General features: G+C 38.3%; 8 protein-coding genes across 10 annotated transcripts; 2 read left to right on the top strand and 6 right to left on the bottom strand.

Annotated features, from left to right (window-relative positions):
• Positions 1–7,731: 7,731 nt before the first annotated feature.
• On the bottom strand, positions 7,732–10,731 carry pvalb8 (parvalbumin 8). The gene is made up of 5 exons (XM_044101163.1): positions 10,585–10,731; positions 10,194–10,261; positions 9,217–9,349; positions 8,753–8,862; positions 7,732–8,016 (listed from the first exon to the last, which is right to left on the bottom strand). Exons 2-5 carry the CDS (start codon positions 10,252–10,254, stop codon positions 7,991–7,993), a joined length of 330 nt encoding a protein of 109 aa, XP_043957098.1. The 5' UTR covers positions 10,255–10,261; positions 10,585–10,731; the 3' UTR covers positions 7,732–7,990.
• Positions 10,732–15,128: 4,397 nt separating this feature from the next.
• Positions 15,129–17,397, bottom strand: LOC122822470 (parvalbumin beta-like). Its single transcript, XM_044101164.1, has 5 exons — positions 17,264–17,397; positions 16,625–16,691; positions 16,388–16,520; positions 15,511–15,620; positions 15,129–15,424 (listed from the first exon to the last, which is right to left on the bottom strand). Exons 2-5 carry the CDS (start codon positions 16,683–16,685, stop codon positions 15,399–15,401), a joined length of 330 nt encoding a protein of 109 aa, XP_043957099.1. The 5' UTR covers positions 16,686–16,691; positions 17,264–17,397; the 3' UTR covers positions 15,129–15,398.
• Positions 17,398–18,943: 1,546 nt separating this feature from the next.
• On the bottom strand, positions 18,944–21,248 carry LOC122822471 (parvalbumin beta 2-like). Its single transcript, XM_044101165.1, has 5 exons — positions 21,124–21,248; positions 20,338–20,403; positions 20,007–20,139; positions 19,625–19,734; positions 18,944–19,233 (listed from the first exon to the last, which is right to left on the bottom strand). Exons 2-5 carry the CDS (start codon positions 20,393–20,395, stop codon positions 19,208–19,210), a joined length of 327 nt encoding a protein of 108 aa, XP_043957100.1. The 5' UTR covers positions 20,396–20,403; positions 21,124–21,248; the 3' UTR covers positions 18,944–19,207.
• A 2,686-nt stretch (positions 21,249–23,934) lies between these two features.
• On the bottom strand, positions 23,935–25,462 carry pvalb5 (parvalbumin 5). The gene is made up of 4 exons (XM_044101167.1): positions 25,401–25,462; positions 24,403–24,535; positions 24,124–24,233; positions 23,935–24,039 (listed from the first exon to the last, which is right to left on the bottom strand). The coding sequence occupies exons 1-4, from the start codon at positions 25,459–25,461 to the stop codon at positions 24,017–24,019; spliced, it is 327 nt and encodes a 108-aa protein (XP_043957102.1). The 5' UTR covers position 25,462; the 3' UTR covers positions 23,935–24,016.
• Positions 25,463–27,389: 1,927 nt separating this feature from the next.
• On the top strand, positions 27,390–49,964 carry lmtk2 (lemur tyrosine kinase 2). 2 transcript variants are annotated; one of them, XM_044101168.1, is made up of 15 exons: positions 27,390–27,926; positions 33,022–33,155; positions 33,343–33,496; positions 33,702–33,778; positions 33,975–34,093; positions 35,003–35,090; positions 38,565–38,695; positions 41,372–41,456; positions 43,148–43,269; positions 43,870–44,019; positions 44,122–47,083; positions 47,296–47,428; positions 47,512–47,742; positions 48,301–48,333; positions 49,500–49,964. In XM_044101168.1, exons 1-15 carry the CDS (start codon positions 27,821–27,823, stop codon positions 49,526–49,528), a joined length of 4,554 nt encoding a protein of 1,517 aa, XP_043957103.1. In that variant the 5' UTR covers positions 27,390–27,820; the 3' UTR covers positions 49,529–49,964. The 2 variants fall into 2 exon arrangements, with proteins under 2 accessions (XP_043957103.1, XP_043957104.1); XM_044101169.1 differs by lacking the exon at positions 48,301–48,333.
• Positions 49,965–52,135: 2,171 nt separating this feature from the next.
• On the bottom strand, positions 52,136–65,721 carry tecpr1b (tectonin beta-propeller repeat containing 1b). 2 transcript variants are annotated; one of them, XM_044101171.1, is made up of 26 exons: positions 65,640–65,721; positions 63,869–63,968; positions 62,609–62,841; positions 62,327–62,506; positions 62,050–62,172; positions 61,319–61,441; positions 60,672–60,846; positions 60,339–60,439; positions 60,139–60,240; positions 58,397–58,524; positions 57,724–58,310; positions 56,595–56,707; positions 56,361–56,516; positions 56,106–56,255; positions 55,848–56,005; positions 55,518–55,645; positions 55,221–55,311; positions 55,022–55,118; positions 54,511–54,590; positions 54,377–54,433; positions 54,134–54,308; positions 53,898–54,033; positions 53,690–53,782; positions 53,500–53,606; positions 53,277–53,396; positions 52,136–53,074 (listed from the first exon to the last, which is right to left on the bottom strand). In XM_044101171.1, exons 3-26 carry the CDS (start codon positions 62,831–62,833, stop codon positions 52,934–52,936), a joined length of 3,546 nt encoding a protein of 1,181 aa, XP_043957106.1. In that variant the 5' UTR covers positions 62,834–62,841; positions 63,869–63,968; positions 65,640–65,721; the 3' UTR covers positions 52,136–52,933. The 2 variants fall into 2 exon arrangements, with proteins under 2 accessions (XP_043957106.1, XP_043957105.1); XM_044101170.1 differs by lacking the exon at positions 65,640–65,721 and adding an exon at positions 64,156–64,293.
• On the top strand, positions 65,661–71,066 carry bri3 (brain protein I3). Its single transcript, XM_044101173.1, has 3 exons — positions 65,661–66,284; positions 67,747–67,855; positions 69,924–71,066. Exons 1-3 carry the CDS (start codon positions 66,134–66,136, stop codon positions 70,054–70,056), a joined length of 393 nt encoding a protein of 130 aa, XP_043957108.1. The 5' UTR covers positions 65,661–66,133; the 3' UTR covers positions 70,057–71,066.
• LOC122822475 (brain-specific angiogenesis inhibitor 1-associated protein 2-like protein 1) lies at positions 70,320–101,430 on the bottom strand. The gene is made up of 14 exons (XM_044101172.1): positions 101,071–101,430; positions 97,900–97,975; positions 97,687–97,773; positions 91,572–91,633; positions 89,731–89,802; positions 87,708–87,842; positions 83,102–83,254; positions 82,833–82,988; positions 81,472–81,595; positions 80,751–80,967; positions 77,677–77,739; positions 76,593–76,791; positions 72,156–72,202; positions 70,320–72,076 (listed from the first exon to the last, which is right to left on the bottom strand). Exons 1-14 carry the CDS (start codon positions 101,119–101,121, stop codon positions 72,004–72,006), a joined length of 1,515 nt encoding a protein of 504 aa, XP_043957107.1. The 5' UTR covers positions 101,122–101,430; the 3' UTR covers positions 70,320–72,003.
• Between the last annotated feature and the right edge of the window lie 4,938 nt (positions 101,431–106,368).

A 106,368-nucleotide genomic window follows, 5' to 3' on the forward strand; every position in this document is an offset into this window, starting at 1 on the left:
CTAATGCAACACCAGGATTCAGCATATTGACAAGGCTGATACAAGAACTTTACTTTACTAAAAACCATGTGTATCATTTGGTTACATTTTGATTGTTCTTTCTTCAGTGAATGGGAATGGGTAGAGGAGTCAAAAAAATCAAAATCTGTTTCACTGTTTGACTTAGGTTGTCCAAACACAAGAGGGCGCCATTTAATCGTTCAATTTCTTTCCGTACACCAGCAGTACATGAGATTACAAAATAACTGGCAAATACAGCTACTTTCAAAGATGAAACAAATAATAAAAAATGGTCTAATATTTCTGTGTGATTCACAGTTTTTTAAACGTTATTCCATGAGTGAGGTAGTCAGTCATAGTTGATTATAGTCGAACTACTCTTTTACATTTTTTTTTAAAGTTGCTCAAGTAAAATGTATAGATTTAATGTAACTTTACTATCTGCCACTGGTGAAAATTAATAGAACATTACACCTACGTAGACATCCAACATCCAAGACCAGAAAGGAGGCTAGCAAAATTGTGCACAATTAAGTTTAATATTGCAACAGTTTGTTAAAACTAAATCATTCACAATTCAATGGAGCCTGACGTGTGAGAGGAGGAGTTTTCATAGGTGATGGGCAGATCTTGTAGCCCAGAAAACCTAAGATGCAGACAAATTCTTGGCTCTTTAGAGCACCCTAAACAAGGCAATCGCTCTGAATCCCAGAGTTGAATACCATTAGGTGGTGCCTTATAAATATCAAGATGACAACATTTAATTTCCAAAATGGATGAGTGGCACAAATCTAGAATTTTGGAATTTACAAGATTAATGAGAAATTCAACATATAAGTAGGCAAACAGCCATAAGTTATTTGCATACAGAGACAAACTTGTTAAATAGCCCATAAAACCTATGTTCAGAAGCCTGTGTTAATTGTCTTGTTTTTATGGAAAGACCTTTACAGTCATGGAGAATTCGGACGTAAAGTTTAAATTGAGTAGAGGTTGTCAAATATCTACATTTTTAGCTGCAGAGATAATTTCCAAAGGGTCAATATGACAAAAGAAGAGAGAAAGACTCTACACTCAATGGACACTTTGTAACAAATACCTCTTCAGCAGATTTTTAACTAGCTCATAACATGGCAAAGCATTTAGATGTATAGATGTAATGGAGATAATTTGCTAAAGTGAATTTTGGCCTTGTGACTTTGATAGGTTTTTTGGGCAAGATGGAATGATTTGAATATTTTAGAATATTTTGCACCTCCATGTCTTTGGTTTTATAGAAAATGGTCCCAGAAAGAGAAAGAGCCAGTTAGGGATGAAAAATCATTTTTATTGACAGAGTAGAATAGGTTTGATATTACAAAAAAGCAGCAGATAACAACTTGTTACAACCAAAGTATCCGGAATGTCATCTCTACTGGTAGAATATGCACAGGATCAATTTTAAACTCTTACTTGGTCCTGTGAGTCTAGATTTCAGCAGCAACATTCATTCCTGCACAAGGCGATGTATTAGCATAGACTTCACAGTGCACATCTCAGTGCAATAAAGCATTTTTGTGATGTTGGGGTTTTGAAGATTTATATCATCGATATGCAGCTGACAAATTTATAAAAGTCATTTATTAACATTTTAAAATCTTATTGAAGTCTGCACTTCTTAAAGATGATGTCAAATTGTTTTAAGTTAAGCTCCATCTGTACATACTGACACTATTTAATGATAAGAAGATTTGGGCAAAATAATATTTATGACTACAGCATCCACAAGTAAACCATGAGCAGACCTCCACAACTAGACAAATTGCCTTCATACAGTAAGTAAGGCACAGCAACTTTATCCTGGAAGACGATTATCACCTTGTCCTATTTGTGCCTTCTCATTTGGAAAAGTTTGCAAAGTACCGGTCTCCTGCTTCATGACAGCCATTACCGAGTCTGAGGACGCGTCAGCACATGTAACAACTGCTCAGGGCTTAAAGCAGGGTGTGTCTTAAAAGTTCATGTTGCAAACATGCAGCAGTCTGTCTAACAGAGACTCCTTGAATTACATCAGACAACCGATCACTCGCTTCCACGAAAAACAACTGACTGGCCTTTCAAGAAATCACCTTCCACGAATGTCCTGTGCATGTCAAGAATGGCCACTGATATGTTTGCAGCCTGTCATTCATACATAATGAAGGGAATCTACACACATACATCATAAAGAGAGGCTCTGCTTGTGTAGGTATGGTAACAGAGCTGTCACCCTTTGCATTATGGATAGAGTTCTTACGGTAAGCTTGCAAAGCCCATTCAAATGTCCTTTGATGGAAGTTAAAACTTTCACAACTACCCTTTGCAAACACAATATCAGGTAGCAACATCTCTGATAGTTGGGTGCTCCAAAAGAGTGCAAATGAGAGAAAATGTGTTTCAACCTCCCAGGTTTTAAGTGAGCACCTCCACTTATATCAGCTGAAGATGGGAAGCAGATTAAAGTTTCAGGAAGGCTTAATCAGTAAGATGAGCTGGACATTCCTTTCTTGATATGAGTTTTTAGTGACACTGAAACAAGGTCATCAATTATTGAGGTACCACACAAACAAACAGGGTAGGCATTTGAGTCAGTCCCAAAGGCCTAATCCCAACAAAATGCACTTTACATAATTAACAATCGCGTGACATCTTTTTGTAGCTCAGATAAACATAGCTTTAATGTTAAGATATGTGTAAAGTATAATTAAAATGCAATTATTAACAGCATATTGCAAATTTACATGAATGAAAATATAAGAATACTTTGCAAAAGGAGAGAAATATGTATTATTATTACTATTATTATTATTATTATTATTATTATTATTATTATTATTATTATTATTATTATTATTATTATTATTATTATTATTATTATTACATTAACTGACTTTGTACTATACTGTCATACATTGACTACAAAATGTTTTATTTTGGACATTTCTAAATAAATGAAAATATCATTAAATTAGATTTTTAGTGAGGATTAAAATATGTTTTTAATCATGAAAGAAAATATGTAGTTGTCAATGAACCGATATTTCAAATGTTTTACATGTTCTCTATACAGATCAATTGTTTAAAATTACATTGGCAAAATGATAACAATTATTGAATTATTAAGATGCCATTCACACACAAGTTTAGTCTTTCACATAATCTGAAAAAATCTGCAACAGTAAAATGTAAACAAAAGTTTTACATTTTTGCTGTTTTCTTTGCTGAATAGCTGTGTAAAACAGATGTAATGGAGTCAAAGAATATTTGCTGGCTTGAACATTTAGTTTTTTATTTTCAGAAAAAAATCACTTGATTTTCTAATGTGTCTTAAGATTCTTGTTGGCTGGTTTTATGAATAGTTATAGTTTGAATTTAATATGTATTTATTTTCCAGTTTGATATGAAGTTTTTTAATGAAAAGAATAGCAAAAGTCTCCTTCTTTTCAATTATACAGACATATATATTCAATAGGGATATGTGTTTTGATGAGGCCCTCTTCTCAGACTAAAAATAACTTTAGAAAATAATGTTTAAAAGCAGGTATTAAACATATGTTTTATTTCTTTTTATTGTTTATTGGTTTGATGTAAAAACTCTAATTTTAAATGTTACATTTTTAATACTTGTACACGGAAAAATCTTCATAATCAACCGAAATAAGAACTTTCAAACATCCATCTGTGCAGCTCATCTACATAATCCATTTCACTTTTTAAATATTATTCTAATTCATTGGATGGTTCTGTGGATTTATTTATTTTTTTGTTTGTTTGGTTTTCTTTTTTTATCTCAAACTTTTCTGTTACTGTCTTTAACTCATTATGCCCAGTAACAGACATCTACAGCATCATTACCACTTAATATTGCATAACAATTTTCCTTTAAAAGAACAAAGCCAAGACACATTTGACAGATGAGTAGGTCATTCCAGTAATTTGGAACAACACCAGCTGCAGCTAATACCAAGAAAAGAAGAAAAGTTAGAGGAAGGCACTGTTACATGCCAGCTTTGCTGAGGGAGTCACTCTGAAGAAGCCTCTATGAAAACATGTAGACTTTTGTGAAGAAATGGGATAATTTTTAAGATGCTGGTGGTGGAATGATGACCAGGATGACAAACAAGACGTTCAATGGAGTCTTGCCATTCCCAGAGGAACCACATGGTACAGCTGCTAGGTAACTATGATATTCAGCCTTGGATTGCTAAGTGTTCACTGATACAAATCTGACTTCATACTGTACTTTTGCATGGATTATAGTGATGTTCTTTTTCACATAATTACTAGATGTGCAGACTGTTGTCTCAGTGGAAGGAAATATTTTGTTTTAAACATGTGCTGCTCCACATTTCAAGCTCTTTTCATGGTTGCAATGTTCCTTTAAAACCCTTGAAAGCAATGGACCAGTGAGAGCTGAACAAAAGTTCAGTTCTTGAAGTTACTGTATGAAGAGATGATGCATGCTAGAGGCAAATGTGTTAATTATTTTAGCATTAGGCTGAAGTAACGCCATATATAATTTTTATTTTTATTTTTTCAAAAACATCAATGGGTAAAGATGTCCAATATCGGACAATTGTGTCCTCAACAATACTGACTAGTAGATAAAAAAAAACTGAGCCTCTTTGCTGTCCCATTATTGTGCCTCATAGAAATAGGAAAAGGTGACTTGATATTAAAATTTACACTTCAACATACATAGAGAAAAATAAATAAATTCTAAATAGCTAAAAAATGATCATACTTGCTTTTGTAGTACTGCGACTGATTATTTTGCAAACTAGAACGTATGGTATATTTCCCCTTAACTGTATTCCAAATAATGTTTTCTTAAACTTAAATCTAAGATTACACATGAAAATATGTTTATTTGACAGTTTTATTCACATTCTTACTAATGAAAAGGGAGGTGTAAATAGAGTTTTTGAGACCTTGACAAATGATGACTGAAAACAAAGCCTGCTTCCAAAACTGCTGCAGTTTGTCATTTTTTTCCTCACATTGTCTTCTCCACAGAAACAGATCCATGTTCTCTGCTGCTGCTCTACCTCCCACTGCCCTTGAGTCCAGGTAAACTGCTTGTCACATTACCTCGCGTTGCTGTCCCACACCAGCACATCCCGCCGTCAGTGTCGACTTGTTGGCTCACGTTTCCTTCCTGTTTACCGCTCCCGGCTCCTGACCCGCAGGGGTCACTGATCCACTGTGTGTCACTTGGGTTGTGTTACCTTTTGGCTTCCCCCAGGCTCGTCCCTCTTCTAGCTCAGTGGTCTCCCACTCAACCCAAATACCCCCAACCCCCTGTGGCTGCACAGATTAGGATTAGAATCAAAAACTGATAACAGCAGCTGTGAATGCCTGATAATTAAATAAATTTTCTCACTATCTGTCAGCAGTAAGTGGTTAACATAATATATTTAACAACCGTTACCGGATACAACAAACATGGGAAAGAAGGTGATCTGTGCAAATGAGACCAAAACTGATTTTTTTTTTTTTTTTTAATTCCCAATCATTGTGACCATCTCCTCTGTAGAACATAGCGGTGGCAGCATCATCCTGTGGAAATGCCTTTGTTCAGAAGGAAAACTACTGGAAGCCAAAATAGATTTGAGAGTAAGGCTGAGGATAATCTTCCAACAGGAAAACGATCCTAAAAACCAGTTGAACCTAAAGCAGAGAGATTTAGATTAAGCGATAATCATATATTAGAATGGCCCAGTCAAAGTCTGTACCTAGTTTCAATAGAAAATATATAGCGAGATCAATAAATGATCAAGAACTCATAGAATGACTCAAAATTTCTATATTAATTCCAAAGAAAAAATTTATTGAAAAACAGGCGCAAACAGGATAAGCACAAATTGACGCATCCAAGTTTCTTCAAATTTGATGATAAATGCCAGGTTATAGTCTTATTAAGAGAATGCCCAGCATTGTCCATTATATTCTTCATTTAATAAACTACAACTATTTTCACAAACCTCTCTAAAGGCTTCAGAACAAAGTCAACCTACTTTAAGCTTGCCCCAACAGATAATGACAGAATATTTTGCACCCTTCAAAATAGATTTATGAAAGATATGCAACATCTTGCTGCAAACACTGAAGGACCCTTTGCATCCTCAAGCAGTACAGTCTGCTCCGTTCCTCCTTGTATGCTGCTTCACTGTTCCATCTCCGGTCCAATCTGTTGCCAGATGAACATCGAGGCCCTTACGCTCCCCAACAACCTCTTCACCCATGATGGACATATTGTTTGTCAGATTACTGCATTTTACCCAGTGACGCACCAACAAAACGAAAAGAATGAGCAAAAAATATAGTCTTGCACACCATAAGACTGAAACGTTTTCTCATTCTGTTTTTATAAGATGTACCCCAAATTACTTGCAGGTAAAACTGTAGCAAAATTCTTTGTGCAAACTACAGAGTCAGATGGGCTGGTCACAAATCCACACAATTTTCTGATGTTGGGTTATAATGAAATATTGAAAACTATGTATTGATTTCTTTCCACTTACAAATAAGCACTCCCTTATATTGGTTTACACCGTTCCCTATTAAAAAAAACTAAGGCTTGTGGTTGTATTGTGATAAAATGTTAAATAGTTCATCAGGTGTTAAAAGTGTTGTGAAACAAGTGTTTCGCATCACTTCAATTTACTGTGAAATGTCTAAAAAGAAGTCCAAACATCTTTTCAATAAAAATAACAAGACCAAGAAGCATATCTTTGCAAGCAGCTTAAATGAAGCTGCTAAATGTATAACTGCAGAATCTACATTGGTGACCATGACCTCATGCTAATGCCAGGGTATATCCCGTGGGGTAGCTGTGAATATCAGGTGTGTGCTCTAATAGTCAGGTTTCCCCCTACAATCTAGGGATAATTGTAACAACATTAAAGTGGGAGCTCTAAAAATGCTACTCTGTACTCGGATGGGAGAAGAGTGAGGTAGTTGTTAATGTTAATTCCTTGAATCCTGTAAGTGCAGAGGATAGAAATGCAGTATGGTACTGATTTGAAAGTATGGTGGAAGGAGGAACTTCAGAGTGGTGGATATGATAAACTACTGTTTCAATTATTCTTCTCCAAAAATATCTGAACCAGCACTTTTTAAGAGCACTCCTTGAGAACGTGCACTTCCAGTTAGCATAATGCCTTAATTGCATATTCACATTTGTGAGGGCAAAGTTTTTGCATGGTTGGCTGTATGTGTCGAAATTCCCATTTGATTTTTGCAAATGCAAAGGTTTTTATTTGTGCCTGTGTTTTGTTTTCCCAGCCAGAGCGGTGTTGGAGTTTATTTACAAAGCTGAGGTCAGGAGCCACTCGATCTGACCACAGTGACACTCAGGTGGTCAGCAAGGTCACCCCTTGCTACTTTTCCCCTGGCCCCACAGCTCCACAGATCTATGATTTTCTGCCTCCCACACACCCAAATACATGCCCACACACACGCACGCACACATCTGTAGTGCACATACACAGTAGACTTCTTATGTACTCGATACTATCTGATATTTAATCTTATTTACTGTGTGCAAGATAAAGGAAAGTGCACATTCAAGGACACCTCTGTACTGTAAAAGAGCTATGTATAATTTTCTTTCTCTGTATTTTCAACTTTTTTTTCTATTTAAACCACCTTAACTCAAGTTTCAATCTAAGACAATGCTAATTATAAAGAAGCAAAGACAAGCAATTGGGATTAGATTTTATCCTTTTATTTTAGCAGATAGGTGCTTATTAGTTTGGGCAACACAGCTTTATGATGGTCTGAAGCACATGAAGAACCAAAAAGCTAAAAACATGACAGAAATGTATACATTAGTTAAAAGGAATACATTAAAATGAAGACGTGTTTAACTAGGTTGAAAATTACTAAAGTACTAAAGTAGGAGCCCTTAATGTGTTCAATCGAAGGCGATAGGTTAAGATGAGATCTAGATGGAGGGGTTTTCACCAGTTTAGGACAGGACCAAAGCTTGGAATTCTGTGGGGAAAAAAGATATATTTTTATTACAGGTGACTCAGGTCCAGGCATCCATCAGCATAAAGATTAATGAGCAATTTCAAATTTTAGCAGGATAGTTTTGCTACTATATAGTTTGCCAATGATAAGATTGTTCAATCGCTTCAACCAGAAATGTTTCATCTAATCCAGGGTTCCCCAAAGTGGGTCCTCGAGGGCCGGCATCCTGCATATTTTAGTTCTCTCCCTGGTTTAACGCACCTGGATCAAATAATGGCTTGTTAGAAGTCCTAAGAAGAACATTGACATGTTGAAAAGGTTGTTGGTGCCACCAGGGAGAGAACTAAAACATGCTGGATGCCGGCCCTCGAGGACCGACTTTGGGAACACCTGATCTAATCTAACAAACTGTCTTCAGATCCAGCCAACCTTAACCTATGACTCCATGTATGTAGAAATTGTGCTAAAAAATGGCCCAGATGAGATTACTTCTTTTTCACAGCTTTAAAGCTCTGATTTAATTTTTTTTTTTTTTTTACGTAAGAGACATGACTGGTATTGACAATACAGCATGCATTCAGTCGACCCAAGAAGGTCCTATTCAAGAACCCATTTTGGAGTTCAAGCCCACTTAGCTTCAAACCAGACTAATGAGAAATCCACACAAAAATGTTGACCAGGGAGTTGAATGTTTCTCTTTTAGGCTCTGACTTAACTGCATTTTGGAATGACACATCATCCAAACAGAAATTCTCACCTTCCGCTCCAATCTTCCCATCGCTATCATCATCAGCAGCACTCAGGAAGGCCTTGGTCTCCTTGTCCGTCAGGACCCGAGCCCCAGGGCGGAACCTCTGGAGGAAAAACCTGATGGGAGGAAAAGAAGATGCATGAAGCCAGAGGAAACTTTTCATCTGAATGAACAGCAAAAAAAGCACTCAAGGACAATTTGGGAAATAAAACTGATGTCTTATTGAATCAGATGGAAAATAAATAAATAAAAAGAAAATGCCCAAATAACACATGTAGGCATACTGAAAATTAGCTATAACCACTTGAACATGTATGCACATCTGATTACTGTAGCAGGAGAACGTATATTGTGAAAAGCTACAAAGAAGAAATTTGATTTTCTTCCAAAAACCGATGAGGATTACTGCATTTTTTTTCTTCTAAGATGAAGATAATCTTCACAGGAAACAAAAAACGTTGACGACTCACTTCAGCTCTTCCTCCTCAATAAACCCACTGGCATCGTTGTCCAGGATCCCAAAAACCTTCTTCACATCCTGGGGGCTTTTCTTGCTCAGGCCACACAACTGGAAGAACTTCTTTGCACAGAAGGAGTCCGGAGCTGCGAGAAGAGGCATACAGATTTTACTGAAAACTGTCCTGGCTTGGAAATATTGTCATGCAACAATTGTAAAGAGAGATGATTTTTCCATTAGTTATATTTAGAGTTTTAAAAATAGAATTAAAGACTACTTGCAGATGCAAGTAGTCTTGGAAGCAACTATTTACACTTAATAATCTTGCTCAATATGTGTAGCTTCTACAGTAGAACAAATATTGTTATGTTTCAAAAAGGTTTTACTTTCTAGTCAGGAACGCCATCATTTTTGAAGCATTTATTTATATATACTGTTAAATTCTTAATTCAGTAAATAAAAAATGTACTGGAAGTTTATTTGACACTTGACACCTCTTAATTAAGATCTCACGTTTGTCCTTTTTTTTCTTTCTTCTTTTGTTTGTTTTTTCTTTCTTTCTTTTTTTTTTTTACTGATATTACTTCAGTTGTACTTTACAACCAGTGTAAACAAACCTCCCCTTCAAGGAACAAAAAAAGTTAATCAATCTGACAAAAAGAAATTGTTTTGTACAGATCAGACTTCCTTCAAATATTCAAATATTCTCTGACAAAAAAGTCAGAGAATATATGGATATTTGGTACGTTGTGTTTTAGTTTCACCTATACAGTGCTGAAACTAGAAGATCAAATCTGAAGTCTGCCAAGAGAAAGCAATTCTGAAGGAAAGCATCCTTAATGCTAAATAGAATAAAGCACTGTACCAAAGCACTTTGAATACGTGCATAATTATTTAATTGAGCCATCTAATCCATTGTCAGTGGACTGCGGTGGCAACTTGTACATGTGTACAAAGAGATCAAAAAGATATATTAGTGAAAAAGGATACCTTGGCAGTCCTTGATGGCGCTGTCGATGGCATCAGCAGAAAGGACAGATGAGAGCGACATTTTATTCCTGTAGGAAGAACAGCCATGGTGAATTATTAACACATTTAGACAGGTGCGATGTAAAAGGAAGAGCAAAACATTACAAAGTGGCAATAGGCAGCCTGAAACCTGGCAAGTTAGTCACTGATCTTGCAGCCAGCAAATTATCAACTTTTACATAGAACTTTCTGTTTGTTTTTTTTGTTTTGTTTTTTTCATTATTATTATTTATATATTTCTGATGTATTTGCTGCATGCTGTTGGTAATTAGTAAAAGCCAGGATTTCAGATTTTTAAAACATAGTAATGTAAAGAAGCAGACGTGAACTCCGTGAGTCCTCCGCATCTTACCGCGTTAGAAGTTTGCTCCGTGGTCGGACGGTGATGCAGATGAGAGGTGAGGCGCTGTGGTGACTGCTGTCCGTCAAGGAGGATTTATATAGGTCTGAATGCAGTGACAATAGGGATTGCTTGAGTTACCTGACTATGGATCAAATTCTGACTGCCCGCCCCTGATCCGATTTCTCAGCTAACTAATTAACCTTTACTATTTATAACGCGCATGAGCACAGAGATCGGGATGTGGAGTTCCGTAACGCCCTTGTAAATAGCAAATTAAGTCTAGAAGAAAAAAATAAAAAGCCTTTAACTCAACCTCAGCTCCATCATACAGTCCCCTTCCTTTCAACTCCATTATGTAGCTACAGTAAAGGCGGGGAAAGACTGGAAAACGACTGTCTCTCTTCTTTTCTTCCTCTTTTACTGTACCACCCCCATCATATAGATATTATTTTTCAGGCAGCACTTCCAAAACAAGGATCTTAGCAATATATTTAGGAATAAGGGAAGCTCCATCTTTGATGCTATTATTGGTTGATCGTATGAAAACTTGTTTCTAATGTCTTTCTTTGGAAAGCTTAAGGTTCCCATGATCGAATATCATCAAAAGAATAAAAAAAAAAAAAAGAAAAAAAAAAGAAAGAAACAAAACGTCATGTCAGGGAAGCTCACAATTCTAACCTTCTCATTTACACTGACTTCGAGTGCGGGAGGTGGGGAGATCCATGAAAATGCTTTGTCACTTGTACAGATTAAGGTCACTTTGACGTCCCAAACGGTGATGATGGGAATTGTATTTATTCATTGATCAGACCAGCCAGACGGATCGGGAAACAACAGCGATCAAAAGTCTTGTGACATGAGGACGTGTCCAAAATACCTGGAACTAGCGGCATGGGGATTACCCTTTGTTCTGAGTCCCTGATAACAAAAGACCACCTCTTCGTGTCAGTTACAGGAAATCTTTGTACTGATGCACTTTCATTCGCTTCTGTCAGTAAATGACACAGTTTTGCGTAAAGGTCAACCTGAATTTTGTTTTAAGCCTGGAAAAAAAATGCGCTGTATCATTGCTGAGTAAGTTCTCTGTGTGTTAGGCTGCAAATGTTATCTCTTTAGACACCAGGAGTCGATATTCTGGAGTAGAAATCCACTTATCACTGAAAGTCAGCAGTTAGATTTTAACCTATATATAAAATCAGTAAAACTTAACAAAATGCATGAGGAATGCATTCAAATGAACCTTTTCTGTTGCAAATTGACCAAAACTTTAAACACAGTAGAAAATATTTGTCAAAATCACACCAAGTATGCATAGTCAGCAGTTCCTAAGCAGCACTGCATTGTTCTTTAAGATCAAGAAACTCAGCTGGTTCTAACCTCTAAAGTCTGACTTTAACAGAAGCAAAAGCCTAAATTCTTGATTGAACTCCAAAACCATAAGATACAAATTGGGGTTTGTTAATAGATGAAGTAGTTATAGTTCAACCATTTTTACACATTATATTTACAAAATAATATGCTTGATTAATTTGTAAAGAATGCTATAATCAACAATTCATACTTTTTATATAGTATATGTATCACAAAGCCTAATACATACTGCTATATAAGAATGTAAATCAGACCAAACACACCTGTTTTCAGGATTACTGAAATTGTTGTTTCAGTAATACTGTTTTCAAGACCCTAAATAAAACTCGGTTTTTCAAGGGCCACAGAACTTTAACCACAGGAATCTTGAAGTGGATCTTTGTTACACTTTGTGGCAACATTGAGCCCATTTGCATTAATGAATAAATAGCTTTGTTCTTTCTGATTCCTCTCGAGTATTATTCAGCTACCAACTGGTCAGTGAGGCCTCTCAGCAGCTGACGTCTGACAAGCTGCTGAAATGTGCTGGTGAAGTTAGACTTCATTTAGGAGGTAAAAAGAAACTCAATCATCTCATTATGGCTCAGTGTGAAAAAGAGACCAAGGACGCAGGATGGAGTGGAGTGATGCCACTTTACCTGGAAGGGGTGCATGATGTCATGCATCCCCACTGATACCACCTTAACTATACTGTTACAGGTCAATCATTTATTTACATCTGCTAGTGCTCTGTAAGAGCGCATATGGGGAGACAGGACATGGTGTTTTCTCACCTCTCTGGGGCAAAGGAGACTGACAGATGACAGTGAGAGAAAAAAATCTGTCTGTGTAGCAAAGCAAAAAAAGAGGAAGTAATCAGTTTGGTAGCACATCAGTTTTTCAAACAAGATTATTATAATTTACTAATCATTATTTTATTAAGAAATCTTTTCACTATCTAAGATAAAATGACCCTTTGTTAGTCCCACTAATGGTAAATTTAAGTGTTAAAACATGTCATTATTGGTAAACTCAAACAAAGTGCATGTACAGGTAATCACCGACATTTACTTTTTTTTTACATTTGGTTTTTAGATTTTGTATGCTATACCTATTAAAAACACAAGCACGTCGGGAGTAATTTTTGAAATCAAATGAAAAATCTGAACAGTTTAAATGTGTTTGGTCCATTTTTGAACAATAGTAAACAAACATTTTAATAAAGACCAAGGAACACAGCAGACAGATCAGGGATAAAGTTCTGGAGGGGTTTAAAGTAGAGTTATGGAAGAAAGAAAATCCCAACCTTTGAACATCTCACAGAATTCTGTTCAATTTATCATCCAGAAATGAAAAAAAAAAAAAAAAAAAAAAAAAAAAAAAAACATGGCACAATTGTTGAAATACCAAAACATGGCCATCCATGTTGATCAGAGCAGCCAAAAGGCTCCTGGTGAGCATGAGGGGTACAGGAAGGTTGAGGAGATCCAGAGATCAGGTGGGAACATGTGTTCACAGGAAACTGTGAACAAATACAATTTGGTCAATTGTTGAAATTAATGTTTAAAAAAAAAGAAACAAAAAAAGTTTTCATACCTTGCTCACCAGATGCTCTGGTCAAATGAGACCAAAAGTGAACGTTTTTTGTATATACGCAAACTGCTGCAATTGTTTGAAAATTAACACTCTAACCAAAAAATACTGTCTGTAAAATATGGTGACTGCAGCAACATGATGGATGACCAAATACAGTAACACTGGGTAAGAGGTTCAGGCCTACTCAAAATACAAATATAAAATTGCTATTCACTGATGATAAGCATTAACTACTTCACAAAAAAAAGATATTTCTTTTTACTGAGAGAGTCTGAATATAGGCTAAGTGATGAGCACAAATCTGACCAAAAACTATTATTGAAATTAGGTATTCCTTTCCTTCTACTTCATAACTGTCTTCTATTATATAAAATGTCAGCAAACTCGGGTGACCTTTTTATCATTTTTAGATGTGACAAAAATAAAAAAATGGTATAAATGCATTGGAAAGTACCATATGAACATAGACATTTATTATTGAAATAGTGTTTGAAGTAGTTATTTCGAACACTTTTGTCCAAATTACAGAACAAATAGATCCTAAAAAAAATTGTAAAATGGGCGGTAAGAAATAATCAGAAGGATGATACATTTTTTCTGATGTTTTCAAACGGCTGAAGGGCAACTTGGAATCTCCATACTACCATCTAGTGGTTGTAGTGTGAAACTACAAAAAGGAGCAAATGATTTATGTATTGTTAGACCTCTCTCAGTTTGTACTGGAGTTCATGTGCTTAATAGTATGCCATTAAACGGGGTAACAATTATTTGGATATCTCATAAAAGTGGTGATACATTTTTCTAATTTCTTATGATAGTTAAAACTTTGGGGCCAGGGACTAAACCTCAGGATAATGGAGTAGGTAGGGCACTAGATTTGGAAACACATAATACAAGTGAAATGGCAAAATAATATTTTTGAGTGGGCTGCACAGTGGCGCAGTTGGTAGAGCTGTTGCCTTGCAGCAAGAAGGTCCTGGGTTCGATTCCCGGCCGGGGATCTTTCTGCATGGAGTTTGCATGTTCTCCCTGTGCATGGTGGGTTCTCTCCGGGTTCTCCGGCTTCCTCCCACAGTCCAAAAACATGAATGTCAGGTTAATTGGTTTCTCTAAATTCTCTCTAGGTGTGAGTGTGTGTGTGAGTGTATTGTTTGTCTTGTATGTCTTTGTGTTGCCCTGCGACAGACTGGCGACCTGTCCAGGGTGTACCCCGCCTCTCGCCCGGGACGCAGCTGGAGATAGGCACCAGCAACCCTCCCGACCCCATTAGGGAAGAAGGGTGTTCAGATAATGGATGGATGGATGGATGGATATTTTTGAGTGTCCATCCAAGATTAAGGTCTTGAACTCACTGTTACACATGGCTGTTAAACCCTGGTAAAGTGGATCTAAATAATTTTGACTAGAAGTTCTCTTGAGAGTTTTAAAATCTCTTTTTTAGTGGCTTTTTTGCACTTTTTTTGTGTATAGATTGCATGAAAAATGTTCCTGACCGTCTGAGCCAGGTTTCAAGTCATCATGCATTTGACATAGTTTCCTTTTCTAATGCTACTTCTCCAACCCAAAAGGGGTCATGTGAGCGAAATGATACAAAAACAAAGAGGTAAGACAGTTGTAAAAGAATATTTTATTTTCTTTTACTTTTAGTTCCTGGAAAGTGCATTATAGATTTTACAGTTAGCAAAATTCATATTTAAGACATGAACACAACCGAGCGACATTCACAATCATCACCTTTTGGACAGTGTGTTGCATAGAGGAGGAAACGTCCCTTAAGCAAATGTATAAAAATTATTTATATTCAGATGAAAAGGGGGGAGGTCGATGTGGGCATTGTTGTTCCATCAGAGCATGTGTTGTTGGTCATGTTGCCATCTTTATGCCTTTACCATAGCAGCGAACTCTGCAGGGTAGACAGAGACATAAAATCACAGAAAGTTGTACATTTGTTTAAACAAAGGAATGTCCAACGAGCGTCTCGGCACGTACCATCAGCGCCAATCTTGCCATCTCCGTCGCTGTCACCGGCTTTGAGGAAAACCTTGGTCTCACCGTCGGTCAGTGCACGGGCACCTCCGCTGAAGTTCTGCAGAAACAGCCTGCCACAGACACAAGAGGTGCTCATTTAATATTATTGATCAAAACACATCGCAAATAGACCAAATAAGGCAGCTATACTGAAAATACAATGCAAAGGTGGGTTAAATAAGCATATTCATGGACATTTTTATTTATAGCTATTCATGGTCGCTCAGTCCTTATCTCAGGTCTCAAAGACGTTGAAGGTCAGACTAGTTTGGTCCATCTGATCAACCCCCAAAACTCTCCAAGCACATTTAAACACCAAAAAGCATCTTTATATACATGTCATCTCACTTTGCAACCACTTTGTTCAGGGAAAGTTTCTTTTCTTGGCAAGATTTTGCTTGGTAGGGCAGGTGTCACCTCGAGAAAGATTTAAAAGGATCTCCCAGATGGGGGCCACTGTTAAACTTGAGATGGCACAAGGGAATACATAAAGAAATGTACTGCATGCTGTTGTTGGATTACAACTGCAAGTAAAGGAGTGAGTAGGCTGCAATCCAAAAAATTCTCTCTAAGTAAGACTTTCTGGACCAAATTTATAGGATAGTCATAACCGCCTAAGTCTACCGTTCTAATGTTACTACTGAATAGTATTTAATCTTAATTTAACATCATAAGATGAGCACCACGGCCCTTAAAGGTCTCCCATATAAATGTAGAAATCCATTTCCTCTTGCATTCCTGCAGTATCTTGTGTCAGTTGACACTGTAATATTACTATATTACTAAAGCAATTGCTACCGAATGTATGAAGCCCATTTTGTCCAGCCATGCATCTTACTTCAGCTCTTCCTCCTCAATGAAGCCACTCTTGTCCTGGTCAATGATGGCAAAGGCCTTCTTGACATCGTCAGCACTCTTTCCGGCCAGACCGCAAGTCTTGAAGAACTTCTTGTAGTCGAATGAGTCCGCGCCTGAAATCAGCAGAGCTTATTATGCTACTGAGACCAGAGGCAAATATCAATAAGAATAAGGATACAAAAAATTAAGCAAGAGTGAAAAAGTAGAGAAGAATCACCTTTGCACTCATCCAGGGCTTTAGTAATGTCAGCATCACTCAGTACACCTGCGAAAGCCATTTTGATCTGCAGAGATAAAACACTGATTAATTTAAACTTTTGTAAAAGCAGTTATCCCTAAAGAAACAGCCTATTTATATAAACGACTTGATTATAGTTCACTGCATTGCAAAAAAAACAATCACAAAGCTAAAGAAACAGAATTTTGATCGCTCCAAAAAAATTCACACCATGTCTTGCAAACAAAAAATGCTGTTTAAATAGTTGTCTTTTGGCTTTCCGAGTAGAATAAACAGAACAAGAAAGGTTTCCAATTTGAAATACTTAAGTCCAATTCTCTCTGAAGTGCAGGTTTTGCATTGCTTCACTCCTTCCGTGAAGCTGAGATTGACAGTTGCAACTATTGCAAGATGCTGAGGTCTGACCAGTAATCCACGGTTCTCTTTTTCTTTTTTTTTTAAATGCTGACGCTCCCAAATATAGGCATTCAGTGTGTTTCTTTAGATGCTGCAATGCAGTGAGATCCTGAGCAAACCCAATGTCAAAAGAAATAAAGAGCAAAAAGGTTTTTCAAGGATGCAAGTCTGGATGCGGGTCCCGCATTTTCTCGTCCCTTTCCTCTCTTCCTTCAGACTCACCTCGGTTGTGCCTTTTGCTTTGTAGGGTACAGATGATACAGACAAGACTGGAGTCGACTGCAGTGACCATCCTGGTGCTCCCAATGACCTTTTATATACTGTCACGCTGTGGAAATCTGAAGCATAAGATAACTGACACCGTGCTGAGGAGGAGGTGGAGGAGGAGGAAGACGAAGGAAGGGATTGGGGGGGGCTCGTACTGCAGCTACAGAGCGGTCTATTTTAAGTTTCAAAAATGAAGACGCTTAAAAGGTGCGTTTGAAAAAGTCTTTAATGTCCCTGGCTGCTAAGAATAGGCCTGTGCACTGCTGATGTGGGCGAATTGGAAGGGCTGCTGCCAACCCGTAACCATATTCATGAGGATACTCAGCATGCATGCATTATAGCTGGAGTAAGTTGGATAAACTGGTTGTTTTTGCTACTTTTAACACTAACCAGCTTTAAGGTATGATTTAACCTCTTCTTTTGGTAAATCTATTGCTCTTGTGTTTCATTTTGAGCAGAGCACAGTTTTATGTATTTGAGGCATTATTTGAATACTGTGAGGAAGAAGAAATAAATTTACTTTGTAAAGAAAGTGGTTTCCTTGTTACATGTCAGCAATAGGTATATAAGCCCAACCTTTGAAGAAATATTTTGTGTTTCTTTATAAAAATAAAAAAAAGAATAATTTTTAGATTTTAAAGGAAATAGAAGATGATGTTTAGAAAAAAATCTCAGTCAGCCCTATTTTGACCATTTCATCTTCATCGAGCATTGAAGGAAATGTTTATTTCTGTGTTAGAGGGTGGATCAATTCTGAAAACAATGCTCAATGTTATTAAATGCTTATGAGGGCTTTGTCATTTTTTTTCTGACAGAATAATTTAATAACTCTGTAGAGGATAAAACTGAGGATTTATGGCCAATAGGTGGCAGCATAATGCTGTGGGGTAAGCTGCAGCCCTTGAGCCTCTCTCTGTTTTGACCACCGCCTGACTGTAACTAGGTGAGGTTGTTATCTGATAGGGATGAGGGTTTACATTTTGCTCACTTGCAATTCCCAGGACTTTTGAAACCCACTGCAATTGCAATCTGGCTTCAGAAAGAAAAGTAAGCTTAAAATTAAAATAAGCTTTTTGAAGCTAATGCACTGTTTTAGACTGTTCTACCATCCAAAAAAGATGTTTACTGCAAAGAAAGTGAATAAATAAAGTGAGTAATTTGCTAAAAAGTTCTTAAACCAGTGTAGCTATTTGCAGTGGGTTTGAGCCAGGAAGCAGCCCCGCTGCTGAGACAGTGAGTGTTATTAGCCATCCTGTTGCCACAGCACATCATTTTACTGATTATGCAGCACTTGTAGAAGAAATAGATCTTGGAGTAGTTCATCTAATTACCCAGCTATTTATTGCAGAGTTCCCTGGGTCTAAAGAAGCATGTGAGCAAAGCCCCGGGGCAATTCCCAGCACATTTCCCAAGCCCTGGCCAATGTCCAGCCACGCTCCCCTTCCCATTAACCAATTATAAGAACAAGTGCCGGGCAAGTCATCTAACCCATTGCTTAGCAACTCTTGAGCATTCAAAAGCTGTGGCATATGAGGACTCACTTGACACTGGCTCTTCATTAGCCCCATTGTGTTGAAATGATTTCTGTTAGGAAATGCAGCGCACTCAGCCAAAGACTGACCTGAACAAGATGACTTCACACCAAAAGAGTATTTATTCCTGGTTTTTCACTCTTCCTCAAAAGTGCAGATGGTGTTGTACAGTTTGCACAAGTCATCATTTCTGAACACATAACACAGTTTGAGTAACATTAACAGCAAAATATGTCTTCCATGTTGAGAAACAGTTCGCAGGCAACTCATAAATAAGGTATAAAAAATATTCTTTCAGCTGGTGATTAATGAATCTTTGAGGAGTTTGCGGTTCCATGAAAAGAAGTGGATCTTGGTCAGTGGAAATTTATGCCTTTACGAGGGCAGCAAACTCTGCAAAGATAGAATGAAACTGCTGTTAGTTGCAGAAAGTAGGGAATCATTGCAAAAAATTTATTGGTGTAAGACTCATTGAGCCGATTCTGACCAAGAGTTACGATTTATACAATTCAATGGCCAAAGTGCAAAAGCTTCTGTCTGCAGGATTGTCTCATTGGTAGATTTCACTTTAGATGATGAGAACAAGTAAAGCTGCTTATAGTCAGTCTGCATGCAAGAAAACACTTCTTGTGACAAAGAATTAATCTGATGAAGCAAAAATTCCAATCAAGGTCTATGAAAAAGCAACCACTATTTTTCAGAAAAGAGGTTTTGTACTTTGGCATACTGATATTTTAAAAAAGTTGTAGTTCAGTTCTTTTAAGTTTATGCAAAGAACTCTTACCATCAACTCCGATCTTGCCATCACCATCGCTGTCACCAGCGGCAAGGAAAGTCTTAGTCTCCTTGTCGGTGAGTGCCCTGGCACTGGGAGAGAAGTTCTGCAGGAACAGCCTGACGAGTGGACAAAAGAGTAAGAATTATACCAATGCAGGTAAACTTTAATTAATTATTCAAATCTTTTTTTGGTCTTTTAAATAGTTAGGAAAATGTAATGCATGACCAAGCAGGTCAAAAAATATTCAAATCGCCTAGAGTGTGGTCAAGCCCAGCCCTCAAACAGAAGGATGACTGTGCAAGACTAGAAAGCAATGTCAGATTTTATCCATATTTTAAGCCAATAAGATTTTAATTTAGCAGCGCTAAGTGTTCAAGTAATGTCTTACTTCAGCTCCTCCTCCTCAATGAAGCCACTGTTGTCCTGGTCAATGGTGGCAAAGGCCTTCTTGACATCATCGGAGGACTTGCTGGCCAGGCCGCATGCCTTGAAGAAACTCTTGTAGTCAAAGGAGTCAGCAGCTGAAAATGCACATTTCATCTCCATTAGTGCCCTATACGTCAGCAACAAGGTGTGGATGACTCAGGGTAGCTGTAGCTGGCAGTTTCTGAGGCACGTTCGTGAAACTGAGAGCTTGGTAAAGTCTTCCTCTCTGCTCTTAGCTACTTTGCTAAGTTTAAATGATGCAGTGCTATGTGAAAATAGAGGAAAAGTCTCACCTGCGCAGCCATCCAGGGCAGCCTTGACATCAGCATCGTTGAGACCAGCGAAGGCCATTTTTTATTCTTGGGATGAAAAGAAGACAAATCTCAAGGTTAGAATGAGCATCTGAAATACTAACAAGTTCTTATGTTGTTACAGTGGAAAGAAAATTTAAAGCATCAACCAAAACGACTATGGCAACATGCTCTTTGGCCTTTTATGCCTAACAAAAGCATAGATTTTAGGTTATAAAATACCAGATGAAAAATTATTCCTTTCCTCTCATAGCTTCAGATAAGAGTTGCTTCCTTTTTTTCACTTTACAAACCTTTGAAACATCATAAGCATCAATGTTTGCAACTGGCTAAACAGCTTCCCTTTGCCTCAGGATGTTTCTTCACTGGAGCCTACTGACTATTCATCCCAAAGCGTTTAGCTGTGAATGCACTTAAGAAACGATGCTCTCACCAGGAGACCAGATCACACAGGCATGAATATCTATCAAACATGTTTTTTAAATGCAGCTGAAAACATTCGCTGCTGCGACAACATGAGTCAGTCTAGCTCTAGCCAACCAGCATTCTTCCAAAAAAACGTTGATCCTCTGAAATGAAAAGGCCCCATTTGGCCAACTTTAGCGTTAACTGAAATGTCCTGAGGTCCATGTATTTGCTGCCTAGGTTGGTTCCATTTCTCCCTACAGCTGGTAGTCCACAAAGATCCCCCTCCTCTGAATCCGCTTCCACCCGCAGTGTGATCTGCAGAAGTCGGGGTAGCTTTCAGAAGGTGCATGTCCCACTCACCTTTGCTCTGCGGTGAGGCGAGTGAAAACCAAGGCGGACTCGAGTGAATGCCAAAAGCCTCTTTCCCCCCTCTCTTATATATCCTTGAGCAACACCATTTACAGACGTTTGAGTCTCAGTATCAGGTACCAAGATGCATGGGTTTCGAAAAAATGTGTCTAGTAGTCTGGAACTATTTTTAGGTGAACAAATGAGGATGCTACCATGTGTGCTCAGGCCTATAGCTAGACATGTGGAAACTCGAGCACGCCAGAAGCTCGTCGATTTCATGGCACATGTTGCAATCGTATTATGATTTACAACCAACATTTGAAATGTTGATTTTAATATTGAAGTACTATAAATGTGCATATGTAAGAATGCAGGGCACGGTCACTTTATCCTAGGCGATGATGAGAAGTGAACACCAAGTACCTGCAGCCACTTGGTGTTTAATTTAGTGATTACTATAGAGACAAAATAATTATTTAAGACCATTGGTAGAATTTGCTCCCCACATGAACATGTCATTCAAAAATCTCAAAAGGAGAGGTTTTTTTTCTTATGATGAGCTGTGATTTTTTTGGACCATCCTTTTACCAGACAGATTCTTCTACATTTCACTGATAAGCAGTAAAGTTTAATTTTAATAAATCACTGCATTCAGTGTCATTCAAGTGTCTTTTATTTCAAGTTATTACAAGCTGTGTAAGTCATACTTTTTTTTTTCCACTTTTCATTTTTAAATGAAGTAATACAGTTTTTGATCACTTCACTTGGCCTGTGCCTCCAGGCCTAAATGTAATCATGTGTCCAAAGTAAAGGATACAGTATCTTTACATGAGTTTAACTGAACCTCCACTGGCAGGGTCACATTTCAAATGTACCAGCAACATGTCTAAACCGGAACAGGACTTTGAGGTCTGTACCACCAGATCTCTGTCCTTAGTAGGCAATCTGCCAATCATCTGGACTATTTTTTGCATCCCAAATCAGTTTGTGTATTAACAAGGTGACAATTTGATGACGATTTTATTTTCATACCTTCTGTTAATTTAGTTGTCAGCCTTTTGCGCATAGGTAATATGCAGTCTAGATATTTCTAGAAATTTCTGATACTGATGAATATTTCACCCAGACTCAGCAGTAATTTGAGAGTCCCCCTCCAGACAGAAGTACAAGCCCTAATATGAGAATCGGGACAATTCAAGAAGGTGCTCTTGTAATTAAATGCAAGACATGAATAAAATTACATACATATAATTGCCTTGCTAATGTCTGCATCCTTTTGTCACTATTTCATTACTATTTGTGCAAGGAATGCCTGATTTATGTTGTCTGCTTCAATGCTGAGCTTGCTTCAAGTTATTATAAACATTTTTTTTATTTTTACAAAAGAAGTCCATTCATCCCACCTTGTTTTTTTTTTTTGCTTAGTTTCTTTTTGTTTTTTGCCAATAGCTAAAAGTCAATCAAACTGAATTGAGACCACATCACTGTAATTTTTTGTGTTACTATTATTATAATTGGGGCAGGTCTTTAACTGGACAATCCTGACATGAAAACCAGATCATTCATAGGCTCACCATAAACCATCTCATTGTTGCTCTGGCAGTACAGGATGTTCAGGATGTACTTACATTTCATTTTGAAGTCAAGAGGTTTTCTTTCATCTATCTTTAAGTCTGATCAGCTTCTCTGCTGATGAAAAGTCCTCACAGAATGATACTGCCATGTTGTGCTAAGGGTGATATCCAGTGTTAACATCCCATCTCAGATAATATTTCTGCATGATGTGTTTGTCTCCTTAACCAGCTTGATTTTATTTAGAATTATTTATAATATTTTGTGACCTCAAAGAGTACATGCTGATGATGGGAAGCTACTGGTCTGTAGCCACAGCTACCCTGGGACAGTCTGACAGAAGCAAGGCTGCAATTTTGCATCATCAGCCCTTTTGACCAACCCCACCAGGCAGGGCGGGTAAAGTGCCTGGCCCAAAGACACAAACAACAAGGGCGAGGAATCGAACCAGCAACCCACTGAGTGCAGGGCAAACTCCTGCCACTGTTGCCACTGGATTTATATTAATATCAAAATAAAACACAGGTTGATTGTTTACTAATTATGTACTTATCCATCTTCTAACACCCTTGTCCCTAGAGGGGTCCGGAGTTGCTGGTGTCTATCTCCAGCTAACGTTCCGGGCGAGAGGCAGGGTACACCCTGGACAGGTTGCCAGTCTGTCGCAGGGCAACACAGAGACAGACAGAACAAACAACCATGCACACGCACACACACACACGCACACGCACACACACACACACTCAAACCTAGGGAGAATTTAGAGAGATCAATTTACCTGACAGTCATGTTTTTGTGTGTGACTGTGGGAGGAAGCCGGAGAACCCGGAGAGAACCCTCACATGGACAGGGAGAAGATGCAAACTTTGTGCAGAAAGACCCAGGGCCAAAAATCAAACCCAGGACCTTCCTGGTGCAAGGCAACAGTGCTACCAACTGCACCACTGTACAGCCCCGTATGTGACTTATGAAACATTTAATTTAATAGAGTTTAATTGAGAGGTATCAGTGTAAAAAGGGCTATGTATCTGGACCTTCTGGGGACAATTAAGAAGACCTGAGATCATTTAACCACATCTTAAAATAACTTCAAAGAGATAAAGGGGAAAAAACAACAGAAGACAGTGGTAGAACACCTGAAATCCATTTTTTATTCCATTCAGAAGACCAGATTGATTCAATGCAGACATCCAAGTTAGGCCTTTCAATCTTTTTCATGTGTTAACAAATCAAATAAGAAACTAGCAGGCAGGTACAGAATTTAGTCCTTCTTTTCATCAGCCAATGAAGAGTGAAGAATTCCAAATTTATGCTTTGAGTATTTTCATCTTCAGTTCAAAAGATCACAGAACTCTACAGGGAGGAAACAAATGGACAGACATTAGTTTACTACAGTGTATTCTTCTGTTTTTGCATCACTTTTCTAACATGTGCTACCTTCTATCCCAATTTTGCCATCGCTGTCTTTATCCCCTGCTGCCATCAAAGCCTTCGTTTCGGTCACTGAGAGCTCTCTGGCAGCTGGACAGAAGTTCTGCAGGAACAATCTAAAAGAGGACCACACAATAAAAATAAATACATAAACACAGAGTCATAATTTCATACCCTGTTCTTAAACCTTATCTTCATGCGCAAACATGGTATGCCTTAAAAATGTTTGATTTACAATATCTTTGGGGCCCAAAATGTGGTTTATGTTTACACATCTGTCCTTACTTCAGCTCCTCTTCCTCAATGAATCCGCTCTTGTCTTGGTCCAGGACAGTAAACACTTTCTTCCTGTCTGCCTCAGACAAGCCAGTAAGTCCCACTCGTGCAAAGAACAACTTGAAGTCAAATGTGCCTGGAGCTACAGTACATTGGTCAGGCAGAACGAGAGAGAGGAGACAGAACATGAAAGGGAGCAACCACAAGAAACAGACACATGAGTGAGTGAGTGAATGGTCAATCGCTGAATGACATTAGAGAACAAATAGTGGGGGTCTGAATAGAGACGTCGCATTTATTCATTCGCTCAGATGACTTTCATTCTTCTGCCAATGACATTTACCAATATACACCCCAAAGCGCATTGTAGGCTTTGCTCCTATGCTTTGTAAACAGCACAAGGAAGACAAATGTTGCCTCAGGTTTTAATGCAATCTTAAATGCCAAAAGTTCTCAACTTATGGAGGTCTTTGCAAGAAGACACCCTGAAATAACTCAAAAGATCCACACTGAAGAGGATGTCTAAAATAATGAATTAATTTATTGTGTCACATCCTGTAGTGTAACCATTTCATAGCTATGATTATTTTACTTTGTAAAACTCGCTCATACTTTCTTGACATGCAAAGCATAAAAATAGCAAGAACCAGCAATAGAGCTTTGCATGCCTTGTCATGCAGACATAATTGTAAAGATAAATAATTAAATGTCTCGGCATGCGAGGAGCTTTATAGCTTGTGCTGTTGGGTCAGCTATGTTAGGGATGTCTGATGAAAACCCTTTGGTATCTGGTTGGTAACCAGTCTCCTGCCGTGTGTTTGCCTGGTAACCAGCAGGATCCCTGCCCTCACCCTCTTGTGTACAATATAGTGCAATGCTTCCCCTCAGGAGTGTTAGCTGTGTCTGTGTTTACATATGTGTATGTTTCCTTAAGTTAAAGAGGATTTTTCTTTTCTTTTTTTTTCATATGTTCTTGCAAGCACATTTGTGCATATTATCTGACTCACCTTGACAAGCTTGGACTGCAGCTTTGACGTCCTCTTCACTCAACATCCCAGCAAATGCCATGTTTCTCTGGGGCTACCTTAGCGAGACACAAAAACACACGAATGGAAGAAACACAAGGTGACAGAAACAAAATCTGGTGCTCTTTTCATGTCAGAAAGCGGTTCATGTGAGATAAAATCAGCTGGAATGAAGCTATAGACTATAATTGCTCATTCCCTATAGAGAAAAATAAGACACTGGTTAGCACTTAGTGTATAATTTTCATAAGAAGGATACCACCAGTTAGAAACATAATTATTGTAGCAAAATAAATGAACTTTAATTTTAAGCTTATCAGCCTATATTCAGAAAATGTTAGAAAGTTGCTAAAATAAACAAGAAATCAAAAGTAGGGTTTCACATTCTGTAGTTTCTTCCTTACAGAAAAACAAAAAAAAATTCAAAAGACAAAGCCATAACACAATTGCATCACCAAACAATTATGTACAAAGAAACCAAAAGATGCTCACCGTGCTGTGGGTGATGTTTTCACTTTCCAAACAGATGATGTTGCGGATCTCTGCCTTGCTCGCTTTGTGCCCGAATCACTGACACTCTGTTGTGGATTCGTGATCTAGAGTAGAAGAAGCAACCTGACGTCTCTGTCCTCAATCCCAGAGAGATTCCCTGTATGCCACGCATTGCCTCCTCCTCCTTCATCAGTTAATCAGAGCAGATAATTTTGTCATTCATAGGCCGAGTGATTTGTAAACCTGCGGGCATATCAGAAACACTGGTTTAAGAAAAGAAATTAATAAATAGCTCTGTAATCTGATTAAGGCGAATGCAAATTATTGTACTGTGCCATGTTTTAAATTGCTCTTGCTCACTTTAATGTTGCAAAAAAGTTACATAAAGATAGTTATTAAAAATATATACTCACAAAATGTTGCATGATTCTGTAGACAAAATATTTTTATATGAACTGTCAGAACAATTTGATTCTTGATTTTTACTAGATGTCAAAACAATCACATCTCAATTTAAAAACAGTTTAATGAAAAGTTCTCTTTTTAAACTGGCATATCAAATCATAATCATATAGGATGCCTTGCAAAAATACTCATGCCCCTTGATCTTGTATACATTTTGTCCTGTTGAATTCAAAATTTGGATTTCATCTGACAGACCAACATAAAATATTGCATAACAAAACCTTTTTCAATAAAAATCTGGAAAAAGTTGGTGTGCATTTTCTTATGGGATTCCCTGTCATACCTCCATCCAACATACCGTCAACTCTGACCTGCATCTTCTCTGTCCCTGGTAAAGAATTTTATTTCCTGAACATGATGTGAAAAAAACGATTTTTATAAAATGTAGAACATTACAGACAACTCTGAAGATCCTTTTCATGAGGCTGTCATACAACAATGGTGTCCTATTCTTCTTCTTGAGTTTGTTGGCAGGTGACAAACTGTTATTTGATCTTCATTACGACCACCAACTAACAACAGTATCTTCAGTCAAAGACCTTTTAGATTCACTTTAAGACAGACCGCAACAGGAAATTCCACCATCAGCATCTACATCTCTTTGAAGAAGCTTTTATAATATGAGTATGAGTATAAAATATTTTTTGTATGGCCGACTAGATTTTTCTTAAGTAAAATACCAATGAGAGTTTTTGAATTATAAGAATATTGGTATGTGAACAGGGAAATTTGTTAGATTGTAAACAAAACAGCCTCAATTTTCCGTAATACCTCTGTCGCTAAATAAAACCAGTTATTTATTTATAGTTGGTCATAAATCCAAAAATGAACATTTTATGCTTCCATTCCGTGACTCATGTCAGCCAAGTTACTGGGAGTAAAAGGCTTTCCTCTGCTTTGATACAAATCAGTGAATTCGCTTGACTGATAAGAAAACTGCCCGCTGATTGGCCATACAAGTACAAGCTAAAGGCATTCTTCGTTTTGATTGGTGTATGTAACTGCCAGTCGTATGGAGTTTTACGCCCCTATTCTGTGATGTACAGGAACATGGCGCTTTGGGGGAGAGGTGTTTCATGAGACCGAGGGGCTGTTGATTTAATTTTTATGAGATTATATTTATGTAAATAACACTTGGACGTTTTCATCAAGTATGACAGTTCGCGAAAGGTGGCCGCTGTTTTTGGTCTCTATGGACAACGGAACGCTTCATGTCGGAGTTACGTTTGCTGTCGTCAGCTGAAACTCCTAGCCTCGACATGCTAGCTCAAGCTAGTTAGCCCGGCGAGTAGCATCTGGCTAAAACAGCCCCAAAATGTGCTCTTATGTGTAGCTTACACTGACAGTAAATTGGTAATCAATGTTTAAATCACGTAATTCGGTATTATATCAGCCGTTTATTTAGGACAGTTTCAGTTGGCTAACATTTCGTTGGCTAATCTTGGATGATGGAGAGACGCCGTGGGTCTGTGTTATTGCTGGCTACCTGGATTTTTCTGTCTGGATGTTGGTTCTCTGAAGCTTTCCCTATTCGGGAAACTCGCAAAACAGGTAAGGCGCCTGAAGACGAGTTTATTAACAAATAAATGGTATATGGTTGTGTTTACTTTGTGTTTATACGTAAACATGTCTGCCAGCTAGCATTTTCTGGAATGGATACCTGCTGCTAATGATCAACTAGAAAGCTAACGCCAGCATAACTGTTCTCTGGTAATTTGTGAAGATTGTTAGGCAGTGTGCTGGTAATAGTCTAAAAGAGAACCCATTTTACTCGGTAGTTGAGCAAACCCGTAAATATTTAAACAAAGTTACGACAAGAACGACACAATCGAGTGAAAGTCACGACCAGGCTAACTGACCACCTGAGAAGCTAATCATAAACAAACTTTCCTTGAATCCTCCCCCCCCCCTAAGGGAAAGCACTATTTATACTTGATTATTTTTGCCTCTGTTACCAATTTAACAACAAGTCGGTTTATTATGAGGGAAATTCTTAGATGTTAGTATAGATCTTGTCCAGTATGTTTACATTTCAATAGCAGTTTATCACACATTCAAGTTAATGTGAAAGAGCAAATAAGGTTTAAATTTAAAACGGCTATGGTGTTTTAAATGATTTGTAATGGTTACTCGAGATATTTCATTAGTGTTGTATATTGTATTATCTTCATCCTTAAAACATCAGTCTCTGCTGAAACAAAAATGCATCCTAACATTTTTCTTACAAACCAGATATTACAGCATATATGAAATGAATATAGCTATAAATTATTTTTAATTTTAGATCCGATCTGGACCTTTTGTGGGCTAATGAAGCATTCACTAATGTGTCACACCAGTAAATTGCTGTCGTATATGAGTTTTAAAACATTAACAGACGTTTTGGTTTGTTCTTTTAAAAAATCTTCTCATCTTAACACCATTTTGGCAACTTAGACTTTACAGGTGAGCTTTGCAATGTTGAACTGGAATAAAATCATATTAGGCAGTGAATTATATGCTTATTTGTACTTGAAATGAAAAAATAAACCCTTGAAGCTGCTTCCTACAATTGCAGATAAAAAGCTATTTTTGAGGAGACGGCACAGTTTGATCACAGTTTGTGTGTTTTGCCTTGCCTTTGAATTGCACGATAATATGAAGATGGTAACCCATCACTCTAATTATTGGGTGTTTTACTATACAGTTGAATTTTGGTGCAAACTAAGCATACTGTGAAAGTAAAATGGTTATTTTCAAAGGTGAAGAAGTGGAATATTCCATGGTCGGCTGGTCTCTAGTGGACTGAGCTTACATTTCACCAATTGAACACAAAACTGAAGGTAGAAAGACCCAAATACAAACAACTAAACACAGCTGTAGCAAAGGTTAGTGATGGCACCAAAGTAGAGGAAAGCCATTCTTTGTTGATGTTCATGGGCTTCAAACTTAGTGAATTTAGACAACATATTAGTAAAATGTATTTATGATGATTCTGATTTGTTTAAGTAGCACCATTTAACTGTGAAAATTCTGAAAATCAAAAACTTTTACACATTTTCCTACATTTAGACCTTAGTCATCCAAAATCATTCTAGTATGCACTTTAATTTTTTTGTGCACTATTAAACAGGCCCATGTTCCTATATCCTGACCCTATTTTCTAGATTTATTGCAGAGTTGAGTTGATTATTGCCTACCAGCCTGACAAAACTGTTTCCAGAATAATCACTTCAGTCTTTATACCACTGACATAGTTTACCTGCATCACATGTCTTTTCATGAGTGAGATCATATGACTGTTGTCAATAAAATTATTTATGAAATGCATGTTTTGCTATTTCTCCATGTGCTGATTTGCTTGCATCATGAGTGACACTCCTTTTCAAGTTATATTCTATCCAAAACCTGTAAACTTTTGCAGATTTTATAGTGATTTGTATATTCAAAGGAAAAGTCAAATAGATTGAAAATCACAAGTCATCTTCAGAATCCCATGAGTCTAGTTTCAGGGAGTAATTTCAGTGTTTTCTAGATTACATCAGTAATTTTTTTTTTGTCAGTCCCATTCCCTCCAGTTTTTCCGAATTATGTTAAAAAATGTTGAACGGTGGATCTGTAATGTGTAACTGCAAGATTTTCTAATCTTATCAGCCCCTATCAATGATTAGCAGTGGTGTTGTTTGCTCAGTTACAATGTAGCATACAAGAAAGAGAGCCTGCTGTTTATGGTTTTATCACCCACAACCTGTCCCTTGCCACTCCTGTTTGGCCTACATCAACCAGTTCATAAATTAAACGGTACAAGTCCATAATTCTTCATTGTTACAGTTTGAATTTAGCTGAAGAACATGGATATGGACACACTTAAAAATAATTTAAACTCCTGGCTTAGATATTCGTTATCAAATATATCGCCTTAGTGACATGTTTGGGTCCTTATATTGTAAAGTAAAAGTACAGTTATAGATTTCTGTGTCTCTTTTTGGTGTGAAGCCAGATCATGCTGACATATGCACCATGGGGAATGTTGACTGTATTTCTTCACTACCCGGTTGCCTTATTGCTTGATCACCAGGCAGTCAGGGAGGCTTGTTTCAGTACAGGCCTGTCTGTCTGCTATATTCCTGCCAGGGCATTGTTTTGGATGGTTCAGAGTCAAATTGATGTTGACATCACCACAAGCCAACCAAGTTTCTGTCATTCACTTTATTTTATTTATTTTTTCTGAACAGAAGCATGAAAAGTAACTGAACACAAATTCTTTCTTGAAAAGAATGACCCGGCTAACTCTGGTACTCGGGCTTTGCTTTTGATTTATGGAGATGATTCCAGACTGACAAATCCTGAACCAGCCAGACAGTGCAGTTTGCTGCTCTCTGCAGACGTCGTTTTATTTATTTTTATTTTTTTTCCAGCAGTACAAAAAAAGTCTGTTTTAAAAAAAATTGGGTCAGCTTCTCCTCTGTGAGAATCACTACTGAAATATGCAGTACAGCTGAAATAAGACATGACATCTCCCTACTGTGTTGGTCCTAGAAAAACCGCCTCGCCTGAGAACTCTGCCAAGTCATGATAGGGACCCATGACTCAAATAAAACCTAATAAAGAAGAACTGATCCCATGTGGAGGGGCAGCGACCCGGCTCCTGTTGACTGCTGCTGTAGCATCTCTGGGGGTCCTGGACTTCCTTGTCACTTGTTGCTATGCCGGAAGACACAACAGGGTGTTGGCACTGAAACCCTTCCTCCAATTAAGGCAATTTTTCCACTAGGTTGTTTTGATTGTAACCCTTTGTGACATTAAAGAGCCATTTAAAAATCGCATGCATTTGTTTTTACCATGCAGTATTCACACAGTGTCCATTTTGCGGTCTTGTTCAGTTGGAAGTATAATCCAATAATTCCCATGATTATGAAAACAATGTTCTGGGTTAACATTCTAGCTGACCTGCTTTTCATTATGATGTTAAAGTTGCTTGAGTCTAATAAAGATATCATTGAAATGGTAATTCTTTGCAGTAATGCTATTGTAAAAGTGAAACTGTGTAATATACAAGTATGCACTTGTTTGTGATTCATGAGGATTATTTGTTTTAGGTAACAATCCCAATTCCAGTTTCTTAGAACATTAGAATATTATACATGACCAATCATAAAAAAGGATAAAAAAAAAAAAACATGATATAGCCACATTAAAATCCCATGTTTTGTAGTCCTGGGATGTAGCAAACATGTGAAAGGATGGGCCTGTTCTTAAAAGTTTTCCATTTATGAAAATATTCATTCTTTAGAATTTAGAACCTCAGAGTACAAAGTTAAATAAAGTACCATTGCGTAGGAGTATCAGTATTTACACAACTATTTAAAACTAAAGCGTAACATGAGCTAATTGTTCTTTTTTTGCCTTTTTTTTCTCTTTGCAATTTTTCATTCTTAAGTCAAAGTAATTGAGCAGCAATCATTGCATTTTGAATAATATTTCAAATAGGAAATAAATAATTGCTACATTTAGAAGTACTTTCCAAGTTAACATTTTTGTTGAACATCTTCAGAAGATTTTAAAGCTTTACAGTAATAGAGAGCACTCCCGTCTTTTAAATTGCCTGTGTTTTCTTTTAGAATTTATGTTTACTAAATTGGAAATATTTACAAACAAACGATTGTTACTTTTTTTTTTTAAGGAAAAGTAGAGGTAAATCCATTGGTAAATGGATGAAACCTTGCAAAATATCTGTTTGTCTGGAAATGAATTGGGACTAAGAGTGAAGAATGAACTGGTCATTTCTGGCTTGATCAAAGTCTAGACTTACATTTCAGACTCCACTGGTGCTAATCAGCCACACTTCCCAGGTTTCTATTTGTATAAATGCAGCCATGTAGAGTTTTCTTTCAGTCATCCCCTACTTTGTGTTGGTCTATCAGTATCACAAAAAAGATCTAATTAAAAACGTAAATTCTTTGTGCAGAGATGTAGGAAAACATACAATATTCACATTAAATACTACAAACCTCTGTAACAGCTACTCGTCTTCCAAGGCATATATCATAAAACGGGGTTTTTGTTGCATTTTGAGATTCTCTACTGTGTATATATGCAGAATTGTTTTTTTTTGTTTGTTTGTTTTTTTACCAGTTGTGCTAAAATGGAAGACTGAGTTTTGTGATGTGGGCCGGCTTCAGTCTAGAGGCTGAGAAGTGCAGCGGGTGGGCTGAAAGGCTGTTGTTAAAGCTGCCAGTCGAATTGCTAGGCCAGCAGCATCCTCGCTCGAGAAACCCCACACCTGCTGTCACCGCTGCTGCACCATCAGCTGCTGATGGGCCTGTGGACACCCCCACAACTGTCTCTCTGAGTGTCTCTGAACTAGAAGCTGGATGGTCAGGACTAAAAGCTTGACAGTTCTTATGTTTGTGGATAGTGTGCACTTAGAAATATAAATATGTAGCATTGCACAGTGCTTTGGTTTGACAATCGGGTGGCTAAGCTGCAGGAGTTTTGTGATACATGATATCCAGTCTATTTTTGTTTGTCTTAAGCAAACCTTTGTTGTGGGTAGATTTAGATCAAAACTGATGTTAGATGCTCTCAGTTTTGTTTTTTTTATTACAGCCGAAAATTGATTTATTTTTATTTTTTTCATTTCTTTTATCCATTTTTGTCATTTCAGATGGACACACAGGGGACACTTTGCCCGTGTCTCTCTTCCTGCCCTTGATCGTGTCATTAGTTGTGCTGGTGGCTCTGGTGGTGGTGCTTGTAAACTGTGTGACCTGCTGCAAGGAAAGAGAGATCGACTTCAAGGTGAGAGAGGCGGCTGGCAGGTTGTCAGAGGAGCACAATTCCTCCGGCTCCAGTGCAGACTTAACATGACGACGACAATGTTTGTGAATTAACTGTCATTTGTTGCCAACGATGTTAACTGTGCATTTGTGATGCATTGAAAAAAATCTTATGTCAAACATTTAATTTCTTCTTTTTGTTGACGCAGGAGTTTGAGGACCACTTTGATGATGAGATCGACTTCACTCCGCCAGCAGAGGACACGCCTTCTATGCAGTCTCCAGCTGAGGTTTACACCCTTGCTGTGTCTCCTGTGCCACTGCCAGGACCCCCACATCTGCAGCCTCTGGCCAGCATCACAGGTCCGATTAGCAGTTCATCAATTAGCAATAAACAAAAACACAAATACCAACAAAGCAGGGTTGAATTCTTTGCATTACAACTACTTAAACTTCAACTACCCTTTTGAAAACACATTTCTCTGCAGATTTACATGAGCGTTTTTAAGTACGACAAGCAAAACTTGTGTACAGTCAGTTTTGATTTGGTTTTTATTTGGTGTTTCAGAATCATCAAGTGGTTTCAAAGTAGGACGTCACAGTTTGAGTTACATCCAGGAGATTGGGAATGGCTGGTTTGGTCAGGTAAGTTGTTTTTTTTTTTTTAGTTTGACCTCAGCATTTTGTACATTTTATGCTGCTGTTTTTCTTATTTTTGTGCAGGCAGCATTTTTCATGCTAATTGGTGATTAATATATTTGGCAGGGAATTGGGTAATACAAGAAATAAAATTTAGATGTTCTCAGTTGATATTACTTATCTTGTGTTTATTTGCTGTCAGGTCCTGTTGAGTGAAATATACACAGACCCCGGGGGAGCCAGAGTGGTGGTAAAGGAGTTGAAAGCAAATGCCAGCGCTAAGGAGCAGAATGACTTTTTGCAGCAGGGGGATCCATACAGGTACATGAACAAAGTGGTTATTTAAAGCAAAATGTATTTTTGTTGGTTTTTGGCTCTTTTTTAATATGCAAATGGTTTTGTATTCTTTGTTTTTTTTAATTTTGTAATTTTTATTCAAAGTGTTCACACAAACATGTTGATCAACAAAAATAATTTCACTTCATTTATGAACCCACTTTAAAACTCATATGCAGTGTAATACAGTATGTTCACTTCATCTAAAAAAAAAAAATCTGCGATGTTTAAAACAAATTGAAGATTTATGAAATTAAACAAATGCCTTTCTTTTAAGTATTCATCACTTTTTCTTAGCTTTAATCTCAAGTAATAATAATTGTCAAATCATAAACATGTTATATCAAAACAGAAGGGAAGCTGCTACTTCAACAAACTCCTCCATACTCAAAGATCTTCTATGCATGCCAGATGTGCTTCTACTAAACATTCTAGCCTCAGAGGCTGCGTAAGATAATTCTTTAGAGGCTAAAAATAGTCATACATGCCCCTTGAAAATTGATTGATTTTTCATAAGTATGACATTTTGCTACTGAATTCTTGAAGTAATTTTTAAATCATAAGATTAGATCATTTAAAAAAAAAAATAGAATCACATGGGAAGTATATGCAAGAAATTTCTGTAAATGCTCTATTATAAACTCAATGAGATTATAATAGAGCATTTTAATTTTAAATACCAAACTAGAGATTAGGTTGTCTTTTTGTCCATATTTGAACAGTAGTACCAGTGTTGGCAGGACCCTCTGCCTTTTCTTCCACAGATTGCATGATATTTTATCACATTTAAAAACACAAAATAAAGCCGTGCAGCTTCTTTCTTTGCTCCTTTCTTTCTAGCCTTATTAATGAGACTTTTTTTTTTAATCCTTTTTGTTTGGTTGTTGTTCTCAGAGTGCTGCAGCATCCAAACATCCTCCAGTGCCTCGGACAGTGCGTTGAGGCCATTCCTTTCCTGCTTGTGTTTGAGTATTATGAAATGGTGAGTGAAGATGTGCTTTCTGGTTATGATAAATAAATTAGCTACTAAAGACGAAAAGCAACTAAATGAGATCAAATCCAGATAAATATGCATATTTGAATTGAAGTAGTTTTTTTAATTTTTTTATTTGACATTTGTCTTTAGATTTTTTTTGTGTGATTACTTTTGTCCAATGCTTCATTATGTTTAAGAAAAAAAAAGGGAATTAACTGATCATTCTGAAGCGATTTCTCCAATCAGTCGAGCTTGAGTAATAATAAAGACCGTTCAAATTCTCAGAAGTGACTTCTGTTTTGGACCATGTAGATTAAAGGCTTAACATATTAATCCCAAATTGGACCTCCCACCTACTGTACACACTGATTTCACTCATTGGTCCTCATGATCATTTGCTCATGTCTTTCACTGAGTGAACAACACAGCCTGAACAAACTTAGGGGAGTACCCTTCTCTTCCCACTCCAATCCCCTCCTTCAGCCAGTTACATAGTTACAGTAAGCCCTGGACTTCTCACATTCCCACCTCACCCAGTAAAGCAACAGGCTCCATTTACACTCCTCTGGTGTCAGCTCTACCAGTTGCTGTGTTTGTGCATTTTTATAGCCAACCCTTTATGGTCGTTGGCAGCTGTTGAATGAATTCTTAAGAAAATGAAGCTGTAGCCAAAGAAACGTGCAGTAATGGTTACAAAACCCGTGTATTTCTTTTTTATTATTATTATTTTTTATTTTTGTTAAAGCTATCTTTTGGCTCCAAAACGTAGCTTTTTTGGGGGGGGAGATCAACATCTCACTTGTCTGCTATATTGTCAGCATTTGTTGGGTTGCTTACTGGCTGTTAAGTCTGCTCAATTAGTACAATCAAATGTCTTTTTTTTTTTTTTTCTTGTTCTCATTTCTCCAACCTGTTTAACGACTTAATCTGAGTCCAGTTGAATTTGTCTGGCCAGGGGTTGCGTCATCTTATTTGGGCTGGGGTATTGTCAGCTGCCCAGACTTGGCAGAAGTTCTGGCATTGTGGTCTTTCTCAGCCAGCTCCAGTAATCCCTCTGACAGCACATGGAAATAAGTCAAGGTGAATAACTTGCCACAAGTCATTAGGGAGAGGAGGAGTAGGTCCTGTATGTTGAGGGTGATAATGTGTGAGGGTAGCACAACTGAGTGATGTGCATACTCGTTATCCCTCGCTGGATAAAGATTTTTGAGTGCTTCAAGATGGAGCTGGACTTGTACCCTGCATATTTTCTTTCTTTAAATGAATTCAGTTAGCGCCTAACGTTAAAGAGCTGAAGTTCTTTGTTAGTGTTTAAGGTAAAATTGTCTTCTCCCTACTTAAGGCTGCATCAGTCATCATCTAGATGTGCAAACATGAAATTTGACCCTACAGCTGCTCTGTAAACAAGTTGAATCCTGAAAAACCAATCAAGTGTGATGTTTCCTCTGTCAAGCTGTAGATTATTGGCGGGTTTTTTGGTTTTTTTTTTTCTGTTCTGCATCAACCATGCTAGGTAACCCAAACTCAAAGCATTTGGACATCAAAATACATCAAGCAACTGTTGCTGCAGGTTCTAAAATATTATGTGATGACAATTGATATTTAAGACTATTAAGTCTTTAAAGATTTAAAGACTTAACAGTCTTTAAGTGTGTGGCCAGGAGTCGGGATGTTTGACAAAAATGCCTCCGTGTTTCATGCCACGAGGCAAGCAGCGCCCGAGTTTGGCTTTTAAAAGTTGTCGACACAGTTTATCGTCATCAATAATAAATAATGTTAAAAATTAGGCTGCCTTCTGCGTCTTCTGCCTCTCTCTTAGCTGGGAATTACTCTTAGTCTTTAGCCGCCTGAATGCCATGCAGAAATTTCTCAACATCTTTTAAGATGCTGTTACTTTTCAAACATCTTCTTACATCTTTGTGCTGCTACATATTTTAATTCTTGGCAATTTTGAGGCATATTTTTACTCTGTCACAACTCCCTCACCAAAGAATGTTGTCTGCAGAACCACATAGGGGTTGAGTTGATAAATTTTAAATATATTTTTCAGTTTCTGACTAACTCAAATCCACTAACTGCTGATTTATCAGCGAATCTCTAATTGTTCTTTACCTTGCGGTATTGAATTAGTCACCATTTCAAAACTGATCTTATGATTGGTGATTGATTCCATTTCCTGGTAGCTCTCGATGATCTATTACCGTAACTTAGGTAGACGCTGCAAATAGGCTTACAGGAATTTCTAAAATACCTTCAAGTCTCCAAAATAGCATCCTGAGTTGCCTCAGGAAATACCTGGAATTTATTTTACGTTCATTTTTGTAACTTCATGCTGTAGCAGTTAAGCTAAACTTGAACTTGGAACATTCTTGTACTTTTATTGTTTTGTTAATAGCATAATTCCTGGAACACACACAACATAACCTGCTCCCAAAGATTCACAAATAAAGGTAGACAAACAATTACGTTTACATACTTTGAATGCAGCTTTAGAGTTGAGACTTTCTACAAAAGCCCTGCTGGCTCTTCTGTGTATACGGTGCTAAACAAGGGTGTACATGTGATTTTTCACATTTGTCTTGTAATTCAATGTGTTTTATTAGATTTATGTGTAAGACCAACAAAGAAAAGTGTGTAATTGTGGCGTAAACTAAAATAATATATTGAACTGAGCTAATGTGAGTGATTTTAAAAGAACTTTCAAAGAGACAGCTTGTGGCAAAAGAAACGCCTTGTAAATATTAGCATGTAAACCCCAATAGAAAATATATTTGCATGTTTAGCTAATTTGAGGGAATTTCTCTTAACCTGACTGTTTTGCACATTTTAGTAGGCCTTTCCAAAGGAATTGTTAAGGAGTTTACACAATGACACATTGACAATTTGGCAGTCACTTTCTGTTATACTTTAATGAATGACAGACACAGATGTTTTATGAGTCTGGGCTGAGCTCTTGTTGAAAGTCAAATTTACTGACTCTTTGACATACCACCCAGAGGTTAACTATTTGTTCCCGGTGCACCTCATGATTGACGTCTCACTGCTCTGTCGTCACGCCGCTCCGACAAACGGCAGGGTTAATTTTCGAAATAGTTTTTTTTTTTTATCATTTCAAATGTGAATATTTCCAGTTTATTGTATTGATGGTGAATAATTGTCCAGAAGAGATGAGTTCACAGTAATTTCTTGATCTGACCGAGACATTCTTATTTATAAATCTGTGACACAGCACTGAGAAGCATTGAATTGTGTTACCCTTATTTGGCTGTCTCACATTGGGCTGTGAGAAGTGCTGAAAAGACAAGAAGGGGGGAGTCTGCTGCCCCTTTGTGGCAACGTCTGCACACTGCATTTTATTGGCATCTTTTGCTTCTTTTTAAAAAAAAAATCATTTACAGAATATTTCTCTTTCTGGTTAGTGGTTTGTTTGCTTTGAATGGGTTGACTGCTCTTTGTGTCCGTCTTTGCTTGTTGCTGCAGGGGGATTTGCGGAGCTATCTATCTCAGCAAGATTGGACGTTCAGAAACGCTGAGTTGCTGCAGCTGCAGAGGATGGCCTGCGAAATTGCTGCTGGTGTCACTCACCTTCACAAACACAACTTCCTGCACAGGTAGCACTTCAGAACTGCAACACTTAATTAAGCGCACACAGTTTTGATCCACTAAGCTAAGCAATGTGTTTTTTTGTGCAGGGTATTGCTTACTTTGTCAGTGACAGCAGCTGTGTCAGCATTGTTTTGTAGTTTTTTTTTTAAGATTGTGATTATTTACTTTTATTTTGATAGCTTATAAAAAGAACAAATTTCAAATATCTTATTTACCTAATCAGTAAGTTTTGCTACTTTAATTTCTGAAATAATTAATTTTACAAGGTATTTAAAGTGTCATGTGGTAAGTACACAGTCATAAAAGTTGCTGGAAATGATTATGAAGACGTAGACCAACAGTCAGTTTTACTTGCATGCTGTCTGTCCAACCAGTCTCAGGAGTACCAGTGTTCTCCAAAAAAGGTTTGTACAGCGGAGCGGCTGCGTTTCGTTTTCATTTTTACCACAGCCAGCACTGGTTGGGTGTCTCCCTGCCACCCCTGATAGCAGGGGTGGCAGGGAGACGTTAAGAACTCGGGGATCGTGGGGTGGGGTGGGACTAACATACGATGCTCAGCTCATCAGCTCTATTTTGCATGCTCAGAATAAGCTTTAAGGGTTCCAATTACACAGCTCCAATGCTTTGCCACAGTGTCAGCTGTCCGCTGCCAGAGGGATATGATGATTCTGCTCTTTGCATGTAAAGGGATATCCTCATATTGGGCGTTGTGGTTTAATCCTTGTTACAACTCACAGAGAGATCTACAAGATTTCCTCAGTGATGACTCGTTTCATTTTCAGTAGCGAAAATGGTTCTTTGACAGGTTCAACTCAAAACGTTTAAAAAAAAGCATTAAGTCATTATGCAAACTAAAAAAAGGACACGGTGTACAGCTTGATGAAACTGTATATAAGAAGGTATCACTTGGTGCAGCAACACAGACACAAAACCTCTCGGGACAAGTGCTGTGTGGGCCGATGTCCCAGGCTGAAATCTCAGCTTTGCTATGCAGGGATAAGAATGGAGGTGCAAAAGAGCAAAACTCAATCAGCAGCCTGTCTCTTTAATAAATTCCTTTTGGGAAACTTTAAAATGTTACATTTTTTAAGTGTGCATTTCTGTGGGATCTCTTATAAGTGAATTGATTTTTTCTCTTTGGCAATGTACATTAAATTCAATGGGATTAGTATTCTTAAACGCATTTATCCAGTGCCAAGAACTCTTTCACCTGTAGTAAAACATTTCTCAACCAAAAATAATCTTTACGCAAGAGAAGGCAGCATGATGTCACCTGCTAGTTTTTTCAGCTGCTATTTCAAACTTCAACTTTGACATTTGTCCGTCATCCCGGGTTTTTTTTCCAACTAGAAGTGACCGTGTTTGGCTCCAGTGGTCCAACTGAAACTTAAAATTGGGCTCAGTTTAAAAGGAATCTCTGAAACTTAAGATTGAAACAATTAAATCATTTTGTTTTGTACAAAAAATTTGCTCATGACTGGAATGTTTTGCTTTCTTCATTGGAATTTTTTCAACTCAAATCTTTTGGAAATAGCTTCTTAAAACTATAAACATGACATTACTTGAGTAGGTAAAATAATTGCTTTTATTCACAACCAGTTGAATTTTTATCATGATTTTATTGCATCCAGTAGGAAGCCCATATGAGTTTTTTGATTTTGCATGAAAGCATTGTCAGGTGTTGCGCAGAGGGGAGATATTTTATTCCATAAAGTTTTTTTTTTTTTTTTTAGGCATGACTTAAAATGACTTTTCAACTCAACCGCTAATACCATCAAATTATTTACAAGGAATGTATGTATGAAAATTAGCTTCATAGTAATTTCTTTCATGTTATGTTTTTTTACACTTTGTTTAATATTGCTCTTTTAAAAAATGTCATCTGTAACTTTTTTAAAAAAATATTGTCATCTAAACTGACAATTTTCTTTCAAAATGTGCCACTTGGTTAATATTATTTTTAAAGAAGTGATTTGAGTAACCCAGCCTGAGAGTGTAGAAGGGTTTTGCAGTGAGTCCACAAATACCTTACGGGTATAGAAGTGATCGCCTCTTCACCATATAGTGACCTTGTAGGGCTAAAATGTTTAACTTGGTTCCCTCCTTACTGTGTTACTAACATGTTGACATGTTAACCAACAGCAGAGGACAGGAGTGTTTCAAAATACATCTTCATTTATCTTTTCAGAGGTTTCAGTAGGACTGGCGGTTAGCTAGGCTATGCATGTACACACAAGGATATTGGTGTCCACAGCGTCTGTCATTGGGTGGTTTAAAAAGGACTCTGTGTACCAAGAACGCTGGTGAGGCAGAGAGTAACAGGAGCCTGCCTCTGGATTCTCTGTGAATGAACCCCGGAGCTTGACGCCCTCTCCTGGCAGACCAACAAAAGTTCTCAGTCTGTTTCCTCTCCAGAAACAACATCCTGTGGCCAAGCCAAAAAAAAAATAGATCTTGTAGGAATTTAATGTGAAGAGCGGGGAAAATGAGAAGCCACATGTTCTGAATTCTTCTGGGCATCCTAATCATTTGTAATTCTTGGCAGATATCCCTCTAGATCTAGAACCATTCTGTGGTAATCTCTTACAAGCAGATGAGCGAAGCCTGTATAAAACGGACACTTAAAGAAAGAAGTGAGATTGATGTTAATAAATATTTAATGTTTTTTTATGTTCTCACAGTGATTTGGCCCTAAGGAACTGCTACTTGACCTCAGATCTTACAGTTAAAGTGGGAGACTATGGGATCGGACCCTACAGATATAAAGTAAGGACATTATTCATGGTTTGTTATCCTTTGTGCGTAATTACTGTAATAATCTGCATACTGTGTTCTTTTTAATCTAATGACATTCCTTTTCACAGAAACACAGCTTTCACAGGTTCACTTGGATTTCTTAATACTGTTGTTTGCAAAATAATATTTGCTTATCTAAAGTTTGTTTATGATCATATGCAGTTTATTATTAGTATTCCTCACAAATGAGGATGTTGTCACGACAAACTAAGATTCAGTCCCAAATATGCTGTATAAACATCTTCTGAACTGTAATATGTAGTCATAATATGTACCGGTAGTTAAATAAAACACTATATTTCATATATAATACATGGTTTATATTATTTTTGTCACTGTGTCCCAGTCATCAGTGATGGTTAGGATGTATGTGCTTTCCTTGGCAGTGGCAGATTTTTTTTTAAATCCCGGTAGCAGTTTCTAAAGGTCGGTCAAAATGAAATGCTAAAACTCAGGAGGAAAAAGGGTGAAAATGCTAATATGTGTTAACAAGGCATCCCTAAAAAACACACACACAGCTTTAGTCCTAAACTTATATCTGAGTTGACACATACAACCAAGGAATTACTGATGGTTCTTCTCCAAATTACATTTTCTCACAGTTGTTTGAAGAAATGGTAGGCTAATGCTAGCATGTTTACTTTGTGTTTTAATATGACTTTTTGTTAATTCAGCATGTGATATTTCAGTACAGTTCGTGTAAGGACAAAATGTCTTCAAAAAGTTCCTATCCTTCATGAACTTAGTGCTTGAATTTGAACATCATAAAATTTAACGACTGATGTTTCAGCTGCTCTCTGCGCAGCTCTCCTTTACACAAACAGCTGTCTGAGCAAAATGCAGAGCAGGTCACATAACCAAGCCGGAAAAGGAGATGCCACAGCAAATACAGTTTCGTTCACGCCGAATGTTATTGGATAGGACGAAATATCTCTAGATTTTTAGGAATAATTTAGATTCATTGGGTGACCGACTTATGTGCCTGACCTAAAATACAGTTCAGGAGACCATACCTGTGGATATTCTTTTGTTTTTGCAAAGTTTGAATATTTCATAGTTGTATTCTGTTGTCAAATATTATTTGTAGGTAGTCTCTGATATTGTCCTCTATACAATGCCAAAAACACATGTTTTTTTGGTGGGAGATGATCTGATAATCAAAACGTAGACCATTTGTCCTTTTGTTTAGTTTTTGTGTTTTACTCGTAGCTAAATCGCTGTCATGACAACATCAAAACCTGGCTCAGTTTTATAGTAAAGCAGAATCTCAATCTCTGCTATTTTTACTCAGGCAAGAATACAGAAAATATCTGCGTTCAATCTGAGACAACACAAATGCCCTCTTTGATCAGACATAGGATACATTTCATTGCAGAATCCAGATTGTCCTCTCTGTAACTTGATGTGCTGCATATGTCCTCAGCAGTTGGATCTACTGCATTCTTGAAATACAGCTTAGCCAGCAGTTATGCTGTCTGAATTTAATACTCATGAGGGAAGGTCACCCAGCAAATCTATTTCTGTAAGAAAACAGAGAAGCAATGTCAGGGAGGGTGTACTGCCTCAACAGTCACTAAATTTCTGCTCTTTATGATGCTTTTCATTTAGGTTCTTATCCGTATCTGTATGACACCACGTTTAAAACAATCCCATTTTTGCAGGAGGATTACATCATCACAGAGGATGATGTGTTCGCACCCCTGCGGTGGCTGGCTCCTGAACTGGTGGCGGAGCGCCATGGGGGTGTGATCACGATGGAGCAGTCCAAGGCCAGCAATGTGTGGTAGGTACACACATCTGCTAACCAAAAAATCTCTTGAAGAGTCCAAAAAAAAAAAAACAACATCTGCCTGATAATGAGTTGATTCCTAGTGCTGTCAACGCTGGACGTGAGAAAGGAACAAGAAAAATACACATATAAAGCAGCTGATATCTTTATTGCAATATTAACCTTTGTTATCGACATTGCAAGATTTTCTAACATCAGGCAAGACCTATTTAAGATTTGCAACACTGGTAAAAAAAATTAAAATAAATAAAAAACTGTATAGCAATTTGGATATAGAACCTGATAAAGACTACATGACTTCTTTTTATCCTGTTGAAGTCAGTTAGGTGTTGAAAACATGTGAGTGAAAGTACAAATGGCAGAAAATACTAAATAATATTGTATAAAAAATTAACTTGGTTTCTCCTTTCCTGCGACAGTGATAATGCGTTGTTAAAATAATGCTCCACTTGAAAATGTTTCCAATAATTACCAGAGTTTTTATGCAACGTCATTAATTTAAATACATTTGTTGTTTCATGCTCATGTAATTTGCTGAGCAGCTAGTGTGTTTTATGGGGTTAACAATAGCTGCCTCTCTTTCTCTGTTTGCAGGGCCTTGGGGGTCACATTATGGGAGCTTTTTGAGAATGCCACTCAGCCGTACCCACACCTGTCTAACCGGGAGGTTCTGCATCATGTAATCAAGGAGCAACAAGTCAAACTGTTCAAACCGCAACTAGAGCTTCCTTATTCTGACAGATGGTGAGACTTTTCAGCCATTATCTTAGAGATTTTATTCCCAAATAAAGTGGAAAAAAGAACTATAAAGTTGGGAGAAACTTTATCTGTTTTTTGTACCTGTAGGTATGAGGTGTTGCAGTTCTGCTGGCTCTCCCCTGAGAAGCGGGCCACAGCCGAGGAAGTGCACCGTTTGCTAATCTATCTGCGAATGCAAGGCCAGAAAGACATGGAGGAAGATTTCGAGCAACGCTGGGATGCACTGAAGCCTAACCCCATCACCCGACAGACTGTTAACCACTCGTCTTTCCCGATCCTGGACCAGTTTGCCGATGATGCTTTGCGACAAGAGATAGATGAAGTTTTAACCATTACAGAAACAAGCAAAGGTCTCAGCTTCGAGTACGTTTGGGAAGCAGCCAAGCATGACCACTACGACAGCAACCACGGCCGGTCAGGCATGGACACTACTTTAAACTACCAGAGCATGTTCTTCCCTGTTTCTAGGGAGGACATCCAGGCTCATTTCCCCGACCCTCTACCCAGGGCAGGAGGAGCTGAAAGTCGGAACTCTGCATTAGGAGTTCCTGGGATTGTCCCAGTGTTTGATTCGCAGAAATCATCAAACGGGAATGAATATTATATCCAGCTTGAGGAGCAAGGCGAGAGCGCTGACGGTGATGTTGAGAACGCAGAACAGGACATGGGCTTTTCTTCTAGCCAGAAAGACTTTGTTGTACTTCAAGATGTCCGTCTGGACGAGTCGAGCACAGATGCAGACTTTTTCCACCAAAGCATCGACTCAAAGGATTCATATTTACCAGACAGCCACATCTGGTCATCTCTAGAAAACGACAGTCCATACCACACCAACATTTTCACTGAAGAGGGGTCAAAGCACGAAGACTCTCCCTCCTGGAGGCAGAACTTTCTGGAGCTCCCGGAGCGCAGTGGGAACCCTTTTCTTGATGAAGCTTTGGAAGTCAAGGATGTGAACCCAAATCCGAGCTATTTTTTAGATGCTTGTCACCTGCCGGTTGCTATGGAAGGAGAGCAGGAGAACATGGATGCAAGAAAGCGTCTGGAAACTGAAAAACTGGCTGATAATTTTGTGTTTCTCAGAGAACAGAACCTGATGAAAGAGGACTCGAGCTTCTCAAATCCACCGCAGAACTTTCTCTTACCCGGCATTGTCCACGAACCCGAGGAAACATTCAAGATGAACTCCTGGGACAACCTTGAGACTTTAGGCAGCTTAAACATAGCAGATACACATTTAAGACCTGCAACAAGTAGCACAGCCTCAAGAGGGGACTTTTTAGACTCTCCAAGCACCAACTTGGGGCCGTTTTTGATAGAAAATAAAACTCTGGTGCCTTCCATAACAGTGGTCGCAGATGATAAAAAAGACAGCCAGGTGCCAGTCAGGAACGGTTCTTCCACTGAAGACCTCACTCTGCTCCAGTCCTCAGACAGGACTGCAGACTCCGGTTTCAATTCTACCTCACAGAGGTTTGAGCACATCACTAACAATATGGATGGCCATATCCCTTTTTTCTCTGACAGTGCCACTACAGACTCTTTGTCCACAGATGCCAAAATCCACAGCCTTGAAGATGACCCAGATGTCTCAAAGGTCATAGAAACTGGAATGCCTGAAAATCTCCAAGTTCAAACAATCCCTTCTGAAAATGGACAGACCGATGACCTAACAAGCAACGACCTTCTGAGTGAGCTGATTGAGGACGCTGATCTAGACCTGGAAACAAATTTGTCTGATCAGGAGGAATCTTTCCTGGAAACTAACGGACATCCACTCGTTAGATCCTCTCTACTCGTATCCGGTCCTTCTTTGGATCAGATAAGCCAGGATAGTTTATTGGAAGACAGCATGTCCACCACCGTCCCAACGGTGGACAATTCAGCTGAAACACCAGATTCTCTCGACTCTCTGGACATTCATCGGCTGGTGGAGCAGGCGGAGGAGCTGAAAGCTCAAATCTCCCAAAATAAACTTCATCCTCCGTACAAAATATCCGACAGCGGTTATGAGACGGAGAACCTGGAGTCTCCTGAATGGAACTCGCAGCCTAGCGTCACAGATTGCTCCCCTGTGAAAAATGGCGTTGGCGTTTCCATCGAAGAAGAGTCGGAAGAGCTTGGTGCTCCCACCAATTTGGTTCCCCCTAGAATAGTCATCTCTGAAGCTGAGGGTATGCTCGAAACTCGCGGTGTGGATCCAAGTGAGGATCACCAGCCAGACCATGGAGATCCTGCAGAAGAACCACTCACCGGTAGCAACTACAGAGACTCCGCCTACTTCTCGGATAATGAATCAGAACCAGAGAAAAAGACAGAGGAGTCGACTGCAGGAAGTTCTACAGAAGTCACATGGATGAGGAACTCTGAAGGTCAGATGCTGGAAGCTTACAAGGAAAGAGATATTGATGCTTTATTTTCCCAAGAAGATTCCTCTGTACCTGTTGATGTTGAGGATCTTCATCTAGAGGTGACTTCAGAGATTGGAGAGGAGCTAAAAAGCGATGTGGCAGAAGCTCACAATGGAAAAGAAACGAAAATACATAATTACCAGGACTCGTTTCCTGAAACACTGAGTCCGACAGAAAGACTGGAAACCCCCCCTCTCCCTTCCGATACTGCCACAAAGCCAACACTAGAGGGCGCTGTTCACGCTAAACTGACCAGAACCTACGCCCACGACAGTCATAAAATCAAAGAGCCCGACATGGAGGGCCGCTACCTGGGCAGGCATGACGGTCCGGGTTTAGAGGGACAGGAAGACGGCGTCGACGCCGACGAGGAGGATGAGAACAGCGAGGACTCTGATGACGACATGCGCGCGTATCAGCTGCACAGCTCCAGCGAGGACAGCGAGGACGAAGCCGTGCACGCCGTGCCCATTATTGTGTCAGACGACACCAGCGGCAAGAACCTGAAGAGCCTGCTGAAACCAACAAACCTGAACATCGAAGCTCCGTCTTCCTCGTTTGCTGCCAGGTGCGACGCAGAGAACTCCAGGAGAGCGGTGTCGTTCTTCGATGATGTCACAGTCTACCTGTTTGACCAGGTAATGTCAACTTGAATTTCATTTTGCAATATTTTTTTTTCTACATTCACTGAATAAATGTTCTCAGATTAAAAGTCGTTTTTTCTGCAAATTTCTGTGCATTTTTGATGTTGCTACTAAAAGCTAGAACAGTTTAAGCCAGTCACACTTCTTGTACAGAGGTTCCAATAAATGCGGATCGCTCCTTTGTTCTCTAACCTGCTGCATTGCAGGAGACGCCCACCAAGGAACTGGGAGACCACTTGTCTGGTTTGAGCAGTCAGTCCCCAGAGCTCAGCAGCCCCGTGTCCACAGCCAGCTACCTGAACCGCTTTGCCAACTCCGAAAGTTCAACAGATGAAGAGGGTGAGGCGAAAACCCCCGGCTGGTATTCACTGTCACCGATAACATGAATCCAATCTGCTAACGTGTTCCGTAACGTCTCTCAGGTGGTGGTTTTGAGTGGGACGATGACTTCTCCTCACCCGGACCTGCCTTCCTCTCCAAGATTGACAAAGACACCGTCTCTAAGGACGTGTCCTCTGCTACCCCATCAGTCGGACGCATGCCGCAGCCCAGCTGGAGCAGCTCCTCCACCTACTCTCGTTTCTCCATTTCACCGGCAAACATCGCCAGCTTCTCCCTGACGCATCTGACCGACTCCGACATCGAACAAGGAGGCAAGTTCGTTATCCAGCTTCTGGACTGCTAAAGACAGACCAGCAGTTGCTGAAGAGTTTTCTCGATCATTAATTTCATATACAAGTCTTTTACCATTTGTTAGTCAATAGGCTACATATTTGATTAATTAATACATAGTCAGTCTCTAAATCTATCAAAAATTAGAACACCTAAAATATAAAACCATTGCCTATCCGAGGGTACCATCCCATTGCACTTCATATTAATCAGAATTAACAACTTTAATTGTCGTTTATTCTGAACATTAATTTAGTTCTTTTTAAAAAGTTGGCACATTCTGCAGGTTTTTCATTTAACCACTTTGGCCATCAGACAATGTTAAAAATACATCAAAACATAGACAAGTAATTCCAATTTTTACAAAAGAAAAAAAATGTTAATACTTGATCATCGTAGCAGTTGATGCTAAAAAAAATGCTGTCTACTGATCTGTTTAGTTTTGAATTAATAAATGAAAGGTTTTGTATTTTAAATTTAAAGTGCGTGTATCTTTTTATACACTTTTGACTTAATTACTGCTCTGACTGTTCTTTCAGCAAATGTGCATTCTTGGAGTCTGTATACTCCAGGTAACTATTAACCGTTTCCTAAATTAGTTGACGATTATTTCTATAATCAATTTTTTTTTTACGATTGATTTAATTAATCAATCAATTAATTAATTCGACCTTTCAGCCCTAATCAAGTTTTTTTTTTTTTTTTTAAGCAATTAAGTTAAATGTACATAATCAAGTATTCCATATGTCAATCACACTAATATCTATTTCCCAATGATTTCAATAAAATAATACCAAGCATACAAAATTGTAATGTTTAAACCTCAGATTAAAACTGACAATGTTTTTTAAATAAAGGAAACAATCAAGACATTATCTAAGCTGATGGTGTTCTGCATTACAGTAGCGTGATACATTTACTGCATGCCTCTTTCCTGTCTAATTAAGTCAATTAGTTTTGAATGCAATAATTCCTTGTGTTATATGTACATATGTTACATATAAACACAAGTTTGTATGCTCTCATGTGCCTAAATAGAAAAATCTGTGTCCCTTCTATGTTTCTTCTCTGCTGTTTAATAATCCCACTTTACACTATTGTCTGATTTGACAATTTTTTGTTCCATTTTATGTCGACATTCCTTCAAAAAAAAATTTTTTTTTTTTTTTGAATTGTTTTCCACTGTTTCAATTCAACTACTGTAAATTTGAGCATAAATGTGCGTTTTAATTTCTGTTTTTATTTTTTTTTATTTTTATTTTTTTAATCAAAGTAATTGTTACTGATTTTTGACAATTCCAGACTTGAATATTACCCCTACAAAAGTTCCAGGTTACAAAAAAAATTGGATAAATGAAATGTTTTTCTTCAAAAAATATTACTAAAACCCTAATTCAGGGTGTTGTAAGTTTAGAAGGTGTCTTAATATCTATGCAAGTTGAGGACAGAAGGTAATAATGGTTCAAAGATTTGCTTTAAAACAATATTTGAATGCCTAATGTTTCTATGGTCGTCTTAATAGTATATTTGATGTCCAAAGGAGTAAAGGTGAGGTGCAAGACAAAAGAATTTACATATCTTAATATAAAAGTTAATTAAAAATAGATTCATTCACATTTATCACATTCTGACTTCTTTTGACTAATATACTATACTAATATACACAGAAATCTGTAAGTTGTTCAGGATTTCTGAAGGACGGTTCTTGTGAGTTCATTCTTTGTTTCCTTCCCAACAGGAAGCAGTGAAGATGGAGAAAAAGACTAAGGCGACAAACGAAGGAACCGTCATTCGGAACACTACTGAGGAATAAAGCTATGTCCGTCCTTTTTTTGGGAATGTTGGGATGAGGACAGTTTGTGGAGCGCTCGCCTCAGGCAGAACTGTTCTCAGAAGCGTTGGCGATTTGACTTAAAAACGGATTTCCAACCGATTTCAGACATTCGGGCGGATCCCAGTCCTGGTCTGAGCCACAGGAACTGTCCAGCTCCATTGGTATAATTTCAGTCGAGTGCAATTAAAAAAAGAAAAAAAAAAAAAAAAGACAAATGTGCTGCTTTAAAGACTTATCATGCACATTCCAAATGTGTGTCTGTTTCTTTTTGTTGCCTGCTCTCACCAAAAAAAAAAAAAAAAAAAAAAACATAAATAAATTTTAAAAAATATTTTAAATTAATGAATTAAATCTGAGCTGGCAAATAATCACTACAACCAAACAGAAATAAGCTCTTTGATCTCAGCAGAACTACAATTATAAATCTAAAATGTAATATTTAATCAATGTTTTATTATTTTGGTTCTCTCCTTCGTGTTGTGCAATTATTTCAGTGGTTGCCTTTTATTTTATTTTTTCTTCTATCTTCCGGTTGAGTTTAGTGAGTCTCCCAATTGGAGATGACATTCTGCGGTTAATCCTCCTGTAGCAGTATTTGAATTAAAAGGATGAGGACTGCAGATGTACCGAACAACCAGTAGAGGTGACGCACTGTACGTTTCTTTATGTAAGGAACACTAGCAGTAAGCTGAGGGTGTTATTACTATTATTGATTATCAGTCTTAACGAAGGGGAGGTTCAACTGTGAAACAGTTGAGAAGAGGAGCGTATTGCTGATTTCTTGATTTTTTTGTTGTTTTTTTTTTTGTAAAGCTTTATTTTAATTGAAACATGCAGGAAGTTGTTTTGTCGCCGCTGGGTCTAATCATGGTGCCTGTTGATTCCGCGAAGTCGGCTCCCTCTTCCTCCGTTTTTGTGTCGCTACGGATATTTCAAATCACACGTCGAGCCGGGTGATGTGGAAACAATTTTTGTTTTTTTTGTTTCTCGTTTTAGATAAGTGAGAAATCTCTATTTTGAAAATGGCGTCGAAAATTGAAATGTTTGTAAACAAACGTGCAATGAATTTCACTAACGTGTTCGTGGGGCGATCCGGTGATTGCGGCGGTTGTTCTTCGGTGACGCTACTAGAACAAACGGAAAAATATGGCTGCTGTTATAAGTTGTTATGGATGTAGTTAATTGCCTTTTTCTTTTTTTTTTCTACATTGTGTCAAATATGGCAATATCCTCTTTAAAAAGCATTCATTCTCTGTATGCAATTTGTATGATCAATACAAACAAAACTAACAATTTTCTACCCTGTCTTCATTTACATCTATTACATTTGGAACTGTAGGTCATACCGCCTATTTCTTTGGATGATAAAACCACCTTAAATATTTTGTCACTTGTGAACAGCTGTACTTCACCTGTAGTAGACCTTCACCTCTCCTGCTCCTGAAGGCACCATATCAGTCATCACTAACTTCTGTTAAACCAGCAGCCTGCTCCTCAGTTAAACTTGAACACATATTTAAGGAAATCTTTTTATTTTGACCACAGTATACATTTGCTTAATCTTGCACATTTGAGAAATGTAACTTGATGTTGAGATGTTCCAATGTGTATATATGGATTCTGATTTTTTTTTTTCCTTCATCTTCTCCGTTTGTAAATGTGGGGGGAGGGAAAAGATGTAATAACCGAGTTATCAATAGGAGGTTTCATTTTGTAACTTCAAGCTGAGTTGAATCAGAGGAACATATCAGTCGTCTACTAAAAGCGGTTAAAGTAAGACGCAGGAGCAGATGTGAATTCATTCTGTCCTTTAAGACCTGTAGATTTTAAATATTTTTACTTCATATTGATCATGCTTAGTGTAATTTAATGAAATGTTTATAATTACACTGTTTAATATGAAAATAAATGCAAACAAACTTCTAAAAGTTTTCGATCTGCATGTTTTTTTTTCCGCCCGTCTCGCTAGTGGATCAGTGCAGAATAATTTCCACACATTTGGTTAAATTTATTTAAAATGTATTGTAATCTGAAATTATTTTCATATCACTGTCAATTTTAGCTCTGCTGATATTAAAACTGCACATATCCTACTAATTTAAAAAAAACAAAAAAAAAACTGTTAATACTGCAACCAGGTGAAATTGGTGTACAGCATTTCTTTGCTTCTTTTTTTTGTTGACTTTTTTTAGAATTACATTTGGGAACAGGTTACAGAACCCAATCCCATTTAATTTGATTTTTTTTTTTTTTTTACCAGGCCTCATTACCGTAGAAGCCGCATGTGTATATTCACTATACATAAAAAAACAATCTTTTATTTGAACTTTTTCAAATACCGTCAGACTACATTTTGCTGACATTGGATGGAATTTCTATTAAACTGTAGGAGTTGGGCCAGTTATCTCTTACCATCATCTAGACTAAAACGTATTGTATTTTAATATTACATTTAAATGAGCACAGAATAAAAAGGCAAAATATGAGAATCTCTTCAAATCTAGTTGCTTTTCCATTGAGAAGAACAGTATGACATCAAATGATAGAACAGTACTTTAAGTCTTTATTTCACATCTCAATACCCTTTATAACATCATGATGACGCCAACAGCCGCTGTGGTGTTAACAGTCACGGTCGTTGTTTTATGAATTGGTGTGTGTATTAACAGGAACATGTACTTATTGCAAAAGGGTGGGGAGGTAATCCTCTGATGGTAAAGACTGAGATGTTTCAATCTGTATAGTAAAAAAAAAAAAAAACACGCTGTCTGTAAGCACTGCAACCACAAACAGCCGGACAAGATAACGGAAACGTATTCCAACAATGCATAGTAAATAATTTAAAATGAAATGCAAACAGAGTTTTGATGAGTAAGTCAATCAAAAATGAGAGTAAAATTAAAAACCAGGTTACACTGATGTTCGTTAAAAAACAAAGTGTAGCCCTTAAATAAAATCTCACCCTCCCAGGTTTTCACAGGAGGCTGTAAATATGCATACAAGCTATTGCTTCAGTCCAGTGGTCGGATCAACTTGCATTTGCCTTTGTTTTGGAAAAAAAAAAAAAAAAAAAGTCGTAAGAGACATCAAGAGAGCCATATTATTATTTTTTTTGTAGATTACGTTCCTCCATCTTACTGAGATATTTCTTCTTGTGCAAATCAACCCTGCTGTAACATTCATCCATCGAACAAATCCGACCGAAATGCTTAGTCAGAAAGTCTGTTTTACGATTGTGCAGTCCCTTTACGTGAAAGGAATGAAGAATAGGTCCGAGGAAACAAACGGATTTCCAGGCACAAAGAGGGCCGGGGGGCTAAGGAGGGACTGTAGAGGTGCTACACACACACGGCTCTCCCGTTCGCTTGAGCCGCAGGTCGCTGGAGGGCGGGGCTACGAGAGGGGCCGCCAGGAGGAGGGGCGGGCCCCCGAAGAGGCTCCGCTGAGTTTCCCCTCACACTGATGTGCTCCCATCCTCCCTGCAAGTCAAACACTTGGAGAATTATTGACAAACACTTTCAGAACATAAAACATCTTCTTCCATGTGTTTGCTGTATCCCTCTATATTGCTTGGTTACAAGTTTATGATTGCAATATGATTCATTTTTGCAATTGTTTAAATAAAGTGATTTGACAAGAAACTATGAAGTAAAAAAAAAATTAAAAAAAGCCTCAGCTCACCCCTATGCCGTAGTCCCAGGACAGACCCTTGGGTGTCATGGGCCCCACACCCAGCCTGTGGCAGACGGATCCAGGAGTCTCAGTAGGAAAACCTGGAACTCCGTCTGCGATGATCCAAACCTTGAAGCAAAAAAAAAAGATGGAATGTTTTGCCGTTAGGTGAAGATGAAGGTATTCTTGACATCTTCTAGATAAAATAGCTATTTTAAGTGTGAGTGTGTACCTGGTCAAGTGGTCCCACAGTCACCTTGGTGACATTGTTTGAGATGAGCTCCCACGCAGAGCCCTGAGGGTAGCTGGGCATGAGGCCCTGTCTGTACCACAGGTTACCTGAAAGACATCAGTCAACATGTTGGATTTCTTTATTCGGTAGTTTGAAGACGCAAAGCAAACCAGATCAAATGAAAACTCACCGTTGTCATCGACAGCAAACACAGAAGTCCGACCGACGGAGAGCTGTCTGAGGTTCTGCCTCGGAGGAGAGGGGATGTGGTACCAGCATTCTCCTACAGAGCGAGAAAAAGCACCTGAGATAGCCAGAACTCAATCCTCAATACCTAGATTTCTGTTTCATTGATTTATTAGGTCTGACCCACAGATTAGCTTTCATGTCCAACTGACCTGCAGGGTTTTGTGGAGACACGGATCCTCTGTAGAACACAGCTCCGTCCCTCGCGATGGCCCACACCTGATTGGCTCCTCCAATGGAGATAGACTTAAACGGCTGATCTGTGCCTACATGAAGCCAGGAGCTACCCTATGGGAGCAGAAATACTTCCAGGAAATTCTGACCCTCAAATCCATAATTCATAGATGATATATTCTCAGAACGTGATCTAAAAATGCAGATTTCTCACCGCGGGGTTCTGAGGACTCACGCCCAGCCGACACAGGACATCTCCTTTGTCACTGAGGGCCCACAAGGGAACCTGCTCCATTTTGCTCTGGGCCAGACACGGCATCAGAGAGATGTCGCTGAGATGGATCGGTGGCACCATCTTCCACGGACCTCTCACTGTTATCTTGCACCTCCTGTGTGACCAACAGGTCACTGTGAACATGGAAACAGACTCACAAACTGGAGGAAGGCGAGTACTTACCTTGTCCATCTCCGGCGCCTCACAAAGTCCTTCATGGTTTTGTGGCCGTGAAATGTCCTGTAGGAAAGGGACAAGTCAGACAAATGGCTAAAATCTCTCCTGTAGTCAAACCTCGAGAAATAAATGTTTCCTACGTGGGAAAGTCTGCAGCGTACTGCCAGCCTTCTTTGTCTGTTCCTCCAGGAACGCTGAAATCCACAGCCCACTCCGACACCTAAAGCAGCAGGAAGTGAGAGCAAACAGAGAGCAATCGTTAGTTTCTAGTCCTAAATTGCCTCTTTTGTAAAGAATTAAACCTAATGTTCACTTAGAATTTATGACAGATATTTGTGAACAGCCCAGGATTTAAACACGAAACCTACAAAAATCAATCAGTAAGGATGGACAGATGGAAGGATGAGTAAAAGGATGACGGGGTGGACAGATAGACAAACAGATGAATGGTTATAGGGATAGGTGGATGGATGGATGAATTTTGGGTATTGAAAAAACAAACATCTGTCCTCCACTTCTCTCTATTTTTTTTCCCCACATTTGCTTGATAAAATTGCAAACTTGCCAAAACATTCCCAAACTGCTGATGATATCTGTTAGAATGTAAACACGGGATAACATTTCAGGAGGAAACGTTGGGAGTCCTCTTACCCAGGACCACTGAGGGGTCGGAGGGTTTGTGCTGCCTTTGGTGCATTCCTTTAGGCCGCTCTCATCACTCCACATGTGGCGATCGGTAGGAAGTCCTCTGTAGGATTGAAACGTGTTTATTTATCATGAAAAATGTACTGGGTTGTAATATTAATGCATGCCAATAATTTGAAACATCTGTAAAACGAAGAAGACCTACTTGTCAGTGTAACCAGTCATTGGGTTCCATCGCTGATTCTCATACACATGTACACTCTTGACATCAGTCTGTAAGTGAATCTCAGGGTTGACTGCAGCAGAAGACACACACAAGGTCATTTTCACATTTGTTTATCCACAGACTAAAGCTTCAATAGCTGGATGCTGGAGTATTTCCCATTAGGATCACAATAACAACAGTAAAAGACAGTGAAAATTTTTAGCAAATGATCTAAATGTTAGTGCAGCATTTCCAGAAATCAGCAGGAAATGTTCCCGTCTGGAGGACATATGTTACCCGAGCTGGGCTGTTGCCCAAAGCTCCCGCTGTAGACCCAGGCAGTGCCGTCCCACCCGATGCCCCATACCAGCCCCAGACTGTTAGACTCTACGCAGCGCAGGTGGCCTGGGATCTGGCACCAAAACCTGCAGCAGCGTACAGGCGCACGCATCCAGCGTTAGTCCCAGCAGTTAGTACATAGAGTGGCAAAGAGACAGGCGACAAGTTATCTGGTGACACTTCAGTAAGAAAACAAAAAGCAAAGACTGGAAATGAAGGCCACGAGGATTTCACTGAATCTCAGGGCAAAGCAGAGGAACAGAATTCAGCCTTTGGTATCTGGCTCACATAAGGTCGCAGGCCATAGGGTGAGCCGCAGCCTCCAAAGAGAGGGGCGGCTCGTGTACCATGATGTCTCCCTTGGAGGTGGTGGACCACAGCGCCTGTCTGGTCGGAGCCCCAGCAATCCCTCGCCACTCACAGCAACAGTCTGACAGCAGCTCCAGCTGTTGGACAATAAATGTGAAAGACAGACTGCGTGAGACTCAACATGCAATGCTCTACCCATCTGTTTCATCAGTTTTTACATGATGACAAAAGTGTTACCCAGTCATTCATTTCCTTCTCTGATGGCGCTGCCAGTATCAGTGGCCATCTTTGCTTAGTTCTTTCGGCTGTGTACACGGCAAAGGTGTAGTGGCAGTCTTGCAGAACCGGTACCAGCGCCGTCACTTCGTTTATGAACACCTGAAGGTACTGAACATGCATCAACAGTGAGTCGGTAATTATACATTTGGTACTTCTGGTCTTGTTCTTGTTGCCGCCCTTCCTTCTAAACCAGGTCGGCACATGAAAACCAACCTTTTTCTCATCATATTGAGTGTAATAGACAAAGAAGATGCTGTCCTTCTTCCCATCTGACTTGGTGGATTGCTCAAGAGCAACACCTACATCCATCCAGCGCTGTGGCTTCCAGTCTCTCCACCAGCGCAATGCCCCTTTACGCACCCACACCGACTGGTAAGGAAACGGGAGAAAATAATTAGAATCTGTTCACCCTACAGCAAGAAGGAAGACAACTTTTATTTTACCTACGTTGCTTCTCTCCAAAGGTTTCCTAGTGATCTCTTGATGTTGCTGCTTTTGAGGCTGCTCGCTCCAGGCTGCTGATTGCACCGGAGTCAGAGACAGGGAACTATTGAGAGGACCTGGTGCATAAATGCAGAGGTGTAAGAACTCGAATAAAAGAAACCCTTAACAACCAGGACAGACGAAACACCTACAGATGTGATCTCTTGCAGAATTCCTCAGTTATCCCCTTTTTCTTTTTGTTTCACGTCAAAGCAGGTAGACCTTTTTGTAATCCTTTAACCTCGTCTTGCTCAGAGGTTTCTCAAACCTTTAGAAGGTCTTTCAAATGTCTTTGGCTTTTTTTGTTTTAAATTAATTTCAAAAACAAAGCAAATGCATCAAAATCTTAAAAAAGAAAATTTGAGAAGTACAGATTCCCAGAATTGGCAGAATGCAAGGCAGCTGCTCAATCTTTCTTTCAAAATGTTTAACCCCAAAAAACATTTTTTACTTTTAAATGATTACTGTTTACAGCATTTTATTATTTATTTTAACAAGTCATTAGTTATTCAGAAGGCCATAAATCATTTTCAATTTGCCATTTACCAAAATGCCAATCAAAACCCACATGTGAAAATCTTTTGTCTGACCTGTTTATTCCACATGAGAAGTCAACAACTCTTGGATGACCCCTGTTGGTCTGGGCAGTGGCTCAATTGTCTGTTTTTAGGTTTTTTAATGGAAATCCTGCATCTATTTCTTTTAAACACTTTTCTTAATCTGTATGATACACATGTTTTATTTATCAGATTTTAGATGAAAGTAAATTTAAATGTAAATGTTATAATATTTTATTTATGGGGCGTCAAAATGAAGGAGATAGAAAACAAATTAACTTGGCTTTTTAATTCTTTTTTTATCCAATTTTTCTATCCTCGCCACAATAATGTTACTTTTTGCAGATCTACAGCATGGGAACCCACATTTTAGTTTAAAGATGACAAAATACTGAAAAACTTAGGTGGAATTTTTTTTTCCCTGTTTTGCTTCTTTGTAAAAAATTTTTATCACACCAGATTATCATTATAATAATTCCCATTCAGGAATCACAATCCCAACATCATACAGCCTCAGAGACTGGTTATCCATGTACCTGTGGAACTGAGCCAGCTGATCCGGGAACTTGCATCCACATCGCATCCTCCACCGGACACCCAAGCCCACACGGGTCCATCCTCTTCCCCGATGCACTGCGAGTTCTCCAGGGTTCCCAGGACGTCGCTCAGTGAACACCCTGCTGCTTGTGCGCTCCGAGCCGTCCCCGCCCCTTCTAGGTCCACGTTCATAAAGGGAACGTCGTGCCCAGTGGTTGGAAGGGTGGGAAGCACCGGAGCTGGAGGCATCTCCACGCCGTTTTCCTGCGGCATCTCGGTGATGGACGGCTGCGTTGTGGAGATTCGGTCGCGGTCTGACACCAGGCTGTTGATGAAGCTGTCGCTGGCTGGGATGAATGCTTTTGGAGCATCTTGCTGAGAGGCTGAGGACGGTTCTTTTACCTCCTGAGGAGGTGCAAATGTGTCGCCGCCCCCCAATGGGACGATAGAGGGAGCTGCTGCTTCCAGTATAGGAGTAGCGCTGTGCTCTGAGTTAGTCGGACCCAACTCCGAGTCTGAATCAGCGCCACTTGGTGCAGGGCCTTGTGAAGTCTCAGCCGGGTGGCCACTAAACTCACACTCATCCCTTATGAAAACACAAAGGGAGTAATAACGGGTTGATTAAGGTCAGGTATGAGTTAGTGGAGACTTAGTTGATGTTACTCTACAGACCTGGGTGGAATAAGCTCTTTATTGGTGCCCCACTGGGCAGAAACAGGGATCCAGCCATTTCCACTCGGCTCAGCCTGGGTCACACCCATCCTAAAATACAACCCACGATCCTCACCAACGGCCCAAACCTAACAGACAGAGACAAGGAGAGATCTGTGTGGAAGAACAGCAGTAAAAAAAAACAAAAAACAAAAACAAAAACAAAACAAAGGTCATATGGTACCTGTTAAACACAGACAGTGAAGTGTTCTTTATTTAATGAGCTGTTTCATCAATTCACCTCAAGTAATCCCACAAACTACAATTTAATCAAACCGTTTTCCAATAGGCCAATCAGAGCAGCTGTTACTTTATAAGGCCATATACTGTAACTCCTGTTCTGGCTCCGTTAAGCCATCCCCATAACTGAAACCTTGAAACATGAAATATGGGATTTGATGACGACGCCTTGGCCAGCTTCTAATTAGGGAGTCTCCCATATGTAAGGCCAGTGGGAATACAGTCTGGGGATATTTAAGGCCGGACCCTGAGGTGCGACTGCTGAGGGGACATTGGCCAGAGCGACACGCTGTGCTCGTGTTACAGTGCTGCTGACGGGAAGAGAGGCAGAGGGGTTGGAATGGGCTGAGGAGAGGTTTGGGAGCGGTGGGGGAGGCGTAGGTGGGAGGAGGTGTGAGGTGCGGGTTTGCAGCGCAAGCAAAGTCTTCAGCAGTGAGACACGGAGTGAAGACTTTCTGCTGTCCTGAAACTAGATCCAGGCAGACAGTGAGGTGGATCAGGCAGCGGAGAGGCACAGTCCAGAGTGGAAAGAGAAAAGTTTGAGTAAACCTACAAGGTTAGAAAACTTGTAGAAATATATTTAGAAGCTTTAATAATGTGTTTTGGCATCTCTGCTTGTTTTTTTTTAAGCTTGCTTCATTCTATTATAGGCACACAAAGAGAAGAAGTACAAGTCACATTTTATGTTGCACCCACAGACCTCAGTGTATTTTATTAGGATTTTATGTCACAGAGCAACACAGAGAAGCACATAACTGTAAAATGGAACAACAAGGATGAAGGCTTGAGTTATTTTTCTTTCCATTAAAACAAAAATCTGAAAAGTGTGGTGTGTATTTGTTTTTAGGCATTGTGATTCCATAACTGCATTTTGCTACAATTACAGCTGTTACTGTCTTTTGTCTCTAGATACAGAATTGGATTTCTGTCTTTGCTAAACGGCCCAAATTCATGCAGAGGGATGCAAAAAATATAATTATGAATATAATTATGGCACAGCACTCACACTGGCTTTCTTCCAGGATTGCCTAATATTTAGTGTCATCCATGTTCCCATCAACCCTGACCCGCTCCACTGTATCTGCTAAAGAACAGCATCTCCATGATGCTGCAGAAATTATGTTTTACTGGTGTTGAAGTGTTAATCTCCATGAAAGTTCCACAGTAAAGTTGAAAATTAATCAGTGAGCAACTCCTCCATAAAGCCTGGATTTATGGAGTCAACCACTCAGACTTATCACCCGATTCTGGAGTCTTCCCAAAAGGCTCACACAGCCGAGCCCCACATTAAATATGACTAATATTAAATAGTGTATGTCAGAGACCAATTAGAAATTTAAATCATACTTTTCAAATTTTTACTTGGGGAAAAAAATGTCAAAACAAAGATTTTTCTTTCAAATTGTAATTACGTACTATTTTAGATGCATTCCCCAGGTGAAAACAAAAAATTCTCCTCTAACCTGGTCATTGAGTCCCACGTCCACCATCATCATCTCCCCTCCGATACTGATCCAGCCAGATCCACAGGGGTTGTGGGAGTTTACGCCACGCCTGAACCACACCTGGACACACACACACACACAACCACTCCAGTCCACACACGTAGCTGACAGGTAAACCAAACCTACTCAGATCGTTTCAGATGTAATCACAGGTTTACCTTATAGTCCTTTGTGACCACCCACACAACGCTGACTCCGACGGCCACGTGAAGAGCCTCCACCTCCTTTGAGGGCGACTCCACTTCCAACCAGGAGGTACCTACGGTAAAACATACACAATGCACAATGTTCCGTAAAATAAGTTGCACCATAAAACCAAAATGTCACATTTCACTTATAATATCAACCCTTTAATAGAGAACTCCAATGGAAAAATAATTAACAGAGCTTCTAATAAAAGTGTTTAAAATGACATTTCTCAAATGAAATGATAGGGGGGAAAAAAACCCGATTACACTCAGGGATGGAGTATGTGCCACGGTGAGGCGTACCTGTTGGGCTGTCCAGACTGAGGCCTGTACGAACCAACAGGTTTCCATCCCACAGCAAAGCCCACAGAAGATCCCCAGGGCCGGCTGATAACTGAGCCACTTCTTTGGGGACCTCCACCTCCTCCCAGCTGGTACCCTCTGGCACTCGGGGGTGGATTCCCTCCCTGAACCACACCTGTGCAGCACAAGGCATTTTAACAGATCATTAAATCCAATCACATTTGGTAAACAGGATTTAGGCATGAAATCAAGATCTTAGGTTTCAGTTCCAACAATTACATGTTGCATTTTATTAAAGTATTAAATGTTTTTAATTGAGCAAAATCACAATTATTAGTTCCCTTGGGTCAGAAAAGTTAGTAGTCAGGCCTTGTGGTTCATATGAAGTTATGCTGCCATCTTGTGGCCATGCCTTCTCAATAAAGTGATGCATGACGTTTAATATTCACTATGCGTTGATAAAAACCTGCAAACCACAGTGAAACCATGGTCAGTGAAGCAAACATTCTCAGAGATGATTTGTTTTACTAAAAAAAACAAATATTATAGGTTTTGTGGGAAGCTAATAATTCCCCTAAAACGTAAAGCGAAAGTATAGGTTTGTGTCAGAAAGATAAAACCTCAGCTGCTGTGACCTTGTGACTGACCTGCCCTTGCTGTGACACGCCCCAGAGGTATGGGTACCTCCCTGACTGGTCACTCATCTCCCAGCCACCACAGCTGATGTCACAGAGTGGCAGCGGGGGCTTCTTAGGGTCATCCAAAGGGATCTGCAAGGAGACAGTACTAGCCTTACAAAATGTCTAATTAGCTTTAACTTACAGTCGCCATGGAGATTTGTCTTGGTATGCAAAGTGCTAAATAAATAGCCACATATTAGTAAGTAAAGTAGTGAGGCAGCACTCAAAATATATACTATAAAACTCTTAATTAATGCTTCTGTACTGAGAAAAAAAAAAAAAATGAAGTAGGTATGGAGGAATGAAGGTCAGATTTATAAATCTGACCTTCATGGAAGATTGGCAAGAACAAAATTATTTAAAAGAAATGGAAGTAAGAGGTCCTATTTAAAGTTGTGTAGAAAAACACAGTGAATATTTTGAAGAACATGCTCTATTAGGCATGTTCTTCTCAATCACAATGAAAGGGAATCTGGTTAGAAATATTTTTCTCTTTTCACAATTATGCTACATTGTGCCGGTTTATCACAAAAATCCCATTATCGCTAGCATGAAGTTAACTAGGAATTTGAGGGATTATAATGTGAGATGGATAATTAACAATTGTGTTTTATGGCGGAAATACCTTACCTTCCTTTTCTACTCTCCTTTGTGGAAGTTGTTAACAACTGCACACATACAGTCATAGCTTGGCTAACCTTTGCCCATGTGCCTTGTGCTGTGTATCTTCTGTAACGAATCCATCGTCTACGGCGGACGCAGGAGTTCCACTTCTTGTCTGGGGAGAAGTTGGCTGGAAAATCCACAGCGTACTCCCAGCCCTACAGAAGGAGAGAAACAAAATGCTTGGTGTAGGCCGAAGATTTACTCCATTTATTAATTAAAAAACCCTCAAAGAGAAGTAAAAAAAGAAAAAAAAAAATAAGCTATGTATGAGGAAACAAAATACTGATTAAGGTTTCAGGTATTTCTCACCCCAGTCTGGCTGGGTTCTCCACAGCTCTGATCCACATACCAGTCACCTTCCCACTCCCAGCTGCGGGACGGCAGCTGGAAGCTGTGGAGTGGCTGTGGATTCATCCCGGTGACGTCGCTCCAGGGCCAGCGGTCGGTGGGCAGCAAGACGTCAGTGAAGCCGTCCACTGGGTTCCATCTCTGACAGTGAACACACATGATAAAAGAAGAAGTCTCAGCATTATTTAGATAAATCCAACAGTCAAGATACAGAGGGTTTGTTTCGGGATCTTTTGGGCTGACCTGGTTCTCATAGGTCTCCTCCCGGTAGCGGATGGAAGTCTCACTGGGCATTATGTTCAGATAGATGTGGTGATCGCACCCGATGCCCCAGCAGCGTCCCTTGCCTGCAGTGACGCGCTTCAGCTCCAGCAGCAGGTCATCAGCGCGGACCCAGCGCTGGCCAGCTGTGGAGAGGCTGTACACTCTACCATACACATCCACGGCCCACAGCAGTGTGATAGGCATGGTGGCTCCTAACGGAAACAGAGGACAGCACTCGTGGCTTTTTGCTGTATAATATGTGTGGTTAAAGTTTCATGATAGTGAGGAATGGCAGTGAGTTACACACTCATTAGATCTCCTTCAATTTAAATTTAGCTTCAGAAACGTTGACCATGTGATGATAACAGCAGCACCTTTAAATTTCATGTAGCAATTTTTAAGTCTCTCTCTTTCTCTCCCGGCTTGGCAGCTCTCATTAGCAGATTACCTTCATTGCACCTTTTGATCCCAGCTCACAGAGTAGATAGCTTTTTCATAGACTTAGTTTACTAAATTTGAATGACATATTTCAATCCATTTAAATCTTATTTACTGAAATGCTCTTCTTTATTTTCCCTTTGATATACATCTACCTCGGTGAACAAGAGCAGAAATAGGCAAGCTCAAAAGCATAGTTTAGCTTCCAGAATTTCACAAACATAATCAAAGTTATGTTTTATTACCTTTCTTATTATACAGGTGACTGCCTTCTTTGAGACATTGGGATATGTGTAAGTTCCATAAGCTTTTGTAATGCTTTCAGCTAAGTATTTTAAAATGCTAACTTGTGACTGAGCAATAATAATAATAATAATAATAATAATAATAATAATAATAATAATAATAATAATAATAATAATAATAATAATAATAATAATAATAATAATAATAATAATAATAATAATAATAGCGTTAATTTTGTTGACAGCACCAAGTAAATAGGACGAAATTATTTGGTATTATTTTGAAAGTCCAGACCGGAAATCATGCTTTTATTTTGACTGGTGCACTTGACAGTTGCTTTATCGACTGATACTAATCCGCTAGGGCACAAACAATCACTATAGCAAAGCTAGCCTTATCCGTTCAATTGGGCCTTTATTTGAATAAACATGTTTAAATTAAACCATCCACTGAACTTCTATTCTAAACTTAGCTGCAGATCCATGAGGTATTTTTTCTCTATACAGGCATGGGGGGTATACACAGTAGAGTATGGGGTGTCAAACAGCAGCCCACCTGAATATTTACTGGACCCGATACACGGTTGTCATGGGAAATACCAATAGCGTCATGACATCAGGTGCGACAGCAGAAGCTGCCATCTGCGTGACCCATCCTGCGACACATTCAGAAGCAATGTTTATAAGCATTAAGTGCACAAATGCCACGCAAAGATGCAGGGATGCATAGATAGGATGGAAATGCCGCAAAGTGGGCTATAAGCAGTTTACATCTTCAGTCAGTCGGCTGCAGACAGATGGCCTAAACCTGCAGGGACGGTCAAAAACACAAAACATACTTACGCATGCTCATCAACGACACCTCTGGGAAACAACAAATAAAAACCTAGCGTCATTCATCCACAGAGCGGAATTTATTTCATATTGTGGACTAGAGGATTGTCCTGTCCAACTCTGGACGCATAACAGGAAATGGAGGAAGTGCTGTTGTGATTGGATACAACGCTGCAGGGAGTCCGGGATCCCTCTCTCTGATTGGTCCAAACCAAAGGCCCTTGGTATTTTTTACTCTCACCGCTACTGAAAAGTGGGATTGCTTTAATAATTTATTCAGCGGTGGGTTATTAATTATTGAAGGTCAAGGCTTGGTGACAGATGACACCAGGGTGTCACAAAACACCATAAAACAAACAAACACTTAATCTTCTGATCAATATACAGGCTGAAGAATTTTGTTTGCTGTAACTATTATGCCACAATATTAATGCAAAAAATATTTTCAACATAGCATTGATCCTTACTGTCTTGTGGCTATCATGTGAGCGGTGAAAGAGTTCGTCACAACTGACGTTTAACTATTTAAAAGGGCACCAAATAATCTATTCACCATGTACTTTTATGTGAAATAAGTTGGAAACCATGACTTCAAAAGATTTAAAGTATTTGAAATATTTACATGCTAAGTATAAACAGAGTTAATCTCAAACTTTCAGAATCTACAATAAACCGTGCAAAGGGGGGCTATAATAGAAAAAAGATCCAAGTTTTGTGTTTTGTTCCTTTGATTTCCTCTCATAAATGAAGTCCACTGAACCTACAGGTGGAACTTATTTGAGTTGAAAACAGAAATGTAAAAGTGTCCAAACATTTTCTGACCATAAAGTAGGTCAATAAGAAGGTTAACATTGTTTTAGTGTATAACTTCAAAGAGACAAAATTACTTGTAAGTTTTGTAAATTTTGAGGAATAAGTGTTTGTCCACGTATTAACAGCATAACTTGTGAAATATTAAAACAAAAATGATAAAAAGTAACTATTATCAAATATTATAGCCATTAGAGATTAAACGTACTATATTTGTGTACACTCTCCTGTAGTTATTTAATGGTTATTTCCCTTATAGTCTCATCCTCTGGTTCAATAAACTATATGAACCCATCGATGTTCCATATTATGAGTATATGAAAACGAAGTAGGTGATGTTTTAAGAGATAAACTAGCTGATTATTATTCCTATGATAATAATAAATGCTGTTATTAAAATCAGCTGGCGACAGGAGGCAATGTTGTCCTCTGTGATGAAGGGGTTGGCGCTGCAGTGCGCTGCAGGCAGCATTATATGGCAAGCTGATTTTATTTTTATTCTACATCTTTAATAACAGGTATCATTGGGGTCTGCCATAGAAATGCATATATATCAGTGTATTGCCTTGCGAAGGGATAGACTATATATACATATGGCCATCGTCAAGTATTTTGGTTTCGCAACATTTACAAGTATGCATTAAATACATTAAATATGTATGTATATGGCTTGCCATACATACTTTGTTTTTGTGTCCTATCCCTTTAAGAAGCCTTTCAATGCGCAGAGGCGCAACAGCAGCCCGTCACATGATTCTTCTCTTGTGACAATCCAGACAGAAAGCAAAAGCTTTTCTGACTTCTAGCTGAGTTTTTAGGTGCTACCATGGTGCATAGCTGCTGTTTGGGCACCGATGGACCAACTTCAAACACTGAAATGGAATTAAGTTAGCCGTTTCCATAACAACTCGGATCATTCCCGTTGTAACGGAGGACATTGGGTGAAGATTTGGGGTTGTTGCGTCGCTTCAGACAAAGTTGGCGCATGGAGAGAGACGAAGTTTCATTTTTGCGCAGCGTATTTTCTTTGTGTTTTCCGCGACGAAGCCTCCGCCAGCATCTCACAGCGTTTTGATTGACAAAAGCCAAATAGTCAAAATTATTTTTGTTACTCCCATTTTGTTCACTTAAGGAGCAAGATAAAAAGACGAGATAAGGACACGGTCCTTCGGGTGAGATGGTGGACAACAAACCTCTCCTTCAGGACAGACCTCCCGCTTACAACGCCGTTCCGGGGGCGCATGAGTACGGCCCGCCGCAGCAGCCACACGGCTACGGAGCCATCCCCGCTGCGGCCCCTCCGCCCTACCACTACCCGGATGGCCCAGGCAAGTAGCACTGTTTATTCCACTCACTGACCAGAAAGTTAACTCTCCAGGAGGGATAGTTAACTGCTGCTCGCTTTCACAGGGAAACAAGGCTTTATTTCTCCCCGAACACGTTTTGTTTAACCTTTTACAAAGGTTTTAAATTGCCTATGAAGGTTTTGTTACCAGGCGATTCAAAGTTTCGCATGCGCAGTTTGTGAACAGAAATGATTATGTTGCTATTAGAATAAATTAAAGATAAGCAAACTATGCTATTAAATTACCTTTACTCAGGTTAAAAAAATAAAACGCTTTATGTTTGGCGCAATTGTTTTTTTTTTTTCTAAATGCGTTAGTAATGTGAGGTAGGAAGCCATTCCCTGACTGTGATTGTATGAGTGCGGGGCTTCTATGCAGGAAGTGCACAAAAAACAAACTCCTGGTTCTTGTAATCGCATGAAGTTTCCTGTTTTTTCCACTGAGCTACCGCCTTTCTAGTAGATTAAACCAGTCTGTGTCAACTCGTCATCACACAGCAGGTGTGCGCGTAGCTGTAAAAGTGATTAAAGTGTCAAAGTTCTCAAAAGCACAATCTGACCTGCATTCAAGGGGTCAGAAACAATAGACATGACTTTTTTTTAAATTGGAATGAGCCTGACTGTTTCCAGATGTCCAGTTAACACACGCTGCCATTTTTAATTTAAAGTACCTGATTATTATACTTGATTAGCGGATCGAGTTTTAGACATCAAAGAGGAAATGTGGTGCAGGTTCATCGATATACAGATAGTAAATTTATAGCCAACATAAAACTAAGGGAAAATTAGATTATCAGGAGAAACGCATTCAAATTAAAATATTATTCGATTAAAAATTTATTATATTTTAAATTTGACAAGGGTATGAATATGACCCAACTCTACACTCAAAGACATTATGAAATTTATAAATAAGTGGCATGAATTTAATATTTAATTGCCTTTTTAAATGGTGAATTTATAATAATGTGTTTTGAAAAGTAAAAAAAACTGACAAAGTGGCACGTGTCAAAATATGGAAGCGTAATCAAACACTCCTGCTGGATCACCTTGGTAATTTGCAGTTCAAGTAAAAAAATCTGAATTTTTTTCTTATTCATGAAATGCCTCCGAATTAAGAACTCATCAACCATATCATATTTTTGATCGTTTAAAAATGAGATTGTTGTTTAAAAGTTATGCTGCGAGGTAAAATGGGAATGATCCTAAAATGTATGGAAATCACTACTTTCATCCCAACAGAGAATCTGTAGCTGATTAAACCTTTAGAATAACTTTCTATGAATAACAGTGGATTTATAGCAACACATATAATTAAATGTCAAGCGAATGCCTTACTTCAGATCCGAGTCCAGATTCTCTTATTTATTTTAATTTAATTCGTGTCGACACAAACTGAAACACAAAATGATAACGTGACACATTTTTTGGGGGGTGCCTTCCAGGATACCCACCGGCTCAGATGGGCCCCGCTGTTTCCCAGCAACCCTACACATCGACCTATGCCATCATCCAGCCCTCTGTAGTGGTGGTGGGAGGCTGCCCAGCTTGCAGGTGAGGACCCACAAACAACAAAGTGTCTGAAACTCCAAACTAGCCATTCTTCATGCAGAACAATGCAGAGCGTCATGCGCTCACTGAGTTTGCCGTGGTTGTTCTGTGTTTATTTATTTTTATTGCCGTTTCACCTATCAGGAAGCTATCAGTGTAGATAAGATGAGTGAGGATGACTTTCAGTTTTGGGAGTTTCACTGTGGTGAGTCAATGTCCTATCAGTCAGCTGACTTCGCCCCATGGACATGTGACAGGACCAAAGGTAGCTACGGGGTTCAAGTCACACGGATGGGAAAGTAAAATGGAACGATGACCATGTGGTGTTAAATTTTCTGGAACAAACCAAACAGGTTGTAGTTGACATTCCTTACTGAGGCATGATGGACGCTTCCTTTGATTGGTTCATGACAACGTAATCAGTTTGTTCCAGGAAACTTCCTTCCAGTCTGGCTGCGTCTGAAGCTCGGCATACTAATGTAACTAAAACTAGAGTGGAGCTTCGTTTTCCTATTAAATTATCACAAAAATAATGAGCAGCATCAGTCATAGTTTTTATTTCTGACATTAGCGTTACAAATACTACTAGGAAACGGAGTGTCGCAACGATAGACCAAACGTACACTACTTTCTTGGAACTCTTAACATGGCAATAGTTTAATTTTAAACAACTCAAAACAGAGTTTTTACTTGGTAGGATTATAAATTGTACCTATTTTAAATCTGACTTTTCACTTGTGTTTCCTGAAAAGCTTCCTTCGATCCAATGCTAGTTGGTGCTTTTGCCATCTTGAGAGCCACTGGCCACATAGCCAGGAGCTGGTCAGAGTCAGTGGGGAAACTGTTTGGAGGAAAATCTGCTTGGAGCTGAAGAAAAACCCTTAACGTGCATCCAGAGCTACAGTAGGACAGTTTAGATCAAAACATAGTTAGAAGAGGCCAGTCAAAGCTAACCCAGTGAGAGATCTGTGGCTAGACTTCTTAAAATTGATGTTCACAGAAGCTCTCTATCCAACCGGAGTGAGCTTGAGTGATTTAGCTTGAGTTGTACGCCAAAGTAGAATTAGTAGAATGTCAAAACAAATTCTTAAATTCATAGTGAACTTGAGGGAAAGTGTTATTCACGTTAAAACACCCTTATGTTTATAAGTTGGACCTTTTTAAACTCAGCCTTTCACTTCCTGTCTTCTAATTTCTTGCGAAGGCCTCAGGCCACTGTGGTTGTTGTGTTGCAGTCATAAGATGCAGTTAGCTGTATTTTTTTTTTTTTTTTTTTTTTAGTGTCACTCTGGGTCAAAGTTGATTGGGAACAGATATGTAATAAACAAGACGTTTTATTTCTGCAAGTTTTTAACGTCTGTAACTTGGATATTCAACTCTGCCGCTAAATTTCTGTTACTTTTCTTTACAAATTTGGCATTTATTGTTAAATTCTAACACTTTTTGGACAAACTTAATATGCACATATATATATAACAAAAACCAAACTTAAAACCCCGATGGGGTTTTAGCACTGTATATGAATTGAACTTACAAAGGAGATTGGCATAAATTTATTTTTCCCTGCTTTTTATTTCAATAAATTAGGAATAGAAAGTAAATTTTTTTTAATCAAAACAGGTCTCTTGTAAATTAAGATGTTGAGTGTCTCTAAGGCAGCCTGTGCAAATAAAGGTAAAATAAAAACTACTTTTTTTTGTCAGTTTGTTTTTCTGTATTGTAAAATCTAAACAAAAACTGATACAGTTTATTGTGTACTTTGTAGGACACTTCATACTGGATCTTCAACAGACTTAGATTTAAAAAAAGAAACCAAATAGGTGTTATAATAGGTTATAATTTTAAAAGTTATCTACATTTCTATGGTAGTTATTTCAAAAGTTAAGAATTCTTTTAGAAGGTCAAATTAGTTTTTGTATCTTGGAGCAAACTGTCTTGAGCAAAACCAAAGAGGACAACTTTGACTCGCTGAGTTGTAAAGTTTGCTGCCTCCTGTTCCACATGATTACATAGAACGCTAAAACTGTTTCCTTTCAAAACACCAGAAGCCATCAATCCATCTCTTCCACAGGGTTGGAGTCCTTGAGGACGACTTCACCTGCCTGGGGATCCTGTGTGCCATCTTCTTCTTCCCTCTGGGCATCCTCTTCTGCTTTGCTCTGCGTCAGAGGAGGTGTCCCAACTGTGGCGCCACCTTTGGCTAGAGGGACCAAACCGCAGCTCTTTCACGCACTTCTCTCATTCACACGCATACAGAGTTTATATGTATAAAAAAACAAAAGATAGATTACAAAACGAATTACAGTCAATGAAATCCGTTTTTCATCTGCAGGTTTAAGATGTATTTTATCATGAGTTTCCAGCTGTTGTCAGTGCCTTTGCTACATACAGAGTAATCAGATGCCATCAGTTTTTTTTTTCTTGTAGATGTTTAAGGGATCTGAACAGATTCTTTATTTTCATAGTCAGAGCCAATTAAACTTTTTTTTTTTTTTTGTCTTAATATTTTCCTTTATTTGCTTGCCACCGCCGCCATATTTTAGTGAACTTTGTACTCTTGCTTTTTTTGTTTCAAATGTATGTATGGCTCAGTATGTTCCATGTAGGCATTGAGATAATGCTGTGATTTAAGGAAAAAAAAAACAAGGATTACCTTATGGACATTACCTTCTCTGGCTCAAACAGTGGACTTATGCCTGATGAAGCATTTTGCCTGTTTTTTTTTTGTTGAGATAATTTCTTGGGGCCATATTTTGCACTGACAGTTTGTCCAATGATGATTCTGCTGGGTTGAGCTTCTCCAGGGCCAATGCAGACCTCAGGTACACACAATCTGACATGCCCTCGACTTTTACGACATCGTTTGACTTTGGATTTACTCTGGGAGGACTGTTTTTGTTAAAGCGCAAGCTCCTCTTTTAACCTCTAGAGGATAGAGTAAAGGCTGAAGTATCTTATATCCTCAGATTTTCACCTCCATATTTCTGTGACAAATCAACTTTCCTCCCAGCCAGACAATCAGCTGAGAATGTCCCTGTCCATGTCTTCCTCCGCTGCGGCATCCTTAAAATGTGTTCATGTCAGAATAAGTAATAAAATTAAATTACTGGTATGAGGGAAAAAGAAAAATGGAGTTAGGAAACACACTAAGCACGCTCTTCTGATTGAAGTTCTTACTTTTTATATGAGTTACTGTAATTAAAAAGTAATGCTATTTGTGTCTTGGGTTTTTTTTCTTGCAATGTTATTCAAACCCCTTTAACTTCACATTTAAACCAGAAGTTTCACTGTATGCAAGTGAAACCTCTGTTTCACTTGCATACAGAAATATTGTGGTCCTTATAAAATGCGTAATTAGTAAACTGCACCATTTCTGTCTAAACACAGATGTACCGTAACCAAATATAAAACTGCTCGAGTACCTCAGAAAATGTCTGTAAATAAAAACAAACTGAAGAAATAAATCTTTATTTGTTACATAGCAAATTATAAGAAGGATGGAAAAGCATACATGTAGAGTTACCATCTGATGGTATCAGAAATGCACAGATGGGATAAAGTACAGGTAAGATACTTTACACTATGTATGTAGTATTAAGGCACAAGTGTCCACATTACAAAAAAAAAATGGCCCAACAGGCATTGGATAACAAAGAATCAGTTAAATGTACAAGAGGACCAAAGCAAATCCTTCTGTGCCTTTTAGGACATTTTTACATAATATTTTTCCTCAAAACATGTCTAGTGATTTTCAACAGTTTACAGATTAAAGCCTGAAATGTAGTAGTCCTCCACAGTATTGTTCTCTAACCACAGAATGGTTTCTAACAGTCAGACAAGCAACATCAATGGCATAAATACATCGCAAGATTCTCTGTGAGCAGTTTATAATTCATCCATGTCTCAAGTGCAAGTTAAGACGTGTCCATTTAAATCTCACAGACACACACAGGCCGACTAAAATATAGACACAGAACATTTATATATCATAAATAGACATCGGTTCAGGTACTAAATACTTGGTTTACCGTATCAGTTTGTAGCAGATTCAAATGGCCTTTTTCCCGCTCCGCCCTGACCCAGGAGAAACTGCTGGATCAGAAGGGCAGAGGTCAAGCGATGAGCTCGGAGATGGATGGAAATGTTGGAGATCAGATGACGGGCGCAGAGCGATCGTTAGTCACAGTTGGTCGTAGCCTGACTGTAGCAAATGGATTTCCTCCGCTGTGAAGAGCAGACAATATGCGCGGTTTAACACAAGTTTGAGTGCAACAAAAGCAAATGTTGATATTATGCAACCTACGCGAGGAAAGCAGGCGGAGGTCTCGAGGTGCCGTTAGACTGTGCAGCCTGTGGACAAAAAACACGCGTCACTGTCTGCGTCACGGGCAAGCTTGATGTCAAAGTTTACAATGAAGCACAAAACCATGATGCATTATAAAAACGCACATGACGACAACCCCTTGCTGCTGATGACACAGTTACACTGATCCAAACGTGGGCAAGTTTACAATCCAAAAACAGTTTTATGGACTGCACAAGAATGGACAAACGGATGAGTGGGTTTGACATCAGCGTACAAAAACTGTTGGTTACGTCACACGGACTCATGTGGAACCTGGAGTTTCAAGAAATTCAAGTCTGCTACACAATGAGCCATGCAAATGTTTCCTGTACCAAGCTATGTTTTATGATCCACTGAAAAACAACTTCTTTCTTAAACCTTCCCACCTTTTGTCATATTACAACCACAATCAATTTATTGGAATTTTGTTCAGACCAACACATAGTGAATAATTACAAATGAGACGAATGTCTTTTGAAAATTCTTAAAAAGAAAGCAAAGAAGTCATAAATTGTGTATGCATTAAGCCCTACTTACCCAAACAACCCTAAAAAAAAAATAAAAAAATCAAGATAATAGCATCTAACCGCCTATAATCTAAACACAGAAGGCATCAGAGGTTAATCTTCTACATCACACAAAAAGCAATAAGTGAAGGAAAGCTAACACTGCCAATCATCCCAATGTGTATTTTTGCTTTTCACTCATTTATTTTGTGACATTTTTTCAAAGTCCGGTCATCCTTTTCCTTCCACTTGGCAACGATGTGTTGGAGTTTGTGTTGGACTTTGACATCAATTTCAAACAACAGTTTTGCTTATTTTGAGGGAAAATGGGGAAAGTAGGAATACTTGTCATTACTGCTAAACCTCTGAGGTTACATGGGTTTTAGCTGTGTGAGTTTATAATCCGCAAACACTCTATAGGAATAAAAACAACGGACAAATAGATCTGATGTTGGCATGCAAATACATGTTTTGTTACATCACTACTCAACTCGTGGAGCCTGGGGCGTCTGGAAATTCAACTTTGCTCCACAATGACCAATGTTTGCCTTTATAAGTTAGCCTTTATGCAAGTTTGCATAAAAAGGGATAACAAACTTGTTATTGCTTCTTGATGCCTACATCTTAATTCCTTCCTAAATCTGTACATCTACTGAATTAAATGGACAAACCTGAATGCCCTGGCTTGTACTCATATGATAAGCTAATATTTGTCCAAGCAGTCTTTTGCAAAACTAACATTGTGCAGCTCCAAGCAAAAGTATTTGCTGGATTTTAACTAGTAGTTATGGTTTAACTACTACCAGTAGTTATGAAACTGCTAGTTTCATAACTAGTAGTTATAGAACCATAACTACTAGTTAAAATCCTATCACACAACTCAGGGTTTATCAGCTAGCCTATCAGGCTTTTTAGCCTGTAGTGCCAAGAATGTCCACAAGAGGGCAAAAGTGGATAGAAATTTCAAAGGCTCTGATCATTTTCTTCACTATACTTTTTTCTCCAATACCCAGCTTACATATGCAAAACAGAAGTTTGCCTCTAGTCTTCTCTCTTGATTACGGTACTTGAGTAGCTCTCTCTTCTTCCCTATCTATTGATTCCTCTGACCTGTTATCTTTTTAAAAAAAAAAAAAAAAAAAAAAAAACCAGTGAGGTTGCATTTTTTGTCATGGTGAAAGAGCATTCCAGGGTAACCTCACCTCCCCCCACTTCCCCATTCCCACCCCCACTGTGTCATCTCTCTCTTCACACCTGATCTGGACCGACCTGCATCAGACTGATACAGATTGGGATCAGTTTTTTTTGTCTCAAAGCAGATAAAAGAATCTGACACAAAAAAAAAAAAAAACACAGCTAGGAAGAAAAACAAATACTTTACACTTATAGGTGACAAAAATGTACACATTGGTAATTGTTAGAAAACAACAATACCTTATAAAAGTGAGGAAATTTCAAGATTGCTGCAGCTACAAGTTTTCTACCAACATAACAGCCACCCACTTGGACACTTCGCTGAACATAAACCAGCGTTTTATAATCTAATCTACAGTTAGAGATCTTTTCCCACACAAGTCTGTTTGGTCATCAGGCTCTCTGTGTGCTGCGGCAGAGGTATGAGACTGAAAAAAGATTGAAGTATGAAGATGAATGAACAAGCGAGTCAGGTCTTGGAATGGCTGTGAGAAAAACTGAAAGAGGAATGAGTGGCAGAGATGGAAGAAAGGTATCGGGTTCATCCGTGTGAAATTCCAAGATAACTTCCAGCCAGTGATAGAAAAAACATTTGTCCACTGCACTGCAGGTCTATTGGTAACACTGGATCAGATAATCAAAACCAAATGAGAAAAACGTTTTTACATACTATGGAATGATGTACACTGAAAGTAAATCTAAAAGTGTCGGAAAATGTGTGAAACAGTCAACTGGCAGCATGCTGCTGTGCAGGCAGTAAGCTATCAGTTTACATGGTGGGTAAGTGATCATAAAAACTCATTTGCTCCTGTCGTATTGCAAACGCATTTACATCCGTCCATCTGGGAAAAACTAAAAAGCTTTTGGCAGACAGAAAACCACAGCTTTGCCTGCGACTTTGCATACGATGCAAATGAAAGGTCATGTGGAAAGAAGCGAATGTGCTGGAACTAGAAACGGCTGTCAAAGAGCCATTTATCTGATATATTTATTTTAAAAAGAAAATGGATGTGGATTAGTCACTACGATGTTTCAAATGGTATTTTGAAAATCCTACAAACCTATGTTAAAATGATAAAAATTAACAGGAAAGAGACTGAAACCGAACAATATGCATCATGGTGGTCCAGTGTTTTCTGTTCTTGGTAACCAAAACAAAAAGAGCCAAAATGCATTTTGGCTCTTTTTGCTCACAATGGATAAATAAACTATCCAAAGGATAAATTGCCTTAATTATCCTCTCTTGTCAATCTCATCTGATGTTTCAGTGGTAACCTAATTATCACATGAAGTCCACCTGTGTATAATTTAATCTAACAATAGACCCAGCTGTTTTGTGCAGTTTGTCCAGAGAACAAACACAATCTTTAGGAACAAGGAACCAAATCAGACACATCAGTACTGCTGATTCCATAAAACGGGAACCTAAATTATGGCAAGCAGAGCAGCATAAAGAGAAGCGGTCATTGTGAATCTGGAGGAGCTGCAAAGATCCACAGCTCAGTATCTGAGAACCAGTCAAGAGGACAACTCAGTCATGCTCTCTTCAAATCCTACCATCCTCCTTTACGGAAGAATGGCAAGAAGAAAGCTATTGCTGAAATGAAGTTCAGTTTGCAGTGTGGAGGGGAAAGAAGCTCATAACACCAAACCTCTTTGGCCTACATGGTAAACCAACAACCTGAGCATGACATCATCACACCAAAGCACTAATGTTGGAAGGGCGGTTTTCTTTTATCATAATATATAAAATATTGATTTTTAACTTTTGTTCCACTTCACAAAAAAGCTATTTTGGGCTGGTCTATTACATAACCCCCCCCCCCCACAAAAAAAATAAATAAAATTGTGGTTGTAAAGTGACAAAATGAATAATTCCAGGTGGATTACTATTATTTGCAAGGCATTGTCCTCTTTCCCTTTTTATCTCCTTTTTTTTTTTTTTTTTTTTACCAGAACAGGCTAATCTACATGCAAACTGATTATTACACTAACTGTAGGTTATGAATTACTGACATCAGATCCTCTTGGTTCTCCCTTTCTTGCAGGTCTAATATGAATAATTGTGGTAATGCAACTTGAGGGAGGTGGGGATTTTTTGTTTTTAAATTGCTCAGTCATACTTCAGGAAGTTGTCACCTTCACTTTACAAAGTTCCTTTAACACCTGCAGTAGAAGCAGTTATCACACAAATAAAGTTAGAATAAAAAAATCTCAGAAATAAAACAATAAATATGTACCCTGTGCAAGTTGAAAATATTTGAACTGTATATGATTTACTGAATCCCAATACTGGATTGTGTGTCGCCATGCTACACTGAGTATATCTGTGTGTGTGTTCATGTTTTCTGGACAGACACATAAAGCTCATCTGACACCATCTACACACACATACAAGTACCTTCATCACCAGTCAAGATAAGGCTGTGCAGCTGAGGGTACTGTAGCCACGATACTGCAGATATCAAGTGAGACATAAACTTCACAAAGGCAACTGAGCCAGCACAGGAGAAAGCTTTGGCAGAACACAGCAGATTAGATTGTTCTGTACACGGTATCATTCTCAAAACAACTGCTTTTTAAAAAAAACTCTTGGCTTAACTGGACGAGACTCGACATTTCAAATGACTCCTCTAAGAGCTGTGAAAATGTCAGAGAAATGGCCGCTGACCAACTCTCCCGCCTACTGACTCACCGCGTTCTGATCAGAGGAGGTGGAGGATGCTGCCGAGGGCGTGGGGGAGTGCTGGTGGTTATTTGTAGCGACGCTTACGGGTTTGCTCCTGATGTTGTAGTAGTCCGTCTGGGGAAGCACCATGGTGGCCTCGTCTGTCTCCGTGTCTTGATGGTGGAGGTTGACCACGCTTCTGCTACGTTGAGGGGCAGAAGTCTCACTATGGAGAAACGGGTGGAGGAGAAGAAATGTGACAAGAAGAGAAGAGAATTTTATTACCAAGTGGCTTCAATATGTGTTTGGTTTCCATTACAGGGATAAAATCAAATTGGTAACTGGTCAGAAGTGTCAATATAGTCATGAAGTACCTGGGTTTTGGATACATGACCGTCAGTGAGTTGCAGAGAAACTGCACATTTAAAGCTTTATTTAAATTAGCTGGTTTCCTGGTATGAAACCAGCTAAGCTTAGTCCACACATTTTTCAACAGGAAACCCAAAAGCAACATTTTTGCATTCTGGGATCATTACTCTGTTAAAATAAACAATAATTTCTGATGAGATAAACATCTAATTCAAATCAAAATGACCTAGACGAACCCAGGAACCACCACTGCTCTAATTTATCATTAAGTGGAAGATGCTTGATCAGCAGGTGTAGTAGTCCACTGGGAAGCAAAATTGTCATCAAATTAAATTATGTAGATCTAATCTATTTTGAGGCTTTGCTTCAAAATCAAGTGAATCAAATTCAATCAAACCATTAAAATCTCAAAGTATCATATTCATGACAACGAGTTAGTATATAAAAGTTCTGATTGTAACCAATGCCTGGCCAACTAACAACACATGTGAATAAGTTGGTCGGTCAAGGATTAACTGCCCAACTTTCTTTCTCACTTTCTTTTATCCATTTTCCCAGAATGTGACTTTAAACAAACAGGAATCAAAAGTTGAGCAACAGGTGAAAACCCACAGGAATAGAAAGGTTATAACTTCAATAGGAGTAACTAGAGGAAACGCAGCCAACAATACAACCGGCTGCAACATGAAACCTAACAGTATGTGTGTGTGTGTGTGCTGACTGGAATGCAGAGTCCCCTTACCTGTTGTTATTCACGAGCTGCTCATTGACAGCACGGCAGTAAGATGAAGGGAACCAGCCCCTCCTGAAACACAGAAACAAGGAAGGCGACTCAGAAATATATAATGTCTGTCTTTTCTACCGTCTCAGTTACACCAAAAGGTCATTGTTGAGAACATTGTTGAGGAAGTTGCTCTATTGTCATTTTAAACAAAAGACACAAAGATCAGTACTTGTATAAATTATTGTAATCTTTCAACAAATTAACCTTTGAAACCAAGACTGTTTCTAATTAACTAGATGTATTTTTCATAGGTTTAATAAGTCCATTCCTAAGGTTGGTTGCATGATTTTTTTTTTCCCAAATGGAGGACACAGAAACCATTTGTTCCTTCCCACACACGAACTAAAATAAACTTTATTTTTCAACTCAAATAATGATGTAAGAAAAAAAGGTGGTCAAAATAGTCAGCTTTAAGCTTGGAAGGCTGGTGTAAATAAAATGGCCACATGAGCTTTCTTTTTATAGAAAGTGCAGCCACAGCTTTATTATCCAATCAACTTGAAACAGGCAGCCAGGAAAAACACAGTGGATAGTTACAGGCTGCGGCATTTTGAAATGTAATCTTTTTTAAAGTACAGAACATGAATCTGGATTTAGATTAGAAATCTCATTTGTCCGGCTAAAAAAAAACAACAAAAAAAAAACAACTTACTGATGACTCTAAAAAGATTAGTGTAGCTTTAACAAAACTCTGAATTAATCCAAGTATTTGTATGTTATAAGCAATGTGACCCAAAGTACCGGTAGTCTGTTTATGATTGTGCTACCATGGTGCAAAGTTGTGTTTAATCAGCATGTGAATTAGCCTCTCCCTCCCTGTGGTTGAATGTTAATATTTAAGTGTAAGGTTTGGAGAACAGGCATTTTCTTTGTGTGTCAAAGATATTCTATGTTGTTGAGTCATACTCATGAATAAATGCTAATGTTTACTCACGGTCTGGTGTTCACAAAAAGAAAAAAAAAATTCAGAAAACATTCACTTCCATGACATGAGTTGCTACTAGCAACTCAACAAATTCAGAAAAACAGCTTACTGTTTCAAATGGAGACAAATAAGCACAATACTATTAGTACCGCTCAGATGATTAGAAAATGTTTTTAATCCTGGTTTAGAGGCAGAAAACTCACATATGTCAGAAACATGAAACATAAATAACATTCAATCTACATTTCTTTTGTTTGTAAAGCAAAGAGAAAACTTTGAAACAGTTTCAGACACAAAAAGAAGCTGAGGAGCCACACAGCTCTAAAACAGAAGGGGACTACCATATATGGAAGACAAAGTGTCAAACTGCAGAGCATGATTGCCTGGTGTAAAATGAAAAAAATAAAAACTTTTATCTTGGGGAAAATAGGGGATAATGAGTGTGTTTGCAAAACAGAAAAATGATGGAGTGAGCACTCTTACTTTCTACAGAGATTCTCTATGTAGGAAAAGTGGGCGTGCTTCACGAAAGTAAAAGAAAGAAAACATTTTGCCCCAGAATTATGAAACAGTTTGAATATTAGCTTGAATGGAGGAAAAACCTAACACTGTTAGGTGAGCTCACAACACACCATTATTCATTTTATGTTATTATATGTTAAGTTAAGATTTCCCCATCTATTTTGTGGTCAGGCATCAATGAGCTAAATGTGACCATGTGTATCTGCTGGAAGCTCTCTAATTAATCTAAAGTTCCTCAATCCATTAGCAGCACTAGCATGTCTGAATGATTTTAGCCATCTCCAGATCAGCTGGTGGAAAACATTTGTCAGAAATGTTTTTTTCTGAAGAAAAACCCAACCACCTCCTGTGAGGCATGGCGCCCGTCTCGAGAGACATGTTGCGCTGATAAACATGATGAGAGACAACATTCAGGCCTTTGTGTGTTTTGGTTGAGCCTCTCCAGCAGCAACCAGAACAAAGTTTTCTTTGAGGCAGAAGCCTCACATTTGACAGCAACTCTGGAAGGATTGTTTTTTTTTTCCTCTCAGGTAATTTCCCATGATAGTAACTGAGATCAAGCCTAATGAATGATTAAAATTCAAACACGCTTTTCTGGGATTCAGAACAAATCTTTGTTTAAGAGTCAGAGATCTGGAGGGAGAGCAGGCTTTGTTGTTGATTTTACGTGTCACCCTCACACACACCTTCTGCTGTACATCCCACCCTCGGGCCAAGCTTTACCTTATCCCCTCATCTGTCATGTTTACAGATGAACCAGCAAAGACAAGTCCACAAAATCATGTAAGGAAATAAACCTGGTCAGAACAACAAGATGAGAGGCCACCACTCAAACTCCAATTCACACTGATCTTGAGCGATCCGATCATGTCCAGGCAACTCTGAAGACGGGTGGGAAAACACACAATACTTTTGCTTACATTTTTATTTTGAAAGTAGGACTTTATATCTTTCTTCTCAAAACTTGCAATGATTGCACTCAAAACCTCTTCTTGCGCTCACACTTAGTCTCTGCTCGGAGCAAAACTTTGCTTGCAAAACTCTTTGCTCGCTTGGTTACTAAAAGTTTTGAGAACAAAAGACATGAAATCCTCCTTTCAGATTGAAAATGTGTGTTCTTGGATTATGGCAGGAAAATTCCTCCATATTCCTCCACCCTTTAGAGGAACAAGAGGAGTGGCTCATCATGACACAGTGAGTGAGAGGTGCCTCATCATGGCTCATGATGATACATTCTCAGAAAGGCAAGTGGTCATGAGCGCAAAACTGAATCAGGAGCTTTGCTTGCTAATCTCTTCTTTTGGTGGTATGATCTCTTCTTCAACGCCCACGTACAGCGCATCTAGCAGAGAGTAGTAATTGCCATAACCTTATAGTTATTAAAGTTCACAGGGAGCCTTTAAATGTAACCTGAGAAGCTGGTGTTGGGAGCTAATGAAATCCCTGGAAACCATTTAGGATGGTCCTGGGTGAGTCACATCCTTTCAATCATATCTTTCAGTTTTGGATGCCACTTTAGATTACACCAAAACTGTTTGGTAACTCCCATCAGCCAAACAGACAACAGCATGCAGTTAACACTCACTTTCCATTCTTTTCCATTTCGCCGTACATCCAACCGTCCCTCTCGTCAGGGATGAGGAGGATAATGATGTCTCCCTCATCAAAGCTGAGCAGCGTGCTGTTGTTGCCAGCAGTGTGGGGGAAGATGGTGCGCACCCGAGGCCTCCTCGCCATGCTGTTGAGGCCTGTGGCGACGGACACAGACCTGGCAAGATTGTTCTCGTCGCCGTTTTCATGGTCTGGGGGAGAAAAGGAAGAGAATAGTGAGAGATGGAGAAGACAAAGGAATATAATAAGAAAAAAAAAGCAGCTTATATCAGCTCTTAGAGGTGCGTATGTTCAGCAGGTTTTGATAATTAGCACTCAACACAGATGAAATTGTTTGTAATAACTTTTCAGGTATCTAATCTTAAGAAAAAAAAAAAACACTTGTTAAACTCAGATTTAATAAACTACTTAAAAATTAAAGTCCATCCTTTAAAGCCAGTGAATCAACTTTAATAGTAATTAGTTCAACAAAAAAGCAGAGTTACACATATGCAGCCATGTTAACAAGGGATATATACTATTTGTAAAAGTAGAAAGCTTGTCAAACTGAAAACAAGTGGGGAAAAAAAAACACAATCCAAAAACAAGTAAAACTAAAATAGTCGCTCATGGAAAATTACAGCACCTATATTGAAAAGTAATAAAAAAAAAAAAAAAACAGATTTAAAAAAAGATATTTTTACATTAAAAGTTACCTATGCTGTTTTTGGTTGGAGTATGAGGAGTCACATTGTTTGTGTTGCTGTCTTGGTGGTTGAACATGTTAGCCAGAGGGCTGGTTTGAGCCTTCAGAGGAGGAGCCGGGGGGACAGGCGCACTCTGCCACAGGAGAATCAACCACATCATCAACATGACATCTGAAGTCAAGAAACAACTTTTACTTTCTAAGTACAACACATTAAAATGACCCCAACGCTGAACTAGAAAGTCACAGCTGTAATAGAATAGTTTAAACATAAAACACTAAACATAAAACTAAGTTTAATTTCAGACAGAACTAATACACAATTCAGCTATATTGAAAAATTAAAAAAACAACACATTGTTATAAAATGATGCTTGGAATGATAATTTTGCATTTTGGTAATGGCATTCGAGCATTTATATCCAATGTTTAGACTGCTCGTCAAGATACAAGGTTATTGATTCTAATTCTATTTCTATAAAAATGTAATTGTTTTCCTTCTATGACTCCCACAAAAGTCAGAAGAAAAAATGTAAAGTGTTATGAATAAAAATATTCTGCAAATGCAAAATGAAGAAAATTAACCAAATATGTAGTGTTGCGCTGTAATGAATATATCTGATAAATAAAATTGGTGATAAGCATTAGATAAATTATTCTCAAACTTCAATAAATAATTGAATAACTATTAATCATTAACTGACATATTGAAATAATTGAATAACTATTAATCATTAACTGACATATTGAAATGGCTAAAATCATTCAAATATCTATTAGCTCAGTATTTACTCCAGTTTTCTTCCGCATATGAATATGATTTTATTAGTTTTTTGTATCTGTTATCTAATAAAGTCAGTAAGCAGGGCTAACACTGCTGTAGTCAAGGTTATTGGGCTGCAGGTGGGTTTATGTAAAGGCATGAAGACTTATTTTCAGGGCACTGTAGCAATAGAATTACAAATTAAGTAAATATTGAAATAATATGCTTGTTTTTAGGATATAATGAATGATTTTATTCATCAATATCAACATTGATAACTGAAGCACCAACACAGTTCCAATTTGAAGTGAAATGTTGATTCCCGACCAGAAGCATCCAGGCCCTTTTTCTGACCAACATGACAAAAAAGGTGTTGACTAAAATGGCTGCATAATCTCATTGTTATCTGCTGCTGGAGCGCAATTATTCAGTTTCATAAAAAAATGTGTTTTTTACGCAACACATAATGGCATTCATATCACTTCATCTACCATTAATATGGACACCCACACATGGTGAAATCACCTCACTGAGAGGTGTAATTATATTTTTCCATTCTGCACTGATGAGATATTGTTTCACTGTCCTACACATTCGTCCTGTCATACCACGCTGTGTCTTGACGGGGTGGGAGAAGGCATCGGTGCAATGGCGACTGGCTTGCGCAGTTCATCAATCAAGGATAAGACACTGTCCGGCATGTTGGTGGCATCGTTGCACTGGTCCTGCCAGCTGCTCAGCTTTGTTGACAGCAAGTCTCTGGTCTGTCCAGCAGCCGGTGAAAACATCATTTAAAACTTCACAACTTTACCTTACAAGCATTTGTCAGATTTGTGACTTTATTGCAAAACTACAGACTTTGAATTGTGCATTTTACCTTGTCATGATAGGAAGCAAAGTGATAGGTTAGCAAGCAGTGTTTGTCAACAAGAAAACAGAAGCGTCTCTTCTCCTCCAGCAGAGCCTCCTTGCAGCCATCTGCGAGGAACAACTGCATCTCCGTCTGTCGAACTGTCAGGGCTTCCACGATCTGACAACAAGCAAACAAATATGAAAGAAGATTCAACATCATTCCAGTTGCTTTAAACATGCATGAATCTGCAAGCTGAGAGGAACAGATTTGACTGTAGTTCAGTGCTGTCAGTACATTTATTTTATGACTGGGCATTCAAAGTATTGTTGAAATATCTTAGTTTTGATAATGATATAATTCAATGTTTTAGGAGAACAGAGAAAAGGCTACTGCTAAATAATAAAAAAAAGAAATGAATGTGGACTAGCACAAATGGGTCATTTTTGAACCCGCTTGTGCATGAGAGAGGTAGTGATACAAGAGGATTTCGATTGAAAAAAAAAACAAAACAAACTTACAGTAAAGATGTATGGTGAAGAACACCTGGAATACTGATAAAAACTCAGTCAGGGCTCTTGTGACCAGGTTGTGCATCAAAGAGTTAAGCACAGCTTCTATTAGGTACACTCTCTTATCTTGCCTTGCACATGGTCTACAGCCACCAAAACCTTTTCAATGTTGATGCATACACAAATATAACAAGGATGTGCTACATGCAAGCAGCACGGCTCTTTTCTTAAAATCTTAATCTCTCTCATGCAGGGGAACAGGTATTGTTAGTTTATCGTTTCCTGTATTGTCAGACTCTGCTGAAAGTAGTATGTAGAGAAAAGGTAGAGCAGCAGCATGAAGGGAGGACAGGACAAATCTTCATGAACAGAGGGACAGTGTTATCTTTACTGACAGACAGTGATCAAAACGGGTCAGTGGGGTCCCTGGAAGGATTTGGTTTGTGCATGCATGTAATAGCAAACCCAGCAGGCTCATTTTGTGATATTACCTATTGGATTACTTGGTTTTTAACAACATAGACACAATCAAGTTTCAGTAGAATACTTTGTTTTGCTGATATAGTGAACAGGTATGAGGGAATAGCACTGAAAGGAAGATAAGTTGTATCCAAAGTGATTTTGTAGCTCCAGAAATAACTTCAATCAGAATTTCTCAGTTCTTTTCAAAAAGAATAAAATAGCAATACAATCAAATAAAACTATAACTGGACCTGGCTTTGTTAAGATTGTTCCTGATTTCTTGGCTCTGTTACTTTGGAGATCCACATCTCATCAAACTGGCTGGAACTGGCACACCTGTAACGGCTGCTGGCACTGAGGCACACGCCCCTGCTCCTTTCAAGCTGTAGAACAGCAGTCATCTGCTAATTCCTTTAATGCTGAGGGGTGATATTTACTTGAAGGGTGAGGCGGTTCATGACCTGTTTTGTTTCTAGTGTGTCAAACCCAAACAGGAATAATCAGCTGACGGAAACATGAACCTTACAGTCAATGTTTCTGACTCCTGGATCAGAATGCAGGATGGATTCTTAGACAATGGATGCGTTGCAATATGTAAATGAGAGCAGGCCCTGTATTAACAACCAATGCTTATTTTCATTAATGCGTTTTGGGAGGCTGTTGGCCATCATGTGGTATTTGTTTGAGGGAGTGTGACAATGATGGTGATGCAGCACAGGATTAAGTATGTATGCATATTTTGGAGAAGAAGCATCCTTTTATTTTAAAAGCTGCACACATTTGTGCTGAATGTAAAAAAGGTACATTAAATGTGTAGCTGTACATGATAAAAAGTGTTAAAGTACAAGATGTGTAAATACTTTTACAATGAACATTATTATTGTAATGACAACTCAAATGTGCAAAGTTGGATAAGGGTGCAAAAAGCTGATTTCAATTTACCTGCTTACCCAAAATGGTGATGCAACCTTTCCCATGGTAACTGAACATTAAGATACAATTATCACTGTATTACAAACCTAAAAGTAAAGAAGAAAAACTAGCCACATACTAATCATGTCCTCTAGTAACAAGAGGGCATTTTATTTACAAAACTAAAACAAATATATACTGGGTGTACTACATTAGAGCCGGTAGATGTCATCTTTGATCATATCTTCCTTTTCCACCAAATACATGCGTGTCCAGTAACAGAGAGTTCTGCATGAATCAGTCTATTTAGATTTCCCAGCATCTCTGTCGCTAACCAACGTAGACAACAGGCCTCTGATTGTGACAACAAGTCGGCAAACAAACAGAAGCAAATATCAGCAGCAAACACACAAATCTTTTCAAATAAGACTATTATTAGAACAGTACAGACCTTCTTGATTTTGCATTTGAAGCTACAGTTGTCTCCAGATCACTTCTATATTTGCATGTTGCACAGAGGAGATGGACAGACAATAATGTCATGATATTGTGATTCTTTGACTGACTTAAGTATTTTTTTTATTATTTATTCTCAACAATGAAGAAAGAGAATCCCATGAACTTCAACAAGAAATATGGGTGATCAGGTTCAACACTGTCATTATTTGTCATATATCTATTTTTCTAAAGAAATTTCTGAGGAGGAACATAATTTAGAATATCGCAATGGCCCAGTCAAAGTTAAGATCTCAATCTGATTGAAACTGGATTTCCAGAGAGAGCAGTGCAAAAAACAAATGACTGCAACCTCATTTGACTCACGATACTGTAAAAGATTTAACCAAATTCCCCCACAAAGTGAAAGACCGATAAAGACACTAACTTATTGTTGCCAAGGGGATTCTAATAATAAAAATGTGAAATTAGATGTGTATTTTTGTCCATCCAAGTTTAAATTCCGATCATCTAAGAATTTACATTTGAAAGGTGCTGCACTGCTATGAACAATTTGAATAACTGCAACTGGGCCCCTCATTTTCTGTTAAATGGCTGTATGATATACTTCATGTGAATTACATAAGTAAATATAGCAAATAATGTATAAGAAAAACAAAATCCCTAAAAAGAAAAACTCTCTTTGACGTTTCTGTGACAGATTGCAATACCTGTCTCGATCAGTTTAAATTTTTACTACCGCATAAACTTGAGCTATTTTGGAAAGGATTTCTTTCAACTTTTTGATGTTTTATTTTTCTCTCTTTACTTTTCTACTTTTTCTAGTTTCTGTTCATTTTGATGATTTTTTAATGTCATGTGAATCACCCAGTAAAGTTTTACAGCTCTGACGTTCTGTCTGCCTGTCTTCTTGCCCATTGGGGAGTGTCTTGCTGAGACAACAAAATCCAACAAGCTGGCTTTATATCAAACAGGTGAAAACAGCAGCGAGGAAAACTCACTCATGTCCTGGTGGGGAGGTGAAAACAAAAACAGAAAGATGCTTAAGGGAGGAGATGAAAGAAAACAGGATGAGGGAAGAAGAATAGGCAAACAGAACAATGTACATATATGTCAAAGTAGTAATTAAAAGGCGAGAGGCGGAGACTTCCTCATATTTTCTAATAAAAAAAAAACTATATTCGATGAAAGAAATAAGTAAAGGCTGCAACTCTTGAATTGAAATGTATATTTAAAAATCTACAATAATTAATTACTTAAACTATTTCTTAAATATTCACAACTCCTGCGACCTAAATGACATTTACCATGCTGTGGGTCTTGAAACAGGTAGGGTGAACTGTGCTCATCGAATGCACAAAACCTTTTAAGTACACAAAAAATTACATTCACAAAAAGCCAGGCAAACATGCTGCTTGATAAGGTCAATGGAAAGCAGGTTATGTAGGATTTTGACGCTGCCCTGCCGTCGGGGAACCGGCTTTGAAATGAAACTTCTCATTCGGCAGAGTCACTGAGAGGGTGTGGCAGCACCGTGTTAAAACAACCTGCAATAATGATTTAACATGCCACAGGGAATGACTACAATGAGGCAAAACACTAACGGTAACAATGATAAACCACAAAATCTTCTTTCCCCAAACTGGATCTTATACGTCATCATTCTGGAGACAAAACACCAACTAATCTGTTTTGTGCTACATGCAAATAGAAAATAAATATTTTTAAGTTAGTATGTTAATACTAGTATTCCGATATACAGTACAGACCAAAGGTTTGGACACAATTTCTAATTGAATTCAATGAGAAGGTGTGTCCAAACGTTTGGTCTGTACTGTATATAGTATATAGTTCCAATTATGAGGTACAAATAATAAATAAAAGATGTCTACAATTATTCTATTCTGGATTATTTTCTTATCTTTTCTAAGGTGTGCACAAATACAAGCTCATGATCACCAGAGAAGCAAATGAATTGGTTTGTTGCCTTTAGCCAAGCCCATGCAGCTACCTGAATACATAAAGCATAAGAAGGAAAATTGGGCAGACAAAAAACTGTTCAATAGTAAACAGTGATATTTTCATGCCTGACTGCACAGATCCAACACCATACACACTACTGTTAGTCCAGCTCTGACAGTGTGCAGCTCAGATTTCAAAGTTTGCTGAGCAGAGACTGCCTTAAGGTAATCTCTGTATGTTGACATAAATATGAACATAACTCTGTGTATGGGGGCTTTAAAGACACATCGTGTGTCAAATGACTGTGGGAGTTTTTGTGTCCATCTCACCTCGCTTTCCTTGCTTTCGTATTTGTTGGCGTTCTTGCCTTGGCTCTTCCTCCTCAGCTTTTTCAGGTCCGCCTGGGACTTCTCCAGAGAATCCTGCTTCATCTTGTGCTCCATCTGGTACCTTTTGAATGTGGCCTAAACCAGAGAAATGACTCATGTAAATGCTGGAACAGAAAACTAGTGATATTTGTCACATAAAAAAGGATAAACATTTTGCTTCTAAATAGGTGTGGGCCAGTCTTAACCCTAAAGTCAAAACTTTCAGAGCGCTAAAGTAGCATGTTGTTCCATTCATATACTTAATATTACTTTGAATGAAATGCAAGAGATGGTGACATTTTCCGGTCCTTTTCCCCACATGTTGCTGTGAGCTTTCAGTCTCCTTTACCGGAGTGAACTAGAGTCTCTGCCAGATTCTCCAATTCTAGCAAGTTAAACATTTGAGTTAGATGTGTGTAACAACGATTTTTCTTTGTGCCACCATCACTTCAAAGATATTCGTTAAGGTTTAAAGGGTAGGTCTTCAAAGGTGATCCAGACTCCTTCACATTCACCAACTCAAACAAAAATGGGATTAATGATTTGTGCTCTGTTTGTCCAGTAAAACGTTTTACTTGTGCCACCATATTTTAGAATATATCAAACACATTAACATTTGTTGATCTCCATGAGTGGCTAAAACCTTTGGATGAACTATAATCTTTTAAAACCCTTCAAAATTCTGGTTGTACAAAGAAAAACCTTTGCGGCACAAATCAGAACAAATCATGGATACTATTTTTGTTTAAGTCGGTTAAAAGTAAGGAGACTGATTCTTCTGTAATGGTTTGCTTTTAAATGGTATTAGTGTCTTTAAAATCACAGCAACACAAAGCTTTGCTCTATAAATCAGCTCAAACCTACATAGTCATAATGGGATAATGGTGAATCCCCAAAGGTTTTCCCCGTGTTGAAACAGGAGCTGAATTCTGTTATCCACAAAATCTCCACAACTGTTGCTTCTTTAAAGTAGCACCGTTTTTATTTGCAACAAGCTACTAGCGTGCCTATTGGGAGAATAATTCATCTGCTGGAAGCTTGCTACTGAGTCGACTAACCCATATAGTTAATTAAATTAGCATCCTCCTTGTTAACCTCCCAATGTCAGACTATATCCTCCCAGGCCTACTTCCAGGTAAACAAGATTAAGTGTCACAAAGCATTACAGTTTGACTTTGTTATACATATAGTGACCAACTTCCAGTCCAAATTTGTTTCCCAGTTTATAAGTGTTCATTATTGTTGTTTTATTTTTGATTTTTTTCCAAAAACATGCTTTTATTTCTGATTTTTACCAAACATTTGGTTGGTTTCAAAAAGTCGTTTCCCAGGGTTTTAAAAAGTCACAATTTTAACATAGTGCTTCCCAAAACTTTTTTTTAACAGACTATAAAAGCTAGAGTGACTGTCCTGAGAATAAACGGCTCACTGCAGCTACTGCCAAACAAAATAACCCGACTAATTAACCAGGTCACATCGGTTTATTGATTTCATTATTCTTCGCTTTCAGTGAGGTTTCCAGCTTTTATTTTCAACAATACGTTGGCATTTTGATGCCGTGTTAATGTTTGCTCCTGGTTCTTATTAACTGGCTACAAATATGTTAGACAGACAGGACTTGTTTTGCTGCTGGATAAATGGAATCTCATTTATCTTTTGTGTTTTGTGCCTGAGATAACCCACTTTGAATTAATTATCCTCCCTGCAGTCATAATTATTGCTAGGAATTGCTACATGTGATCAGATTATGGTGGCGACTAAAACCCTCGCATCATTTATTAATCCTCTTTAGCTGCTCATCCTGTCCTTGATCTCCATTATCAGAAATTTGAAATCCCCCCCATTACATTATGTTTATCTATCCTCCATTTTGCCACTATGCAAATCACAATAATATACTTCTACATAAAAGTGTGTAAGGTTGCAAGAAGGAATGAAGCTGCATCCACGTTATGACTTGCACATATACACAGAAACTACTTACTGTCATGTATTTGACATCCATGTCAGTCTTCCTCTCCAGCTCTGCTATTACCTCCCTGTGGAACCTCTTAAACTTCAGGTGAAGAGGATGGGGGACAAAAAAGAAAGCTGATCATTAAGCTGACAGAAGCATGAAGGACTGACTTTTCAACTTTGCTGTCAACAACAACAACAACAACAACAGAAAGTGCAGTCAATCTCAGAGAAAAATGGAAAGTGATCATTATGGAGTAGATTGGTGAGTGTCTGTGGGGGTGAGAGCCAAGTCCAAGGTTGTGCTTATGAATGAGTCAGAAACAAAGCGTGGGAATGCCATAGTCCTCCATTCCATCCTCCCCTACTCTGCAGCTCTCATTTATCTGTAATGTGTTCATCGAGGCCTTGTTGCGATGCAGCGACAGCTCCCAGGGAAACATTATCATATGCATAGCATGCAGCATCAAAGCACCAAGAAGGTTTTCTCCAAGTTAAACTGAGGCTTTAACTTGCAAGCTGGAGAATATTAAGAAGAAAACCCACCCACAGGTTCTGCTGGTAACACAGTCTCAGAGGACTGCATCACATCTTTTCTGCCCTGAAGTTTATTTTTAATGAGATACACTCAAACTGGTGCAGTTTATTAATAAAGAAAAAAACTGTCACATGACAGCGTAAGAAAACAGGATAGTCTCACTAATTAACATTCCCACAGTTCTATAATATTATAAACATCACCATCAATGCACAGCTATATAGCGTCACAGTTTTACGTTTAAATTTTCCTGATGGTCTTCCCGTATTGTGACACAGTCAGGAGACGTTACTGACTAAAATCTGAAGTAACACATTACTTTGGCATAAAACAATTAGAAGCAGCAGGATGTTTAAAACTCATGTGTCTACATTACAGTCTTGGCTATCTACCGGTACATGAAAAAAAAACATGTTAGGCTGAAAACATGAGGTCTTTTGTAATGGAAAATCTTGGTTGAAGAATCTAAATACAAGATACTTTAAACCTTTTTTTTTGGTAATTTGACTCAGATGAACACAGGTTCACATAAAAAAATCTTTTTGATATAGTGGGAATGTTTTGTTACTGTAACTCAATTTATTGAGTGACGATATATAAAGACAGCATTTATTAAAATTTTAATGATTATAGTTTACAGATAATAAAAACATAATTCAGTCTCAAAAGAATAAAATTTTTTTTTTCTTCCATCACTCATCCTCATTATTTTGTATCGCATAACATTTCTGTACAATTCTTTTATTAGAAAGCACAGAAAGTATTTCAATGGACGAATGATAAATGCATAATCACAAAGACAAAGAATAGTTGAAAAGTGATGTTTCAAATGAATATGTATGCTACTAGGTCCAAGCGAGATGAATTACAATGACAAACTTACGGAAAAACACCAGGGGGTGAATCAGTCATGACACATTCGGATATGTCAGTGGGAAGCAGGGCATGTGCAGATGCAAGTTTAATGAATCTCAATGCAACAGCTACAGCTGATGTTTTTCCAGAGCTTGTTTAGACTTGCCCTTGTACTCAAAGAAAAAAAAAAAAAACAGCTCTCCTTGTCGTTAAATCACTTTACATTTCTGCTGCCCGTGCGGCTACTGTACATGTAGGTGGGGAAGGAGGCGAGGTGATTTCTATTTATGGGTGTAGAAGAAAGAACTATCGGTCGAATGCGTCAGAAACAGCATGTAGCTGTGAAAATATACCGAGCAACAGGTTTACAGAGCGAGTGTGTGACAAAATGCACTAGGGTTAGGTAACACAATCAAGGAGCGATCAAACAGCAGCTATTTAAACGGGTAATCTGTAGAAACATCTGTGGAACTTACATTTTCCTCCATCTCAAGATGAGCCTTCCTGTGCACCTCGGAGATTTCTACCAGCACTGCACCTGCCAGACGGAAATAAATACACAGGTTAATGTCAGGAGACTCACCCTTCCTGCTTGATTTTTTTATTCAGTCCTTCCTGCTTTACAACCTAAAACCTAATTAATCTCACTGTACAATAACAACAATGTACAGAAGGTAATGTAATGCACCAAAGTGAAATGAGCAACTTGTAGTTGTAAAAAAAACAACAAATCTTCTACCAATGAGCCCAAAGGTGTAAGGGCTCATTATGTTTGACATCAAAGGAAAGGGATACATGTGCCTCAACCAGAAAAAGTCAACCATCTGCTGGAAAGATAATCCAAAACAGCTTTAATTAAAAAAGCACCAGCAAATTATCACCTTTTGTTGTTGCAAGTGATGTGTCAAGCCAACTAAATTAGGATTGTGAGAAGACTAAATTTGAACACACCCAGTTCCTAATCTGAAAATGTAATTATTACACAATATTCAAGTACTAAATCATCATTATGATTTTTATGAATCAGTAGTGTTTTTTATCCCCTTTGAAAATGAATTGAATAACATATTTTGAGTAAAAATAAATAACTAGAAAAATGAGACACCTAACTTGTTAACTAGAGAACAAACAGCTTTTTGACTAAATAACATTCAAAATACAAACTGAATGAACAGACTGACAATGACCTAAACTTGCAACTGTTCACAAAAAGATATATCACTTAAATTTTACAGTCTAAAAAAAAAATCACGTTTAAAAGGTAAAACCATTATATGTTTGCTGACTTTACACTTTAACAGTTTTTTTGATGGTGCTTTTTGTGAGAGAGGACCTGGACAACTTTAAACAATGAACACCTTGAGTAGTTCGAGGCAGCCTTCCTGCTGACTTGCATCTGTTTTAACGATCCAGTGCACTTCCTTTAGCTGTCATACCACACCTACCCCACTCCACTTTCCCTTATGGTGGGACTGACTGTCAAAGTTCAGTCTGGTAGAAAATAAAAAGAGATTTTAAAAGAACAGGAGCTGACAGGAATGCAAAGGCTGTGCTAAGATGTTAGGGGAGTAAAGTGTAAGAAAGGGATCAAAAAGAGTGTTAAAACAAAGCATGTGGTGAGAAAGGAAATTGTTAGGAAATTAGATGAGACAAATGTTAGAAAAGAACAGGAAAAGTCAATACCACATGATAAATTCTGATGGATTTAAAGCAAAACCAGCAATAAATCACTGCTAAAGTCTGAATACACCTGACATAAAAATTCACCAAAAAATGTGAGCAGGTGCGGTTTTGAGTCAAATACCAGACAAACGGATTTTTATGCACAGCACGAGAGTCTGTTGTCCAAGTGATGAGTCGTAAATCTAAGCAGTGATGTGTCATTCAATGTTTAAAATTACTCACAGTGCAGAAAAATGTCCTGGTTTCAGGGTTTCAGCAATGTCATTGCCACTAACAATGTCATTCCAGAGGGCGTCACTCATTTGTTTACTGTTGTCACGATCGGCACCAAACGTTGCCCGGAAACAGGTGTGTTCAAATCAGCGAGTTTGTGAGGGTGAAAAGTGTGTCATGATGACAAGGTGCCAAAAGCAACCCACCACCATTAGCTAACAAAAACATCGGAAAATACAGAGAGTGACAAACCCACATGGCTCAGACAGGTTTCCTGAAGGCTTGTTTGCCCAGGCTGTAAAAACGGGGCTCGACTTTGTGGAGCAGTTTGATAAAAATCTAGTTTCTCATGAATGAAGTGAACAAGTTGTTAAATAAAAAAAAAAATCCAAAATGTGTCACAAAGTAATAATTCTTCCACTCGGAAAGGAAATCTTTCCGTATGAGATCATCGTTTTTAGCTAAACCAACAAGGCCCCGTTTTTAAATATTGATAAAAATAACTACAAGATAAATGTAACTGGTACATTTTTAGCTTTAAATTAGTCTTTAGTTTCTGCTTCCATGGGGAATATGTGAAGCAAGACACAAGGAAACAGGTAATTCAAGTAAGACAGATGTGTGGAGATAATCCTAATTCAAGAAACTGATGGAAGAAAACTCTGTTCACATCTATAGCACAGTAACTGGAAAGTTTAAAACAAGACAAGGAGGACAGCAAGTCCATCCATCCATCCATCCATCCATCCATCCATCCATCCATCCATCCATCCATCCATCCATGTTTTGTATGAATGGATGACGAAACATAAAATCTGAATCTGTGAAGAAGTGGTCCTGTTTCACTTCCAGACGCAAAATCATAACAAAAAATTTAATAAAACGGAAACATTCATTCATAACTATAGGAAATCTTAAGCAGGGCTCTCCATTTTCAGACACTGAACTGCAACCATTTCCTACTTTGGCCACTGACATTATGCTACTGTAATGTAGGATTAGTCTAATGCTTTAGACACACCTTTACCAAGAGTACCAATATGTGCAAACAGCACTTTAGATGAAAATCCAGATAACACTGTAAAAGGTAAAAGCAACAATAACAAGTATCCTTGCATATAAATAAACTCCCTCCTTTCTTTCACCTGATTTTGATGACATTTAGCCACTAGAATGCAAAAAGGGAAACTGTTCTACTGTTTTTGACTGTAGACACGCCATGCAAACATGTTAGGATTATGTAAAAATGTATCAGGTACTATTTAAACATTGGACCTCGTGTGTTTTAACTGATTGAGAATCTTATTACACTTTTTGTCACAACTAGATAGAACTACAAACTGATGTAATAAGGTAAAGCAGTGAGCTGAAAACTGATTTAAAAGATAAATAAATAAAAAAAACTCACGTGAAGCAGAAAGTCGGTCTAGGTTTAATTTCAAAATTGTTCAAACATTTTGATAGAAACTGAACTGGGTTTTGACAGAAGTAGTTAGCCTTCAAAGAGGACAAGGTATTACGTTGAATTGAAAAACAATCCAATTCATTTATAACTAAATATAAAACAACCCAACATCTACTGAATTTTGTAAGTGATGAACAGTTGAAAACCGAGTTGGTTGCCAAGGAACTACAACCAAATTTCAATTAATTTCTAAACAACTTTCTGCTGCCCTAGGAGAGGTCAGATGATTATGTAAATGTTGGGTGTGACAAGAATCGGGGGTAGACTAATTGTAAGGAAGAAGGTAGCAGGATAAGGTGCAGAGGTCCTACAATTTCTTTCAAGAGTGTCTGGTTTCTGGCTATGTGTCAGTGGAGCTCGGGTTTCTGACAGGGCAGCTGCTCCACATCCATGAGCAAGTTCCTAATGACAATGCCGACACTCTCTTCTTTACATACATTCCTGCTCTAAGGAGTCTGAAGACGTCACATCCACATCACAATTGCTGGCTGATTTTACAGTCGGCAATCATAAGATAACATTCGACTCTGTGTTTATTCACCACCTTCCTAAATAATCCAAAAATAATGACAGACAGAAATGATCCATTATGGCAGTATAGTATAACTCTCTTTGTGGTCCTGGAGTTTATCCACACATAAAACGTGACTTTAACCCTTCAAGTGAAATTAGTAAGCCGACCATGTGTTGATCATGCATCTGGTAATTTTTTTATTCTAAAATATAAAAGGTAAATTTGCATATCTGAACATCTCATTACTAAATAAAATCTGTTTTTGCTATGTATTTATGAATAATGAGCAGTTTATGTTCCTTCAATCAATCACTATTCAAGACATTAAAAAGAAATAATTTCAGCAGTTCTCAATAGCAACTTCGAAATTAATATATGCATACAATTCTAGTGTAAATCCGCAAGAGGGATTTACACTAAAGCTGAGAAGTAAGGCACACATACACGCTTGCACTTTCTGAGAAATGACTAACTGAAGAAAACAGCTCGCTGGTAACTCTCCACCAGCTGTCGCTGCAATTCTTGTTCAACATTAAGCCAAGTTTGGTGGAGTGACACATTAACCAATTCTAAAAATACTGGAGGCAACAATTGGTGAGAAGTTGCGGACAATTCAAATAAAAATTCAGCAGCTGACATCAATAGATGATGCATCAATGCACAGGTAGATTTCAATAAACATCCAAATTTAAAATCACATAAACCATCTTTAAACCAGTGTTAAAATGCTAACAATTACATCCAACTTTTGATATCAATTTAAACCATTTGTGTTTTAATTAGCTGTTCTAGGATTCATATTAACTTTTTTGTGCTAAATTAATAAATGCTTCTGTTCTTTCCAAAACAGAATCTGGCAAATGCAAGAAATTATAACCATGCTGTAGCATAAATGCAGCTAGCAAGAACTGCAACTATCCAGAAAGAAAAAAATAGTCTATAAACCAAGTAACAGCATAAAGACCTTTTTTTCCTAACTATGTCAGGAAACAGCACAGCAACAGGTGGCTCTTCCCAATGTGCTGCAGAATTTAATTAGCAGTTTAGCTCTAAAACCACAGGAGACAGGAGAGGCATACAGTGGCTAAATCAAACTGTGTCACTAGTGACAGTGAGTTAGGATCCCAGCCGTGTTTGGCTGCATATTAGCCAGTGGAAAGGTGAAGCTTGGGAATTTGACCGGGAACAAACTGAAGACTAAACAAACTCCGTTTACTCATAAACCTTTCGCACTCAGTCATAAACTTAAATATTAAGCATCACTCATCCTGTGCTTTCACTGTAGTGCAGCTTCACTTCTGTTGGACTCATGTGTGCCAAGCTTTTAACTAATACTATTCCTACCACACCCTTTTACTATAGGAAACGCTGTAAAATCTAACACACACACAAGACCTGAAATATACAATAAATAAATGAAAATACTTTAAATATTTGCCAACCTCTTAGTCAAAAATGTTCAAAGTAAGAATTTCAAAACACTATGACAACTTCTTACTCACAAAGGCTCAATTGTATGAATAATATGGTGCCTATAAAGTGGAACACATTTAAACACATATTCAGTATGAACACCTTGAACACTAATTTTCCCCTGCACACACTCAGAAGCCTGACTTTAATTAACACACACCACAGGCTCCACATGTGGTGTGTGTGTGCCATGTCTCCAACATTGTGCGTTCGTTGCTTAGGCTTGCTTCTGCAACCTAAGCAAAGAAGCTAATGGAGGATGGGAGACGCTTTACTCCCCTCCACAACAATCAAAGGGGTCTGTGAGCAGCATCTTGCAAACAGAATGACTCTGCGCAATTACCATGGCATGGAACATTCTCATACATTTTTAACACCAAGCATCTATGGATTTATTTTCTTCTCAATTGCAAACTTAAAAACTTTCTTCTTGTTTTTGGATTTGTCAATATGGCCGCCTGATGCGAAATCCAGAGTATCCAGAAAGTTGTTGGTGAAAACACAGGCAAATCGGAAACCAAATTTAAGGCATACAATCATGCTGGCCACAAAGGCCACATCTCTTCCCACTCCACAAATGTGCAAATTTGGACTTTCCAAGGGAGCACCTAACTTCAACATTGAAAGAAAGCTGTATTCTATGGTGAGGGGAAAAAAAAAAAACTTGACTTATTTCTTTAGCTTTCCAGCATTTTATGTGTGACAAGAAGATCCCACTGAAGTTTTAGGCACAGTGCAGGAACATTTATCTTAATGAAATAACTGACTGTGGTTTGTGTAGAGTTGTCAAAATGCAACTGGATATGTGGAGATGCTGCGGCAGCAGACTGCAGGTGACCATCAGTGCAGTGATCACTGGGTATTTCAACAAGAAAATGCTCCAGTTAATCATTGAAAATGTTTTGTTTTCGATGGCAAAGGAGATTTACAAAAAGTGTAAGTTCAAGGCTATCCATCTAGTCACTTTCACAATTTGAAGCACTGTTGCAACAAATCTACTGGAAACACTTCCATCACGCATGTCTCCTTTTTTGAGGCTATGGTCTTAAACTTTTCATCATCCCTCTTTTTGACAAAACAAAAATTCAAAAACAAATTTTGCCTGTTAAGGATTTTAAAGAGCCTTAAAAGAACTGCAATAAAACAGCGAGTCAGAGATAGAGAGCGATGTAGATAGAGAAAGATCTCCACTGTGTAAAGATTTTCCCTGTTAATCCCAGAGGAGAGCAACACAGAAACTTACCCAAATCTTTGGAGACAAGAGATCCAGCAGCATTCTCTCCAATCTTAGACAGTGCATCAAAATACATCTTTCCTGCCATGGACATAGCTGGGGAAATTATAAAAATGTTTGTGGTTGAAGGCCATAGAAAAGATGTAGATGTATTGCATTTTCTTAAATCCCCAATAGCTTATCAGTGTACCTGAAAAAGCAGTAAAGAAAACAACAACTCACCATTAACAGACTTCTCATAGCTCTTTCCTAGGTTCACCAGGTTCCTAAGACCTGGGTTGAACTGTTCCATCACATTCTGCAAGAAGACAGTGACCATAAGAAAGAAAGTGTCATTAAACATGAGCAAAAGGAGATGGACGTAAAGAAGCTCACATAAAATTGAGGTTTAAATGCAGATCCAGGTTTTTATTTGGCAAGGCAGTTAAATATCTTGTATCTCGCTATTTTATTTTTGGTCCAGATGCAGCAAAGTAATCATGTCTGGATCAGCCCAACTTGTTCCACTGGCCAGATTAGGTGTCTGCTTATATTGACACTTAATAATGACAGTCATATCTAATTATATTGAAAACTAAAATATGTGTCCGATTAAAAAGTCGCTTAGCATGACCAAAGGATTAACTGGTTTTAGCAAAGTTTGAAAAGATAGAAGGCTGCATCAATGAATGGCTCACTGAAAGAATGAATGGGTGGGGATATTTAGCAGGATGATTGGAAGGATGGACAGAGTTGTAGATGGATGTACTGATCTACAGATTTTTGGGTGCACAATTGTGGATATTGGATCATAGTTCCAATGTCAATAGGAGGAATTCTGCCATCATGTAGAACTACCTGGATGCAATATTTGGTAAGTTATTATATTTGAAAAGCAAATGAATCATAACAACAATGTTTATGTCCTGTTTAAATGACATTCCTTGCTCTCAATGATCCATAGAATCATTGGCAAGATGCTATACCTCACTGAGTGGTGTGGGCGTTATAACAAAGGGAAATGAGTAAAGAGCCAGGAGGAAACTGTGGGTCAATCGTAATTATTATCACCAACACACTATTTATCACAATTAGCTATTTTCTTGATGGCGTGCAGCCCAAATTTATGTACTTGTTTGTGGATGAATTAATGTACTGTTCTATGAATAGATTCAAACACTACTAGCAAACAGTACCCCATAGCACTCAAGTATTTTGTGTTAAAATAGTCATTTGAAATTCATTTCAGTTCAATTCACCTCTATAGCACCAAATAAATATTATCTTAAGGCTAGTTAAATGAAATGCTAGTTTATCTGTAAACCCATGTCTACAAATGATCAAACCTCAGTTAAGCGCAGCAAGTCACCCACTGCAATCAATGTTTCATGAGTCATGTAATAGTCACCCAATTTGGATTCATGCCTTAAAGTCAGGAAATGGCATTTAAGATAAAGATGCATCACTCAGATTATGGAAAATGTGAGGGATTATACAAGCCACAATATAATTAATGAGCTCGATATAATTGTGCTTTTACATTTCTAAAATCAATTAATTGAAAGATAAGCTGTTACTGTGAGAAACTTTGACATGTTGTGAAATGTGTGAACCTTCAATTAATTTCACAGCAAAACCAGATAATCTCAATATCTGTTATGAGCACTTTGTTACCATTAACTGTGAACAAAAGGTGATGGCTGCTGAGGAGCTTGCTGTATAATCTTACCACACAAAACACACAGGCACCTAAATTATTAAACCCGGAGTCTTTCCCCTGTATTTCAGCACTTCAATGAGCTGCGGGGGCTGTCCTAACAAGAGGCCAGGCAAATAAAAGCTGTTTAAAAGGACTAAAGTATTGTAAGAAAAGCCTTGAGTCTGCTTTTTCCCCCTCACTTCAGCTCTTTATAGTCCTTCACTTGGCTACCTGTGGAGAGTTGCATGCAGAGTGCAAGAACTGGAAACTGTTACCGTTTTTTTTTTGTGGCAATCTGGTAACTTTATTATTGTTATTATTATTATTATTATAAAGCCTTTTGGAAATAAAAACATGGACGCAGTAACAATCTTTAAAGAAAATATGTTTACAAGGAATTTTACATGAAAACCTCAAGGTTAATGGTTGCACTGCTAATCCCCAGTCAACACGTGTATGTGGGTTTTGTGCTCACAGTATGGGACCCAGTTGGGCTGACAAAATGCATAGTGGCAAAAGCAGTTGGCCACTTTACGAAGCTTTTTCTCGACCTAATATTGAGGAAATCTGCTTAAATTAAGAAACACATTTAGGCCTCATTTGTACTCAAGGCATTCTGTGTCATCCCAATTAATTAAAACAATAACAGAAAAGTTTGTTTATTTCAATCATTTAATTCTCAAATTGAAACTCAGAAGATATGGATTTGTTAGACAATTATATTTTGATGACTTCTGTAGCTCATGGCCTATATATATATATGCCTGTGTGTGGTGGCTGGTAAAGCATTTACCGCAGCTACAGCTCACACCTCAGGAAACTCTCCTAACACCTTGTATGGGCTTTGCTGCATAATCCTATAGCTTACTCAACTTTTTTTCTGCCACACTTTTTCCTTTCACTAAATTTTCCATTAAAGTGTTAGGACCCATCACAACCTCTTCAGCTCTTTTGTTGCTTTTTGTGTTACCCATTATCTGCTGAGCAAACATTTATTTATTTTTAATTTTTTGGTTGGTGTCATGTAACATTACACTTTGCTGTATACCTAAGTTTTTTTTTGTAATAGCGTTATACTCTAAAACTGGTTGAAGAAACCAATTTACCTTTATGTCAAACACAATTATTTCTTAGGATAACTTCAGTAAATACAATATGTTTTCAATTACACGCCGATTTATTTAGAGGAGTCCACACAAACAAGCTGTATATAGATCCAAAATGAATCAATTGTCAGAGCCACATGTTGGCTGAGATGAGGATGAAACTTTAAAAGTAACCATTTTCTAAAGAAACAACAGAATCGGGGTGGAGCTAGTTCCTCAAAACCAGTGATTCAACTCTCTAAAAACTAGCTTTCTGAACTCAGGCAGAACCTGTCGGAAAACTGTAAGTTCAAAAATGCAGAGCCAAACAGGCTGATAAGGAAGCTAAGAATATTTGAGAGCAATGGTAGAAGCTTGTATAGATTAAGATAACAGTTTATCTTAATCTATACAAGTTCCCATGTTACAATGGGAGAAAAAACAATAACCTCTTTCCATGTCAAATTTATTAAACGTTGCTTTTAAAATGACCAATACGCTTTTAATTAGTTAACACCTGTTCAGCTTTGCTGTGCTCCATGTCTGTTTAAGTATGGAGGAATTTTCTCCCCCGTGGTCGCACCTGTTGTCTTCCCAGCTTCCCGTCTAAACCAGTAGCCATACACCTACCTTGTATGTACTTTCGGTGAGCTTGTTCGCCTCATCCACCTTGTTCGACATCTTTATCCTCCTCTTTACGCCCGGATAAATGTAAAAAAGCAGAGGTTGTCCTCGAATTTATTTCTCAGACTCTACACCAACGCGAGCCAAAAAAGGAAAGAAGGAATCCCTGGGGGAGAAGTGACTAAAACCTACGGATGTATAAAATCCCTCATAGCCCACAGGAAACGCCGAACGCACACATAGCGGTAAAAATAAGACAAAACCCGTCTTCAGTGAAAGAAAGTGCGGTTTTTCTGTCGTTACCACTGCTGCTCGGTACTAAAAGACTGAGCTGTCAAACTTGTTGTAGGTGGTTAGTTCACAGAAGGGGAGGAGACCTGTGGAGGGAGGTATTATTAGTCTATTTTAACCCTTAACTGTTTTTGTAGGAATCTTATGAAACTTCATAATGATTATTTATTGCCAGTCATTTAACATTTTAACTTTTAACTGGAAAATGCTTCTTAATTTTATAATAAAGCCATGTCACTTTAAAATTTCGGGGGAAGGTTTGTATTTATTTATATATATTTTTAATTTATCCTTGTCGGAAGACATACGTAATTTAAGCTTGAAACGCACTTGACTCCATCGTAGATATATTTTTGACTGATTTCCACACCTTGAGTTGATCTTACTATTTTGCTCAATCATCAGTTTAACAATTAGCTATAGATTTAGTATTGCTAGCCTTAGCTTCATTAGTAACATTTTTGTTTGCTTTCGATACATTTTTGCATCCATTGTTTGCATATAGCTTTATTTATCCGACAGGCTGCACAGAAGTAGTAAACAGTTAAAATATGGGCCACGGGCACCCCCTTGAGGCAGGTTGCACATACATAGACACCAAAAGTGGATATGAAGTGCCCTGCAAAAGTAAACCTCTTTAACCCTTTTCATGTTTACAACTACATTTTTATTACTAGAATTTTTTTTGTTAAATCTTAAAAGTCTGCTGTGCATATACATTGCCCTTGCACAATAACTAAAGGCACAACCTAAGAGTTTCCAACTTAATAATTGCATTTTAGCTACTGACAAGTTGTTCAACATTACCAGATCGTGAGTGGCTTCTCCTTTGTAAAACTGCAATGTTGTAAAGCAAATCTTGTTGTTCTGGAGAGGATGTCAAACTGTTCCATAAGGATCATATTATTGACATGCTTCAACAAATGTTAAACATCTAAGGTGAAACTCAACACTTCACAAAAACTCTAAAGTTTTTGAGGATTCATCTTTGCAAAAGAAATGAAATACAATGAATGATTGTAAGACTTGAATCTTGAATGACTTAAAAGGTTTGGTGAAATGAAAAAACAATATTCTGCATTGTTCATAAGCAAAAGTGAGAATGTTCTGCATTCACAATACCAAGGAAATTTAAGTCATTAGGCCTAAACAGCCTTGGGAAATCCACTGGTCAGTGAGATTAATTGGGAAAAGGCTTCAGTTTGCTCAGGAGCAGAAAGACTGGACTTTGGAGCAATGGTAGAAGGTCATGTTGTCTGATGAGCTTAGATTTACACCAATGCAGAGTGACTGACACAAAAAGATAAGAAGAGATATAGATTAAGTGATGCTTCTGTCTATTTTACAAGCCTGTGGTAGTAATGGTATTAAATGTGGTTTGATGATAAGCAACATTATGTTCCCAAATACTGAGCCCAGATGACTGTCTGAATTTACTGTGAATGACCAGGTTATTCCAACAGTGATTTTTTTCCTTACTATTGCTTTTTTGTAATTTTCCCCAGGATATAAATCAAGAAAGTTTGTTGGACTTGCTGATCAAAATATAATGATCTACCACTAGATGTCCCTCATAGTCAAGTCAAGACAGGGTTCATAACCGAATGATTTTTACCAATTCTTTACATGCGTTTTAGGCACATTGCCTGTGTTTCTGTCATTCAGATAACCTTAGTATTATGACACTGTAATGGCAACAGTTTCAGTAAATCCCCCATTAGACCATTCTAAATTAACATAAACTGTATCCAAGCATCCAACAAATCAAACACCAAGGATTTGTAAATATCACGTGTTGCAACTGCGAGAGCAAATATGCCAAGGCCTTACTTTGTAAATGTCATCGCAGTTTAAAACTTTGGAAAGCGCTCTGCTGCCATCGGGGGCTTGCCGAAGCAGCTGAATGCAAAATGAGTCTGCACCCTGAGGCTCTGAATGTCTAGTGCTGCTCTCCCAGCTTTCAAAATGCTGCTAAGTGGCACACACAGAGTAATTAGTCTCTAAAGCTCCAACGTGAGTGTTAGGCCTAAGTTTCTTTTCCTCTCTTGTTGGTATCCTTTGCATAGTGTCTGCCTTTATGACCTCCCACTGGGTTGATGTAAATCCATATGAAAGGAATGTAAAGCTAGTGGGGAAAAAAAGCATTTAGAACCAGTTGCATCTCTCAAGGACAAAGAAAAAAATGTTCGCAGGTACAAGGTATGTTGTCAGTCAGCCTGATTTGGTCAATCTGTGTATGAGATCCTAGGGGATTTAACTCATTAAATTGATTGCCACGTTTAATGAGAGTTGGAATTAATGTAAATCAATTGAAGTATACTGCCTTGAATAGCATTTATCACCCTCTAGATTTTTCCTAATAGCCTTGTTAAAATTACCAGTGTAAATTGTAGGATTTTATATAACACAAAGTAGTGCACAACTATAAACTGCTTTTAAAAAAATCATACAGGTGTGGCATGCATTTACTCTGAAATACCTGAATAAACCCCAATGTAACCAATCACCTTTAAAATCAGGTGTGTAATAAAGATGTGGCATGTCCTTTTTATAGTTTACCAAAAAAAAAGTAGGAAGGCAAATTATGAAGATAATAGTAAGTGTGCAGTAGAAGGTTCTCTGATTCTTTTACCTCAGTTTACTCCCCACAAAAAAGTTCTAAAGAAATTGGTCTGACTGCAAGATAATATTTCTGCAGAAAAAAATTACACTGCCCAGCATAATGAAGATTCCACATTAAACATAAATGGCCATGGGAATACCTTTCTTTAACATAGAAAGGAAAGCTGGTTGGAAGAAAGCCTATTTGAGGTTGAAAAAAAGTTTATACTGTGGCAGAGGTTCAGCTTTCAACAAGAAGCATTGTCACATAGTCAGAGTGACAGTGGAAAGTTAAGACTGATATGAAAAAAATAATCACTGCACCAAGACTTGAAAACAAAACCAAACCTACAAGATGAATTTGCAAGATGAATACTCTTCTTACTACCCCACAGTCAAAACGTGACAGCTCCAGATGTTTACCTTTTGTCTCAGCTGTCCAGAGGATACTATCCCACAAACATTGGGGTGTGTCAACAAAGGTTTTAAAATATTCCAGTCTGGATTTCTTGTGTTTTCAATAGTTGGGCATGATAACCACTTTTCTTAATCAATGTCTGTCTGAGTTTGTATTGGCTGTTCATAGAGAATAATCCTCCGCTCATCATGTTTTTGTTGTGTTGTAAATAAACAACAGTGTGCTTAAAACAATGCCTAATCTTGGTTGCTCTCTATCCTTTATTTCTTTGTAAATGGTTGATAACAAAATCCTCTGAGAACAACTAAAATCAAAGTTCCACCAGCAGAAACACTGGTTATACTTTTTTCCCAGTCAGAGAATGGATTTTGACTATTAGTTAGATATAGATCTTGTTAAACTGTCAACCAGAAGGAGAACATTTATATTACTAGCATTAGCCGATTAGCAGAAAAAGGTGTCACTATAGTGAAAAAGAAAATATTATGCCACGTCTTATTTTTTTTTTCAGCTTTAACTTGTATTGGTCTGTGCTCTCTGCTAATGTTTCCCGTCATTTATAGTCACTCTTGTCAATGTGTTCTGAGGCACAGCTCCTCATCTATTGTGACTAAACACCTAAGTGCACGAACGCATTCAATAGAGCCTGCTTATGTTCTGCCAGCAAGGCCACCTCCTTTTCACACGCGTCATATTTTTTCACAGCAGCATTTTCAGAGAAGCAGTGAACAGACAATGTTTAAAAACATGCTTTTCGCCCTTGAATATGGCAAATGAGTTTACCTTTTACAATACGGAGAATGTAATCACCTTTGCCTGCGTATTTATTTCAGTCATAATTCTCAGAAACTCTTTGTGTCTTAAGTTATTGACGTCAGTCTTGCTGATCTTTAAATAGTGCAAGGACAGAGAGAAACTGTGCAAGGCAAAGACACAAAACACCTCAAAATACTCATCAGTTTCAACCAACACCACAGCCTGGTGTGCAGAAAAAACTTCTATTACCAAAGGGTTGCTATGTTGCAGCTAATTATTTTTTCAAGTAAAATCATAAATCTAGTCTCTGTCAGCTGGGACAGTGTGATGACCCAGGGCTAAAACTCTTGTTGTCTAAATCTGAATATTTGTAGACAATGAGCTCACTGCTCCATGTCGTCTACACTAGTTGGTATTACACAGAAACAATAAGCTATTTCAGATGTTAAAATTCAACTGAAAAAATATGTGGTAATATAAGAATATTACCACATGAACAACCTTCCTTCAGCTGTGCTGTTCAGGGGCAACTTTCTGGAATCAAAGTTTGCTCTAAGGCATAAAATTCTTCAGCATCAATCCCAAACTAAAATGAAACTTTGCAATTATTAGAAGAAGGTGGTTTCAAAGGTTAACACGGACTTAATGTCCATTCCCTCATTCCTTGGTGACAGAAGCATGTGTCTGAACTCATTTTCATCCGGAACTGACACGAAGTAACGTATAAATTTTTATGCTCACGAGGAGAAACCTCTGCTTCTCAAAACCGCTGAGTCATCTGTCCAGGTATCCTTCAGTTTTATACTTAGATACTGCAGAAAATGATCTGATGCAAAGCATGCTGCAGGAAGCAAATTAGTTACTGGAAACTCTTTGTTACATGATGTACTTTCTGAGGTTCAAGGTTGTTATATAGTTAGCACTGTTCTCTTACAGAACAAAGGTTCTGGGTTCAAATCTGAGCGACTGAGGGGCAATTGCACATTCACTCTGTGTATAAGGCTTTTCCTCACTGTTTTTCTATCAGCCTCAGACCAGCATGTTAGATTAACTATTGACTGTGATGACTAGCGCTATCCACCCATTGTCTATACCTGTTTGTCCTTGCAGATATGTAACAAAAAAAAATGCCACAGGGCGGGATGATGGAGAAGTTTGTAGCACTATTGCCTTGCAGCAAGAAGGTCCTGGAGTCGAATCATGGCTTAGGGTCTTTCTGCATATGAGTTTTTATCTTT

The sequence above is a fragment of the Gambusia affinis genome, linkage group LG19, assembly GCF_019740435.1.
Source record: "Gambusia affinis linkage group LG19, SWU_Gaff_1.0, whole genome shotgun sequence".
Lineage (NCBI taxonomy): Eukaryota > Metazoa > Chordata > Actinopteri > Cyprinodontiformes > Poeciliidae > Gambusia > Gambusia affinis.

Excerpts from the sequence above, each read along its gene's own strand:
- pvalb8 (XM_044101163.1), bottom strand. The coding sequence starts at position 10,254 with ATGTCGCTCTCATCTGTCCTTTCTGCTGATGCCATCGACAGCGCCATC. Across the intron at positions 9,350-10,193 it reads CGCCATCAAGGACTGCCAAG|CTCCGGACTCCTTCTGTGCA; the intron begins GTATCCTTTTTC and ends CTCTTCTCGCAG. Across the intron at positions 8,863-9,216 it reads ATTGAGGAGGAAGAGCTGAA|GTTTTTCCTCCAGAGGTTCC; the intron begins GTGAGTCGTCAA and ends TCCTCCCATCAG.
- LOC122822470 (XM_044101164.1), bottom strand. The coding sequence starts at position 16,685 with ATGGCTTTCGCAGGTGTACTGAGTGATGCTGACATTACTAAAGCCCTG. Across the intron at positions 16,521-16,624 it reads AGCCCTGGATGAGTGCAAAG|GCGCGGACTCATTCGACTAC; the intron begins GTGATTCTTCTC and ends TGCTGATTTCAG. Across the intron at positions 15,621-16,387 it reads ATTGAGGAGGAAGAGCTGAA|GCTGTTTCTGCAGAACTTCA; the intron begins GTAAGATGCATG and ends TGTCTGTGGCAG.
- LOC122822471 (XM_044101165.1), bottom strand. The coding sequence starts at position 20,395 with ATGGCCTTCGCTGGTCTCAACGATGCTGATGTCAAGGCTGCCCTGGAT. Across the intron at positions 19,735-20,006 it reads ATTGAGGAGGAGGAGCTGAA|GCTGTTCCTGCAGAACTTCT; the intron begins GTAAGACATTAC and ends TCCACTCGTCAG. Across the intron at positions 19,234-19,624 it reads TGGCAAGATCGGAGTTGATG|AGTTTGCTGCCCTCGTAAAG; the intron begins GTAAGAGTTCTT and ends CTATCTTTGCAG.
- pvalb5 (XM_044101167.1), bottom strand. The coding sequence starts at position 25,461 with ATGGCATTTGCTGGGATGTTGAGTGAAGAGGACGTCAAAGCTGCAGTC. Across the intron at positions 24,536-25,400 it reads TGCAGTCCAAGCTTGTCAAG|CTCCAGGCACATTTGACTTC; the intron begins GTGAGTCAGATA and ends AATGTACTGTAG. Across the intron at positions 24,234-24,402 it reads ATTGAGGAAGAGGAGCTGAA|ATTGTTCCTGCAGAACTTCT; the intron begins GTAAGGACAGAT and ends GTCCTCTTTTAG.
- lmtk2 (XM_044101168.1), top strand. The coding sequence starts at position 27,821 with ATGATGGAGAGACGCCGTGGGTCTGTGTTATTGCTGGCTACCTGGATT. Across the intron at positions 33,497-33,701 it reads GCCTCTGGCCAGCATCACAG|AATCATCAAGTGGTTTCAAA; the intron begins GTCCGATTAGCA and ends TTGGTGTTTCAG. Across the intron at positions 47,743-48,300 it reads CTCCGACATCGAACAAGGAG|CAAATGTGCATTCTTGGAGT; the intron begins GCAAGTTCGTTA and ends CTGTTCTTTCAG.
- tecpr1b (XM_044101171.1), bottom strand. The coding sequence starts at position 62,833 with ATGCCTATCACACTGCTGTGGGCCGTGGATGTGTATGGTAGAGTGTAC. Across the intron at positions 56,006-56,105 it reads AGAAGGAAATGAATGACTGG|CTGGAGCTGCTGTCAGACTG; the intron begins GTAACACTTTTG and ends ATTGTCCAACAG. Across the intron at positions 54,434-54,510 it reads TACGCTGCAGACTTTCCCAC|GACATTTCACGGCCACAAAA; the intron begins GTAGGAAACATT and ends CCTTTCCTACAG.
- bri3 (XM_044101173.1), top strand. The coding sequence starts at position 66,134 with ATGGTGGACAACAAACCTCTCCTTCAGGACAGACCTCCCGCTTACAAC. Across the intron at positions 66,285-67,746 it reads CCACTACCCGGATGGCCCAG|GATACCCACCGGCTCAGATG; the intron begins GCAAGTAGCACT and ends GGTGCCTTCCAG. Across the intron at positions 67,856-69,923 it reads GGAGGCTGCCCAGCTTGCAG|GGTTGGAGTCCTTGAGGACG; the intron begins GTGAGGACCCAC and ends TCTCTTCCACAG.
- LOC122822475 (XM_044101172.1), bottom strand. The coding sequence starts at position 101,121 with ATGTCGAACAAGGTGGATGAGGCGAACAAGCTCACCGAAAGTACATAC. Across the intron at positions 91,634-97,686 it reads TCTTGTCTCCAAAGATTTGG|GTGCAGTGCTGGTAGAAATC; the intron begins GTAAGTTTCTGT and ends TCCGTCTGGCAG. Across the intron at positions 89,803-91,571 it reads ATCTTGAGATGGAGGAAAAT|TTTAAGAGGTTCCACAGGGA; the intron begins GTAAGTTCCACA and ends CTTCACCTGAAG.